The sequence below is a fragment of the Maylandia zebra genome, linkage group LG18 (assembly GCF_041146795.1).
Source record: "Maylandia zebra isolate NMK-2024a linkage group LG18, Mzebra_GT3a, whole genome shotgun sequence".
Classification (NCBI taxonomy): Eukaryota; Metazoa; Chordata; class Actinopteri; order Cichliformes; family Cichlidae; genus Maylandia; species Maylandia zebra.
In genome coordinates, this window is record NC_135184.1 from 27,640,587 (window position 1) to 27,784,765 (window position 144,179).

A 144,179-nucleotide genomic window follows, 5' to 3' on the forward strand; every position below is an offset into this window, starting at 1 on the left:
CCAACCGCTTCATTATGATTGCCCACTCTACAGAGTGGAGTTCTGTCTGATATTGGGCCTCCGTTGTGTTTCTTTGAACGTGTATTTTTTGGTGGTTAAAAAAAATGTCTTTTATTTGTTTAATAAATAGTTTTGACCAGTAAACTCTCCTTGTTTAAATATGCACCATGGTGTGGTCTTTCTTTGCTTGTGACTTCTTGATGTTGGTAAATACAATAATTGAAAAATACCACGTTACATATATATACATATAATAATGTTAAACACATTATGGAGTAGGCTTCTGCTGTGAGGTCTTGCCTCCATGCAGGTATGCAATTAATCGCCGGAGGGGTATATTTATAAATAATATTAAATTAGGGAAATTTTCCCAGACATATTTTTGACCTGGGGGTAGAATTGATTGTGAAATGGAAAAGGAAAATGCTTATGAACTTGCAAATTAAAAACATGATGCATTGACGGTAACCCTTTTTCATTTTTATTTAAAAAGAGAATTTGTTCTAGTGTGCGATGGCCGAACTTGTTCCTTTTCGTGGAGATAATTTCTCCTGTCTTAAGGAACATCCCTTCACATGGAACAGAGGAGGCTGGAGTGCAGAGAAACTGGTAGAGATGCAGTTATACAGTCTACCTGGGCCTCACAAACTATCAGCTAAAGAGAATAAATAAATTCAATTGCTGCACATTTGGCAGACTAACATTTTCAGATTAATTAAACAATAAAATAAAATAAACCATAAACCATTGAATCAGATACCGAAGCAGTTAGGTTCTAAATGAAGCTTCGGACGTCACTGATCACGTGACTCTGGCCAAACGAATCAAGCTTCGACACAGTGCTTCTGAAGCAGTGTGTTGATTTTTTTGACACACGCACTGGAGCTTCAGCTTCAAGCGGGCCATCACTAATTCAGGGTGTCCAGAGTTAATTCAGTGTTAGACGTCAAGCGGACAGAAATGTTTTGGTTCACAAAAAGGTTTATTTTAATTTCCCAGAGGTGCTAGTTTCATTTGGGGAAATCTGCATTCATGTGAGAATGAAGAAGTCACTTGGATGAGTGAAGAAATGTTTCTCCCAGTGAAAACACTACGTTCAGATGAACCGAATCAACTTTCTGGGGTTTAATTTTATCATTATATCTTTACTTCAGCTCAGCATTTAAACAGTTTTTTTCCCAGGGGCATAACTCAGCAACAAAATCCATGAAAGGAATACCTTGTTGACAAAGTGAAAACTAAACCAATGATAGAAGGATTACAATAAAATCTTTTAAGTGTGTTGTAATTAATTCTAATATGCAGAAAACAAATAAACAAGAGCATTAGTTCAATAGGGAAAACAGAAGTCACTGATAATCAAACATAAGTGTGTGTTTCTTTATTTAATGTTACTAATACACATTTTTAACCAGTGTTGAACTAAGATCTAAAAAAGAATAGTAGCTGGCAGTGTGAGACTATACTATACTACTATACTACTCTACTGCCAACACTTCTGTGATGTTCATGTTTTTATTTGAACAGGCTAAAAATTGCCCTTTCTAGTTGTTTGATTTTTTTAAAAAATCCTCCTGCCAGCATCAGCGACTACTTCACCGATTCGTATCAGATGATATAATGGATTAAACTTCTCAGCTTCATCTCTGGCCTCATTTTCACACCAGGACTGAATCTTGCGTTTTTCTTCCTCCACTTCTCTCTCACACTCCTCTTTTAACTTCTTCATGTCCCATTCATTCTCCTCCCTCTCCATCTTCCTCTCCCTCTCTCTCTCAGTCTGGAGTTGTTCGTTGTATTTCTGCATCTCTTTCTTATATCTTTCCCGTATTTCTCTCTTCGTTTTTTCTATTTTTTCTCGCATTACTTCTTCTTTCTCTCTCAGGATGCGTTGTTTCTCCTCTTCAATCGCCCTCTCAGCCTCTTGGATCATCTCGTTGGTGTAGTGGCTTCCTCCGTTCTTCTGGACTATCTCTCTGATCTTCTGGATCAGCTCAGTGACCTAAGAGCTCTCCTTCAGTTTATTGTTGAAGACGTGGTACTGACCGTTACATCTGGCCAAGAGCAGGTCTGAGCTTCTTTCTAAGAACTCTTCCATAGTGGTGCCTTCAAGTTGGTCCCCATGGGTAAAGAGAACCATGCTGCATTTGTCCTCTGCGTGGCCAAAGATTTTTCGAATCTTTTGCACCGTCTGTTTTTCCTCTTCAGTGTATCTGCCCAGTCTGACGACCACCAAGAAGATATGGGGTCCTGGAGAAGCATAGGAGATGCACTGGCATACATCTTTAGTTGTTCTCTCCTTATCAACCCTGGTATCAAACAGGGTTGATAAGGGGCAGGGATAGCTCAGTAGGTAGAGTGGTGGCCCCATGATCGGAAGGTCGGAGGTTCGACTCCACTGAACAGCTACTCTGAGGTACCCCTGAGCAAGGTACCGTCCCTACACGCTGCTCCCCGGGCGCTGCATTGGTGGCTGCCCACTGCTTCACTGGGTGAATGGGTTAAATGCAGAGGAACTATTTCCCTATGGGGACTAACACACACACTTTACTTTACACAGCCCCGGGGTGTCAATGACAGCAATTTGCTGCCCATCCACTTTAACTTTGCCTTTTGAACACTCTACAGTCATAGATTTGGCACTGAACTTGGATTCAAAGCACTCACGACCCTGAATAGTGTTTCCAGTAGCACTCTTTCCAGTTCCAGTCTTTCCCACTACTACAATCCTGACCTCAACGTCCTTTGTCCTGCCAGGATCTGTGTAGAAAAATGAGAAATAATGAACTAGGATCTATATCAAGCTGTAAATACATTCTGAACATCAACTAAGTTTTGGCATAGATTTTTCTAGATTGCAAAAATTTGCAGATACCCAAGAAGATGTGTCACAACTATTAATTCTGTGAGGTCATAGTCATGATCAGTGATGTGTATGTGTGTTATTAATTATTATTTAGATTGTTGGGGTTTTTTGGGGTTTTTTTTTTAATTTACCTCACATACATATAAAATCCTAAATCATAGGGTTGGGATTGGAGTTTAGGATTAGAGGGTTAAAAGTAGGGATGGGTTTTTATAATCGATTCATCAATTAAAATCGATTCTGGCTTGGATAATGTAAAATCGATTCATTAACATCCTGAATCTATTTTTTAATATAAATTTATTTTGCCCGAAATGCCAGAATCTCTGGTGACATCTCACAAAATTTCAAGAACCACCAAACAGTTAAGACAGTAAATGAGAGCAGGTACAGGGATTCTGCACAAAGACTTAAACACACAGCGTGACCCGCGGATCAGAATCAGTTAGATGTCGCCTTTCTCACGGTCGGGGCTGAAAGGCGACAGCTCGCTGATTCTGATCTGTTGGCGGGTCCGCGCTTTGTGTTCACGCCCTTTATGCGCCGATTCTAAAGCTGTTAGTTTGATCTCTCTCCAAACAATATTGACCGAACCAGCAGCAAAAGAAGATTCACATAAACATCGTCATGAATTCACTCTTTTACTGTTTTGCTTCCACCGCGATGCACAGCTCTCTCTCCCTCTCCCCCTCTCTCTCTCTCGAACAGTTTCCCTTTCTTCATTATTCGCTTGCTTGTTACACACAAGTCTACTGTTGCTTACAGCGCCGTCAGCCGCTGTTTTTTTCCCTTTTACATTCTTCCGAAAAGAAAACCTCATTTCTGCTGTTCAATACTGAACAAATTTAAACTTTTTAAAATTATTCAAAATGCAAAACGCTTAGCCGTGTCTCTAATAAAACCGCTGTAACTTCAGAGGTAATGTTCATATGTTGATTAATGGTTTTCTTTCGTTTTTGATGTACTGCAGAATATTTTTATAAAATCCCAGAACAGGAAAATCACCTTCATGTTTTTCTGTGTTTTATCTTCAGCTACTTTGACACAAAGGCATCTGCTGTGATGCTCACACCTTTGATAAAGTCTTGCGTGTGTCAGCTTCCTTTTTATTGATACAAAATTATGTAAATGTACTGATCTGAATTATAATATTTCTGACTGTCAAAATTTCCCAGATTTAAATCGAATCGAATTCAATCGAATCGTAGATCGAATCGATTCGGGACCTTGAGAATCGGAATTGAATCGATTCTAGAAATCAGTGACGATACCCAGCCCTAGTTAAAAGTTATTTCAAAGTGATTTTCAAAGCTACAGCTACAGCTGCTTTCTACAAAAGACTTTCTCCACAGGGCTTGTCTAACATTTAATCATTCAAGCCTGATCACTGCTGTAACATTAAAAAAGCACTACTAACATGAAGACTTACCAAGTTTGCTGTCCTAAATTGTTCCTGTCCTAAATAGTGCAGTGCAGATACTTCTTCTGGTCTCAAGTCAGAAGTGAAAGTCAGAGACCTTTCTACACCCTCTTTAACAGAACATATCAACCAATTCACACTCACAATTAACTGCATTGGACACAGAGTGAAAGTAAAATTTTTGTGGTATTTTTCCAGTTATAAGCAGAGATGGGCAGAGATGTAATCCGATTACTTTTTTCAAGTAACAAGTAAAGTAAGGGATTACTATTGAGAAAATGGTAATTAGATTACCATTACTTTCCCGTAGGAACGCTGCGTTACTGCGTTACTAAAACCATGATTTTTTTTGCGAGAATGTCTCATGACAGGAATGTAAGCAAGTGCGACGTTCGTGACAGATCAACAATGGATCACATATCGACTGTGGGAGAGAGTATGAGTGTGCAGCGTTTAAAGCGTGGAAGTACTGACCTTACTTTGAGTTTGATTCCATAAAAAGTGACAAAAACATTCTGTTGTGCGTGGGAAGAAAACTTATTTTTACAGCAAAAAAAACCCCTAAACTTCCAAGCAAGCACCGAGTGCGCTACGACGTAATGGGAAATTCACAGAGAAACTCGCGGATTCTTCAACTGACCACTGCGCCACACCTGCACCAGGGTAAACCCCCGCCTACCCTGCTCCTGCTTTACAGGTGAAAATAGAGCAACATGACCGCTAGACCAAAGGACTTTATTTATTTTCTGCTGTGTTTTACTTGCATCTATTTGAAAGAGTGAGTGTAAACACAAAAAATATTTTATTTTATATGCTGGAATGTGCAGAAAATAGGTTTAAATGTTAAACTAATTTATTCAAGTCAGAGAATGTTGCATATAATTAAATTTTTGCTTGATGCATAAAGTTAAAAGATTAAAACTAACAAAACAAGTTTTAAAAAGGGACTTTTCCATTTGATTACATTTTGTATGATGGGTTATGCAGAAAAAGTAGAATTGGGCTGAAAGATTTATCGCTTTAAATGGTAAATGGCCTGCATTTGTATAGCGCTTTTCTAGTCCATAGGGCCCCAAAGCGCTTTACACTACATTCAGTCATTCACACACTGGCAATAGCAAGCTACATTGTAGCCACAGCTGCCCTGGGGCGCACTGACAGAGGCGAGGCTGCCGGACACTGGCGCCACCGGGCCCTCTGACCACCAGTAGGCAAACATGGGGTTAGTATCTTGCCCAAGGATATTTGGCATGCAGCCTGGGATCGAACCACCAACCTTCTGATTAGTGGCTGACCTGCTCTGCCACCTGAGCTACAGCCACCCCAGCTTTATCACCTATTCAAGTTGTAAATCGTGTTTTTAAAAAGTAACTAAGTAACTAAGTAATTAATTACTTTTGAAAATAAGTAATCAGTAAAGTAACTGGATTACTTTTTTGGGGAAGTAATCAGTTACTGATTACTTTTTTCAAGTAACTTGACCAACACAGGTTATAAGGGTTTTTGTATAAAGCCGGATAACCATGTTGATTTCTTGAATTCTTTGCACCATGTGCCTTTCCTCTTCATCTGAGAGCATACAAGAAGATACAGGGTCATGGAGAAGCTTAGGAGATACACAGGGATGCACCTTTGTGATTTTATCCAAGGAAGGCCTGGTATCAGACAGATGTAGCTTTCCCTTTAGAACAGGCTACACACTTTGATTCAAAGCGCTGATGTGCTAGAGTGATGTTTCCAGCTGCAGTCTGATTAGTCCTGTGCATTACAAGCACACATTGCATGTGTATTTAGCAGTAAAGAAGCTTTAGTAATTGTATATATGTCACGGCTCGGGTCAGCGGCCGTGTGAAGAGTGGAAGGAGGACTCAAAACGCAGCACTTATTCGGATGTGAGGGTGATTTATTGATAACACCAACATAAAGTGGAGATGGCAAAACTGAACTAAGGACGAACTAAACTGGAAGAAACTACACAAAGGAATGGCAAACCTGAACATGAAGAGAGAACAGCAGGGAGCGCACGCAGGGGATTACACCAGGTATGAACACAGACGACGCGACGAGGAACAGAGGCAAACACACACTATAAGTACACAGAGAGACACTGGGAAATCACACACAGGTGGGAGACACAGCTGGACCTGATTAACCTGACGAGACAGGGGAACACTAACACCAGGGACCAATAGAGAGAGCACAAACCCAAAACCCAGTATCTAAAATCCCAAAACACAAACCATCCCAAAACAGCCCAAGAATAATAACAATAAGGAACACAAACACAAAGTCACTGAGTCATGGCCGCAGGACCATGACAATATATTTATTTATTTTGATGTTTTTGGTTCTATTCATAAATAAATATAAGTGTGAAAACAGTAATGTGCTCTGCTTACTTGCTTGCTTTTTCCTCCCAAAATCATTTACAAGAAACGGCAGCATTATTTCTGAATAGCAAGTACTGCTGCACAGATTAGTATAGATTTCTTTTGCCTCCAGCTTCACTTTTTGATTTGTGCACCAAACTCAAATTTATCTGATGTGCAAAGCCAGACCCTGTCCCCCCCTCCCATCCCCATTTACAAGAAACAGCAACACTTTTTAGAAGTACAGGCACTGCAGCACAAAGCAGTTCTTGCAAAACATTAACATTTGAAAAATGTTATCTTATAATCTCAAAATATTTTTAATAAAATTAACATTTTTAATGAACAATATTCAAGAACAAAAAAAAATATTCACATAGTAGTTAGTCAAAGGAGCTTTCAAAGAAAAGCGTCTGGACTTCTTTAAGTTACTTGAAGACGTTTCACCTCTCATCCGAGAAGCTTCTTCAGTTCTATGGTCAAATGGTGGAGAGTCCCAGATATAAACCTAGTGGGAGTGACCCCCCACAGAGGGACAAAAGGACCCCCTGATGATCCTCTAATCGCCTGAGCCAAGGTGTGTAACTGGGTGTGGGCTCCAATCAGCCAGAGTTTCGGGTGGGTTCATTGTGAAACCTGGCCCCACCTTATCATGCAAATTCCTGAGGCCCAGGATGTGAGTGGGCGTTAAGGCGTCTGGGAAGGGATCTCAAAACTGGATTATAGATGGCAGAGAGTTGGTGTCGTAAACCCCCGCCTCTGTTCAAAGATGGTGGCTCACAGTGGACATAGATGGCTTCTTTCACTCCTCTTTCAAACCATCTGTCCTCTCTGTCCTCTATGTGAACATTGGCATCCTCGAAAGAGTGTCCTTTATCCTTAAGATGCAGATGGACTGCTGAGTCTTGTCCTGTGGAGGTGGCTCTTCTGTGTTGTGCCATGCGCTTGTGGAGTGGCTGTTTGGTCTCTCCAATGTAGAGGTCTGGGCATTCCTCGCTGCACTGTACAGCATACACCACATTGTTAAGTCTGTGTTTTGGCGTTTTATCTTTCGGGTGAACCAGTTTTTGTCTGAGCGTGTTGCTGGGTCTGAAATGCACCGGGATGTCATGCTTGGAGAAAACTCTCCTGAGTTTTTCTGATACACCGGCTACATAGGGGATGACAATGTTGTTGCGTCTGTCCTTCTTATCCTCCCTCGCTGGTGTCTGGTCTTCTTTTCTGTGCCTCTTTGCTGACTTTAAGAACGCCCATTTAGGATAGCCGCACGTTTTGAGTGCTTCCTTTACACGTGTGTGTTCCTTCTTTTTTCCTTCAGGCTTAGAGGGAACATGTTCTGCCCGGTGGTGTAGGGTCCTAATTACTCCAAGTTTGTGTTCCAGAGGGTGATGGGAGTCAAAGAGGAGGTACTGGTCCGTGTGTGTGGGCTTCCGGTAAACTTCGATGTTGAGGTTGCCGTTCTCTTCAATGTGCACGGCGCAGTCCAGGAAAGGCAAACAGTTGTCCTTTGTGTCTTCCCTGGTTAACTTGATGTTTTTATCCACAGCGTTAATGTGCGCAGTGAAGGATTCCACTTCTTGTGTCTTGATTTTGACCCAGGTGTCGTCCACATATCTGTACCAGTGGCTGGGTACTCTTCCTTTGAAAGAGCCAAGAGCCTTCCTTTCCACTTCCTCCATGTAAAGGTTGGCTACAATAGGTGACACGGGGGAGCCCATGGCACAGCCATGTTTTGGTCTGTAAAAGCCTTCATTGTATTTGAAATATGTAGTGGTGAGGCAGAGGTCTAACAGTCTCAGCCACACTCTCCAGCTCCTTGGAGGACAGGACCAACTTCACACCCGATCAGATTTGCACCCTGTTAGACCTATAATCATTATGACGCTATAATTTGAGATACAATAAATAAAATATGTTTTTGTATAAAGTATCGGTATCGGATCAGTATCGTCGATACCACCCTGAATATTACTTGGCATCGGATCGGAAAGGAAATCAGTGGTATCGCACATCACTACTGAGAGGTAAGTAGGGGAGACCGGGGATAGTTGTAACGTGGGTCAGTTGTAACACTTCCAATTTCTCCAATCAGGGCTAAGTTTCAAATGATGTGACTCATCCTGTGCATGCCCAACTCAGTTCTGCTATCACATGTGAAAAATCAGCACATTTTGTCAAACACAGACAATTTAACATGAAAAAAAGTAATTTGTATGCCAAAAAGTAAGTTTTTCTACTTTATTTCAATGTTTAATAGCATTATCTGCTTTGCAGTTAAACTCATCAAACTTAAATTATGTTATTTATATGTCTATGGGGATATATTCAGTGTAGGTCTTTAGAGCTAGTGTTTTAGCCGTTGGCTGTAATGTTAGCTAGTTCATGGCTATAGGAGTCTGGGTCAGTTGTAACAGCAACAGTCTGGGTTAGTTGTAACAATAATGCAGATGTTACAACTTACCACACTATTACTTTAACTTATATTAAACAAGTTGGGACAACGACATCAGCAGAGAAAGGTTCACTGGTGGCTTTTGTATATGCGGTTAATGCCATTGGCAACACAATTACTTCACTGTTTGTGTTCCCACACATACATTATGCAGACCACTGTGTCAGAGATGGACCAGTAGGAAGTACTGGTAGTGGAAATAAATCAGGATGGGTGCAAGAAACAGATTTCCTCATCTTTCTGAAGCACTTTGCAAACCACACCAAGGTAAGCCATGATAAAAAGTAATGGAATTGCGATGCTGGTGAACAACTACATTTTTTTCAGCTTCATTGTTATGTTCAAAATTGGTGCAAGAGTTGTAGGTTATAATGCCCACGGAGCCAATGAGGCCAAACTCAAGGAAGACCAACCAAAATTAATGAAATATTCAGTTGCAGAAAATTCCATAATTTGTCTTTTTTGGGGGGTTGGAATATGTTCAAAAGCTAGATTTCTGCATTCTGTTACACACACACATAGCTACATAAATGGCTCTAAGTGCATTCATGTGTTGAATAAACAAAGATTACATGTTAATATTTTGTCAGTACCCTTATTACATTGTGTTACATTTCACCCCAGGATATGTTACAACTAACCCAGACTAGGGGGTTAATTGTAACATTTCACTCTTTGTGTTTGAGGCCATACCATGCAATGGGTAATTGTGCTGCAGAGAAAATAGCTGCACTATTTAATAGCCGAGACATGTAAATACTTTGGATTACATTTTGAATCCACTAACTTAAAAGAGCTCCAATTTACAGACAGACACTATCCCCGGTCTCCCCTACTTCATTTAACAGTAAAATTTGAATACATTCTGAGTCCATGTCCGGTTTTAGAACAATCAGCTTGTAACGGAAATAACGGGGCTAAACTATAATTTCACTTTCACTCTGTGTTCAGTAGAGTCATTTGTAGGTGTGGTTTGGCTCATGCTGCCTGTTGAAGAAGCTGCAGCACAGTCTTTGCCTTTCACTTCTTACTCCACTTCAGTTGGCTATACAACACTGTTTGGGCTTAACATCGACAGAAGCGGTTACAACCCAAGCATGGCTGGCAAGTTCAGTAAGTCATCATGTTAGTCATGTTTTCTAGTGTTACAGCAGTGATCATGGCTTATTTAAAATCATGGTTGGTTGGCAAGCAGGTCGATAGATTATAAAAACAAAAACAAGATCATTGAGGTTAGTATTAGACACAGACCTGTGATGGTTTAAATAAATGTTTTAAGTCTGAAAGGGAGTAGGTAGAAGCTTAATGTTTATCAAGACCTACCCCATTATACAAAAATAATAGCAAGCAATAATAATGGGCAATAGGAAAACAAAGACAAAGACTCACTGTTCTCCTTTGGTCATTACTATTGTTCATAGTGCTCCTTTCTAACCAAGTCAACCTGCTCCTTATTTAACCAAGTCTCTGAGACAGCAGTTTGTGAATTTTGCTCTGAGATGTGGAAGAGAGGTCGTAACTTTTGAATGTCCATTAAGATTCCTGCTATTAAATATGTTATGCACTGTAACATTATAGTTACATGGTATAAGCAGTGATGGGAATAACAGCATTACAAGTAACGGTGTTACTTTTTTCAGTAACGAGTAATCTAACTAATTACTATTCCTATCGTTACAAATTAACTTTTGACCATCTACCAGAACATTTGTAACCTAAAGTACCAACCCCAAACCCAGTGCATGATCAGGTATATGTATAGTAAGTACAATATATTTCTTGCCATGTATTCTTTCTGATCTTTCTACACAGATTCTGGCAGGACAAATGATGATGAGATGAGGATTGTGATGGTGGGGAAGACTGGAACTGGAAAGAGTGCTACTGGAAACACCATTCTGGGCCGTGAGTGCTTTGAATCCAAGTTCGGTGCCAAATCTGTGACTGTAGAATCTATCAAAGGAAAAGCTGCAGTGGATCGCGTTGCTGTCATTGACACCCCGGGCCTGTTTGATACCAGGGTTGATGAAGAGAAAACTCAGAAAAATATACGCCAGTGCATCTCCTATGCTTCTCCAGGACCCCATATCTTCTTGGTGGTCATTAAACTGGGCAGACACACTGAAGAGGAAAAACAGACGGTGCAAAAGATTCAAAAGATCTTTGGCCACGCAGCAGACAAATACAGCATGGTTCTCTTTACCCATGGAGACCAACTTGAAGGCACCACTATTGAAGAGTTCTTAGAAGGAAGCTCAGACCTGCAGGAACTCGTGGCCAGATGTAACGGTCAGTACCACGTCTTCAATAATAAACTGAAGGAGCGCTCTCAGGTCACTGAGCTGATCCAGAAGATCAGAGAGATAGTCCAGAAGAACGGAGGAAGCCACTATACCAACGAGATGTTCCAAGAGGCTGAGAGGGCGATTGAAGAGGAGAAACAACGCATCCTGAAAGAGAAAGAAGAAGAAATACGGAAAGAGAAACAGAAAATCGAGAGAGAAATACAGGAAAGATATGAGAAACAGATGCAGAAATACAACGAACAACTCCAGGCTGAGAGAGAGAGGGAGAGGAAGGAGAGAGAAGAGGAGAGGAAGAGGGAGAGAGAGGAGATGAATGAGGAGAGAAAGAGAGAGATGGAGGAGAGAGAGGCAGAGAGGAAGAGAGAGAGAGAGGAGAGAGAATGGGAGATGAAGAAGTTAAAGATGAAGTGTGAGAGAGAAGTGGAGGAAGAAAGGCGCAAGATTCAGTCCAGATATGAAAATGAAGCCAGAGATAAAGCTGAGAAGGTTAATACATTACCTTTGCTGGTTGAAGGAATGAAAACACTTAGGACGGCAATGCTTCTATTAGACTCAAGCGTTGAATGACAGTCAGGATCTTTTCATATAGAAACGCATGACTGCCGCTCTGTATCATTGCACCATTGTTTTAAACTTTTTCTTAGAGTTTCCCTGCATATCAAGACTTCCTAGCATGATGTCACAGATAGCAACAAGTTCAAAAGTCGTAATATTTTGGGAATTATATGTGAGGTTCCTGTAAAATTTGTCAAACTTCTTTCTGAAGTTTTGAAGTCTTTTCTTTTCATTTACAGCTCACTGTTTTCACACAGCGGATCCTGTGGACATATTGAATTTCCTTCTCATGCTATCTTAGTGATTTATTAGTTGAAGTAGAGTCTTACTGTGGGCTTTTGGGACATTCAGTATTCAGTCATGGCAATATTATAGTTAGAGATATCTGTATATGTTTAACATTTTTACAAACACATTTATGTTTTATGTGAAATGATTGGTGTATGTGTGGATGTGAGAGCATATTATTATTTTTGTTGACGGACTTTCAGCATGAGCAGGATGTACCCTCTCACTCTGTAACAGTGGTTAAACACAGGCTCCAATAGATAGGCAGTTAAGAAATTGATCGTGGGAGCTCTTTGTAACTTCTCTTGATGTTTTTTTGTTTCTTTGTTTGTGAGATTTACTTTTCTTCACTTTCTTGGTGAACGAATCCATCTTTGCTCCAACTTTTAACTTCCCCTTGACTGAGTTGTTTGCGTTGCCTTTTTCCTTCACATGTGTGACTCGCAGCCTGACAATAAACTTAGATTTGTGGACTTTGTGCCATGACCTCTAGAACTGTAAGCATTGGTCCTTCTTTTTTAGTTTCTAGTTGTCTCCTTTAAAATAAATTTGTGAGTCACTGTCATAATTCAACTGAGCGTTGTTCTTGCTTTCTCAGTTTCGCAGGTTAACCTTATAATGTTTTTAAATATAATTCTGGAAAATACAAAATATTAACTTACAGGTTGAATAGTAGTATCTTAGCTTCTCATGGTTATTTATCTAGTACTGCATCACATTCTGATCAAACTACTGCCACAAGCTAAATGTCCACATTCTCACCTGTAGATTTTAAAGATCTGGAAGAAATTAAGCATCAGTTAAAGTCTTGCACCTCTCTACTTCCCCCCATCCTAACAAAACTATTTAAACCTGTATCTCATTGTTTTACAAATTATTAAATAAATATTATCAACAGATCTCTAGTGTCTGGCATTTTCCCTGTTTCTCTGCAGAGAAAACCCCTGTTTTCTGTGCAGTAATCACACTACTACTTAATAAAACGGAATTCGCACCAAAGAAAGGCGATGCAGAGAGTGACAAAAACTTAACTCAAGGGACATGAGACCTTTGGAGTACGTTGTTGTCACCAGGATGTGTGACCTCAGACCTTCAGTACTCTTGGACAGGTGGTCAACATTCGGGGAAGACAAGAAGTAGAAGTACTTTCAAGATGCAACTCCACTGAGGGCACAGACAGCTTACACTGAGATCAGAGAGCTCAGAATTTCAAAAAGCATCTGAAACAGCTTAGGTTTGGAAAGAAAGCTTTTAGATGTTTTAAAAAAAAAGATTATTTAAGCATTGTAGTGGGTTTTACGTGACATATATATATTGCTAGCCCTGTGATAAATTGGCAGCTTGCTGAGGGTGTACCCTGCCTTTGTCTCCTTGTGGCAGCTGGGATGGACTAACACCCTTTGCTGCCATCAATTGGATACAATGTATTCCAATGATTCAATCTGAATGTTTACAAACTCAAAGTATGTAATGAAAGTGTAAGTCATAGGTGTCAAACTCTGGCCCGCGGGCCAAATTTGGCCCGCAGCCTACTTACATTTGGCCCGCGAAGCCACACCAAATTACTATCAGATATTGTTTAGTATTAAGCTTTGCTTGTTCCATATTCAGTTTTTCAGCAAAACGTGTTTGAGTCCATAAGAAAAGATTCATTCTTATATCTGGAGGAATAAATATATTTCAATAAATATTAACGTTAGCCCGCGACTTTGTTCCAGTTTTGAATTTTGGCCCACTGTGTATTTGAGTTTGATACCCCTAGTGTAAGTGATGACCAGTTCACAAATTTAGAAAGCAGATATAAAAAGTAATTGTACAACTTAAACCTGACACATGAGTACAACTTTATGTGATCTGAAAAACAGCAGGTTTGTCACATTTTCATATCTAATTCGGGCATTTTAAGGGAGGCTGGAGACACTGAAAGGCTCCCCTACCTGTCCCTGCTGAATCAAAGCAGAAGCAGAAAGGTTTCTGGGTTGCAGGATCAATTTAACCAGCTAGCCATCCTGTTATGGGAGGAACCAGTTAGAAGCTTTTTTCAAAGCAGCTGAGTAGATTTTATCTCAAGTCAGTGAGTAACAGTAGAGTTTTGCAGAACACTAAGAAAGATTTATTTGATTGTTGATGGTCTCATTGGTCATCATATCCACTGTCCAGAGTCTTAAAACTACAAGAATGTACAAAAACAACAACCCCAAAACCCCTGTTGTTTTATACATTTAAAACTCAAATTCGAATTATAGATTCGACTAGCAGATGAAGACAACAAAAGAAGAAAGGGGCCCTGAAAGACACCAGTGCTGGTGCAGGAAGACCGAGAGCCATGGATCATACTCCTCATACTTCATAGAAAGAAGGACAACGACCCTAAACATCAATCATAAATTCAACAGCTACTGAAAGTTAGGGGACCTAGCTGCTATCGGATATTTATATAGAGATCCTCCAGCTTCAAACTGTATTACCCTTCAAGGACCTGCAGTTCAAAAAAGCACCCCTCCGACAGCCAAACCCATCTGTTCTCTGATTGGATTGCTACATTTGTGATTGAAATGACATTGACCAATCAGATAAAAGGAAGAAAAATAAGGTCAAAATTTGTATGTGTAACTTGCAGGAGGTTTTTTTTGGCTAAGTCCACACGCAAATCTTTTTTACACATACAAATCTTTTTTACGCACACACAAATTTTTACACATACGAAACTGATTTACAAGTACAAAATATTTATGACCACATTTTGAGCCCATAGTCCTGGTTATTTACTACAGTATGGTACTGAGGACCACACACCTCCAGCAGGTACAGCAAGTCACTGAATTCACTCTATAGACTTTGCTTTCTTCTCCCAAAATCATTTACAAGAAACAGCACATTTTGTCTTATTAGCAAGCACTGATGCACCGATTAGTATAAATTTCTTTGCGTCCAGTTTCACTTTTTGACTTGTGCACCAGACTCAAATTTATCCGATGTGCAAAGACAGACCCCCCCCCCCCCCCCCCCCCCCTCGCCCATCCCCATTTACAAGAAACAGCAACACTTTTTTAGAAGTACAGACACTGCACCACAAAGCAGTTCTTACGTGATGCTTTCGCTGTTTCACATCTGCTGCTTCTTATAGAAAATGTCAGTGCAACAGGATGTAATAAAATGTGTTCACATTTGCATGTCCTCAAGCTGCAACTCTTTGATTATGTTTGATTAATAAACTGAATATTTTCAGTTCTATTTATAATGTGTGAGATCCTGCATCATTAATTTACATCAGTTCTTGCAAAATGTTATCTTATAATCTCAAAACATTTGTAATAAAACATTAAAATTACTTTTATTGAACAATATTCAGGAAAAAAAAGGATTTACTCAAATAGTAGTTAATGCAGAAAGATTCTGATTTCTTTTTTTTCTTTTTTTTCTTTTTTTAAGTGACATCAGAAACAGCAGCATGTGACATCACGTGATGGCGGAGCTTCAGTTCATCCTTTGTCATCTTTTTTTTTTTTTTTTAATAGGACAGTGAGAAAGAATGAAAGAAAGAGGGGGAGAGAAAGAAAGAAAACCAAAGGGGAGAAGAGACGGTGAGAAGGGGGGGAAGAGAGAGAGAAAAAAAAAAAAACAACTCCTGGGTCACCTGTATGGAGAAAAAAAACAAACAAACAGAGGAGACAGCAAACAACAAAGAGCAACATAATAATAGAAAAAAAAGCACCATCACAATAAACTAGCTAGTCATAGATATCAATAGTTACTAAATAATAGACGATATTGTTCAGCACGCAAGATAGACAGCGCACAGTGTGCTTTGAGGCAGCAGCCAAGAAAGCTTTAGTCCGCGTCTGTGAATACCCATGTGTGCACACCTGTGTGGATCAGCATGCTTGCATTCCAAAGGTTTCTCCATGTAATGATCTGTTAGGGAGTGTGGGGAGCCACAGCCCTGTCCTTTATGGTATCAAGCGGGTATGGAGGAGATCAAAACTCCAGACATCCAGAGGCCCCCAGAACACAAGAGACCAAGGAAGACCCACAGAGGGCCAGCTGCGTCACTGTCCCAGTAAGAGCTAAGGAGAGTCCCAGATGAGGGCTCATTCAGCAGCCGCGGAGCAGAAGCCAGGGGGAGTTGCAGCGATGCGCCCGTGGGCTCCGCCGGCAGCCAGCTGTGCCTGAGTGACCGAGCCCCAGGCCGAGAGGCAGGGGGCACCCCACCTCCGAAATGGACCGAGCGAGCCCCAATAAGCGGCCGCCAAGGAGTGAGCCGGTGTGTACCCGGACGCCCACCCCCAGATACAAAGAACCACCAACGCACCGACACCTGAGGGAGTCCGCCACCGGCAGGGGAAGTGGTGGTGGGTGGAGATAGGCCTCCAAACCTTGGAAGGCCCGAGATGTCCCCAGAGAGGTGGCGTCTGATACCCAACCTGACATATAGACACAGACATACAGGCACACACAGACACAAACATCCATTCCCACCCTCATGCTCTCATATGCACTTCACACTCAACCGACGTGGAGACAAATATAAAGAGACGCTGTATACGCGATCACACTCCCCAAGCGTACTCTACAAACCGGGTCTAGGTACCCCTGCCCCTGGAGGGGGGAACTGCACCCAGACCTAGGTGGTGTTACCCTTTTCCCTGCGGTGGGGAGAGGCAGACCGCCCCGACTCCGCCGCAGCAGGTAGGCCCCAGACCGCAGCCGGACGGCCAACTCCTCCTAGCCCCCCCGCTCCAGCAGGCCGCAGAGAACGGGGGTGAGAGAAGACTCCAAACCTCCCTCCACCCGCTCATAGTGGTGTTGACGCATGTGTGTTCTAAGGTGCAATTAAAACCCAGAAGGGCATGGAGCTACCTGCCAGAGAGCAGCAGGTAAGCGCATAGTCCCTCCTGTTAGCCCTCAATGTCTACATGTATTTAAAATTGAGAGGTGGGCAACGGTGCCAGGGGATTTACTCAAGTAGTTAGTAGTAGTTAATGCAGAAAGATTCTGATTTCTGAGTAACAACTAGCAGGTGAAGACAACAAAAGCAGAAAGGGGCCATGAAAGACACCAATGCTGGTGCAGGAAGGCCAAAGGCCAGAACAAATATGGACCATTGAAATATTCTCCTCGTAGAAAGAAGTATGAGGAGTACAAGTAGGATGGTGTCGATAAAATACAATTACGTAGTGGACAAGCATGGTGCGGACACAGGGAAGAAAACAACCCAATTCTCACAGGTGGGTAAACAGAACACTCAAGAGATCCATTCAAAACAGAATGAAAGAAATGGAAGAAACACCTAAAATAATACATAAAAGGCCATGAAAGGAGGAAGTTCAGGAGGAACAGGGTCAGGTCTGGGGCAAAATGTCGCAACAGAGTAATTGTTGGAGTGAGTTTGATAAAAGTTGTCATTGTTGTGCTTAAAACTGTAAACCTTGTCCTGAACTGCATGTTCAGATATTTTTCTGTTCCTCCCCTACATCTAGGATGGTGGGGGATGCTATTAACTATAGTGTTTAACTGCAGGCACATTGCATGTAAGAGTCTGGTTTCCTTATTTGGTAAGGAATGTTTACTTCCTGCCATTTATGGGCTCACCTATGCTTGTATATGGTGAACCATTTAGAGGAGTTAAGCATATACGGGTGGGGGGAGATGACCTTTTGATAACTAGGGATGTGGTTAAACGACCAGGAAACAGGAAGTCACGTATACAGACACACACACACACACACACACACACACACACACACACACACACACACACACACACACACACACATAAACAATCACTCACATGCTCGCACGTGCATATACACACAAACACACAGTGCCTTAGCTTTTACAACGGGGGACTGTGTAATTGTGTTCACTGAACAAAAAGGCTGCAAGGGGAGGCTGGAATTTGGAGTTGTCTGGGATCAAGTGAGGAGCTGGCAGCTCTGGATCCTGACCGGACCGACTTCCCTTGCACAAGTAAAAACCGATTGAGCTCTGATTGTCTTGCTTTGTTCATGGGGATGAGTCTCTGAGCCAGCGAGGCCTGCGAGTGCAGACCTAAAGTAATATTCTGCTTTTCACTTAGAACAACAAAATGCTTTTCAGCCTATTACAAAAATTTCACTCTCAAATTCACAATGTTTTGTTTCATAGATATTATATGCCTAAATCATATAATACAGATTCTCACTTTTTCTTGAGCCACAAAAAAGGCCATCTTCTTCTCTCCCTTTGTCATATTCCATCTTCAACAGTAGATGTAGGGTGGACAAAGACACTTCCATGCTCACAAACCATTTTATTTTTGACAGTGTATTTGTTAGTGTATATGTGTGTGAGGGAGAGCTATAGAGCGGCAATCAGTCCAGGATGTATCCTGCTATTCGCTCTATGACAGCTGAGATAGACGTTCTAATTGGTAGTACTTTCACATATTGTCATAACACTTATTTATTACAACTGGCCAAAAATACTAACGACTGATATTTTTTCTATAATAAATGAATTAAATTATTTCTTTAAACAGTACTTAACTGGTGGCAGTACAGCCATTATGGAGTGATACAGAGGAATGCCCATAGGTTAATGGCAGATTTTGTGGGTAAAAAACAGTCAGCCGATATCTCTCTATATATTCATAAATTAATTCATTTTAAATTACTCATTGTTTTATGTCAACAAGGTGAGCAGGTCTTTGGCTACATACATAAAACACTTGTAGTTGGAACACTGGTGTCCACTGTATTCAACAATGCAGGCTGACATGGTGGTTTCCTGCTCCTATGTATTTTTAAAGGATTTATTCTAATTCGTAATTACACACTAATCTATGACAGACTGCACCTTTAAAATAAAAATGTGTATAACAACACCAATGACAACAAACCCATAAAAATGATGGTTGTGCAAGTGATATGACACTGCAGCAATTTTAGAAACGATTACAAAATTAATGTAAAGGACCAGACCTGAATATAACAACCACAAACTGAAAACGCTGGCAGCAGCCAGTGCTACCTCTCAGCCTCTTAGAATGGCCAAAATGGCCTTAAATAACTAGAAAAATGCCACAATCGCTTCCAGTACGTATACTTCGTTACAGGTGGGGATACTTTCAATGCAACTCCTTTTCACTCAATGTCATTGGATCTAAAAATTGATGACAATAAACAATTTCCATTTCCATTTCTTTTTCTATTTCTATTTGTATATGTAAACTTAAAGTTACATACAAACGAACTGTATTTATATAGTTTGAAGCTCGAAATGCAGTGAAAATTTGGCATGTGAACAGTTGAAGTGAAACACAGAGCAGAGCGCCATCAGTTGGAAACAACAAAAATGAGTAAAGTGTCATAAAGTACAGTAGTAAAACACCACTTCTTCACCTTTGTCCCTCTAAAACAAAAAGACAAATTTCTTCATAGTCAGTCCAAGATTATTTATTAAATTATTACTGATCATTTTGTCCTCAAGTTTGGTTGGTTTCAACAGATCAATAAAATTGGAAACATAATAATAAAAATCCTCTATCAATTATATCTTTACTTCAAGTTCAGCTCAGCATGTAAACATAACTCAGCAACAAAATCCATGTAAGGAATACCTTATTGACAAAGTGAAAACTAAATCAATGATAGAAGGATTACAATAAAATCTGTCAAATGTGTTGTAATTAATATTAATATGCAGAAAACAAATAAACAAGAGCATTAGTTCAATGGGGAAAACAGAAGTCACTGATAATCAAACATAAGTGTCTGTTTCTTTATTTAATGTTACTAATACACATTTTTAACCTGTGTGGAACACAATAAGACCTTGCAGTAAAAAATATAAAAGAACAGTAGCTGGCAGTGTGAGACTATACCAGGGGTTGGCAACCCGTGGCTCCGGAGTCGCATGCGGCTCTTTAGTCTTTATTTTGCGGCTCCGAGTGGTTTGGGAAAATAAATTAGAAGTATTTAGCTGAAGTGTATTTTATTTGTGTTTACTTCTTTTTTCAACTTGTAGTTCTAAATTGGAAGATTATTGTGATTTTGAAATATAAAATTATATCTTATTATTTTTTCATCCCTCAAAACTCACAGTATATCCACCAAACGCCGTGCATTTATCGAGACTTTCAACCACAGATAGGCCAATTAGGGATCTTCGGATCCACATTATGTCAGCAGCCATTCTCCACTGTGAACTATGTTAAAAACAAACACCACTCACACTTCACAGATGACAGCTTACAGTCCTGCGTAAAGATGAAAGTGACTTCGTACAGCCCCGATTTGCAGACGCTGTGCGCAGAGATTCGGGACCAGAAGTCCCCTTGTAAATATATCACGGCAGACCCGACGATGTTTGCATGAACATGCTTTTCAGCATCTCTTTATTGACCGCTTTTCACACACGGTTGCTGTACGCATACAGCCGGCTTACAGCCCGACAACACAACAGCAGAGAGAGCACAGACATTAAGGCAGCGAGGCATAATTGCGGGTCCCGCTCAGGTGCGTCCGCCTCCCCTGCAGCGGCGCTGCAGACGACGCCCCGCCACACACATTAACCTGCTAAAATACATATTTAGGCAGAATTTTGCAAATATCTACTTTTTTTTAGCAGCATAGTGCTTTTTTTTCCAATTATTTTTTAAAAGTCAGGTCAAGGCTCCAAAAGCCCAAAGGTGATATAACAGTTTTTGTTTGCTACATGGATCATTTTAGTTAAAATGTTGGTGACACAATAATTTCATCCTAGTGGCACTGACATATTCATAGGGTTAATTTTTGAGACAAAATATCATGAGGTTGTCATGATTTTGCAAATGTTCCACCTTGTAGTGCAGTTTGCACAATTTTTATTTAAAAATGCACTCACCCTACAAACATTACTGATGAGTCAAGATCTGCACAAATTGACAGAAACGCTGAAGCAGCTCCACATTTTATTCTTATTGTCATGTATGTCCTATTTGTCAGGTGACAGAAGAACCAACACAGAGCTCAGAGAGCAATGGTGACACAAGATCACAGGTGAAATTGGATGATGACTTGTTAGTTCGTGACTGTATTTGAAGCACATGTGTGACTGCATGTATTTGGAATGTCTCACTGTTATTTATCACACAGCAAATTCTGGTCTTTGGAATAAACTCTCAGGGAGTTCAGATTAACTACATTTGAGTGTACATGCGTGACCATCGAATGAACTCTAGTGCAGAGTTAGAGTAACTCTTTTCCGGGAGTTGATTTTTCAACTCTTTATAGGAGTTAAAACTAAACTCTCACGGAGTGAAATTTCTACTACCATATAGAGTAAAATTTAACTCATAACTAGAGTTAAGTTTGATATTAACTCTTTTGTAGTGTTACTCATCAATTGAAAAAAGTTTTAGGTTTTTGGTGCAAATTACTACAAAAACACAATAGTGATTATTATGAATGTATGGATTTTATTTATCAAAAATAACATATTCAAATATGAATGCTGCATGGATTAACATACATTCTGTGTAACAGTACTGTAATAGCATAATATCCACCATTATTGGCAGCTAAACAGTTGAGGTCAGAAAGGCCTAACATTGGGCGAAAAGAAAAAAAAAAACAGAATTAAAGGAAAAAAATGACTACAGAATAAGCACTTCTTGTAATGCAGTGTTAACGTGAGGAAGACTCTGTAAAGTCTCCATCAAGCCAACAAATTAAGTAATGCAACTCTCTCACAGAACATAAAATTGTGAATCACACCCATATGCCATTTGGGCATCAAAACGTTTGAAATGTCTTACTTTCTCCCTTTCTAGGACCAGTATCTTCTTAAAAATGGTTTCATTTACCTGAAAAGCAGGACACTGATCATGGAAACACGTTTCATGGTTAACATGCATAACAAAAACAGAGAGAGAGCGAGAGAGAGAGAGCAAGTCTTATTACACACTACAGTTGCAGAGCAAACTACATGAAATACTATATTAAATTATTTTTCTCTAATCTGTTTTATCTTCGTGTTTAAGCTTTTTCAAGTAATGGCAACTAAAGAGTCAAGTATAAGTCAATTAAGTACTGTATCTACATTTCTTTCATGTATGCTGTCCAATAGAGGCTGAACCATTTGAAGTCCGGCATCACTTGTGTCACTGCTCTGACTGCTGGTGGTTGAGACAGACAATGTATCTGTTAGACTTGGAGAGGAGGGCTCTTCCACATGTTGCTTCAGGACAGTCAAATCTGAGGGTGACAAATAAAAATATTAGAATACAAGGTATATACAATCAAAAACACAACACAACAAAGATACCATTTATGCACACAGGGCCAGTAAATTGCACGGTTTGATTAAATTATACTTTCTCCCAGGAGAACAGATGGTTATTTTGTATTTTATTATGGTAATATACAATTTACATACCACAAGGTGTGAGTGTCACATAGTGTGTTAGGTCTGAGCAGTCACGCAGCTTCTTGGATGATTGTGTTTCCAGGATGTCTGAAATGCATGTGATAAATCCAACTTACTGTTGAGCCATGAAAACAGCATTTTGTGATTGTTACCACAGGATATTAGACAAATTAAAAATGTTTATTTAAGAGTAACTGTACAAATCAAATCCTTCAAAATCTATCAGAGCATATATTTACTTACCTTCAGCTGTATAGATGACAAAACACACCTCTTTGACTGCTGCAAGTTCAGGAAAGATATCCTCATCCACCTCTATACCCTGCTCATCCGTGACTTTCAGTGCTGCATTTTCTGGTATGAGAAACTTCTGCTGCACTGAAGTAAAATCATCACTTAGTTAATAACAACATTATCATTTCTTCTTTAATGACTTAGTACAAACCATAACTTACCTGCTCTCACAAAATCTGTGAAGCTGACTTCTTCCAATTTTGCATATTTCTTTGTCTCTCTGTGTTTTACTTTTATCAACATCTTGGCCACCCACGGAAAAAAATACCTTTACTACTATGAAACACAACACAAGAAGAAGAGGTTGTTTATGGTAACTCTATGTAAACTGTGTATAACTTAATCAACGAACACTGTCTTACATTGAGTTAGCCTGTCCACACTAAATATTGCTTAAAATCTATTTAGCTAGGCTGGTTTAGCAGACAATGTGACTGCATGTTTGCTGTGTCCTTGTCTTTACAGTTCTGGAGACAGGGTTGTGTGCATGTCTCAGTGTGCAGCAGGACTAACTAACTGATGTTAATGGTACCTCAACATCTCATCAGTGCAGGCTGCACCTCTCTTTGGTTAAATACGGCCATTACCATGAGTCTAAACAGAATATTACTGTAGTTAGCTAACGTTAAATTAAACGTTGGTGTTAAAATTAAGAAATAGAAATAAACGTTTTCATTGACAACGTGAAATGTGTATCTTAAAATACAGTAAGATAAGTAAGTTAGCTAACTTTTGACTAGCATTAGCCTAGCTGCTATCTCCAAATCAGCATAACATACAGAAAACACATGTAGTGCTAGTTAGTTAACTTTATATTTTACTTGTGCATCCATGTAACTGAATATATATATATATATATATATATATAATAACATCACTACACTCACAGAAAATTCCAAAGTAAATAAAGTATTTTTACCTCCTACATGTCGGAGTCCAAGAAAGAAACACAGATAGGCGCTGTAACGGTCGACAGACAAACAACACCAGCAATGTGTTGAATTAGACTCCTTAGCACCCAGTGAATGAACACCTAAATATTACACCGCTTTAGAGTACTCCCCAACACTGACTGTAGTATAAGGTGAAAAATAAACTCCCGGAATGTAACTCTTGCGCACTTTTATGCCTAACTCCAGAATATTTAACTCCAGTGATTTGCTGTGCAGGTGACAGAGGCAGCACTGCCATGTTGCAGCTCAGACAGAAGTGAAGAGGCGAGGTCACAGGTGACTGACTGATGATTTGCTATAGATTAATTAGTATTGTCATGAAAGTTGTTAGGCTGCTGATGTAAATTGATTCATTAGTGTATATTTGACAAAGAATCTGAATTGACAAGTCTCACTTTTTATATGGCACGAATCCATGTGTTATTTTATCAGGTGGCAATATGTCCTAGTACAGTCAGAGGGGAAGACCCAGGGCCAAAGGGAAGGCACATCAAGCACATAATAATAATTTTAATAGGAGGATAAAACACATGTACAGTGGCTATAAAAAAAAAAAATCTACACACCCATATTCAAATGCCAGGTTTTTGTCATGTAAAAAATGACAGCAAGTCAAATAGTTCCAAAACTTCTTCCACCTTTATGTGACAATGCACCTGAAAAACAAACAGAAACCTTTAAAGGGGGGAAAAATAAAATAAAAAAGTTTAAATAACCTGGTTGCACAAATATGCACACCCTTAAACTAATACTTTTTTGCGGCACTTTTGCCTTTTATCACACTAATCAGTCTTTTTGGGTAGCAACCTATCAGCGTGGCACATCTTGATGTCGCAATATTTGCTCACTCTTCTTTGCAAAAAAACCTCCAAATCAGACAGATTGCGAGGACATCTCCTGTGCACAGCCCTCTTCAGATCACCCGACAGATGTCGGATGGGATTCAGGTCTGGACTCGGTCTGGTCTCTTCCAAAACGTCAGTTTTATTCTGGTGAAGCCATTCTGTTGTTGTTCTGGATGTGTGCTTTGGGTCATTGCTGTGCTGAAAGATCAAGTTCCTCCTTATAGACCACATTAGGGTTGGCGAAAGTTGTGAAATTATTTGACTTGCTGTCCTTTTTTTAAATGACAAAAAACTGGCATTTGAACATGTGTGTGTCGACTTTTTATACCAGAATGGGGTGAGAGGCAGAGAGACACAGACGAGGGACAGGACACCGTGGACCACAGACTGACACGAAGTAACACAGACGAACCGGCAACAGGCAGGAGAACACACAGGGCTTAAATACACACACCAGTAATCAGGGGATGAGGGACAGGAGGGCAACACAGCTGGGAGAAATCAGAGCTGACGGGACAGGGGAAATGTAAACTGAACACACTCACATCAGACAGAGACCTTCACAATAAAACAGGAAACTCAGACACGGGGAACCAAACAAGACACAGATCTAAACAGACAGCTTCACAAACAGATGGGGTGACACCATAGACAGACAGAGACACAGACTCAAAGGCAGACCGAATATAACACATAGAACTCAAACAATAATAATAATCATTATCATAATAACCTAGAAAATGATAACTAAAAGCGCTGGGTCACCGACCCAGGACCATGACATAGACCTCACAACAGCAGACACTTGCTTGTCAAATTTAAACGAGCTATCCAGTAATATGCCCAAACTACTGGCATAATCAGAAGGGGAGCTAGCAAAAAGGCATCAGAGCAGCACACAATTGGTCGCGGGGGATGTTACTATCGAACACCACGATCTCTGTTTTCTTTTCGTTCAGGACAAGAGAATTACTCTTGAACCAATCTTTAACCTCACGCATGCATTCACGAAAATAGTGAAAAGACATAGCAAGATCATCAGTAATCTCAAAATAAATCTGTATATCATCAGCATAGCAATGAAAGGCAATTTTATACTTCTCAAAAATTGCTCCAAGAGGGAGCAGATATAGTGAGAAGAGAATAGGTCCTAATACAGATCCTTGAGGCATACCACAGCGTACAGGTACCGAGGAAGATGAGAAGTTGCCCAAATTAACCAAGAAAGACCTGTCAGCAAGATAAGATTTAAACCAGTTGAGGGCAGTGCCTCTTATACCCACAGTATGCTCAAGTCTTAGTAGAAGAATGTTATGATCGACCATATCAAAAGCAGAGGAAAGGTCCAATAAAACCAGGACCACAGAGCGTCCAGAGTCAGTGCTTACAAGAAGGTCATTAAGAACTCTAAGCAAAGCCATTTCAGTGCTGTGCCGTGGCTTAAAGGCAGACTGAAATTTCTCTGCAATGTTGTTCGCGTCTAAATACACCTGAAGCTGCGAAAGAACTAGTCGCTCCAGGCAGAAACGGAAACTTAGAGAATGGTCTATAGTTCAAAAGATCATAACAATCAAGATTCTTTTTTTTAGAATAGGCTGGATTACAGCATGCTTAAAGGCCAGTGGGACAGATCCAGAGAGTAGAGAAAAATTCATTAAGAACAGAATGCTCGGTCCAATTACATCAAAGCAGCCCTTAACAATGCGTGATGGGAGAATATCAAACACAGCATTGGTGTTTTTCAGTTGATTAACCAGCTGCTTCAGAGTCGGAAGTAACACGGGCTCAAATTGATGAAAAGTTGACTTACACTCAGAAGAAAAGACGGGATAAGAGGCAGACGAAGAGGAACGCTTAAGGGATGAAACCTTATCTAAAAAAAGAATTTGAAAGCGCTCACAAAGAGCTTGTGAATACAGTAAAGGCATATTAGGACAGGGATTAACAACAGAATTAAAATTTTTAAATAGCATATGGAGGTTGTGACCATTAGCCAGAATGACTTTGGAAAGAAAAGATGCCTTAGCCATTCTAGCAGCAGTTTGAAACTGTGAGCGGCTAGTCCGTAACTTGTCATAAGAAACCTGAAGCTTATCTTTTTACCACTTCCTCTCATCACGGCGACAAACACGTCGTAATGCACGCATAGTATCATTTAGCCAGCAAAGAGAGTAGGTTCTAGAGCACTTCATTTTGATGGGAGCAACAGAATCAAGAATAGAAGAACAAAAAGATAACAGGATATTGTGTGATTCTTACTCTGAATCTGAATAAGTACGCGGGACCACTGTGTGCGGTAAGACCATCTCTTTTACTTCCTGTATTACCATCTACCGGCATGCATTGCCAGTGCGTAACACGTAATTACACAATCAAACAGTGAACACATACTGCCCATACAACAAATGTACCAGAGACAATTATGAATACACCACAGATATTAGCACAACCATCAATCGAGCAGAAAGAACAGTCGTCAGGTACAGCCAAATCAGGGGTAGATGAAAATAATGATAACAAAATATCAGCATAACCATCAGATCAGCGAACTGAGCAGCAGTCAGGAATCATAAACGCCAAATCTAAAAAAAACAGAAAACTTTGACACAGCTTCAGAGCTGAGTACGCGTAGTGGACAAGAAAGAGCTTCAGACTGCGGTTCAGCAGCAGATAAGCCAATATCAAAGGAAATAGGAAAATGATCTGAAATCCCAGCGTCATTTATATCCTTAATACAGATAGGCCATACGTAAAGACCAAGTCCAAAATATGGCCTTTAATGTGGGTTGGTTCATTTACCCACTGAAGGAGGTTAAAAGAGTCCATTAAAGCAAGAAAGTCTTTAGCAAGAATAAGAACAGAATCATATTTAAAAAGAACAGAACCCAAGAAGTCGGCAAAGTCCGAGATAAAACACTTGTTATATTTGGGCCAACACACACAAAGTGGTCGTGGAAGCAGTCATCTCCAATAACTGAACTTCAAAACTAGCAAAGTTAGGCGAGGAAAGTTGCCGAACATTATATACGTTTTTAAAAACCGAGGCTAAACCACCTCCCCTACCAGAAAGCCTCGGTGAACTAAAAAAGGCACAGTCCAAAGGAAGAAGTTCAGAGAAAGGAATGAGCTCACCAGGGCGAATCCAGGTTTCTGTAAGGAATAAAACATCAAGGCCGCTAGTAGAGACGAAGTCATTTAAAACAAAGGTCTTATTTACCAGCGACCTGACATTAAGCAGTGCCATCCGTGGCCAGTACAATGTGCTAGGATTTAAAGGTCCACATCTCACTATGTTGATGTGGGACTGTGAAAGCAGTATGCCAACATAGGAGAGTTGTCTCGCGTGTGTTAAGAAAGGCAAATGTGCTTGTAGCAGTATAGAAGTTACTGCATGTGGTACTCTAACAGTCAGAGTGTGTCCAAAAACTATGTCAGCAGATTTTTGCACTGCCTCTGCAGCTGCTGCACATGCTTGTACACACGTGGGCATTCCTGAGGCCACTGTATCGAGTTTGCTTGAATAGAAAGCTAGTGGCCTGTGTTTTTCTCCAAATGATTGCGTCAATACTGCTTTCATGTGTTCCGTCTACATTTAAGTAGAATGGTTTGTCATAATCTGGCAATGCAAGCACAACGTTAGTTTGGAGCATGAGTTTTAGTTTAGTAAATGCTCCTTCGGCTTCTGGTGTCCACTGTATTTTATCTTTTAAAGCAAGATCTTTTCCATAGATTAGGTTTTTACAGTGGTTGTACCTGTGCCGCATATTCTGGAATCCACGCCCTGCAGAAGTTACATAACCCGAGAAAACTCATCATCTGTTGCTTAGTTTGTGGCTGTGGTGCAGCCACAAACATGGCCTCTTCTTTTTTGTTTAGTAGTTTTTTCCCTGCACCTGAGAGGGTGTGGCCTAAGTATGTTACTTCAGGTCTCCATAATTGGAGTTTATTCAGAGACATTTTGTGGCCTTTTTCTGCTAAGTGATGTAACACCGCCATAGTATTTTGTTTACACTCTTCCTCTGTGTGGCCAGTCACTAAAATGTCATCTACGTAAAGTAGAAACTGCCCTCCTGCTGGCAGGAGGCAGGACATCATTGATTTCTTTAAAGCTTCAGCATAGAGAGTGGGGCTGTTTTGAAACCCCTGAGGTAACCTAGTATAGGTGTATCTCTGTCCCTCAAATGTGAAGCCAAACAGATGGTGTGAGTCAGGATGTAAAGGCACTGAGAAAAAGGCATTTGATAAATCTATCACTGAGAACCATTGTTCTTTTGGTGTGACTTGATTCAGTATAGTGTGAGGATTTGCTACTACTGGTGGTATCATTTCAGTAATTTAATTTATTGCTCGCAGATCATGTACCAAACGATACTTTCCAGTATTAGCTTTCTTTACTGAGAAGATTGGAGTATTGCAGGTAGCAGAAATCATCAGAAATCAGTGCTGGATCCTAGAACAGAGTCACAGATAACAGTTCTGATGTTTCTGCCCCGGCTACGAAGGACCAAAATAAATGTCAAGAGATTTATTCTAAAAGACACTTCTTCAGCTGAGAGTCAGAGAGTGGAGACACACACGCTGAAGTTTTTACTTGCAATGGTGATCACAGAACGCTCACACCAGAGTGGGATCCCTGTGATGTGCGCTCTGTTCTTGCACTTGTCTTTATTTATACACGAGAAAAGTAATACAATAATGAATACATCTGTTCATAGACAGAGGAATGTTAGTGCGTATGTATGTGCATGTGTGTGTTGTGGGATACAAGAAGGGAGTGAAGATAAGAGTGGTTCAGGTTTATGTGTGTGTGTTGTGGGATTCAGAAGGACGCGGCCCCGCTTCTTGTTAGGGAGCGCAGATAAAAGTGTCCAGCTCTCCTCTTCCTGGCAGGAGTGAAACAGTAATAGCTTGTTCAGCTATTATCGCTGTGAGAAAGATTTATAAAACAGAAACAAGTCTTGTAGTGGACAACAGTCTAAGTCAGCGGTCCCCAACCCCTGGGCCTCGGACCGGTACCGACTCACGGACTGTGAGTCGTTTGGTACCGGGCCGCGAGAGTTGAGAATCAGTTGTGAAATGTATAGTTTTCAGGGCTTTTATCGGTTTTCAGCGTTATTTTGTTATCGTTTTTATCGTTAACTCTGTTTTCCTGGGTCTTTTCACGTGTGTTATGAAGAAATTCTTTTTTTCGGTACCGGTACTAGTTTTATTTTGTTATATTTATCCGCGACACCTTAAAGGCCGGTCCGTGAAAATATTGTCGGGCATAAACCGGTCTGTGGCGCAAAAAAGGTTGGAGACCGCTGGTCTAAGTCATCAAAAGGTCATATGCAAACTTATATCATTAAAAGCTTATACTGACTACTAAGTACAATTTTCCATTGACAAATAACTTTTAATAAACAATATTCAGGAACAAAAAAAAGACTTATTCACATAGTAGTTAATGCAGACAGATGCTGATTTCTGAACACATTTGAGTCCATGTCCGGTTTTAGAACTATCAGCTTGTAACGGAAATAACGGGGCCAAACTATAATTTCATTTTCACTCTGTGTTCAGTAGAGTCATTGTAGGTGTGGTTTGGCTCATGCTGCCTGTTGAAGAAGCTGCAGCACAGTCTTTGCCTTTCACTTCTTGCTCCACTTCTGTTGGCTACACAACACTGTTTAGACTGAACATCGACAGAAGCAATTACAACCCAAGCATGGCTGGCAAGTTCGGTAAGTCATCATGTTAGTCATGTTTTCTAGTGTTACAACAGTGATCATGGCTGATTTAAAATCATGGTTGGTTGGCAGGTAGGTCGATAGATTATAAAAATAAAAACAAGATCATTGAGGTTAATATTAGACACAGACCTGTGATGGTTTAAATAAATGTTTTAAGTCTGAAAGAGAGTAGGTAGAAGCTTAATGTTTATCAAGACCTACCCCATTATACAAAAATGAACAAAAAATAAAAACTACAAAACTACTTTTGCACTGCCTACATTTTCATTAGCTAATAATAATAACAAGCAATAATAATGGGCAATAGGAAGACAAAGACTCACTGTTCTCCTTTGGTCATTATTATTGTCCATAGTGCTTCTTTCTAACCATGTCAACGTGCTCCTTATTTAAAATTAAACTTAAAGTCTCTGAGACAGCAGTTTGTGAATTTAGCTCTGAGATGTGGAAGAGAGGTCATAACTTTTGAATGTCCATTAAGATTCCTGCTATTAAATATGTTATCCACTGTAACATTCTAGTTACATGGTTCATAAGTGTGATATTTACAAGCCATTCGTGATTATATCGACCAGAAAAGAAAAAAAGGATTAATTGCACTTCCTGATAGCAGAGTGTCAGGGTCATTACTGAGGATGACTATGATTTCACAGGATCAACAGCAGAATAGAGACTTGTGACCCATCTCTGTAGATGTTGAATTAACTTTTGACCATCTACCAGAACATTTGTAACCTAAAATACAAACCTCAAACCCGGTGCATGATCAGGTATATGTATAATAAGTACAATATATTTCCTGCCATGCATTCTTTCTGATCTTTCTACACAGATTTCTACACAAATGATGAGATGAGGATTGTGATGGTGGGGAAGACTGGAATTGGGAAGAGTGCTACTGGAAACACTATTCTGGGCCGTGAGTGCTTTAAATCCAAGTTCAGTCCCATATCTATGACTGTAGAATCTTCCAAAGGAAAAGCTACAGTGGATGGACATCGCGTTGCTGTCATTGACACCCCAGGCCTGTTTGATACCAGGGTTGATGAAGAGGAAACTCAGAAAAATATATGCCAGTGCATCTCCTATGCTTCTCCAGGACCCCATATCTTCTTGGTGGTCGTCAGACTGGGCAGATTCACTGAAGAGGAAAAACAGACGGTGCAAAAGATTCAAAAGATCTTTGGCCACGCAGCAGACAAATACAGCATGGTTCTCTTTACCCATGGAGACCAACTTGAAGGCACCACTATTGAAGAGTTCTTAGAAAGAAGCTCAGACCTTCAGGAACTCGTGACCAGATGTAATGGTCAGTACCACGTCTTCAATAATAAACTGAAGGAGCGCTCTCAGGTCACTGAGCTGATCCAGAAGATCAGAGAGATAGTCCAGAAGAACGGAGGAAGCCACTATACCAACGAGATGTTCCAAGAGGCTGAGAGGGCGATTGAAGAGGACAAACAACGCATCCTGAGAGAGAAAGAAGAAGAAATACAGAAAGAAAAGGAGAAAATCGACAGAGAAATACGGGAAAGATATGAGAGAGAGATGCAGAAATACAACAAACAACTCCAGGCTGAGAGAGAGAGGGAGAGGAAGGAGAGAGAGGAGGAGAGGAAGAGGGAGAGAGAGGAGAGAGAGGAGGAGAGAGAGGAGGAGAGGAAGAGGGAGAGGAAGGAGAGAGAGGAGGAGAGGAAGGAGAGAGAGGAGAGAGAATGGGACATGAAGAAGTTAAAGGAGAAGTGTGAGAGAGAAGTGGAGGAAGAAAGATGCAAGATTCAGTCGAGATATGAAAATGAAGCCAGAGATGAAGCTGAGAAGTTTAATCCATTACCTTTGCTGGTTGCAGGAATTAAAACACTTGGGACGGTGTTAAAATTTTGGCTTCGAATTTAAATTTTCACTCATGCATTGAATGACAGTCAGGATCTTTTTATATAGAAATGCATGACTGCCGCTCTGTATCATTGTTTTAAACTTTTTCTTAGCGTTCCCTGCCTGTCTAGACTTCCTAGCATGATGTTACAGATAGCAACAAGTTCAAAAAATGTAATATTTTGGGAATTATATGTAAGGTTCCCGTAAAAATTTTTCAATCTTCTTTCTGAAGTTTTGAAGCTTTATCGTCTTTTTTTTTGCTACCTGTTTTCAAACAGCAGATCCAGTGGACATATTGAATTTCCTTTTTATGTTATCTTAGTCATTTATTAGTTGAAGTAGAGTCTTACTGTGGGCTTTTGGGACATTCAGTATTCAGTCATTATTTTAGTTAGAGATATCTGTATGTATGTATCTTTGTAACTTCTCTTGTTGCCAATGATGTTGTTTTTTTGTTTGTGAGATTTACTTTTCTTCACTTTCTTGGTGAACGAATCCATCTTTGCTCCAACTTTTACCTTCCCCTTGACTCAGTTGTTTGCGTTGCCTTTTTCTTCACATGTGTGACTCGCAACCTGACAATAAACTTAGATTTGTGAACTTTGTGCCATGACCTCTAGAACTGTAAGCATTTGTCTGTGAAGGCTGTGTGCAGGCAGGAGTGGTGATATGGAGGACCCTAAGCGCGGGCGGGCATATGGACAGGTGTAGATCACGACAGGACACAGAACTTCAATACGCAGAGGGAGCAATCACAGAATGGAAAACAGGAGGGAAACACAGCTGGGGCAAATCAGGCCTAACGACACAAAGGAAGCAAAACCAGACACATTAACACAAGACTATCAAAGTAAAACAGACTGAACTTATAGACACAGACTCACAAGCAGGCTGTCACGGTCCTGGGTCTTATGGCCCAGTGTTTTGAGTTTTAGTTCATTTTGATGTTTATAGTATGTTTAAGCTCATGTCTCCTATGTTCATTTGCTTATTAGCTCCCCCTTGTGTTTTCTACCCCTGTGAAGTCTCCCTTGCCCTTCGTGTGTTTCATGTCTGTTGTCTTATGTTGTCATGTCTGCCTCTCATGTTTCCCGTTTTATTTTGAAGAGATCTCGTGTTTTTATATTATGGATTATGTTTTGAGTCTTTTGTTGTACTGCTTCCTGTTTCCCTAGATTTCAGTTATGGTTATCATAGGTTTAGTTCTTTGGCCTTGTCATATGGCTTCCCTGTGTTCCATGTTATGTCTACTGTGATGTTTTGTACCATGTTTCAGGTTCCTATGTTCTGTCTCCCCTGTTGCTGTTAAGTTGCATGTTTAGAATTCAGTCAGTGTGTTTCCTGTTTTACTTTGTAGGTCCATGCCTCATGTGAGTGTTTCTAGTTTTGTGTCCCTGTTTCGTCCAGCCTGATTACTCCCAGCTGTGCTCCCCTTCTTTGTCTCATTCCCTCGTTATCCCTCTGTGTATTTAAGCTCTGTGTTTCTCTTTGTCAGTGTGGTAGTCTCCCTCATAGCTGTGTGATTTTTTCCCTGTGGCTCCTTGTACTTTAGTCTTCCCAGTTTAGTACTGTTTTTTGTGTCTCGCTTTATGCCAGCATTAAAGCTGTGTTTTGAGTTTACATTTTGTCTCCGTGAGTTTGCGTTTGGGTCCTCTCCTGCCTGCCACACAGCCGAAACATGACACAGGCACGGCAACAGAAACGTGGGAACAGGGCAGACACTGACTGGACATAGAATGGAGGGAATAAGGAAACCAAAACCTGAGAACTACATAATCAAACAGCAAGAACTGGAGAAAAAATAGAAATGCAAAACAGAAACCAAAATCTTCACAAAAATAAACTAAGAAGAGAACACAAATACAGGGTACAAAACAGAAACCACTGGGTCAACGACCCAGGAACCCTAACCTTGTAACCTAGTTTTCTCCTTTAAAATAAATTTGTGAGTCAAGGTCATAATTCAACTGAGTGTTGTTCTCAGTGTTGCTGGTTAACTTTAGAATTTTATTAATATAATTCTGGAAAACACAAAATATAAAAATTACAGGTTGAATAGTAGTATCTTAGCTTCTCATTGTTATTTATCTACTGCATCATATCCTGATCAAATTACTGCCACAAGCAGTAATTTGATCAGGATGTGAAAAACTCTACCTGTCCCTGCTGAATCAAAGCAGAAGCAGAAAGGTTTCTGGGTTGCATGATCACTTTAACCAGCTAGCCATCCTGTTATCGGAGGAACCAGTTAGAAGCTATTCTCAAAGCAGCTGAGTAGATTTTATCTCAAGTCAGTGAGTAACAGTAGAATTTTGCAGAACACTGAGAAAGATTTCTGACTGTTGATGGTCTCATTGGTCATCATATCCACTGTCTTGTCCAACAAGAATGTAAAAAAACCAACCCCAAACCCTTTTGTTTTCTACATTTAAGACTCAAATTCAAATTATAGATTTGACTAGCAGATGAAGACAACAAAAGCAGAAAGGGGCCCTGAAAGACACCAGTGCTGGTGCAGGAAGACCAAGAGCCAAAACAAAGATGGACCATTGAAATATTCTCCTCATTCTTCATAGAAAGAAGTATGAGGAGTACAAGTAGAATGGTGCCGATAAAATACAATTACGTAGTAGATAAGCAAAACAGAATGAAAGAAATGGAAGAAACACCTAAAATAATACATAAAAGGCCATGAAAGGAGGAAGTTCAGGAGGAACAGGGTCAGGTCTGGGGCAAAATGTCGCAACAGAGTAATTGTTGGAGTGAGTTTGATAAAAGTTGTCATTGTTGTGCTTAAAACTGTAAACCTTGTCCTGAACTGCATGTTCAGATATTTTTCTGTTCCTCCCCTAATCTAGGATGGTGGGGGATGCTATTAACTATAGTGTTTAACTGCAGGCACATTGCATGTAAGAGTCTGGTTTCCTTATTTGATAAGGAAAGTTTACTTCCTACCATTTATGGGCTCACCTATGCTTGTATATGGTGAACCATTTAGAGGAGTTAAGACACATACAGGCAGTGTTGGGGAGTAACAGAATACACGTGCCATTATGTATTTAAAATACAAAATATGAGTAACTATATTCCGTTACAGTTAGCATTTAAAAAGGTGGTATTCCAAATACAGTTACTTTGTTGAAATAAATGGATTACACGCCGGTCTTTTCCTGTTTCATGTTAGTCTGTGCCCTCTCTACGCCGGTGGAAACCCAAACAAAACACCCATTAAGAGGCTCTAATGCCTGCGTCTCAATCTCGCCGCCCATGTCACCTCTACCACATAATAATAATAATAATAATAATAATAATAATAATAATAATAATAATAATAATGGATTGGATTTATATAGCGCTTTTCAAGGCACCCAAAGCGCTTTACAATACCAGTATTCATTCACTCTCACATTCATACACTGGTGGAGGCAAGCTACAGTTGTAGCCACAGCTGCCCTGGGGCAGACTGACAGAAGCGAGGCTGCCATATCGCGCCATCGGCCCCTCTGGCCAACACCAGTAGGCAAGTAGGGTAAAGTGTCTTGCCTAGGGACACAACGACCAGGACAGAGAGCCCAGGGATCAAACCGGCGACCTTCCAGTCACAGATGCGATTCCCGACCCCCTGAGCCACGGTCGCCCAGTCGCCCACATAATGATGTGAAGAAATATTTTTAAAAGTTATTGTTCAAAAAGCAATAGGCGGAGTGTTACAGGCATCGTCCTAAAGAATGTAGCCTCATGGGCAGTGTAGCCCAGTTGTAAATAAGCTATTAAGACTCGACTGTACACTGTGTTCATGTTTTCCTCCAAAACAATAAGCTCCTTTTGAGCAGCCTTTCAACGCCTCTCTCTGTCTCTCACTAGCAAAGTTGACCCAGACAACAAAGTAAAGCTAGTTTTCGGCGAGCCGGATTAGCCAGAGGTCCCTTTATGGTTTTATGCCTTTACGGTTTGGAGCCTCTGACCTGTTTTATATACGTGCGGAATAGTTTTCTATAAAAGATCACTGCAAAAAGTGCAGGCTTACCTAATGTCCACCCTACTGTTACTCATTTTATATTAAGATTTAAAAATCTAGTTGGTATTGGTGTGGCGAATAACCTTGGCACCATTGCTTTTGTCTGTGTTTAACGAATCCTTGGAAACCGGTTCATTACCACCTACTCTCACACAAGCAACCATAGCGCTCCTTCTCAAAAATGACAAGGACCCAACCTCCTGTGGTTCCTACAGGCCATTATCTCTGCTTAATGCCGATGCAAAGGTATTGGCTAAAGTAATTTCATCTCGCCTTGAGGATGTGCTTCCTCGAATTATATCTGAAGAGCAGAATGGCTTTATAAAGGGACGGCAATTGTTTTTTAATACCCGTACACTCTTTAATGTTATTTACTCAAAGCGTCTATCTGAACTTCCTGAACTTGTGATTTCTTTAGATGCTGAAAAGGCTTTCGATAGGGTGGAGTGGGAGTACTTGTTTGCAGTTTTAGAGAAATTTGGTTTTGGTGATAAATTTATTTCCTGGATTCGGCTTCTTTATTCGTCCCCTAAAGCCAGTGTTCATACTAATGATGTTTACTCTGATTATTTTGCGCTGGGTCGTGGTTGTCGTCAAGGTTGCCCTTTGTCTCCCTTACTCTTTGCCATTGCCATCGAGCCTCTGTCTATTACATTGCGATCTTCTTCTGTATTCAGGGGAATCATCCGTAATGGAATTACACATAAAGTATCATTGTATGCGGATGACTTGTTATTATATATGACTGACCCGGCATGCTCCATCCCTGCTGTTTTAAGTATTCTGGAGAACTTCAGTTCGTTTTCAGGTTATAAATTGAATTTGGGGAAAAGTGAGTGTTTTCCTGTTAATACGGCAGCACGTCAACTTCAACAGTCCGATCTACCCTTTCGTCTCAGTCCGTCTGGGTTTAAGTACTTAGGGATTAACGTGACTCGCTCTCTAGCTGGCCTTAAATCAGCAAATTTGTCTCCTCTTATATCTAGGGTCACATCTGATATTCAAAGATGGGGTAATCTCCCCCTTTCTTTAATCGGTAAGATTAACGTTGTTAAAATGAACATCTTACCAAAATTTTTATTTTTATTTCAGTCAATTCCCTTATTTTTGCCGAAACATTTTTTTGTTTCACTGGACAAGATTATTGGTTCTTTCATTTGGGGAGGGAAGCCACCTAGGGTCTCTAAAACCTTGCTGCAGCGATGCAGATTTAGTGGAGGACTTGCATTACCTAATTTTTTAGTCTATTACTGGGCCGCTCACATCCATAAACTTTGCTACTGGCTAAAATCTTCTGGTTCCTCGTGGTGTAAATTGGAGCTATCATCATGTAAGGGCTCTTCTTTACCGGCTTTGCTCTATTCCTCTTTACCCGTGAGACCCTCTCTGTACACTGATAATCAGGTGGTTCTTAACACACTCAAAATCTGGTTTCAGTTTAGACGTCACTTTAATTTTGTAATGCCGTCTTCCTCGGGTCCTCTAAGCGACAACCATTTGTTTCCCCCTTCACTTTTGGACTCGACATTTTCAGTGTGGTGTGACAAGGGTATAAAACAGTTCAAACATTTATATGTGGATGGTGTTTTCGATAGTTTTCCCAACTTGTCTTCTCGTTACAATCTCCCTGTTACCCATTTGTTTCGCTATTTTCAAATTCGAAATTTTGTTGCTAAGTGTTTCCCAAATTTCCCCTCTTTGCCTCCAGAACAGCAGTGGGAAACTACGTTATCATTTATTCCTCATCACAGAGGAACCATTTCGAAACTCTATGATGCTATTCTGTCTTTTAGTAACCACTCTAATGTTAAGCTTAAGCGTACATGGGAAGAAGAACTGGGATTTCGAATACATGAGGAGTCTTGGGAACAGGCTATAGCGAGAGTACGATCTTCCACCTCCTGTGCTCGTCTTGGACTTATTCAATTTAAGGTCATACACAGGGTGCATTTCTCTAAGTCTAGACTTTCTGAATTGTATCCAGAAGTGGAAAATAAATGTGATAAATGCCATGGTTCTCCTTGTCACCTTAGCCACATGTTTTTTCTGTGCCCTGAGCTACAAGGTTTCTGGACAAGGTATTTTGCTATTATGTCAACTGTTCTTGGGGTAACTCTTCATCCTTGTCCTTTGATTGCTGTATTTGGGATTCCTGCTCGCTCACTTACACTTGATTCCACACAAAGGGATATTATAGCCTTCACATCCCTATTAGCGAGACGTCTAATATTGTTGCATTGGAAGTCTGTTAAGTGTCCTACTATTTCCCGGTGGCTTAAAGATGTCATGTTTTTTTTAAAACTTGAAAAAATTAAATATACGTTGAGAGGTTGCACAGCCAAATTTTTTCACAAGTGGCAACCCTTTATCTCTTATTTTGCTAGTCTAGAGGTATTGCCTGTTTAAATCTACTTTTGTTACTGTTATATTCCTCTAATATGTTTGATGGTTGTGTTGATCTGTGTGGGACGGGGGGGGGGGGGCGTTGTGTTTTGTTTTTTTTGTTTTTCTTTTCATATATGTATATATATGTATATATATGTATATATATATATATATATATATATATATATATATATATATGTATATGTGTATGTATGTGTATATATATATATATATATATATGTGTATATATGTGTGTGTGTTAATTAGGAAAATTAAGAAAGGTTGATTGTATTTCGGTAACTGCAAGTACTGTTTTCTTTTTTCAATAAAAATATTTTCAAAAAAAAAAAAAAAAAGCATGATAATATATTAAGTAATCCAAAGTATTCAAAATATGTTACTCTCATTGAGTAATGTAATGGAATATGTTACAAAATACACTTTGGGGCATGTAATCTGTAATCTGTAGTGGAATACATTTTAAAAGTAACCTTCCCAGCACTGTATATGGGTGAAGGGAGGTTACCTTTTGATAACTGGGGATGTGGTTAAATGGTTGTAACCAGGAAGGAGAGACACACACACACACACACACACACACACACACACACACACACACACACACACACACACACACACACAAAATATGACATGTGAACGACTCTCCAGATAGTTGGCACCAGGGGCCTCCTGGGAGTAGTTCTCCTAAACAAAAGGCTCTTATACCTGACAAGATACAGAGTGCGTGTTCTGCCATACCATAGATCACAAGACAAGATATGACCTTCCCATGAACTTAAGAATGTGTAGAGTGCACCCAGACCCTTAGCAGGCCTAAATAAGGATGAGACATTTTATCAACATACAGTGGTTTGCAAAAGTATTCAGCCCCCTTGAACTTTTCCACATTTTGTCACATTACAGCCACAAACATGGATCAATTTTATTGGAATTCCACATGAAAGACCAACACACAGTGGTGTACACGTGAGAAGTGGAACGAAAATCATACATGATTCCAAACATTTTTTACAAATAAATAACTGAAAAGTGGGGTGTGCGTAATTATTCAGCCCCCTGAGTCAATACTTTGTAGAACCACCTTTTGCTGCAATTACAGCTGCCAGTCTTTTAGGGTCTGTCTCTACCAGCTTTGCACATCTAGAGACTGAAATTCTTGCCCATTCTTCTTTGCAAAACCGCTCCAGCCCAGTCAGATTAGATGGACAGTGTTTGTGAACAGCGGTAATGTGACAAAATGTGAAAAAGTTCAAGGGGGCCGAATTTTTTGCAAGCCACTGTATAAACGATTATATATCTCTAAGCATAAATTATAATATGTTTCTAAGTACAAATGACAATCCTAAAATATCACTCTGACATATTTACTACAGTATGGTACTGAGGACCACAGCCCTCCTCTAGGTACAGGGAGTCACTGCGTTCAATCTTCAGACTTTGCTTTCTCCTCCCAAAATCATTTACAAGAAACGGCAGCATTTTTTCTTAATAGCAAGCACTGATGCACAGATTAGTATAGATTTCTTTGCTTCCAGAGTAACCTTTTGACTTGTGTACCAAATTCAAATTTATCCAATGTGCAAAGCATGACCCCCCCCCCCCCTCCCATCCCCATTTACAAGAAACAGCAACACTTTTTCAGAAGTACAGACACTGCACCACAAAGCAGTTCTTACGTGATGCTTTCGCTGTTTTCACATCTGCTGCAACAGGATATATTAAAATGTGTTCACATTTGCATGTCCTCAAGCTGCAAATCTTTGATTATGTTTGATTAATAAATTGAATATTTTCAGTTCTATTTATAATGTGTGAGATCCTGCATCATTAATTTACATCAGTTCTTGCAAAAATTTATCTTATAATCTCAAAACATTTGTAATAAAACATTAAAATTACTTTTAATAAACAATATTCAGGAAAAAAAGGATTTACTCAAATAGTAGTTAATGCAGAAAGATGCTGATTTCTGAGTAACGACTAGCAGATGAAGACAACAGAAGCAGAAAGGGCCCATGAAAGACACCAATGCTGGTGCAGGAAGGCCAAAGGCCAGAACAAATATGGACCATTGAAATATTCTCCTCGTAGAAAGAAGTATGAGGAGTACAAGTAGGATGGTGTCGATAAAATACAATTACGTAGTGGACAAGCATGGTGCAGACACAGGGAAGAAAACAACCCAATTCTCACAGGTGGGTAAACAGAACACTCAAGAGATCAATTCAAAACAGAATGAAAGAAATGGAAGAAACACCTAAAATAATACATAAAAGGCCATGAAAGGAGGAAGTTCAGGAGGAACAGGGTCAGGTCTGGGGCAAAATGTCGCAACAGAGTAATTGTTGGAGTGAGTTTGATAAAAGTTGTCATTGTTGTGCTTAAAACTGTAAACCTTGTCCTGAACTGCATGTTCAGATATTTTTCTGTCCCTCCCCTACATCTAGGATGGCGGGGGATGCTATTAACTATAGTGTTTAACTGCAGGCACATTGCATGTAAGAGTCTGGTTTCCTCATTTGATAAGGAAAGTTTACTTCTTGCCATTTATGGGCTCACCTATGCTTGTATATGGTGAACCATTTAGAGGAGTTAAGCAAGGGATGTGGTTAAACGACCAAGAACCAGGAAGTCACGTATACAGACACACACACACATAAACAATCACTCACATGCTCGCACGTGCATATACACACACACACACACACACAGTGCCTTAACTTTTACAACGGAGGACTGTGTAATTGTGTTCACTGAACAAAAAGGCTGCAAGGGGAGGCTGGAATTTGGAGTTGTCTGGGATCAGGTGAGGAGCTGGCAGCTCTGAATCCTGACCGGACCGACTTCCCTTGCACAAGTAAAAACCGATTGAGCTCTGATTGTCTTGCTTTGTTCATGGGGATGAGTCTCTGAGCCAGCGAGGCCTGCGAGTGCAGACCTAAAGTAATATTCTGCTTTTAGTACCGTATTTCCCGGACTACAAAGCGCACCTGAATATTAGCCGCACAAGCTAAAATCAGGGGAAAATCCTGTTTTGTACATACATTAGCCGCACCTGACTAAAAGCCGCAGGTGTTTCAATGTTGACTTATCATATGTAAGAGAATATGCACAAAGCGAATTGTCAGGAAAGAGATGGCTGTTTGGAGACACACCCCTTTTATTAATATTTTGAAAAACAAGTTATGGGTACATATTTGCACAACTTTTTAGGTATATGTACAAGTAGCGGTAATTACAAGTACAAAACATGTGCTGTGCTTCATAAACGAGTAACAAATGTAGTACATAGCAATAACCTACAGCACACCAGAAAAATAGATTCAGACTACCTTTTAGGCTCAGGTGGATGGATGTATGTTTTCACACTTTTCCACGCTGTCAGATTCCACCGGTGGAGTTGAGCATAACTTGTGTTAAGATTCAAAGTTGAGGAAGGAGAGTACACACCACCCATGGTCCAGAAGGTCTTGGTCAAACAATGATTTTAATGAACACACGTGTGGGAAGACACTCTGTACGCAGACAGCCAGTAGTCCTCGACTTAATCAAAGCATGAACAGATATTTTATAGCATCAGGGTTTGTTTACTGACGCCCCTTCATGCGTCACCGGTACATTTTATACATAGATCAGATCAACACCAGAATGACTTTTCACCTAGAAAATCATCTTCTATTTTCATGGCTTGGTACTTTCCGTTCTCTCCTCTAAATAAATCTAACTAATGTGTGTGTATGTGTTGACCTCACATGCTCTTTGTGTCACCTCTTCACCTACTGTCTGTGTCTCGTCTGCTTTCGGTTTCAGTTCTGCAAAAGGCACACTCTGCAAACCTGCAACTTCCTGTCAGCCTGCAACTTAGTCTTTCTGAGAGACACACTGTTTAACCCCTGAATGCAATATAAACTCCAGATTATATTCTTAATGCAATGGTAATAATGACAATTATTTAACAATAGCAGTAAAATAATTTCCCTGCTCCACACTCCCTCTCTTGACCTCTGGAACACCAGAGGTCACAATACATTGTGTCCTCACTCAGACCCTCTCTGGTGGTCTCGGACCTCGAGATCTCCAGGATCCTCGCCCCTCCTGTGGTCGCCGAAATCGATCTTCTGCAAAGGAAACAAAACACCTTTTCCTGCACCTCCCTAACTTATCCTATCTGGGACTCTTTAATCAAAAGCCTGATCCTAATTATCTTCTTAACTTATTGACTTGTATTTATGTATACTCTTCAACGTTAATCATCCCTTTAAAACTCTTTAAGCCCTGCTTTCACGTCCGGTTGCTCGCTCTATTTTCCCTTATCTGATCATCAACATCCTGTGCACAAATTGTCGCTGCTGCAAGTTCCTCTACTCTAGAAATCAGTGAGTTTAAGAAAACAACCACTTTAATCAATTAAGTTTAAGCATATAAGCAATTACTCCTGTATACATTTCATCATAGCTAAATGCTGCCTTGAAACAACTCCTATGTGTTAACTTCATTTTAACCTCACATTTCCTATGTTATAACCCGTTTTGGTATAGCCTTTTTATTTCATTTTGCTCCTTTTAATGTAACAATACCTTCTAATTCTAGTTTATCAGACTTAACCAAAATATATGCTTTCCTTCCTCTTTGGTCCTTCTTTAAGTTCAGTTAAAAGCTAAATCAATTTAAGGCCTTTTGCCTGGAATCAATACTGTCATGTGTGTTTCTTAACTCTGTGTCTGTAAGCGTGTGCAATCCTTCATGAACTCATATTATCCTCACAGTAGATTGGCTAATCATAGCGCCAGCCAAAGGCTCGTGACCCTCCAGAGACAAATTTGAGCCACAACTCCTTTAAAAGCACAAAATGCAATATGTATAAAAATCATTTCTACGTAGAAGCTCCCCCTTTATCCTAAAGATAAACCTATGTAATATCTGTATGTGTACGCCTACATTATAACCACTTCTTCTAAAGATCAAAAAAAATCAAACCTGTTCTACTCCTTCAACCCTCACTAATTTTCCCTCTAAGACTTATTCACAGCTTTGAAAAACCGGCATTGTATCTTCTAAACAGGATTCAGTTCTGTCATGGTCCTGGGCCATGTTGGTCCAGTATTCTTGGTTCCTTGTATTTTCGCTCCTTATTTAGGCCAGGTTTTCTGAGGTGTCCTGTTGTGGCGTTCCCTAAGTGTTTTTTCCCTTTGTGACTCTTACCCCCTTTTGCCCCTCTGTGTATTTATGAGCTCTCGTCTCTCTTTGTGTTTATTCCATGTTTTCCCCAGCCTGTTATGTCTGTGTTCTCCCCGTGCTCTCTCCTCCTGTCTGAACCTCTGTGTACTTCCTGTTTTACTTTGACAGTCTCTCGTCAGTATGCGTAATGTTGTGTTCACTCCTGCCCTGTCTCGTTATGTTTATCAGTGTCACCTGTGTTCCCCACCTGTGTGTAATCTCCCTGTGTTCTCTGGGTGTATTTAAGTTGTGTCTTCTGTTATGGTAGTTGCTGGTTCGTCTGTGTTGTTTCCCCTCGGTCTCCCTGCGTCTCTTGTGTATTTCCCCGGACCTCCCTGCATCCTCGTTTCTGGTTTGTGTTATTAGCTTACCCAGTTTAGGTTTCCGGTTTCTTGTTTTTCCACCAGTGCTGTTTTGTGCCCACCGTTGTAAATAAATATTCACCTGCACCAGAGCTGCCGCCTTTTGGGTCCTTTTCTACAACTCCACACGGCTTGCCTCGCAAACCGTGACAAGTTCACTTTTAATCCTTTAACCTTAACTTAAAAATAACAGTTTCAGTTTTACCATATCCAAATGATCAAAAACCCAAAAGGTCCTAAAATGATCCTAAATTATTAAACAATTAAATTATTAAACCCTAAACCCCCCTTTATCTTGATACATTTCATGTGTCAAGATACTATACAAAACTTAAAAATGCTCAGTTTTCCCCCCTCATGATCCAATCTATGTCATAAAAATAAACTTAAAACAGAACAGTTATCAGTCATGTGTTACTTCAATTAATGATAACTGAGTTTCATCAAAAATATTTCCCCTTTAGCATTTGGCATTCTCCCAACAATATACTATAATCCCATAATCTAACCCCAGTCAACAAATTTTCTCTGGTAAAAACAATTGTTTATCCACATTTATTCATCCTCACCTTCATCCAGTCACACATTCACATGCAGTCACACCATATATTTGCTAATGGTGGAGCTTCCCGCGTCAGATTCTCCACCCTCCGCAAAATGAGCTCAGTCATTTTTTATTTTCCATAGGAAAATATTTCTTTATGCTTTTGGACTGGATTGACTCGCATAAAATCCTTTTTACAGGGACTTACGACCTGAATTGTCCCCAGGTAGCTCTCCTCAGCCAATTGTAATCTGGAAAGCCGCCTTATATTTGCTCTTCCCGAGAATTTTCAGCGCCGTTATTCACTGTTGCAGGCCTGCTTAAAACAGAAATGAAAAATAGAGCTGATTGTTAGCTCATAAAAACAAAACAAAATCACCTGACAGGTTTTCTTTAAGTGCACTGTTACAAAATAATGGGCCCAATTTTTAGACATGTCCATGTTTCCTAAAACTCCCCCTCTTAAAAACAAAAATAACAACAACAACCTAACTGACAGAATCAACCCCTCACCACAACAACCTTAAACACACAAGTCTTGCCACCACATAATTTCACCTCCTCAATACACCGAAAGTCTCATTAAAACCACTCAATTTGCACACAAAAATCACCCCCTTATGCTCTTAAATTCAGCATAAAACCCCCTACGACATCATATAATCACTAAACTATAAATTCCCCACCCCAATCTGCACTTCTCGTCTCTGCTATGCTTCCTCTTCCTGAAAGTCACAGTCACACACACACTCAGGAAGTTCCTTCGTCATATGGCTTCTTCTATTCCTCAATTACAAACTCAAATGTATTTTATTAAACATTCACACCATTGTATCATTCATACAAAATAGCAAGCTGTTCTTCATTGCATATGTTTGTGTTCTTAGCCAGGTTTAATCTGTATCTATGCATTAATCTCCATGAGCTTGTCTTGTCTTCATAAGGTTAATGCATTTTCTGCTTGTGTATGTGAATTTGCATATGTTGCTTTTGCAGTGTGTCAGACTCCTGCACAATTCTCCACTTAAGCCGTCAGTTTCTTTCCCAAATTTGCTAACCCAAATTTTAAGTTCCCACCTTATTCCTGCTCCTCAGCCAGAAGCTAGGGCCCACTTGTCAGGTTTATGGAGACATGGCGCTGTAAACAATTCAACCAGAAACTTGCCTTGGCATGTCCAGTCAAGTTAACCTACAGGTTTCTTCCGACCGCTGCACGTGGAAAATTGATCCAGATCTGTTTCGCCCCTATAGAAACACAACTGAGACATTTTCATTATTATCATATGTACCTAAACTACCCTTTTCCCTCTCTCTGGTCAGAGGTCCCAACTTATGTTATGTATATACGTGTAAGCAGGTCTTCATTGCTTTTCCTATGTATTTTGTTAATGTTCAGTGAGTGTAAGCTGCTTTCTTCATTGCCTCTATATGTTATAGTCAGGTTTAATTCATGCATCTTTTCTCTGATTTCTTAATTCAAAACTATCTCACTTCTGATCCTTTCCAGAAATAATTTCACATGTAACACTTTGTCTATGTGTGTTTTCTATTCTTGTTTACCTCTTTGTTTGTGACGGTGGACATCTCTAAACCATCATGAGTTCAAGCTTCACTTTCAGTCCAATTACACCCTGTATTCTCACAGTCGAACTCGTCCGGCTTTACCTCTCACTGGCCACTGTCCTCTTCTCTCAGTGTCCTTTTGTTGTCTTGAATTCCAGCAAACACAGTCTGTTTCTTCTCTGTTTCTCTTCAGTATTTTCCTTTTGGATCAAGTCCCAGCCTGGCAAAATACCACATTCAGTGCCTTTAAACAGTCATGTCACACTGTTCTTACCAGCCTTCAGTCCACCGTGCATGTTTCATCACGTGGTTTCTTCTTTTCTGTTGATCCTCTCAGTCATCTCTTTCAAGATTACTTCAAGCATGGCAAATCTGACAATCAGTGTCCAGTGCTTTACCACCGTTCATTATCCCACTGTTCAACTGCCCAGCCTGTAATTTACAGTACATGTTTCCACCTCGTGGTTCCTTACATGCTGCTGCTGGTGTCGTCAGTGTGGTTTCCGTTGCACTGTCTTTTGCCTGCTATTAATTCTTCTCAAGTCCACGATGTTCTGTCGGTCTTCATCAGGAGATTAACTGTCCTTTGAGCTTCTTCTCAGGATGGGGACAAGTGCGAGGTCAAGCTGTAAAATTTTAAGCCAAAATCTGGCCTGTTTTCTCCCAATTATGCTACTCTAGTGGTTTTGGCGCCGTACTCAAAATTCCAGGTTGAGAGAAGTCCACCTTTATTTATCTGTAATCTGTGTTAACACACTAAAACATACAATTAATATCCTTTTCATTTCTTTTCTCAAAACCTCCATTCGCTTTATCTGCCTAAAGTTTAACTCATCTGTTTCTCTCTCTGGGTGCTCACTCGTCACCTTATATGGGCATGCAAACTTCCTGTCACCCACACCATTTCCTGTTACACACACACCGCACGCAGCTGCTCAGAGCAGCTCAAGCTGCTTTGCTGTTTCTCCAGGCTAATCAAACTTATTTTGTATTTACAATCTACAAACCCTCTCTAATTCTACTAACTTTTGATCTAAAATGTAGCATCATTCACACAATGATTTCATAATCCTCTCACACACACCTTTTAAATAAACTAAACTCTTATAACATCACTCATGCATCTCTCAAATTAAAAACACTTTCAACCTTTAAAACATCCTACTTTACATCACCAAAGAAATACCTCTCACACCTTTATTCATCATTCAAAACCTTCTAGTCACCGCATTCACACTTAAACTGTGACTAGAGTTGAGGAATATAACTCAAAACACATTTTCCTAAGAGTATTTTAGACATGCTTGTCATAATCAAAAAAGCAAGTAAAAAACAAACAAACAAAAAATTGAAACCTCCATTAATTCTCACCGCACACACAAGAAATTGAAAAAATAAAACACACCAGCAACTAATGCTGGAGAAAAGTTACTACTGAAAGTCATGTGTTAGTCTTAAGTATATACAGTGCACTCAATATATTTATATATCTACATCCAAACTCAGTCAGTTACTATGCATCCCCTACGGCAACTCAAAACTTTATTTATAGTCCTCTAATAAACATAAATGGCATTTTAAACACACACTCTACAATGTTTGCAGCAGTATTTGTAAAACCAACTGTGGCTTAAACAGTTCACTGCTTACTCATTTGCATTTTCACACTCACACACACCGTCTAAAAATAGCTCCAGCATTGCCTCAGACTCCTTTCACACAGAGATCTCTTATTTTATATTACAAAGACATCTTATATTTACAACCACTGTCAGATCTGTCAGCTTTAGCGCCTACACAATTTAGACAAATTTAAAATAACCGCCCAGCGGATAAACTCCCTGAGTTTTTTGCGACCAATTAACCAGTATCAAGACTTTAACTGTTTCTGGCCTCATTTCTAAAATCCCTAACTCAATTTAAAAGCGTCAACCAACCCAAACTTTGCCTGAAGCTCTATTTTTGGCATTTCACAGCCAAGGCTTACCTCGAAGTGTTAAGTTAAAGTTACACGCCCGAAGTCCAACTTCTCCTGTCCAAAAAAAGCGCAGACTACCGTTCCAAACGGTAAGGAGACTCTAACTCCTAGCTATTTTGGAGGTTCCCAAGTTCTCCCCGGTTGCCAACCGTACTAACCCTATTCGCCGATAGGTCAGGGCCAAGCGTCCTTGGCCGGGAGGGAGCATTACCTCCGAGAACTGCGCTTCCTACCAGTCCAACTGGCGTTCTTGAGTAATTTATAATACTTTGAAACAACAGTAAAACACCCAACAAAGTGTAAGACTGAAGCAGGTCGACCCTGATGGACAATGGGGACTCTAACCCACAAAATGACCAACCAAGGTCTGACCTAATGACCAACCGGGACTTTAACCCACAAAATGACCAAATACCCTACCAAACTACTTGAGACTCTAACTCAATTTCTTTGGGACTTCAACCCAGTATTTAAACTTTTCCTGGCAGACTCTAACTGCTTTAGCAGACTTTACTGCTTTCATTTCTTCTTAGCAGAACTCTAACTGCTTTAGCAGACTTTACTGCTTTCATTTCTTCTTAGCAGAACTCTAACTGCTTTAACTCATGAAATTTTCATCAAAATCAAAACAGACATCCACCAGTAATTTCAGTGAGTAGACTTAAATTTTATCATGTCCAATTTGGCACACTTTGGAAATAATTCAACAGGTAGTGCCTTACCTTTTGGATAAGCCGGCTTATGCCCACTCACTTCGACCACTGGAATTCATGTCTGCCCGTCAGACCACCTCAGAGACCACCAAATTTCTCCATCTAAACCTCCAATTCTCCCTCCTCAACCACCGGACGAAGCCCCCAAATGTTAAGATTCAAAGTTGAGGAAGGAGAGTACACACCACCCATGGTCCAGAAGGTCTTGGTCAAACAATGATTTTAATGAACACACGTGTGGGAAGACACTCTGTACGCAGACAGCCAGTAGTCCTCGACTTAATCAAAGCATGAACAGATATTTTATAGCATCAGGGTTTGTTTACTGACGCCCCTTCATGCGTCACCGGTACATTTTATACATAGATCAGATCAACACCAGAATGACTTTTCACCTAGAAAATCATCTTCTATTTTCATGGCTTGGTACTTTCCGTTCTCTCCTCTAAATAAATCTAACTAATGTGTGTGTATGTGTTGACCTCACATGCTCTTTGTGTCACCTCTTCACCTACTGTCTGTGTCTCGTCTGCTTTCGGTTTCAGTTCTGCAAAAGGCACACTCTGCAAACCTGCAACTTCCTGTCAGCCTGCAACTTAGTCTTTCTGAGAGACACACTGTTTAACCCCTGAATGCAATATAAACTCCAGATTATATTCTTAATGCAATGGTAATAATGACAATTATTTAACAATAGCAGTAAAATAATTTCCCTGCTCCACACTTGCTTTTCGCAAGTTTATTGCCGCACACCATCCACGACTCCCGCTGAACGCGTAGCGCTACTTTGAAGTTTGTTTTTCGCGCTACTTGTACGGCACTATGTTGCCTGGCGGATGGACATGTGACCAACATACCACTCTTGAACCCCGATACTGTGTGTCTGATCACATGCCCTTCCGCCAGGCAACGTAGTGCCGTACAACAGCGGAACAAACAAAACAAATCGTCTTACGATATGACAAAAATCAGGGACAATCCATAGAAAAGCCGCACCTGACTAAAAGCCGCAGGGTTCAAAGCTTGTGGAAAAAGTAGCGGCTTATAGCCCGACAATTACGGTAAATCTTTTTTAAAAAAAACTAACGTTAGCCTACTGCAACAACCTTGTTTAAGTTGTGGTAGCTACCTGGGTTATGTGCCAATTCAGTATATTTGATGTAGTATTGCTATGACTTATTACTATTAATGAAGGCTACATTAACAACCTGCTAGCTGCAAATAATCATGTACTGATACAGAAATAGTTTTCTATAGGAGATCACTGCAAAAGGTCCCTAATGTCCACCCTACTGTTACTCATTTTATATTAAGATTTAAAAATCTAATTGGTATTGGTATGGCGAGTAGCCTTCAGTAATAGTAATAAATCACACAGCAATAGTACATTCATGTAGTTTTAAAAAGCACGACAGTATATTAAGTAATCCAAAGTATTCAGAATACATTACTCTCATTGAGTAACTTAACGGAATACGTTATAAAAAAATTACATTTTGGGGCATGTATTCTGTAATCTGTAGTTGAACATATTTTAAAAGTAACCTTCCCAACACTGATGACAGTGCAGATTCCTGACATTTTGTGTAAATTTAAACATGTAAAAATTTGATTATTTCAAATGAAAAACTGTGTGAAATGTTCTAACCATTTATATAATGCATATTACAGAATGTAACACCTGCATATGTGAAAAGAATGGCTTTGATTTTCCCACCCCATTTCATTTCAGTGCCACCCTTGGAAAGTTTCTCTGGTTTTCTCTCTAGCTGATCTCCTCTGTCTGTATAGCCCTCAGAGAGCACTAAGATCCTCGGGCCAACTGCTCTTAGTGCAACCTAGGTCTCGGCTGAAGACCAGAGGAGACCGTGCTTTTGCCGTTGCCGCACCCAGGTTATGGAATACTCTTCCTCTTCATATTCACGCATCAGATTCCATTCAGTCTTTTAAATCACGTCTAAAAACGTATTTGTTTAACCTGGCATTCAAGGCTAATTAGGGTAATTTACATCTGGCTTTGCATTTAGATTATGTAATTATTTAATATTTTATTTATATCTGTAATTTATATTTTATATTGTGATATTTTTTTTATCTGTATCATGATTTTACTGGAAAGCACTTTGGTGTACTTCGGTCTTTAAAATGTGCTATATAAATAAATTTTGATTGATTTGATTTTCATTTAGAAATTTTGTCTAGAAAATGACCTGGGCTTTGGAGAGCTTACCAACTATATTTAACAATAAACAGGCAGATGTTACTGTTCTCTAGAAAATTCCTCCCTGTGTTGATCAGGTGCTTTGATCAACAAACTTTTTCCCAGTAAAAGTTTTAATGGTGAGTACAGGAACAGTGCTGCTGTTTTGGACATGAAAAGCACGTTTTCTTTCACTCTACCTGAGTTCACCGTCTCAGTAACGGCTCAGTCTTTTTGCTCTTTGCGGTGTGTGTACAAACTCTGGCTACATGTTAAACTTTGCCAAGGTCATCAAAACTGCTGCTATGGTGTTATCAATGTTTCTGTTTAAAATTGGGGGGTTTGTTGGATAATAAATGTTGTCAGACTTTTTATTCACCCGCTTCTAAATAATTTTGTATTGCAGGCCTGTTTCAGTCACAAATGTGGGTGAACACAGCTGTGTTAGGTCCATGGCAGTAGTCATCAGATTTAGATTAAACTCATGATGGAATTTGGTGATCTTAAACCTTTTGGAAAGTGGAGATGAAATCAGCCCTCACATCTCAAGTAACATCTCCCTGTTTACTGTTAAATACAGTTGGTAAACTCTCCAAAGCCCAGGTCATGTGATCACAGCCTGTCCCACACCCCCAAATCTACTGGTTATTACTTTGGAGCAAGTTCTATCCTTCCTTCACCTCTATACCAGATCTTACAAGTCCACTATTTACTTAATGCTACCCCTACCCCTAAACAAACTACACAAACACATCCTGTGTGTTTTGTGATATTTCCTGATCTGTCAGAAATGTTTTTCTATTTTTTTCAAGCAGACTTTAAACTCAGATTATATGTTTACAGATAATCACAATAACATAAGGGTAAGCAGACTTTAAAAAGTCTAGAGGTGTGCGAGCTGATTGACCTGAGGCGCCAACCAGAGGGCAGTGGGCCAAACAGGTGGTGCAGTGGGTCATCTGTGATGGCCCTGGTTTTCCTGAGACAGGAGGATCTGGCCTGTATAACCTCCAGGGGTGGCAGAGGGCAGCCAATGATGTTTTGGGGGTGGGAGTCTTGATTACCCTCTGTGCAGCCTTCCTTTTCTTAGCAGTGGCCCCTGCACACCAAACACCTAGACAGTAGGAGAGCATGCTCTCCACTGAGGACCGGTACAAGGCAAGCAGCAGTTTCCATGCAAATGTCTTCTCCTTGTCCACAAAACACATGTAGACTGATTGAGCAAACTCAGTAAAGAGCTCGTCCAGTGTTACGCAACCGGGACAAAAACTGAAAACCACCAGGTAGTGATTGGCTTACAGCAACACCAGACTGAGACAGAGTCCAGAGCCAGATCTAGCGGGTACATTTCAACTTCACGTAATATATTCCATATCCTAATCGCTAGTCTTGGTAGCCAGGGGTCTGTCCAGCAGGGTCTCCGCCCCTGGCCGCAGCCCAGCACACAATGCACCTGACCCCTATAACACCTCCTGCAGGTGTTGGACCTGCAGGAGGGTGGGCCCATGTCCCTTTTCCAGGCTGTCCCAGCCAGCCCACATAGATTATGGCCTGCCCACCAGACGCTCACTCCTGGGCACCCTCCACGGGCCTGGCTCAAGGGCAGATCCTGGTAACCCTATGCTGGGCAACTGTAACCTGGATATTCTGCTCATTGGGGTTTTTGAATCACTCTGTCTGGTCCCTCATCCAGGGCCCATTCGTCATGCAAGACCCTACCAGGGTACAAAAAGTCCTAGACAACATAGCCTCTGGGATCACTGGGACATGCAAATCCAGGGATATAAAATAAATTAAGAATATAGAATGGTGGTTGAGGATACAATTCCAAAGATGTATGAATCTACTTACCAAGGCATTATCATTCACAAAATTCTTCTTGCTGTACATTCTTAATTCATTTCGTATTTGTGCTGCAGTCAGGTTGTTGTGTATCAGCACTTTAAAGCCTAAGCTTGTGAACACTGTGTTCAGAGCATCTGTGCCACATAGAAAAGAAACAAATGAAGGTATAGCAGTAGATTACAAAACCAAAGAATATCTGATCTGTATGTGCAGTAATTGTTGCAGGTCTCAGTGCTTCTAGTTAAAACAGTCCTACATAAATCAGGTCATGATATGGTTTGAAGGTAAGAACTCTACCTGCATCCTTCTGAGTTCCCCTTCGAGCATGTAGACATGTTTCAGTAGTGAAGGTCTCATTATTGATGATCACACATAAACCATGAGACGTATGAGTCAAAGTGTAGTATTCTGACTACAGGACACAAACAAAGAAAATGTGAATTATTATGTTTTTACATTAATATAAATGTTAGTGTTCCGACAAAAGAATGAATGAAAGCCTCACCTCCATTTGACTGGAGCCGTCTTGTGAGGGAATCAGAGAGAAACACAGTTACACATCCAACCAGAATATGATCTCAGACACAACATTTCTGTGTGTGTAATTACCATGCTGAAGTAAAGAAGCTTGGTCAGGCTTAGGTAGAAACGGAGTGTTCTTCAGCTGAGGGAAAGTAGTTTGCATTTTTTCATCAGTTTGCAGGAGGTTCAGAAAAGCTCTGCAGGTATCGTCTCCTTTATTCATGATCTTATCCACAAGCTCAACAATGTGTCCCTCCACATCTTCCCTGTTGATACTTTTAAGGTTGTTGTAGTCCTCATCAGTGATCAGCTCCTTCTCATAAACTTTGTTGAGGATCAGCCTGTAGTCTCCGGACAGAATCGTTTGGATGGCTGTTTTATTTCTCCTCACAATGTCTTTGGCAGACATGCTGAGTCTGCATTCCAGAACGCTTACACAGTTTAAGTTTGCAACAGCAGCACAATACAGGTTTTATTTTCTTAAGAAAGTCTTCATTTCAAATGTAATAATTATTGCATGTTACCTCTTTCGGTGTCCTCGAGAGTGTACACAGATGATTCAGTGGCCCTGCTTCACTGCATTATGTTCTGCAAATGAATATACAATTCCTCACTCAAAGCAAATAATAAATTCTTCTGTAAGCTACTGTGTTCACTGAAATAACTAATAATGGCTGAAAAGCAAGGCAATCATTTTGCAATGAATGTGAATATTCTTTAATGATAATTTCACGTGTGCCCTTTGAAACACTTGCTTAAATTGTACATTACAACAACCTGTTGGGAACAACTTGTTCAGTACATAAACATTGATGCCATAATACTGCAAAATCAGACATGGTTGTAATTTCTATTCAAATGTAGTTGTATGAAATGTATGATAATCTGTTAACCAAATAATTCAGATCTTCTGTCTAAAATGTTAAGTGACAGACAAAATAATAATACTAATTACAAAAAACACATTTTGTCTATATAACTGTTTTGTGCACCTTTAGCACCTGTCAAAGAGGAAAAAGGCTGGAACTGTAGTGTATAACTACTCTGTAGTCTGTAAATGTTACACACGTGGAGATGTGTGTAACATTTACAGGCTTAGCTATATGAATGAACTGACCTCCTTCAGCTTATTTTTGAAGATGTGGTACTGACCATTACACCTGTAAATGGCTTCCACCAGGCCTAGACTTTCTTCTAAGAATTTTTCAATTGAGGTTCCTTCAGGTTGGCCCTAGTGGGGTACAGAGAACCATGCTTTATTTGTCTGCAGCATCACTAATGATTTAATAAATCCATTGCACCATTTGCTTTTCCTCTTCAGTGTTTCTGCCAAGTGTTATGACTGCCAAGAAGATATGGGGTCCTTGTGCCTCCCTGTGACTAAATGGCTGTTTTTTATAAAAGGATTTATCTGTAGAAACTGCACAAAATCTGATTAAACTCAAAAATCACTGTTGTTACACTGGAAAACACGACTTTAACACGATGACTTACCAAGCTTGCCAGCCATGTTTGGGTTGAAATTATTCCTGTTAAGACCTACCTAACGTACATACATTCTCTACTTAAGTAAAGTACAGATACTAGAGTTAAAAAAAAAAATACTCCAGTAGAAGTTGAAGTACTCTCTATTTTGTGTTGCTACTTGTAGAGGGTGACTTTGCCTCTAACCTGGAAAATGTGTACAGTCAGGGGTTAAAGAGGGATTCAGCACGTGGTGAACCCTAAAATTAGTAGTGGCTCAGTGTGGGGAAAAGAATCCAAACTCACAATAATTTCTATTGAGAGTTGTAGTAGATTTTAGTATACAGGCTGTGATCAGCTGGTCTCGGCAGTTACTGCTCTGAGGTTCATTGCCCTTTCAGGGCTCTAGAGTGCGACCAAATTTTTCAGTGGTGCGACTAAAAAAAAATATTTGGTTGCACCTGTGCGACCAACTGTTCGGGTAGCAAAAAATAAATAAATAAATCTGCAACCTTCCCTGTGGTCAACAACAGACACACATTATGCCCCTATCGTGGACCAAACCAATCAGAGGTAGTAAGGGGCGGGACCTCTCTGATTGGCCGTGGTCCAGTTGAAAGTGCAGGTGGAAGTGGGAGGTGAGTAGCTTGAATAAAGCGATATCAATTCATTAAATCCTGAATCGACTTTTAAATAGAACTGTGTTTTGCCAGAAATGCCAGATTCTCAGATTAAAGCTCACAAAACCATTTCAACAACAACCAAACAGCAAATGAGAGCAGGTACACGGACTCCACACAAAGACGTAAACACAGAACGGACCGACGTATCAGAATCAACTTTGTCTTTCTCGGCTTTCTCACCCGACGGCCCGTAGACGGACACGCTGTCGGAGCTCAGCGATCCTGATGCGTCCGGTCCGCGCTGTGTTTATGTCTTTTTGCGCTGATCCTGAGCTGCAGGTTTTGTCTCTCCGACCAAAATTCACCGAGCCAGCAGCAAAAGAAGCAGCAAACTGCGCTTCACATTTGATCAATGTCGTCATGAATTTTGCTGTTTTGCTTCCACGACTATTAAAATCACACTTCATCAGAATCAGAAAGGGTTTTATTGCCAAATGTTGAGCAGGTTTACAACATTAGGAAATTGCTGCGGTGCTTCAGTGCAAACATACTGTCATAAAAATATAAAAATAAGAATAAGAATTAAAGTGCTAAGTGGATAGATATATACATGATATATACATGAGTGCAGGTGGTGATCAGTGACAAACATAGAATGATGCAGTGAACACAGCGTAGGGTCATGCACAGCTAGCTCTCTCTCTCTCTCTCTGTACTTCAAGAACAGTTTCCTGTCTCCAATCTCTGTTTTCTGTATTATTCATTCGCTTATTACCCACCAGTGTACCGTTGTTTACAGCGCTGTCGGCTGCTGTCCTTTTCTTTTTTTCACTTAAATGACCTCGGACAAGAAAGCCTATTTTTTCTGTTGTTCAATACTGAAGACATGTAAACTTTATATGCAGAACATTGTAGAATATTTTTAAGGTTATCTGCTATAAAAAGCCAGACCAGGAAAATCTCCTTCATGTTTTTCTGTGTTTTATTCTCAGTTACTTTCACACAAAGGCATCTGCTGTGATGTTCACAATTCTGATGAAGTCAGTACTGATAAATGATCAGAATTATAATATTTCTGACTGTCTGAGGCTAAGTTGAATCGAATCGGGACTTTGAAAACCGGAATCGAATGGATTATAGAAATCAGTGATGATACCCAGCCCTAGTGAGCAGCCTGGGCATGACAGAAGTGGATGTAGCTGTAATAGGAAAAGAACTATTGCTAACTTTTCTGTTAAGTTAAGGCCTGATCCTTCTGAAATTCATAGCCAGTGCTCTGACACGGTGTCATCAGTCTTTGAAAGCTGAAAAAGCACAGTGTATCCAGAAAAACACATTATATTATATGAATTATTATAAAATTTGTGTGTGCCTAACTTTTGTGCCGGTACGCCTAACTTTAAAAAGTTAGGCGTACCGGTACACCCATGGCAAAAAGTTAGTCTAGAGCCCTGCCTTTGTGGATGTGCATTACAGAATACAACCAGATGTCAGCAGATGTTTCACAGTTATACTGGCTGATTTCCATCCTCAACACTGACAGTGCACTGTTTATGCTGTCTTTTTTCTAAATGGTATAAAGTTGGTATGAAGGTGAAATTCAATGAACGAATCTAAGTATCATCACCTTTACTCTCATCTCTGCTACTCTTTATGTAACCTAACTCTGCCATTAAAACACAGCCACTGTGCACTACTCACAGACTGTTCTTTACTTTAAACCCATCACAGCAAACTAACCTGTTTATTCTGCAGAGGATTTTCATGCAGCCTTTAAATAACACAGAGAGTCTACCTTAGTTTGTTTTGCAGCAGGTTTCACAATATGAAAATCATAATGTCAGATGTACAGGCCTGAAATTTGATTTATAAACACTTGCATGTGAGCTTTAAATTTCCAGTTTATCAAACACCACTGATCAGTCCGTATCTTTAAATCTGACCTCTCTTTATCTCTTTATCTTTCTCCATCTCTGAGTGAAGTTAGCTCTCTGTGTTTTCTCTCCTTGGGAAATACAGCAGCTGGGCCTTTAGCTAGCAACACACGGTGAGACAAACTGCACACAAACAGTTTGTGCGTTTGCTGATGTTTGTTGAGGTGATAGAAATGTTGCATTTGAAATTACCTGAAACTTCAAAAACGTCACTCCTTTCGTGCTAGCTCGTCTACTGTAGGGTTGCCTAGATGCTAGCTAACCCTACGCAAACATAATGTATGGACACCTGCAGTCATTCTGGTGTTGTGCCAAAAGTAATAATAATAATGGTTGTGTCCTGTAATGTTATGTACCAAAACTGCACCACTAGAGGGTGGTGTCGTAAAAAAAGGAGAAGAATAATGCTGCTGACTAGTGATGTGCGATACCACTGATTTCCTTTCCGATCCGATACCAAGTAATATTCAGGGTGGTATCAACAATACTGATCCGATACCGATACTTTGTACAAAAACATTTTATTTATTGTATCTCAAATTATAGCGTCATAATGATTACAGGACATCAGATTTCTTGTTCTTATCACTTAATAATGCAGAGTTCATCATATAGAAATAAAAAAAAACTGAAGTTGTGTGCTATTTGAACACCTTGCCTGCCTGCAGCACTAAAGGACGTCTGTCTCGCCCTAGCAGCACCTGTCCCTGTCCTCTTCTTCAGTTCGCCTCAACATAAGCTCGTCATATTCTGTGATATGATTTACTCTGAGGTGTTTGACAAGGTTAATGATGTTGCCACAACCATACATGCCAACCCTCCCGATTTTTCCGGGAGAATCCCAAATTTCAGTGCCCCTCCCGGAAATCTCCCGGAGCCACCATTCTCCCGATTTTCCACCCGGACAACAAAATAGGAAAATCACATCGCAGAATTCATAGCGCGGCCCAGCCAATTCCAGTTTCCAACAATGACGGCAGCTACTTAGTTTTAATATTACTCTTATTTCTCTTTCTGGGTCGCAAAAAAACTTTTAACATATTTTCAGGTGAGAATGTAGCTGTGTAAACTTCAAATATCTGAGCCGACCGACACATCATTTTCAAACCCCCGCGGTCTTTCACTACTCGGGTTAAACATGATGTACAGGTCCTTCTCAAAAAATGAGCATATTGTGATAAAGTTCATTATTTTCTGTAATGTACTGACAAACATTAGACTTTCATATATTTTAGATTAATTACACACAACTGAAGTAGTTCAAGCCTTTCATTGTTTTAATATTGATGATTTTGGCATACAGCTCATGAAAACCCAAAATTCCTATCTCAAAAAATTAGCATATCATGAAAAGGTCCTCTAAACGAGCTATTAACCTAATCATCTGAATCAACGAATTAACTCTAAACACCTGCAAAAGATTCCTGAGGCTTTTAAAAAACCCCACCCTGGTTCATTACTCAAAACCGCAATCATGGGTAAGACTGCCGACCTGACTGCTGTCCAGAAAGCCATCATTGACACCCTCAAGCAAGAGGGTAAGACACAGAAAGAAATTTCTGAACGAATAGGCTGTTCACAGAGTGCTGTATCAAGGCACCTCAGTGGGAAGTCTGTGGGAAGGAAAAAGTGTGGCAGAAAACGCTGCACAATGAGAAGAGGTGACCGGACCCTGAGGAAGATTGTGGAGAAGGACCGATTCCAGACCTTGGGGGACCTGCGGAAGCAGTGGACTGAGTCTGGAGTAGAAACATCCAGAGCCACCGTGTAAAGGCGTGTGCAGGAAATGGGCTACAGGTGCCGCATTCCCCAGGTCAAGCCACTTTTGAACCAGAAACAGCGGCAGAAGCGCCTGACCTGGGCTACAGAGAAGCAGCACTGGACTGTTGCTCAGTGGTCCAAAGTACTTTTTTCGGATGAAAGCAACTTTTGCATGTCATTCGGAAATCAAGGTGCCAGAGTCTGGAGGGAAATGCCAAAATGCCTGAAGTCCAGTTTCAAGTACCCACAGTCAGTGATGGTCTGGGGTGCCATGTCAGCTGCTGGTGTTGGTCCACTAGGCAAGGGCAGGGTCAATGCAGCTAGCTATCAGGAGATTTTGGAGCACTTCGTGCTTCCATCTGCTGAAAAGCTTTATGGAGATGAAGATTTCATTTTTCAGCACGACCTGGCACCCGCTCACAGTGCCAAAACCACTGGTAAATGGTTTACTGACCATGGTATTACTGTGCTCACTTGGCCTGCCAACTCTCCTGACCTGAACCCCATAGAGAATCTGTGGGATATTGTGAAGAGAAAGTTGAGAGACGCAAGACCCAACACTCTGGATGAGCTTAAGGCCGCTATCGAAACATCCTGGGCCTCCATAACACCTCAGCAGTGCCACAGGCTGATTGCCTCCATGTCACGCCGCATTGAAGCAGTCATTTCTGCAAAAGGATTCCCGACCAAGTATTGAGTGCTTAACTGAACATAATTATTTGAAGGTTGACTTTTTTTGTATTAAAAACACTTTTCTTTTATTGGTCGGATGAAATATGCTAATTTTTTGAGATAGGAATTTTGGGTTTTCATGAGCTGTATGCCAAAATCATCAATATTAAAACAATAAAAGGCTTGAACTACTTCAGTTGTGTGTGATTAATCTAAAATATATGAAAGTCTAATGTTTATCAGTACATTACAGAAAATAATGAACTTTATCACAATATGCTAATTTTTTGAGAAGGACCTGTATAAGTCACTTTGATAACTTAAAAATGTTATTGTTTGGCTTTTTCAGTGTTTTATTTGTTCGTGAGTAAATCGGTTTGGCTGAGATTAAAGTTATTAGATTAGATTAAATAAAACGTTATTAATCCCTCGGGAGGGTTCCTCCGGGGTTTTCACACAGCTGAATAAACGTCAAACAGAAAACTGATTAAACAGAAGTGTGAGACGGTCGAGAGTTTAAGTCAGCGCCCGGTTATATTTTAGATAGCAAGGAGCAGACGGCAGAGTTTCACTCCACCGAGGGAGCTCATGACGTACTACCCGGCTTTCTTTAGACCGCGAAGGCCGGGTCCTCAGGTGGAAGCAGCGGCAACACCTCACTTTTTTGCCACATGTATCACAAACCACGTCTCAGCTGTTTGTGGAGGTAAAATACGTCCGCACATGACTCCAACTACGATCAGCCATTGTTGTGAGTGAGCACGCCAGCAGCTGCGAGACATTTATACAGCCGTATTTCGCACAGTTTCTTATGAAAGGCGGAAGAGGAAGTAGTTCCTTTGAATGTAGACAATCCGAATGATATAGTTTCTTTCCACTGTGTTCCTGTTAATGATAAACTACAAATTTACCCTAAATTACTAAAATATCGATATTTTAATGTGAAAATCGATTCTAGAACATAAACGATTGGTATCGGAGGAATCGATATTTCAGGATCGATCCGCACATCACTACTGCTGACCAGGAATATAGTTAAGCTGGCTAACTGATAAAGGCACATGTAATGCCGGCTTACATTCAACTAGGTTTATGTGCTGTGTTCATTAAAAGTCATTTGTTCCTTGCTGGGGACTTCATTATCAGTCACCATTGCAATACTAAATAAAAGCGCGGGCCCACGATTTTGCTTTCATCTCTTTATATCTCCTGGTGATTAATACACGAGCAGGACTGCCTTTCACGTGTTTCTGTTTAGGCTCAACTCGATTTGATGTTTCAAGGCTCACAGTGACGAACTCCCTTCAAAAACGTCATACCGGAAATAATCAGCTTGTTTTGAATATGTTGGGAGTAAAGGTAAAAACTTGTCTGAAAGAAACTATTCAAGTAACGTAGGTATACCTTAAAACTTTTTTTTACAATAACAAAGTATTTGTACTTACTTACTTCCCACCTCTGCTGTTGTCCACGCCCAGGTTAATGCATGCATTCTTCTTCTTTCCTTTTTTTCCCCTTTGTTTTCAGCTTGCATTCAAAGGTGTTGCACTACTGCCATCTCCTGGGTTTTACTACAACATTACTTCCAAATCCTTAGATCCTCATGATGAGTATTTCTCAAAAAACGAAAAATCACTCCTTTCCCTTCATCATAACATAACCACTCAACCACCTTTTCAAATTTGAGTTCCCTAGTACTACTCATTTCTACCCTCAACAATCTCTTGACTGACATACTTCCTGCAACTAATAAGCACATGTTCAACTGTTTCCATAGCATTACACCAATTACACAAACCAGTCGGATGTTTCCCCATCCTAAAAAGAGTGCAATTAAGAAAACAATGACCTCTTCTTATTCTACTTATAATTATCTCCTCCTGCCTACTTGTTCCTCTATTTCTTTTAACTTCTACTGTGTTTTGTACTCTATATAAATGAGTACAAAACTTGTACTCATTTATAAAAATGAGTACAAGTTTGGCATACAGCTTGATGTCATCAAGCAGTACGCCAAGACAAAAGGAAAATCCAGCGGATGGTGAGTGCGGCAAAGCCGGCAATTGGCACTTCACTCACTCAGAGACATTTATACTGGCAGACTTCAGCAGAAAGCCAGTATCATCATCAAGGACGCCTCGCACACTGGACACTCACCCTGCTGGGATAAGTTGGCCAAAGGAGGAGATAGAAGCCACTGACATCAAGACAAGGAAGCTCCTGACCATGCATGAAGGTTTTCACCCCAAGTCCAGCACCCTGAGGCTGTACGCTAAGCGGAAGGAAGGAGGCCAGGGACTGGTGAGTGTCAGCACCACAATCCAGGATGAGACAGCGAACATCCACCAATAGTATTTTATTTTATTCTGTACAGTTGTGTGCAGTATCTTATTCTTGTTGTATTACAGTGTTCTCTAATCTTTGCATTGTCCACTTTCTGCTGTGACAAAACAAATTTTCCATGTGTGGGACTAATAAAGGTTATCTTATCTTATATGTACAAGGGCTCTGCCTTCACCAAAGAAATTATCATGGTATACACAATGTACTCATAAAATTTGTTGCTTAAAATGCAGCTTTTGAGAGTTTTTATATCATTATTTACAATTCAAAGATCCTACATGGGCACACACATTTTTGCATAGTCATGCAGTGCTGTGATGTCTGCCTGCTGCGACAGGGGGTGCTGCAGCACAGCTTCTTCTCAGTGTGACACCAAAGGCTGTAAACCTGTTATTCCTGCTGTCGAGAAGTAGAGGGCACTGTCACTGTCACTAACCGATCAGTACCGGAAACCCGATCGGTACCCCGCATGCGCGAAAGGTGTCTACTTCCGGTCGAAGCATTTTACGATAGTTACAGGTCAGAGTATCTGTTAAGATGTTAAGAATAACAAGTATCTCTTAACATGTTTCCGATAATGAAACATTTAATATAATGTAGACAAAAATAAAAAAATTAAAAGATAGTGACAGATCGGGACTCCCGATCCTTACTGCGCATGTGCAAAGTCAGACCGTACAAATCTGGTCTACCCAATCCGTACCGCGCATGTGCAGGGGTTTCCTTGAACAAGGAGCGGGGGCGGGTCTTGCAAAGGTTTGCCAGGGGGGCAGGTAGAGCATTAACAGGGAGAGGGGGGCACAAAGAAATACTTTTCTTTCTTATTCTCATTTAAAATATCTAGCTTTTATTAAATAATTATCTGAATCTTACAACCAAAGTTTTTATCTGACGTAAAATGTATAGAAATCAATTTGGATATGTATTTCTATATATAGATATATATAGAAATACATATACCAACAAGACAGTGTACATATGGAAAAGATATATATATAAATCTTATAAAGTTTGTATCTGTCTTGTGTGAAACTTGTATGAAAAGCATACAAGAGTAAAAACAGATATAAGATCCCTTGAAAAATTATATAATGAAACTTGTATGTTTTGGATACTTACTAAAACAATATATGAAAGTAATGAGAAAGTGGCCACTTTCATGAGTAAATCATATAAGTTTTTACTATTTCTTTTCCATATGGGCACTGTCACAACAGTATTTGTTTTCATTCAAAGTCTTTATGGCTTTAATACCTGGTGAGCCGGTCAAAATGCCCGATTTTGTGTCCCAGTCCAGCCCTGCAGGTTAATACTGTCAGTGTCACCATGCCAGCTGACTGTATTTCATCATCAGCCAGTGTTGTTCTTGATCAATATTACCAAAGTTTACCATAAGGCAGCATATAAAGTATTTACTTGCTTTCAGGTTTTATTCAAATGTTAGTCTTTTCAGTTGTTTCCCCACTTTTTTCCTGTTTCAAAATCAAACACCAGTTTGTGAGAAGATTATCTTCTTTTTTTTAACAGGCAGATAAAGTTTTACATTGGCATTGGCTAATTTGTCAATTGTTTGCTACAAATGTTCGTATTTTAATACTCAAAAATGTTTTTGCCCAAAACATATGTGCACTATATGTCAGTAAAAATACTATGCAAATATTGCTGTCCTTGAATGCTGAATAAACACTGACTGATTGTAACTCTTGTACTTTATCAACGAAGTATCTGAAAACTATTCACCGTAGTGGTTAAAATCTCATTCTAATAAGAGTTAAAAGTGCATTCGGTTATTAGGTTTATAGGATTATTGAATTATGGTTAACGGTTGGTAGAATTTTTTTTTAAACATTATCTGCCAATTACATCTACCACCCTTCTCCAAATCTGTGCCCCTACCTTCCCCCCCCCAACAAAAATTTTCTAGACACGCCACTGGACCCAGGACACGCTGGAGAGGTTATATCTCTCGGCTGGCCTGGGAACGCCTTGGTGTTCCCCCGGATAAGCTGGAGGAGGTGGCTGGGGAGAGGGAGGTCTGGGCCTCTTTGCTTAGGCTGCTGCCCCCGCGACCCGGCCTCGGATAAAGCGGATGAAGATGGATGGATGGTCTGTGTTAAAATGCAGCCCTACAAAGTGTTAAAGTTTTGTTTCATTTTGTTTCATTTGTGTTTTTCAGTCACAGAAGCCGTTGGAGGAAATTAGATTCTCGTCTGGACAGAGTTGACCTTCCTGTCGTTTGTTCATATAAAGACTATATGCTATGATTTATTTTATGTTTTGCAGGTGAAAGACTTCACAACAGCTGGAAATCTCAATGTGAAAGGTTTTCTGTAAACTGAGAGATCTAGTACTCACACACAAGCTCCAACTACAGATTTATTTCAAAACAATTAACTGTTGTCTCGTTAAAGTTTTTAACCCAAAGAATTTCATAAAATAAGACTCCATTGTTATGTAATTTTTGTTAGTGCCATTTTTGTTTCATTAGATGCATTTTGTCCTTTCAGATCTCATAGAATAAAAAGATTTCATTGCTAAAAATGCCATTTCAAGTAAAACCAGTTCTCTTTTTCCTGTAAAGTTAGTCATAGCTCAGTGTTTTCCGTTTCTATTGTTGCCAAACTGGATCATCCATCTGTTCAGAGCTAACCTGTTATAAAATTTTACACTCAAGCAAGCATGCAGACTGGAAGCTTTCCTTAACCCTGCTTTAGATGAGTATACGCTACCTCCAAGGTTTTAAGCTGAAGGTTTAACCATTTCTCTCACTCCCCTGAGATAAACATTGTGGAAAATCTGTTCCAAAAAAAGCCACACGCAAGATGGACCAAGAATCAGAAACAGATGAACGTGGAAGGAAGAAATCTGCAAAACAAGAATTAAAAGAGATTCAACTGCTATAAAAAGAGTTTACATGCTGTGGGGAACTGTGGGGTCCCTAAACATTTACTTTGGGCCCTTTTTATTATTTTAAAACTGTAAAAGATGGAAATAAACGAATCCTGCTCCGAACAGTCAAGAAATGTGTCAAGTTTTATGCCTTTTGAAAACCACATTGTCTTTTAATCTCCTAGCTGTTCGCAGTAATTGAAACATGGAGCTCAAAGGGGTTTCAAACGTTAAAACATCAGTGTTTATAAGCTATTGTGCTATTTAAATATAGAATATTATTAATATTTGATGAAACTTTGTGTTCTTAATGAAGAACATGTTCTGTAATATTAAATTTACAGTCTAAGTTAAATAAATATAATAAATTTTAATTATATTGTATAAATTAATAAACTAATCTGCAAAGCTAGAAGCATCAGAATTTTGAGGCGTTTGAGTCAGTGAGGGTCAAAGGTCACTGAACAAACAAACAAACTGCTCTCCATTATGGACAAGCTTCACTCCCGCTCCACTCCACACTCTCCTTCTCCCACTGATGCCATAAAGAGCGCTTCAGGAAATCATTCCATTCTTTAAATATATCTGTATAATAATCCTTCACTCTGTGACCGGTGAACACACCTGTCAGGCACAAGATCCCAAACATATTTTCTATTATAGTTTCATCCAGCTGTTTTTCTTACATTTATAGTGCACATATCATTTATTAATGCAATTTGCACAGCTGTCTTACACAATCTCAAGGTTATTTTTACTGTTTTAACTAACTTTGATTTTACTTTCTTTGTTTTTCATCACTGTTGTAAATATAAATTCCTGCAGTCTCTCATAGTATAAGGCCCTTACTGGGGACCTGTGGCACTTTTATTTTCACTGTGTTGTTATTGTTGTGTATTGTAAACTGTACTATTTTTTCACCCATTACATTAAAACACATCCATGAATGAAATGGATTCTTCTTTTTGTTGCTTAGGGTGTAACCAGAAAAACATTTCACTGTACCCTGTTCTCTGGAACACTGACATTATTTTTTCATGACATGGTTCTACTTTGTTGTTATGCAGTTTACATTTTCCTTATGTATATAAGCTTTCACTTTCAATTTACAGTCATTACACAGTCCACTGATTTTTTCTGAAATGTTTTATATGCTGGGAAATACATTACTTATACATCCGGACCTTGCTCCCTCTCATTTGTACAAGAGTACGCAGTTCCTAGTTAGCCGGTGCAGCAGCAGTTTAAATTATTAGAAAGAAAAGCAAACAAACTGTGCTTAAAAAAGGAAGGAGAACAGAGAGCATGGTGAGTTTATCGCCTTTGGATTTAAGCGGTGGTGTCACTGACTTGTGAGCCCCGAAATATGAAAGTTGTTTGTGTTTCTCTAAAAGAATGAAATGTTGTTGTTAGCACTCATATCTTGAAAATATGCTGTTATACTGTAATAAACGGATGTGATGTATAAGGTGGTTGGCTGGAAATGAGTGATGAACGAGGAATTGTGTAACTGTAACTGTGCTTGTTACTTCCTGCTTGTGACTCATCCAGTGAGCTTTTGAGGACCTGCAGTTAATGGGCTTCTCTCATTTGTTCCATGCTGACAAACATCGCAGTGTCCTTATGTTACTTTAGAAAGGCTGAAATGTTTTGGGCTTGTGGTGGCACGGTTAAAGAAGACTGTAAGTTTAGCATAAACTTTGATAAAGGTGTCCGAGAGAGAATCGGAGATGCTGTGTTTGCTCCGATGCAACATGACAAAATAAATAAATAAATAAATAAATAAATAAATAAATAAATGGGCTTGTGAAACCACTACACTGAAATAATCTGTAAAAGTCGTGAAACAGACTGAGCTATTTTAATGAGTACTCGTGTCCATTTGCTTTCATTAGAGGTCTTCTGTTTCCAAAGGCATTTGAATGTATCTTTTTTTTTCTCTTGACTATAGTTTCGAATTGCTCAGAAAGGAATTACGTAGTTAACTTCTCTGGCAACACACCAGGAAGCAACAGCGGTTACAATCAGAGGCTCAGTCTTGGATCTCGGTGAAGAATGGCCAAAACTATTAAATCCGCTTTGGCAGACACTCTGGAGAACCTATCAAAGGGGGATTTTGAGAGGTTCTGCCACCAGCTTCTGGACCGCAGAGAAGAGCCGCGGGTAAAACGCAACAGGGTGGAGGGCAAAAGCCGTCTGCAGATCACAGACGTGCTGGTGTCTACTTTTACCGAGGAGCGGGCTCTGACGGTGGTTCTCGAGATCCTGAAAGCGATCGGCTGCAATCAGCTGGCGAAAGAACTCGGTAAGATTAACGACTGTGATTCTGCATCGATAAAGTAAAGCCCGCACAGACGGAGGTCGGAGTTTAATGAGGACTGAGTGTTGGGCTACTGCATGCTACAGAGCAAAAACTTAACGACCGATTGACTAATAACGAGTAACTGGGCTGATGGCAGATTCGCACATTTATACAATAAATTAAATTAACTCCAGTCCCACAATACAATCTGGACTTAGACTTGTTTTAGTAATAATAATCTTATAAAATGTCCTGATCGCTCTGATGGAGCTGCTGGCTGCTTCATTCCTCTGTATAAATGTGCAAGCTTGGTCAGGCTTAGGTAGAAACAGGGTGTCAATGATATGTAAGTTCTTCAGTTCAGGGAAAGTACTTTAAATGTCTTCATCAGTTTGCAGGAGGTTGAGGAAAGTTCTGCAGGTATCTTCTGCTTTACTCATGATCTTATCCACAAGCTCAGTATGTCCCACCACATCTTCCCTGTTGATACTTTCAGTATCTGGAGAAATGTTTGTGTGCAAGGACACAAATCAGTGTTGTGTTCCTGTGACATTGAGTCACAGGCCCACAATGAGCTTATTCACTGTTACAGAGTGAGACGTTACATGCTGGCCATGTTTATAGTCTTATTTCCCAAAGGCCCAGGTCACCAAGGTGACGGGAAAGGACACCAGCTACTCCAGGAAGAGGTACAAGCAGGTGATGAGGAGAAGCGAGTGAGCAGGGCCGTAGGACTCAGGCAGCAAGGAGCATGGACAAGGTGGGAGAGTACCTTGCAGCGCCAAGTCATCATGCAGGAACCCAACTTCCACCAAGTCCGATTCCTCGTGCAGGAAGTATACAGCACCCTACCAAGCCCAGTTAACCTCCATGTGGGCGGGAAGAGTGAGACATCAGACTGTCCGCTGTGCTCTAGAAGAGGCACCCTAGAACACCTCCTCAGGAGCTGCCGAAAGGCCCTGGCTGATGGTCGGTATTGTTGGCGTCACAACCAGGTGCTTAGAGTAGTACCTGAGCAAGCACCATCGCGCTCCAGAGAAGGCAATTTCTTTCATTAAGGCTGGAGAGAAACCCAGGTGTGTCCACAGTAGACTTGTAGTCAAGACCGCCTAATCCGAGACCAAGACAAGACCAAGACCAGAGGGTATCAAGACCAAGACCAAGACCAAGTTGAGACGAGACCGAGACAAAAAAAGTATTTAAACTGCAGCCAGATGCTATTCTATAGACATATGCAGGACACCTTAAACTAGTTTTTTAATTAAGCAGCAAGGCAGAACAAAGTCGGGCCTGTATCAAGACACAGGGACTAAACCCCAATTCAACCAGACCCAGAACTGATCCGCATTAAAACAGGACTACAACAGTAACCAAGAGGGAACCAGAATCAGAACTAGATGATAGTAGCACTAAAAATCATCATAGACCTGCACTACACTTATTTTTTAATTCTACCAAAGTACAATATTTAGATTGAGAAAAGTTTATATAATTATTTAGCCTTGTTGTGCAAACAAGCCTGCATAACTTAATAAATATAGAATTTGAAAAGTAACAAATGGTATCTAAAAAGAAACACTAGATACTAGGTACATGTTCAACCATTTGACTAACATGTGTGTCTCACCTGCTCTTGTTCCATCTCTGTTCTGTCCTCATTCTCTCTCTCCCTCTCTGTTCCTCTCTCTCCCCCTTTGTGCTGACAATCAAGCCAAACACCAACATCATCAAATATACAGTTGAAACCAGATATTTATGTACTCTTCAGATAAAAAACACAAACAGTTTTTTAATTGTAACATCAAATCAGACTAAATGTTTATTTTTTTAGATTGATAAATATAAAAACATATTTGTTAACTTTAAGAGTAAAGAGAGAAACTATCTGTATTTCTTAATTGCAAATGGCACCAGATTGTATTCAAAATTGAGCCACACTTATGGAGCTCCACAATTCTTTTCCTGGTGTTTTGGTTGACATCTCTTGATTTTCCCATGTCAAAGAAACAGGCTCTGTGTTTTGCCTTATATGCATCCACAGCTGTGCCACCAATTTACTCACATGGACTCTACTAACCTATCAGAAGCTTCTTCAGCTCAGAATGGAATCGTCTGGAGTTTTCCTATTAATTAACAATAAACTTAGTGTATATGTGCTCCTAAATTTGATGAAAGTGATTAAAATAGACAGCTCCCTCTTTTTATTCTGACATTTAACTAATTCAAAAGATATTTCAACATTTATTTATCTAAAACAAAAGTTTACTCTAAATTGATGTTTAACAGTAAAAAAAAGTTTTTTATGTTTTCTCCATGAAGTGTATGTAAATATCTGGTTTCAACTGTGAATATACTTTTGTGTATTGAAATTCCTCTTGTTTTGCATAGATATACTGAACATTCAAAGCATAATATATAAAATAACATCTACCTGAGTTTTTTCTTTGAAAGAAGCTCCATATGTCCATTGTTGTGTACATCAGTACACAATTGAAACCGATTTAGAGAGTTTGTTTATCCGTGGAGGGAAACAACTGAAAATATGAAATGTAAGCTAAGACTCTCTAAAAAATCAGCATTGCTGTTCGGCTTTTTATTTATCCATTTGTTGATCAAAAAAAAGTCAAAAAAGTAAGAAATCTTTGGGGGTACTTTGATTCATTTTGGGGGTGCTTCAGCACCACCAAAAATGGGCTAAAATCGCCCCTGGTTTAACCCTTTAAAGCCAGACGGAGCGGGAACGCTCCGTTTTGAGTAACTATTTTTAAATCCCGGTAGCACTGCAACCACGTAAGCTAGCGCAATAATTTTTTTGCATATGAAACCAGAGGAATTGTACTTACATCTTATGCCATCAGCTTGTCCTAGGTCACAGTTTCCTTCCACATATAGCTTTGCAAAAACTGCATAAAAAGCACTTGCAGGAACCAAATCATAATATTCCAGAAACACGCTTTGCCGATCCGATCAGCTGTTCGTAACACTTCCTGCGTCCATCAGCGTTAACTATCGCATGTCCGCCATGACCTGCCTTTTGCGGGAATGTAGTATTTTACCATCAGGGCCTCATGAGCCTATACTGGTGTTTTTAAAAGTTATGTTTTACTTTAGCATAACTTTAGCATTTTAGCATTCAGCATGTCAGCCCAAAATGCAATAAGGAGCAATAAAACAGCCATTCATGAGAGTCTGTCCGGAGACCACAGGCTAATTCTCAACAAAGTTTATGAGAATAAGCTGATCACTCAGCGGGAGTACAACAATCTTGAAAGTATAAATAACGCAAATGTGGAGACATACGTCATTGAGCTCGTGGATAAGATCATGAATAAAGGAGAAGAAACATGCAAACCGATGGCGCCATTAAAGACACTTTCCCTCAGCTGGCGAGTTTACAGCTGAGTTGTACCCCCCTTTTATCCGAGCCTGTCCAAGTGTCAGCATGGTAACACACACGCGTAACACTGTATAGAAACACTGCGTCTCCTGTTGTGTTTGGTTGTTTACCTCAGTTTTATTGTTCTTCCCTCACATGTTCTGCCACAAGATGGGAATATGTCACAGGTAAGATACTGATGCAGAAACAGCCTCCTACACTTGTGACATTGCTTGAGACAGATATGTAGATGAGATTCTGTGGTTACGCATCCTGTAGTAACACGTGTAAAATCTTGGTGTCCACTCTTTAGGATGTTTATCAAATCAACAGCCGGCCCGTCGGCCTCTGCGTGATCATAAACAATAAGAACTTCAAGGATGGTTCACAGAGAAGAGGAACAGATAAAGACGCCCGTAAGTTTCAGGGGCAGATTTTTTATTCTTTCTTGTTAGTATCTGGTGCTTAAATATTTTTCTCTAATTACATTTTTTGCAGAAAGCTTGGCAGAGGTGTTCAGCTGGCTGGGCTTCAGAGTGCTGATGTGTAAAGACCTCACCAGGGATCAGATGGATCAGGCACTGACGTTTGTTGCTTCCCTGGCAGACATGTCTCAGCTGCAGAAGTTCAACTTTAAAGAGTGGGATGGCAGCAGCTTTGTTGATCCTCGGAAGGTCCTTGAGCACGGTGATGCTTTCATCTGCTCTATTCTGAGTTACGGAAAAAAGGGTGTAGTTTTGGGAACTGACAGGGACCCCCTCCCCATTATAGAAATTACTAGAAAGTTCAGTGGGTGTGACCAGTCCGTCCTCACCGGTAAGCCCAAAGTGTTCGTGATCCAGGCCTGCCAAGGAAGTAACATACAGCGTGGAGCGCAGCTGATGGAGACTTCACCGTCTACCATCCTTGAGGATGCTGATGTTCTGGTTGCCATGGCCACTGTTGCAGGTCGTGCTTCATTCAGACATATAGTCGATGGAAGCTGGTTCGTTCAGTCTCTTTGTGAGCAGCTGAAGGAGCGCTGTCCCAGGTAATTGTTTTAAAATCACCAAACACATCTGCACACTGACCCTGACAGTAGTAGTAACATGTTTTTGTATCTCTATAAATGCTCTTAGGGGTGAGGACATCGTCTCCATCCTCCACTACGTGAACAATGATGTAGCAAATAGAGAGGTTTCCTTGTGCTCCCAGTCTGGTGAAGTCAAGCTAGGCAGGCAGATGCCTGAACCGAAGTTCACTCTGACGAAGAAACTTGTGCTGCAACCTCAGCACAGCTGAAGTCATCATGGAAACACAGCACACCTTACTGTGTAACTAGGGATGCATGATTAGCTCAGTTTCTTATAATGTTTCTTAAAATGTTGCTTTCATATTTTCCCTCTTTTTTCATCATTTTAAATCTTTTATTTTTCTAAATCTTAATCTCACATTGCAGTGTTGCATTTTATACTGTCACAGTTTTATATCAAAGAATAAATCTGACTGTGAACACAACTGGGGAGAAAAAAATTTTTATTCGTGTTGGGAGGTTTTTACATGTGCTGCAGTAAAGCTTCACGGGAGCTTTGCCTAAACTGAGTCTTTACATTCTTAAACCTAGTAACATTATTAAATCACTCGAAAAGCTAAAAAAAAAGTTTTCAAACAATAGATTTCTGTTTAGGCTCAAATCAGTTTGATGTTTCAAGGCTCACACTGATGAAATAATAACTCCCTTCAAAAACATCAAGCCAAAAGTAATCAGCCAGGTTTGAAAATGTAGGAAGTAGAAGTAAAAAGTTGCCACAAAAAAATACTCAAGTAGATATACCTTATAACTCTACTTAGTACAGTAACAAAATATTTGTACTTCTTTACTGCCCACCTCTGCTGTAGTGCCCGTCAAGCTTAAAGCATGCACTGTTGATAGTTCAGCTGAAGTGTAATCACAAGTGAACCTCAAACGTGGTGTGTTGCACATTCTTTTAGATCCAAACCAATTCAATAAAACTTTATTGAGCCCGAAGGAAATTGGGTAACAGACCTACCACACCTACAAGTAGCATTACTGGCTGCAGAGTGAGAGGGAAACTAAACCTTCATGGAGTTATTTCAGGTACAAGGGCTTTTTTTCTGCTATCAATTTGTTATTTTTAGGTTTTATGTTTAACCCCGACTTTGTTGTAATTATGCAATTTAGAGTTTTTGTACCTTTTTGATAGTATGGCTGGTTTCATTATGTTTATGCACAGTAAAATTCACTGAGTAAATTTTACTCAAATTGAAAAAGAATTTACTCTAAAAAAGACAGTATGGTTGGTAGCCGAAGAGTCTCTGCAATCTTACAGCCCCAGTCTAATGCATTTAAAGAGAGCATTTTACCTGGTCCAGTGGTCAGTCTCTTGGGGTCAAACGTCTGCCAAATGAAAGCAATATGATTTTGATGTTTTATTGCCAATGTTTCAGTTAAATTTTTGAAACTTTTCAATTGTTTCTTAATTATTAAGAATTCATCCAGTAATGGATAAAGTTAAAAATATTAAAAAGTACATATGAAGTTTCTGTCCTAAGTTTTAAGAAAAGGTTTGCAGTGACTCGAATCCACTGAACGGCTACCCTGAGGTACCCCTGAGCAAGGTACCGTCCCTACACACTGCTCCCCGGGCGCCTGCTTAGTGGCTGCCCACTGCTTCACTGAGTGAATGGGTCAAATGCAGAGAAAAACAAGTAATTTCCCCATGGGGATCAATAAAGTATCCATTATTATTATTAATTTTCATTTAGTTATTGTTTTGGATTTTTTTTTTCCATTTTCTTTTTTATACAGAAAAAACCCAACTAACCAGGTCTGCTGGTTGTTGCAACAGCTCAGTGTTGCTAGCTTTAATTGACAAATATTGACGATTTGTGTTGAAATAAGTAGTTAGAAATACTACTACTTAGTTATTAATGGTTACTGATCATCTGAACATTTAACCACAGTTCAGCTGGTGCACCCTGCTCCAAGTCAGGTTTAAAAATCAGACACAAATCCACAAAAATAACTTCAGAAAAGTCTCAAAGCAGAATCTTAAAAAATACTCCTAATTTTATTAGCAATACAAGTATCAGCTCAACAGCTGACCGCTCAGACACTCACAGGTCCTCTGCCTTTCCAGAAGTAGGACCTCACCTCCATTTGACTGGAGCCCTCATGTGATAGAACATGCGAGGGAATCAGAGAGAAACAGAGTTGCACATCCAACCTGAACATGATCTCAGACACAACATTTCTCTGTGTGTAATTACTATGCTGAAGTAACGAAGCTTGGTCAGGCTTAGGTAGAAACAGGGTGTCAATGATATGTAAGTTCTTCAGTTCAGGGAAAGTACTTTAAATGTCTTCATCAGTTTGCAGGAGGTTGAGGAAAGTTCTGCAGGTATCTTCTGCTTTACTCATGATCTTATCCACAAGCTCAGTATGTCCCACCACATCTTCCCTGTTGATACTTTCAGTATCTGGAGAAATGTTTGTGTGCAAGGACACAAATCAGTGTTGTGTTCCTGTGACATTGAGTCACAGGAACACAATGAGCTTATTCACTGTTACAGAGTGAGACGTTACATGCTGGCCATGTTTATAGTCTTATTTCCCAAAGGCCCAGGTCACCAAGGTGCCGGGAAAGGACACCAGCTACTCCAGGAAGAGGTACAAGCAGGTGATGAGGAGAAGCGAGTGAGCAGGGCCGTAGGACTCAGGCAGCAAGGAGCATGGACAAGGTGGGAGAGTACCTTGCAGCGCCAAGTCATCATGCAGGAACCCAACTTCCACCAAGTCCGATTCCTCGTGCAGGAAGTATACAGCACCCTACCAAGCCCAGTTAACCTCCATGTGGGCGGGAAGAGTGAGACATCAGACTGTCCGCTGTGCTCTAGAAGAGGCAACCTAGAACACCTCCTCAGGAGCTGCCGAAAGGCCCTGGCTGATGGTCGGTATCGTTGGCGTCACAACCAGGTGCTTAGAGTAGTACCTGAGCAAGCACCATCACCAATTCAACCAGACCCAGAACTGATCCGCATTAAAACAGGACTACAACAGTAACCAAGAGGGAACCAGAATCAGAACTAGATGATAGTAGCACTAAAAATCATCATAGACCTGCACTACACTTATTTTTTAATTCTACCAAAGTACAATATTTAGATTGAGAAAAGTTTATATAATTATTTAGCCTTGTTGTGCAAACAAGCCTGCATAACTTAATAAATATAGAATTTGAAAAGTAACAAATGGCATCTAAAAAGAAACACTAGATACTAGGTACATGTTCAACCATTTGACTAACATGTGTGTCTCACCTGCTCTTGTTCCATCTCTGTTCTGTCCTCATTCTCTCTCTCCCTCTCTGTTCCTCTCTCTCCCCCTTTGTGCTGACAATCAAGCCAAACACCAACATCATCAAATATACAGTTGAAACCAGATATTTATGTACTCTTCAGATAAAAACACAAACACTTTTTTAATTGTAACATCAAATCAGACTAAATGTTTATTTTTTTAGATTGATAAATATAAAAAACATATTTGTTAACTTTAAGAGTAAAGAGAGAAACTATCTGTATTTCTTAATTGTAAATGGCACCAAATTGTATTCAAAATTGAGCCACACTTATGGAGCTCCACAATTCTTTTCCTGGTGTTTTGATTGACATCTCTTGATTTTCCCATGTCAAAGAAACAGGCTCTGTGTTTTGCCTTATATGCATCCACAGGTGTGCCACCAGTTTACTCACATGGACTCTACTAACCTATCAGAAGCTTCTTCAGCTCAGAATGGAATCGTCTGGAGTTTTCCTATTAATTAACAATAAACTTAGTGTATATGTGCTCCTAAATTTGATGAAAGTGATTAAAATAGACAGCTCCCTCTTTTTATTCTGACATTTAACTAATTCAAAAGATATTTCAACATTTATTTATCTAAAACAAAAGTTTACTCTAAATTGATGTTTAACAGTAAAAAAAAGTTTTTATGTTTTCTCCATAAAGTGTATGTAAATATCTGGTTTCAACTGTGAATATACTGTTGTGTATTGAAATTCCTCTTGTTTTGCATAGATATACTGAACATTCAAAGCATAATATATAAAATAACATCTACCTGAGTTTTTTCTTTGAAAGAAGCTCCATATGTCCATTGTTGTGTACATCAGTACACAATTGAAACCGATTTAGAGAGTTTGTTTATCCGTGGAGGGAAACAACTGAAAATATGAAATGTAAGCTAAGACTCTCTAAAAAATCAGCATTGCTGTTCGGCTTTTTATTTATCCATTTGTTGATCAAAAAAAAGTCAAAAAAGTAAGAAATCTTTGGGGGTACTTTGATTCATTTTGGGGGTGCTTCAGCACCACCAAAAATGGGCTAAAATCGCCCCTGGTTTAACCCTTTAAAGCCAGACGGAGCGGGAACGCTCCGTTTTGAGTAACTATTTTTAAATCCCGGTAGCACTGCAACCACGTAAGCTAGCGCAATAATTTTTTTGCATATGAAACCAGAGGAATTGTACTTACATCTTATGCCATCAGCTTGTCCTAGGTCACAGTTTCCTTCCACATATAGCTTTGCAAAAACTGCATAAAAAGCACTTGCAGGAACCAAATCATAATATTCCAGAAACACGCTTTGCCGATCCGATCAGCTGTTCGTAACACTTCCTACGTCCATCAGCGTTAACTATCGCATGTCCGTCCTGACCTGCCTTTTGCGGGAATGTAGTTTTTTACCATCAGGGCCTCATGAGCCTATACTGGTGTTTTTAAAAGTTATGTTTTACTTTATGACTTTCTGTGTCATTTCTGGGATGCTTAGGACTCATATTGCACTGCTGGAAATAGTTTATTTTGATGCATACGCTGTTTTTTTTGCAAATTTGCATTATAATATTTATTTTTGTTTTATTTTTATGTTTTATTTAGTATATAAAAATTGGTGTATTTCAAAAATAAAAATATGAAGACACTTAAAACAAATTTCCTGTGGTGGGAAACTATTTTGTGCAACTTTTTTGTATTTACAGTTTTGAGGGATAAGCCTCTTAAATTTCTCTAACTACAAATATATGTTAAAAAAACAAAAACGATTTTCAATTTTTTTGTAGTTTATTGCACTTTTTTGCAATTTATGTAATTACTATGCACTTAATGCATACATATTATTAAAATTTGGGCTATAATGGTTGTACTGATGTATATCAACTTGAAATGCTCCCAAAAATTGCACTACAGCATGTAAAAATATAATATAAGCTCTGGCGGACTTGGTTCTATGGTAGGTCTTAAAGGGTTAATCATTATTTACAATTCAAAGATCGTGTATGGGCACGCACATTTTGCATCGTCATGTGGTGCAGTGATGCCTGCGTGCTGCAGCACAGCTTTTTCTCAGTGCTACATGGCTGTAAACCTGTTATTCCTGCTGTCGAGAAGTACAGGGCACTTTTGTACAGCATGTAGTCGTTATCATAGGATCTGAGAGTCACTTCCGAGTTTGTTCTGAGAACGCAGGATAGTTTCGTGTTGGATGTTATTTCAAAGAAGGAACGAGGTTTCGTTTTCAAGGACAGAAGTTCCAACTGACCGTAAGAGAATTACGTTTTATGTAATATAATGTGCAGCTATTATTACGATAGTAAGCTGTAATAAACCACTTCCTTCTCATAGACAGTAGTGTTTAGGATCACCTCTGACTCTTTCCTTTGCGCAGATTCAGCATGTCAGCCCAAAATGCAATAAGGAGCAATAAAACAGCCATTCATGAGATTCTGTCCGGAGACCACGGGCTAATTCTCAACAAAGTTTATGAGAATAAGCTGATCACTCAGCGGGAGTACAACAATCTTAAAAGCATCAACAGTGCAAATGCGGAGACATACGTCAATGACCTCGTGGATAAGATCATGAATAAAGGAGAAGAAACATGCAAAGACTTCCTGAACCTCCTGCAAACTGATGGCGCCATTAAAGAAACTTTCCCTCCACTGGCGAGTTTACAGCTGAGTTGTACCCCCCTTTTATCCGAGCCTGTCCAAGTGTCTTCATGTCAGCATGGTAACACACACACGTAACACTGTATAGAAACACTGTTTCTGATAGAATGAAGAGTAAACTGATATATTAAATATTCCTTTATTGGGTGAGAAAATCAGACCATGTCATAACTGCTTTAAGTCATACAGAATAGATATCAGAGCCTTAAACAGGCTGACTTCTGCTAAATGGGTCAAACTGGGCAGAAAGTATACAAACACATAACATCCTTATAGAATATGATGTAACACTATAGATCAACTTACCTCAGAATATATAAACCATATAAACAATTACAGCAATATGATGCAACAAACACAGCAGTACTACTGATCCAAAATACTCAAAGCTTCATAGAACTGAAACAAACGTTTATTTTTAGCTCCAATCTGCTGCTGATACATACTTTAGGTTTCTGAACATTAAACTTGTTTCTGCCTTTCATAGTGTGTAACTTCAAGGCCCTGAGTACTTTCTCCCACACTGAAAACACTGGGATGATAAAATTATTTGAACATTACCTAATAAGACTGATTCAGGACAGACAATTAGTTATTTTAAACTTTTCTATGTGTGATGTTTTAATATTACTGTTCTTCTCTGTGTGATCGACTGAAACACCATCACAGGGATCGGACTCTAACACTGTGTCTTCATTTTTGCAGAGGATGCTACAGGTGGAAACTTCTCAAAACCTGATCCCGGTGACAGTGAGTTTCTGCGCTCTTTTACCTTTCCGGCTATGAGACGTGGCTGATTTACTGTTTTCCTTTACTCTTTACCAATATTTCACAGTATAGACAAGCGCTACTTTTGTACTTTTGACAACAACATTTGAGTTAGTTTTAATCTAAAGTCTAAATTCTTTTAGCTTTAGTCTGTGAACGCGTTTTCATGGGAGCGCGGAAGCTTTCTCTGCCCCTCACACCCTGATTATCGACAGCAGATCAAATTGCGCGTAAAAGGGGAGTGACTTATTGGATCGCTCCACCCATCTCTATACACAGTTAATGAATTCTGGATGAGTTCTTGTCTCTCCAAAACATTCTGTTCTCGATTTTATTAGTTGAGTGTCAGTACATTTAATCATAGGTGTTGTCCTCGTGCATTAATTTTCATTTAGTTATTGTTTTGGGTTTTTTTTTCCATTTTCTTTTTTATACAGAAAAAACCCAACTAACCAGGGCTGCTGGTTGTTGCAACAGCTCAGTGTTGCTAGCTTTAATTGACAAATATTGACGATTTGTGTTGAAATAAGTAGTTAGAAATACTACTACTTAGTTATTAATGGTTACTGATCATCTGAACATTTAACCACAGTTCAGCTGGTGCACCCTGCTCCAAGTCAGGTTTAAAAATCAGACACAAATCCACAAAAATAACTTCAGAAAAGTCTCAAAGCAGAATCTTAAAAAATACTCCTAATTTTATTAGCAATACAAGTATCAGCTCTACAGCTGACCGCTCAGACACTCACAGGTCCTCTGCCTTTCCAGAAGTAGGACCTCACCTCCATTTGACTGGAGCCCTCATGTGATAGAACATGCGAGGGAATCAGAGAGAAACAGAGTTGCACATCCAACCTGAACATGATCTCAGACACAACATTTCTCTGTGTGTAATTACTATGCTGAAGTAACGAAGCTTGGTCAGGCTTAGGTAGAAACAGGGTGTCAATGATATGTAAGTTCTTCAGTTCAGGGAAAGTACTTTAAATGTCTTCATCAGTTTGCAGGAGGTTGAGGAAAGTTCTGCAGGTATCTTCTGCTTTACTCATGATCTTATCCACAAGCTCAGTATGTCCCACCACATCTTCCCTGTTGATACTTTCAGTATCTGGAGAAATGTTTGTGTGCAAGGACACAAATCAGTGTTGTGTTCCTGTGACATTGAGTCACAGGCCCACAATGAGCTTATTCACTGTTACAGAGTGAGACGTTACATGCTGGCCATGTTTATAGTCTTATTTCCCAAAGGCCCAGGTCACCAAGGTGCCGGGAAAGGACACCAGCTACTCCAGGAAGAGGTACAAGCAGGTGATGAGGAGAAGCGAGTGAGCAGGGCCGTAGGACTCAGGCAGCAAGGAGCATGGACAAGGTGGGAGAGTACCTTGCAGCGCCAAGTCATCATGCAGGAACCCAACTTCCACCAAGTCCGATTCCTCGTGCAGGAAGTATACAGCACCCTACCAAGCCCAGTTAACCTCCATGTGGGGGGGAAGAGTGAGACATCAGACTGTCTGCTGTGCTCTAGAAGAGGCAACCTAGAACACCTCCTCAGGAGCTGCCGAAAGGCCCTGGCTGATGGTCGGTATCGTTGGCGTCACAACCAGGTGCTTAGAGTAGTACCTGAGCAAGCACCATCACGCTCCAGAGAAGGCAATTTCTTTCATTAAGGCTGGAGAGAAACCCAGGTGTGTCCACAGTTAACAGCTGGCCTCCTCAGCACAGTCTCAGATTGGCAGCAACAGGCTGACCGGGGTAAACAGCTAAAATTCCCCCAGCACATCTTAAAAACTTCCCTCTAGCCACACATGATCATCACTTCTGAGGCCTCAAAACAACTGATTATGCTGGAACTTACAGTGCCCTGGGAAGAGCGGATCAAGGAGGCCAACGAGAGGAAATGCGCTGAGGACCAGGAACTAGTGCAGGGAAAGGGGTTGGGAGACATTCTATGAGTCCATAGAAGTGGGATGAAGGGACTTTGCAGGTCAATCACTCTGCAAAGTCCTCGGCCGGCTAGGTGTGGGTGGGCCAGCCAAGAAGAGGGCCATCCAGGCTATGAGTGAAACTGCAGAGAGAGCCACAAAGGTGGCTGTGGATAAAGAGAGCGGATCTGTGGATAGCTATTGGTACGCAAGTTGTGGCCTGATTACCCCTGACTTGGTCGCCAGGGTGAGGATGTATGATTTTGCGAGTCCCGAAACACCTGATTACTCCAGGATACATCGCCGAAGATGCATACCAGTGCATCCAGGAGATGTTTCTTGCATAGTTAATGTTAAAAATATTAAAAAGTACATATGAAGTTTTTCTAAAGTTTGGGTCACTGAGGGCACTTTTGTGTAGCCTCTTAGCATTATATGAGGATCTGAGAGTCAGAGACAGATGTTACTTTGCTGCATGAAGCAGTGCAGAAGCCGGATCAACAACTGGCAATTATTTTAGAGAACTACACACAAAGTACAGGATGCACTTCCATATACCAGAACATGCACGCATGAAATTGTACATGTTGGTAACACCATCGAATGATTGTGATCATTACAGGGGCCCGGCATCCACAGCAGCAGTTCAGCATGGATATTGAGGTATATGTGTGTGTATATGTGTGTCTGTAAATGTGTGTATATGTGTGTATATGTGTATATGTGTGTCTGTAAATGTGTGTTTCTGAGCAGTTAATGTTGCAGTTTGTCAGTTTGCTGACCGCTGTGTTTTATTCCCACAGAGGACCCATGAGCCACTGCCCACTCCTCCTCCTAATGAGGTAATTCATTCACAGGTTCTCATGCTTTCATTCATTCTTTTGTCACATCAGTGACATTTATCATCAGTCTGTTTTCTGTGTTTGTGTCCTGTAGTCAGACTACTACACTCTGACTCATAACCCACGTGGTTGGTGCGTGGTCTTCAACAATGAGATCTTCACAGGAGGTCTGAATAATCGAAAAGGAACTCAGGAGGATGCAGGTACAGTTCTTGCCTTTAAACAATGACCTGATTTATCTATGACTGTTTTATCTGGAAGCTCCTGAGCCCTGTAACAATTAATGCATATATACGTATGCCATGACCATGTAATGTACTTATAATCCTTCTTTTGCTTCTTTTCTGTCTGATACAGATACTCTGAAAGAAGTGTTCACTCGCTTAGGTTTTCAAGTGAAGATACACAACAACTGTACTGCAGAGCAGATGGAGAAGAAAATAAATGATCTTGGCAAGAATAATTTCAAAAGTGATGATGGCTTGGTGCGTAGTCACACATCTTCAGAGTTGTAGTACTTCATACACATGCACTTATTTTGAAATTATTTTGAAAAAAGAGTTATCTGAGAAGATAATACAAGCAGCGAGCTCTGAGGCTCTTACCATAAACATAACCTACAGACACTTTACCATAAAACCATAACTTCTCAGTATTACATTTACATTTTTTCAGCTATTGTTTATCATTTACTGTGCAGATATGCGGTATCAGGCTTCTCAAAAAGGTCTTAGATCAGCACATTTCTAAAAAATGTCACCATGTAGTGCATGTCTCTGTGATTGTAACAGCAGCAACATGTCAGCAGTAGTGTTAGTATAAATAATAAAACATAGGTCTACCTCTGATTTAAGGTGGTGTTCGTGCTTTCACATGGAGAAAAGGGGTGTGTCTTTGGCACTGATGGGGGAAAGGTGTTCCTGAAAGAGCTGACGGACCCCTTTACAAGTGGAAGAGCTCCAACCTTGACAGGGAAGCCCAAACTCTTCTTCATTCAAGCCTGTCAAGGTGATGGATACCAAAAAGGATACCGTCCCTGCAGTAGAGAGGACGAGAACCGAAAAAAAGAAGCATGGCAAGCTGACGCTTCAATCCCTGATGAGACAGTGCCTGAGCTAGCAGACTTTCTGATCGGCATGTCCACAGTAGAGGAGTGCAAGTCCTTTCGAAACAAACGCACAGGATCTATCTACATCCAGGAACTGTGCAAACAGCTGAAAATAGCAGCAGAAAGGTGAGTTAAAATGATTAGTTTCTTTATAACAGACCACACCACTGTCATATGGGAAGGTTGTAGTGCAGTAGTTTCCTACAGAGTAGATTTTTTAAAATGTCACATACAGTTAGGTCCATAGAATTTTGGACAAAAACAAAAATGTAGTCGTTTTTCCTTTTTAGAATACCTCAATAAATTTTCACACAATCATGATGTGACTCAAGTGAAGACTTTGAGCTTTGAGTTTTACAAAACAGTTTAACAGTTCCAAAATTACTCATCTTTACACAAACTCCACCATTTTCTGAGACTCAAAAGTAATGAGGGAAGGCAAATCAAATGCATCAAATCGCTGTACATTTCTGTCTGCCTGCTTTTGGTGCTTTCAGACATGGTGTTGGCATGAGTTGGGTGTTTTGTTAAAATTTTGAAACTATCCAAAATGTGTCCTTTTTTATTCTCATGTTGTCCTTGCAGCCAGGTGATGGACGATATCCTCACTGTCCTGACACGTGTGAACAGGGAGATCAGCAAAGGAGAGTTTTTATCCTACAAACAAATGCCGGAGCCCAAATACACTCTCACCAAGAAGCTTGTCCTCAAATATATATGACCTGACTGTGACCAAATACAACACTGCAAGTCTGCACAATTCCTGCATAGAAAAATGTTTTTCACCTCAGAATCATACATTCTTTCTTGGGCCTATATGCTATTTACCTAAATTAAATTTTTAATAGGAAAGACATGTTTGTTTGGTTTTTTGTCATGAAATAAAAAAAACATTAAAGTGGTTTGTATTATTTAAGCAGCTGCCAAAAAGAAACATTACAGGTAAAGGAGGTGCAGAGGTGCTCTGCCATGTCCACACTAATTCATTTTCGTTTGAAAACACATCTTTTTCTCTCTGTTTTGGCTTTCCGTCCACACTCAGATAACGTTTTTGGTGAAGGGAAACAGAGCTTTTTGAAAACGCTCTCCAAAGCAGATACATTTGAAAACGTTTTTGCGTCGCAGTGTGGACAGCAAACCCGGAGCCTTTACGAAAACAATGACACATTTTAGTCACATGATGCAGTCATTAAACTAAGATAGCGGAGGGCATTATACAGCAGTTGTTTAGTTTGCTCTCAGTTTTGACAGCCCTAATAAAGTTTAATATCAGTCTGTACATGTTCCAGATAGCTTTTCTTCAAATTCTTTCATTCTCACTCGCTTTTGCAACTTTGTACTTCTGTGTTAATCGCAGCAACAACGCCACATCATTGTCAGTCCATTAAAAAACAACTGTGTTTTTCCTCAACATTTTGCCGTGACGTTTCAAAGAGCCTAAACAGCGGACCGATATGATGCAGGTCGAATCGTCTTATGTTTCACAGATGTGTAAGCGGTTTTAGTCGTTTCAGCGTGGATGAACAACTGTTCGGAAACGATTGAAAATGATAGTGTGGACACTGAGCGTTTTTAGACGAAAACGGATTAGTGTAAGCGTAGTATAAATTTCAGCTTCAAACCATGACAGAGATACGCCATATAGACACTGTTGTACTTCCCTCTCGACCTCTGTACACAGTGACAACCACAGGTGAATGAGACAGGTTGTATAAAGCACTTTTGAGTACTCGGAAAAGAAAAAAGCGTCATATATAAATCACTCATCATTTGAACCAAAAAATTAGAATTTGGATCCGTCGCTGCATAAGACATGGACTGATTTCATTGCAGTTCTTGTGTAATCTTGCATGCCTCAACCCATTCTTCTCATCTGGGTGGACAGTCACCCTTCCACTAAGACTTTTTCTGATGATGCTTCAGTGAACAGAAGCTGGATAAACTGAAGGGCCAGATCTCTCGGGTCCTTTGTCGGGTCTTTGCTAGATTTTCTTCATATTTATTAGGGACATGACTTTCATATACTGTTGTAAATAGTTTTTAAAGGTCTGCTACATCCTCTTCTGTCCTTTTCATAAGGACACACAGTACACAATGCATCCAATAAATTTGAAGAGACGTGCTTTTGGAACAGGCTGCTAACAATAAATTGTCTAAAAATACTAACGGAAAAACATTCCTCAGGTCAGATACAAGGATTGGATTGAAAATGAGTAAAAAAGCAGCCAATGTCCACAAAAAACCCTTTGAATGACTTTCAGAAAGCCTATAGGATTAATGTTCAAGATCATTTTGAAAAATAACAAAGTTTGGCTACTTGGAAGCAAAACATAAAGAAATTAACGACTTGCACAGTACTCTATAATATATCTCACTTAAATCTTCCTTATGTTAAATCATGAATGAGCTGATCTGCAGAGGGCACATATAAAAGATGTTTTCAGGTTACCTCTGACGCATGTAAATATCAGCTTCATCATAACGCTGGCCTTCATTAGCCTGAGAGAAATTCAGCATATTTGATGAGCTTGTTTACATCACTTTGTAAAACTTCAGAATCCAAATAATAACAGCTCAAATTATATCAGGTGAAAGGAGTCAAAACTCTGCAAAGTGTGGAAGACTCGTGCGCCAGCAGCAGAGAGCACTTTAGGAGAGCGCGTGGATTCAGTAATGTGACACGCGAATGATGAAAATGAGTCTGCGCCTTTCAGGCCTCGCTGTGTGGGTGTGCCTTCAGAGAGACTCTTCCAGAGCCCAAATGGGTTAAAGATTGTGTTGAATCCCTGACCCGGAGTGGGCACTCCTCCCTTTTCCGGCTGCGGACCATGGCCTCAGATTTGGAGGTGCTGATTCTCATTCCCATCGCTTCACACTCGGCGGCGAACCGTTCCAAGGCAAGCTGGACGCCATCAACTGACGAAGCCAACAGGACCACATCATCTGCGAAAAGCAGAGATGAGATCCTGAGACCACCAAAGAGAAAGCCTTCTGCCACTTGGCTACGCCTAGAAATTCTGTCCATTCTAATGGACCGATTCTGTTCATCATAAAAATTAAGAACAGAATCGTTGACAAAGTGCAGACCTGGCGGAGCCAAACACACACCAGGAACAAGTCCGACTTATTGCCGGCTATGCAGACCAAGCTCTTGCAACAATCGTATAAGGACTGAATGGCCCATAGCAATGGGCCAGACACCCCACACTCCCGGAGCACCCCCCACAGGACCCCCCGAGGGACATGGTCAAATGCCTTCTCCAAGTCCACAAAACACATGTAGACTGGTTGGGCAAATTCCCATGCGCCATCGAGTATCCTCGAGAGGGTAAGGAGCTGGTCCAGTGTTCCACGGCCAGGACGAAAACCGCATTGTTCCTCCTGTATCCGAGGTTCGACTAACAGACGAACTGTCCTCTCCAGCACCCTGGCATAGACTTTCCCAGGGAGGCTGAGGAGTGTGATCCCCCTGTAGTTGGAACACACCCTCCGGTCCCCCTTCTTAAAGATGGGGACCACCACCCCGGTCTGTCAGTCCAGGGGTACTGCCCCTGATCCTCACGCAACATTGCAGAGCGGTGTCAACCAAGACAGCCCTACAACATCCAGACTGCTACATCTAACTGTCCATAGAATTCTATTCTATTCTATTCTATTCTATTCTATTCTATTCCATAAGAATAAACATGTTTACAGCTTATAAGCAACTATAAAGAAAAACAACAGCAGTCATTCCTTTAAAGAAAAAGATATTTTTTTTATAATTGTCTATAATTATATTTCTTTTTGTTTTGAGCCATTAAGTATAGAAGTTCATTTGTTGTGTATCACACACAGGACCTAACAAAATATCACGTTTCTACAAATAAAGAGTTAAAAACGATACATATGACAGTGAAACTTTCCTTTTTATTTATTTATTGAACTCATGTCCCAAAAGAAAGTCATTTGTTTATAATAATTGTCACCATATTTCTACTACTCTTATGTAATTTCTTTTGAAATTGTACTTAACATATATCTGTAATTAGTCATAACAAGTTATGGGTTGGATGCTTGAAAGTCTGAAACCAGAACATATAGAAGGTGAAGAAGTCTGAAAAGTTATTGCTGATTTTATTAGACCAGCAGCACCAAAAATATGATCTCTCGCCAACTTTACATATAGGACACAGGCACTTCTGCCTATATGTAAACACCAATAAAAACACAATAATATACATTTTATTAATCACTTCAGTGCCCAATTCAATGACATGTACACATTAAATGGCATTATTAATCAGTTTTTAAATGTGGAAGAACGATTTGTAAAACAAATGACCACCACTTAATCACAATTCAGCAGCGTATAATTATGTGGCAGAAGAAAGGAGAAATGGCATGTTAACAATTTCAGAAGCTAAATTTCATAACCACATTTTATATATTATGATATTTTCTTTGATTTTTGAGATGAGATTAAAATAGAAATTCATTCATACATACATGCTGTAAATCAGGCTCATCAAGTCTATGTGAATCTGGGAATTGTTTTTGGTCACAGGCGGGTGACAGGTTTGAGGACGAGCTTCTTGGTGAGAGTGTATCTGGGCTCTGGCATTTGTTTGTGGGATAAATACTCTCCTTTGCTGACCTCCCTGTTAACACGTGTCAGGACAGTGAGGATATCATCCATCTCCTGACTGCAAGGAAAACATCAGAAACACACTAAAAATAACAACTTGAATTTTTGGAATACTTGAAACATTGAGCTTTCTGATGTTTTACATAAGCACATCTTACATCACCAAAAGCAGACCTACAGATATGCACATAAGTATAGCTTTCTAAATATCTTTTATCATTGCAAAAACTATAAAAACAGTTTATAACAGTGTGCTATAAAGATGTCAGATTGTGTCACTTTACATGACAGTTGTGCCTAAGTAAAGTATAAATAAAATTAGGCTTACTTAAAATGTTTTCTGTATGTCAACAAATAAATTGTGAAATGTGTCATATATTACAGTTTTCTTCCAAAGTAGCATTTTATCCTATTAAACTATTTCTCTCACCTTTCTGCTGATCTTGTCAGCTGCTTGCACAGCTCCTGGGTGTAGATACATCCTGTGACTGTGTTTCGAAACGTCACGAAATCCTCCACGGTGGCCATGCCTATCAGAAAGTCTGCTTCTGAAGGCACTGTCTCAATCTGTCTCCCCGGGTCTGCATTTCCTTCCAAGAAGAATTGTGTCTCCCTCCCATCCTCTTGAGGCCCCAAGCTGCAGGGACAGTATCCTTTCTGGTATCCATCACCCTGACTTGCTTCAATGAAGAAGAGTTTGGGCTTCCCTGACAAGGTTGGGACTCTTCCACTTGTAAAAGGGAGCATCAGATCTTTCAGGAACACCTTTTCCCCATCGGTGCCAAAGACACACCCCTTTTCTCCATGCGAAAGCACGCATACCACCTTAAATCAGAGGCATATTGGATAGATGTGGTGTTAAGAACAAAAAATGCAAAAGGACACATGGTAGTGAATTTTGTGAAAAGGATAAAAATAGCTCTGGTGACCACATACTTTAAGAAGGTAGAATGTAAAGTGAATTATAAGAGTGGAGAAAGGTTCACAAAGGTAAACTACATCTTATGCAGAATCGTAAAGAGAGAGGATACTGCAAGGTGGTGTCAGGGGAGAATGTAGCTAAGTAGATTTAAATGGTACTCTGAAGGTTGACTTTGGAAATGAAGAAGGGGAAGTGAATGAAGCCAAAAGCAAGGATTAAGTGAAGAAGAAGGACATTGTGCAGTATATAGGCAGATGTTATATGAACTATCAGGGCTGCTTATCAACCTCTGGTCAGTATAAAGGTAGTACGAATGTTGGTAAATGATACTAAATTAACTAATTCAAAACTGACAGTTGCCCTGGACCCAACCCTGACGTATGCAATGAGTTAGGGATGCAGCTATCAATTATTTTTGTAATCAACTAATCTATCGATTATTTCATTGATTAATCGAGTAATCTGTTAACCAAATATATCATGAAAAATTAGGTTTAAATTTTTTGGTGAAAAATTTGTTCATGGCAGTCAGTGTTGGGGAGTACTGAATACATTACGTATTTAAAATACAAAATAAGTGTAACTGTTTTCCGATAAAGTTACCATTTAAAAAGGTAATAATCAGAATACAGTTACTTTGTAAAAACAGATGGATAACACGGTGGTCTTTTCCTGTTTCATATTGTAGGCTATCCCCTCTTTACTTTTTGGTAATCCATACCGGTGGAAACCCAAATAAAATAAGAGGCTCTAATGCCTGGGTCTCAATCTCGCGGCCCATGTCACCTCTACTTGCGGCCCGCATAATGACGTGAAGAAATATTTTTTTAAAATTAATATCCAAAGAATGATTTAATATGAAGGCAATATGAGCAGAGTGTTACAGGCATAGCCCTAAAGAATGTAGCCTAATGGCCAGTGTAGTTCGTGTTGCAGGGAGAATGTGTGGGACTGCCCCTGGTGTTATGTGTGTTTGTGAGCACGAGGAAGGGAGAAAAAGGAAAGTCAAAAGGTACGAGTTGCTACCCACCAGAAACGGGAGATGGAAGCATGTAAATATAATAATAACCGCTGCAGCCAGTGCAGAGTGCCTGACGAATCCAGTTGTAAGGGGTCATGACTCGACTGCACACTGGGTTTGCCGCCTCCAAAACAATAATTTCCATTGGAGCAGCCCTTCAATGCCTCTCTCTGTCTCTCGCTAGCAAATTTGACCCAGACAGTAAAGCTAGTTCCCGGCTATGAGCCCGACACGGAACCCGACATATTAGCCAGAGGTCCCTTTACTATGGTTCGGAGCCACGGACCTGGCCGAGGTATAAGAGAGTACAAAAATAAATAAAACAATTTACACTAGCAGTCAAAAACTAATGTGTACACTTGTGTCTGCATTTTTATTTTGTTAAATACGAGCAAAATGACAGCAGAAGTGCTGCCACATGTCTGGCCAAAAGAGGGTACCAATTTGTTTATTTGGTAGTTCAATAAAAGGCTTCAGATAAGACTGTGAAAAAAATTGGGTTCACGTTTGCAGTTTTGTCTAATTATGCAATATTTGAAATAAAAACAAACAAACAAAACACTACATTTTCAGATGTGAGTGAAGTTGGCCCCCCCACCTTCTTCAAATCCAACAAAAGTGGTATCAAACGTTTGTGCTACGTTTGTGCTGCAAAAATTTTCGTTTGTGCTGCTATTATTTTTAAGATATTAATAAAAATTTCTAGAGGTCAGAGGTCAACCAGCCCCCCCACATTAATTAAATCAAACAAAATGGGTGTCAATCAACTGTGCTACGTTTGTGCTGGTTTGTGCTGCTAAAATTCTTGTTTGTGCTGCTTCTGTTTTAAAGAAAGAAGACAGCTTCAGCTTACCGCATCTTATATCAGTTGCACCGAAGTAGCTGTAAGTAATCTGGGCGCTACAGCTTTAAGCAGAGGTTAAGATGGTTCTCTTAACCTCTAGTGTCCACCATCTGGTTCAGGTGTTACCACCACCAAAGGCCCTAACCATCTTTAAGCCACAGGTCAGTGCAGCAGCTTCAGCAATGGAGGTGGTCCATTCGGACTTAATGTCCCCAGTCTCCCTCGGGATGGGTCAAAGCTCAGCCGGACCGTGGCCTCTGCCAGGTGTTCCCAGTGCACCCTCACTATATGTTTAGGCTTGCCAGGTCTATCCAGCCTCCTCTCCCACCACCTGGTCAGAATCACCACCAGGTGGTGATCGGTTTACACCAACACCAGACTGAGACAGAGTCCAGCCCCTCTCCAGGAGACTGGTTCCAGAGCCCGATCTAGCGGGTACATTTCGACTTCACGCAATATATTCCATATCCTATTCGCTAGTCTCGGTAGCCAAGGGTCTGTCCACCAGGGTTTCCGCCCCTGGCTGCCAACCAGCACACAATGCACCTGACCCCTATGGCACCTCCTGTGGGTGTTGGGCCTACAGGAGGGTGGGCCCATGTCCCTTTTCGGGCTGTCCCAACCAGCCCACATAGACTAAGGCCTGCCCACCAGACACTCACTCTTGGGCACCCTCCCCAGGCCTGGCTCCTGGGTAGATCCTGGTAACCCTATGCTGGGAAACTGTGCCCTGGATATTCTGCTCATAGGGGTTTTTGAATTGCTCTGTCTGGTCCCTCACCCAGGGCCAATTTGCCATGCAAAACTTTACCAGGTTACAAAAAGTCCTTGGCAACATAGCCTCTGGGATCACTGGGAGATGCAAATCCAGGGATATAAAATAAATTAAGAATATAGAATGGTGGTTGAGGATACAATTCCAAAGATGTATGAATCTACTTACCAAGGCATTATCATTCACAAAATTCTTCTTGCTGTACATTCTTAATTCATTTCGTATTTGTGCTGCAGTCAGGTTGTTGTGTATCAGCACTTTAAAGCCTAAGCTTGTGAACACTGTGTTCAGAGCATCTGTGCCATTTAGAAAAGAAACAAATGAAGGTATAGCAGTAGATTACAAAACCAAAGAATATCTGATCTGTATGTGCAGCAATTGTTGCAGGTCTCAGTGCTTCTAGTTAAAACAGTCCTACATAAATCGAGTCATGATATGGTTTGAAGGTAAGAACTCTACCTGCATCCTTCTGAGTTCCCCTTCGAGCATGTAGACATGTTTCAGTAGTGAAGGTCTCATTATTGATGATCACACATAAACCATGAGACGTATGAGTCAAAGTGTAGTATTCTGACTACAGGACACAAACAAAGAAAATGTGAAGTATTATGTTTTTACATTAATATAAATGTTAGTGTTCCGACAAAAGAATGAATGAAAGCATAAAAGTCTGAATTTATTATTAATCCTTTATTTATCCAGGTAAAAAATCTCATTGAGATTAAAAATCTCATTTCCAAGAGAGACCTGGCATCATAGCAACAAAATGAATGAACTACCTGATCAGGAAGAGAGATGGGCTGTGATCGTGCATCAGTGTAAATAATCTCTCCTCTGCCTTAGAGACAAAAGAACAACATATTTACATGTTCAGTATTATGACAAAATAATAAAAACCAGAGTGACTGTAGGAATTCCTAAAAAATAACTACAATTTTTTCTGAACAGAGATACTTACAACTGCACTGAGTTTCAGTTACAGACAGAGGAAGATGGGATTCATTTGTGTTAAAAAACCTCTGTGGGAATAAACATCACAGTGATCAGCAAACTGACACACAGAATTAAATGTTCAGAAACACACAGACAGATACAGTTGTCAATACTGACATGAGGAGGTAACATCTGCTGCTGTTGGGGGACTCCTGTAACGAGTACAATCATTTGATGATGTTCACAGAAACACACTGTTTACATCTAAATGTTTTTCTGTGGTAAAGTGAAAAATGTCTCTCTTACCTTGAATGTAGTTCTCTACAATCATTGCCAGCTCAGGAGCAATCTCTTGGAGTATTTCATGCAACACACTGACATTTTTGTCTGATATTAAATCTTTCTTTTCCATCTGAGCAAACACATCCAGCGCTGTCTGGAATTAACAGCAAAGATGGTTTTAGTTCACAGAGGCTCTTGTAACAGGGCGGCCCTTAGCAGCTGGAAACACAGTGAGATGGACCAAGGCAGAAGTAGTGGAACAAAGTATTTATTTGCCATACAGCTCTCCTTACAACAATTAACTTGTCGAGCTTCTTCACAGCACAAAAATAATCTGTCTCTAATGACAACTGGCAGCTTTAATATGTTCAGCTGTCACCGACTTAGAGTTGGATGTCTCGAGACCGGTCTCGAGACCACTTTTACGTGGTCTTGGTCTCGGTCTTGGTCTCGACGGACTTTTGTCTTGGTCTCGGTCTTGGTCTCGATGGACTTTTGTCTTGGTATCGACGGACTTTTGCCTTGGTCTCGGTCTCGCTGTTTCGGTCTTGTGTTCTCAAATCGACATAGTGTTCGGGAGATTTGAGTCAACCATCAGCGGAGCGGGGGGGTGGCTTACTGGGCTTAAGCCCGGGTCATTTTTTCAGAAGCATGGGGTCTTTTGGAGTGTAATTTGTTAGTTAGATGCCTGACTGACAACTGTATAAAACAAAAACAACACACGAAGCACAGAGCGCACCGTCGTAAATTCCCCCTAATATTGGTATGATCCGAGCTCAGGCACTAGGCGACTGAGCACAGCACCCATGTGAGCGAGGGGGGAGAAGCTGCTGCTTGCGAGTTTGCTGCAGACAGAGGAGAGCTTAAGTTTGACCAGGTACCAAAGCAAATCATTCGTACTGAACTAATAATGTAAATATGACGGTGTATCACAAAAGATTGATATCAAACTGATCACTTGGTTGCGTTACTTGCTCTTCGAGTGAATCAACAAATGGATAAATAAAAAGCCGAACAGCAATGCTGATTTTTTAGAGAGTCTTAGCTTACATTTCATATTTTCAGTTGTTTCCCTCCACGGATAAACAAACTCTCTAAATCGGTTTCAGTTGTGTACTGATGTACACAACAATGGACATAAGGAGCTTCTTTCAAAGAAAAAACTCAGGTAGATGTTATTTTATATATTATGCTTTGAATGTTGTTCAGTATATCTATGCAAAACAAGAGGAATTTCAATACACAGCAGTATATTCACAGTTGAAACCAGATATTTACATACACTTCATGGAGAAAACATAAAAACTTTTTTTTACTGTTAAACATCAATTTAGAGTAAACTTTTGTTTTAGATAAATAAATGTTGAAATATCTTTTGAATTAGTTAAATGTCAGAATAAAAAGAGGGAGCTGTCTATTTTAATCACTTTCATCAAATTTAGGAGTACATATACACTAAGTTTATTGTTAATTAATAGGAAAACTCCAGACGATTCCATTCTGAGCTGAAGAAGCTTCTGATAGGTTAGTAGAGTCCATGTGAGTAAATTGGTGGCACACCTGTGGATGCATATAAGGCAAAACACAGAGCCTGTTTCTTTGACATGGGAAAATCAAGAGATGTCAACCAAAACACCAGGAAAAGAACTGTGGAGCTCCATAAGTGTGGCTCAGTTTGAATACAATTTGGTGCCATTTGCAATTAAGAAATACAGATAGTTTCTCTCTTTACTCTTAAAGTTAACAAATATGTTTTTTATATTTATCAATCTAAAAAAATAAACATTTAGTCTGATTTGATGTTACAATTAAAAAAGTGTTTTTATCTGAAGAGTTTGTAAATATCTGGTTTCAACTGTATATTTGATGATGTTGGTGTTTGGCTTGATTGTCAGCACAAAGAGGGAGAGAGAGGAACAGAGAGGGAGAGAGAGAATGAGGACAGAACAGAGATGGAACAAGAGCAGGTGAGACACACATGTTAGTCAAATGGTTGCTTGCCAAAACTCATCAGAACATGTATCTCGTACCTAGTGTTTCTTTTTAGATACAATTTGTTACTTTTCAAATTCTATATTTATTAAGTTATGCAGGCTTGTTTGCACAACAAGGCTACATAATTATATAAACTTTTCTCAATCTAAATATTGTACTTTGGTAGAATTAAAAAATAAGTGTAGTGCAGGTCTATGATGATTTTTAGTGCTACTATCATCTAGTTCTGATTCTGGTTCTGTCTTGGTTACTGTTGTAGTCCTGTTTTAATTCCGGATTAGTTCTGGGTCTGGTTGAATTGGGGTTTAGTCCCTGTGTCTTGATACAGGCCTGACTTTGTTCTGCCTTGCTGCTTAATTAAAAAACTAGTTTAAGGTGTCCTGCATATGTCTATAGAATAGCATCTGGCTGCAGTTTAAAGACTTTTTTTGTCTCGGTCTTGGTCTTGGTCTCGTCTCGACTCGGTCTCGTCTCAACTTGGTCTTGCTCTCGATACCCTCTGGTCTTGGTCTTGTCTTGGTCTCGGATTAGGCAGTCTTGACTACAAGTCTACACCGACTTAACCATTATTCCACTCTCAGGTAAATTCTTAAATCCCAACCTTCCACCACAGTATACAATATATTAATTAGAATAAATAAATACATAAATACATTTTCACATTTACATATTAATAAATATTTCACACTTAATGTTACACCAAACCCACTATTATAAAAACCCAGAAACCCAAGCACAAAGATTCACCACACTCTCTTTACCTATGGTCTCTCCCGGAACCTTTAAATGGTGTCTGGACCCTCGGGGAAACATTTGCCCAAACACCTTGAAGAGGACACAGGCAAGAAAGGTGAGTAATCATTATCTTACCACTTTTATCCCTAGATTTCACACACACTTGCATTAGTTTTCCTTACTGGTAAACCTTAATCACAATCTCAATCACCATTCTTCTCTCCTGACAGACAACCACCACATTCCTTGATGAGGAGCAGCTGTGCAGGATCTGAAACAAGGCCACCAACTGATTTTAAAATTCCCAATAAATAGTCAATAAATATTTAAACTTGTGTGCAAATCCATGCTTAAAGTGCAATGCTAAATAAAGTGCTTGATAAGGTGCTTTTAATAAAGTGAAAGGTGTGTTCTAAAGTGCTATACAGATAATCTAATATAAATACATGCAGTAAGGGAGTCCTCTTCCTTACACTCTGCAGCTACACTATAAATCTATCAACTGCTTCACAGCAAAATGTTACTCAAATGCCAGTTTAAAGACACAAATCTTCAGCTCTGTGATGAACAAGTCAGCTGGGTGCACAGATCATAGACTGAAATTCTCTGTGACCTTCAGTTTGTAATTTAGATTTAGGGATGGATGCACTTAGAATACTTGCAAGTTTAAAGCACTTCTTAAATGCTTTCACATTTCAGATCCAGAAGTTAGCTTTATATATCTTTTGTTTATTTTTTACATCCAGTCTATGATCAAGAGAAACATAGAAATGAACCACTGTTCATTATGTTAACACATGTCTTTGAAAAATGTGGAGAGGCTTTGTCTTCATTGGCATTTCTGTTTTGTGCCAGCTATACAAAAAAGAGGCTGGTAAGATGGAAGCTGTTAAATTTTGTGGTGGGTCAAGCAAAACTTTCTATATATAAAAGAAGAAAAAATAAGATTAATAATATTGCAGGGAAAAGGGTTGATACAACTTTCATTTAGCTGGTTAAATATAGATGTCTACAAGCTCTACAAGGGCCTGATATCCACACGAGGACATTATACTGCCACTGTTCTTTTAAATTTAAAATGTCCCAATATGTGGATCTCACTTTTCTCAGAAACAAAAATCAGGAATAAAAATAAAAATCTGTAAATTCTTTGTTTTTACATTCATCCGCTCCCAATCAGCCCAAATAGCAAAGAGAAAGTAAAAATTCATGCCATGAAAGAGTTCGGGTCTTAGGAGGTTAAAGCTGAATTTCCATTGTATCCATTGACAAATAATTTAACTGATTTTTCTTCTCAGTGGTGCTTTAAGAAAAGAGTGTGTTTTGTTATATATGGTCAATTATATTTCAGCCCTGTGACAATTTATTTTCTTCTTGTGATGTACTGATGTTCATTTATTGAGAAATAAATGTTTTGTTAAAAAGAAAATCACCATAGGATTTAAAATCTGAAGCCCAGATACAGTTGTTTCTTAATGACTACATCCTGTAGATGTAGATATGGTGAGTTGATTTTAAAATAGCTGGAGATGTGTGCAAATGTTATCTCACTTTGCATTGATCCAGTGTGCTTTTGAGCAGCTTTGATCTCAGTAGAAACTTCATGATTGCGATATTGTCGTTATTCATAGCATCACATATTTTGTACAGCATCACCCTAACAGTGGGGAAAAAAAGAAGAAAAAATAAAAATGTGGAGAGAAAGCCAAACAGACACAAAGATATTGTAATTCAAACTGATAGCATTTAAGTACTAATTACTACTATATGCATGCTGTCATATTAAAGTCAATGTGGGACTGCGTTCACCTGTACTGTGACAGAACAGGACTTCCATCTGTGTCCTTTGATCGTTTGCTATCTATGCCCAGGGACCTGACGAGGTCTACTCAATCAATAGTTGAGAGAAGGAAACAATTGTTCTGCAGGAGACCTTTTTCCTTTAAGCTTGAGAACAGGTCTTTGATATTAGTGATCTGTGGGGGGGGGGGGGTGTCATTAGAAAGTCTATCAGTGAATATGAACATATCTAAGCTATCTATCATACTGTCAGTCCTACAAGTGACGCATCCATAAACATGTCAGTAAAACAAGTGGAAGGATAACAGTATAGAACATGCAGCACTGACCACTTTCAGATGACTTCTACTAACAACATCACGACACAGGAAGCAAAGTGCTGCCACCTCGGTAGAGTCCAGCTCATCTTCTAGAGTTGAGGACAAGCTTTGTATCACAGGCCTGGATGGACTGATAGATACAAACACTAAGTACCATAGGCTATATGAATGTAGCAACAGTCTTTGAGATGACCCTATGTCATACATCTTGCAATATTATGTGAAGGAAATTGATTAAACAGCACACTATCTCTGTGACACAAATGTAACTTATTTGAGCTGCTCTGTATTTCCAGAAGTAGGACCTCACCTCCATTTGACTGGAGCCGTCTTGTGACAGAACATAGAGAGAAACAGAGTTACACATCCAACCAGAATATGATCTCAGACACAACTTTTCTGTGTGTGTTTAATTACCATGTAAAAACAGGATGTCATTTTTTAAGTCCTTCAGCTGAGGGGAAGTAGTTTTAATGTCTTCATCAGTTTGCAGGAAGTTCAGAAAAGCTCCGCAGGTATCGTCTCCTTTACTCATGATCTTATCCACGAGCTCAACAATGTGTCCCTCCACATCTTTTCCGCCGATACTTTTAAGAATGTTGTACTCCCGTTCAGTGATCAGCTCCTTCTCATAAACTTTGTTGAGGATCAGCCTGTAGTCTCCAGACAGAATCGTTTGGATGGCTGTTTTATTTCTCCTCACAATGTCTTTGGCAGACATGCTGAGTCTGCATTACAGACAATTACACAGTTTAAATATCACAACTGCAACTAACAGCAGCACACAGGTTTTATTATCTTACAAAGTCTTCATTTTAAATGTAATAGTTATTGCATGTTACCTCTTTTGGTGTCCTTGAGAGTGTGCGCACAGATGATTCAGTGGCCCTGCTTCATTGCATTATGTTCTGCAAAAGAATATGCAACTCCTCAAAGCAAATACTTCCATTCTTCTGTAAGCTACTGTACTTGCTGCAGTAATTAATAATGGCTGGAAACAAAGCGATAATTTAGCAAGAAATGTGAATGTGCCTGAATGATAATTTCATGTGTGCCCTGTAGCCTAAAATGTGTATTACAACAACTTGTTGGGAAAAATTTGTTTAGACATAAATGTTGATGCCATAATACTGCAAACTCAGACATAGTTGGAATTTCTATTCAAAATGTAGCTGTATGAAATGTATGACAGTCCGTTAACCAAATAATTCAGATCTTCTCTGTCTAAAATGTTAAGTGACAGACAAAATAATAATACTACTGATAACAAATATATTTTGCTTATATAACTGTTTTGTGCACCATCAGTACCTATCAAAGAGGAAGCAGGCTGGACCTGTAGTGTATAACTACTCTGTCCTACAATCAAGTTTATGAGGATTCTTTTGTTTGTTTTTGTTGTTTTTTTCTTTTTCAAAGATAATATTTGAGAGAATAACTAATAACCTCTCAGAAGTCACCCTGGTTTTCTCCGTCCTACCCAAATGTAAAAGGGGATATATTTCCTCAGGCTGCATGTCCCCATCTGCCACATTTGTCCCCATCCTATAAAGCACCACCACGAAGTAGATCATTAGCAGGCACCTGCATGAGTCAAGCTGTAACTATCACCAGTTAATACAGGCTTGTTTCCTAAATGACCTTAACAGGCTGGAACGAAAGGCACTTATTCAAGTGGATGAGCAGAGGGTGACTCTGTGTGACAGCAGAAAAGTGTGATCAGAGGATTTCATTGAAGATATTTGTTTATTTTTGTTTTTGAACAAAACATTGTTTTGCCATTTTGGCTGGTAATTGCAAATGTAACTCAGTCCTCACAGACAGAAAGTTAAAATGTCGAACACTACAGTAGGAATAAACATGTTTACAGCCTTGGTATTTATAACCAGTTTCATTTCCCATAACTAGTCCAGTTGTAAATGGGTTAGAGCAGGGGTCTCAAACTTAAATGAGCTGGCCACACAACTTGTTTTAACATTGCACTCAACAACAAACAAATCCTCTCTAACACAAAAAAGTAACTTCAAGGGCCAAACTCCATCACATTTTTTTCACGTCAATATACGGGTGGTTAGTTTGAGACCCCTGGGTTAGAGGAAAATATCATCAACTAAATAACTCAAGTCACTTTTGGCACAACACGTATAAATGAAATTACACGTAATCACAGGGTACTTGGGATCTAACAGTGTAATTATTTTTTACACTGAATCGATATCGTGTTACTCAATCTAGAATCGATTTTATTTGGAAAATCAATAATCAAAACCTACCCCCACTTAGTCCCTCCATAACACGTACCCTAGAAAGTACTTGTTTCATTTGAAAACTGTTCTCTCCTTCTTCTCAGCTGGGCCTTTAGCTAGCAACACTGAAAAGAAACTGCACACAAACAGTTCGTGTGTTTGCTGATGTTTGTTGAGCTGATAGAAATGTTGCATTTGAAATTACCTGACACTCCAAAAAAACCTCACTCCCTTTATGCTCGCTGGTCGTCGGTAGGGCTAGCTAGATGCTGAAGTATCGCAAACATAACTTATGGACACCCGAAGTCGTTCCAGCCACAAGTAATTGTTGCCTCCTGTAATGCTATATATCAAACTGCACCAGTAGAGGGTGGTGTCGTTAAAAAGTAGAAGTATAATCCTGTCCATAAAGTTTATGACATTAAAAGTCACTTGTTCCTTGCTGATGATAAATAAATAAAAAGGCCCACTTAAACCCCTAACTATGGCACATGTGTTTGCCTCTTTCATCTCTTTTTATACCACATCTGGTGATTAATGCACGAGCAGGACTGCCTTTCATGTGTTTCTCGCAATGACGAAGTAATGACTCCATTCAAACACGTCAAACCGAAAGTAACGAGCCTGTTTTGAAAATGAAAAAAACCTACTCAAGTGAAGTAGATGTAAATTTAAAACTCTACTTAGCACAGTAACAAAATATTTATCTTTACTGCCCACCTCTGCTGTTGTCCATGTTCAGGTTAATGCATGCACTGTTGATACTTCCGCTGAAGTGTAATCACAAGTGAAACTCGCATTTCTTCTAGAGCCAAACCACACCTACATATATACATTGCAACACGTTCTCACTCCTAACTCATCAAATATGGGACGCAGGGTCAGAGTCTGCTTCGCTTATCAACGACTATGGAAAGTCAGCGAGCAGGGCTGGACTGGGACAAAAAATCGGCCCGGGCATTTTGACTAGAGACCGGCCCACCAGGATAAAGATTGAAAATGTGACATCATTCAGGGGTAAAACCGCAAAGGATTCTGGGAACTTGTGGCAAGAGGTACTAGCGCACGCAGGCGTTCAATTAAACTCAGTTACACAGTGATAAAAAGAAACCCAAAAAATGCCAAGAAGCTGTTGTATTATTAACTGCAATAGCCGGTCGCATGACAGCCACGGGAAGCCGACGGGTAAAGAGATCTTTTTTTTTTTTATCGGATTACGTCGTTGAAGAGAAAATTTTTAAGCCATGTTTCCGAAGTAAGAGCCAACGGATGGTCTGGATATACCAAATATAACGTCTCAGAACACTTCAGCTCACATGTTGGTCTCCTCCAAGCATTCCCACAAAGGTCAGAGTTTTGTAGTAGTTAATACGTCATTTTTCTTAACATAATTGGTGATATAGGTTACAAGCAAGTCTGGCACTGAACAGTAATTGTCGCGCTATGCTCCTTTGTTTATTGTGCATAAATAGTAAATTGTCCTGACACAATATTGCGTTTCGCTTCTGTTATTACCATGGTACATTGACAAAAACATATACTTTTATTCACAGGATAAAACAGTTGTTTTGTATCACTAATTGTCCAGTGCGATTACAACATACATTATTATTGTCATTGCTACATTTCTGTAATGCTACCAGAAATGATTTCCACTACTAATTAATTACCATTGAGCTCAAAGGTTATATTAATAAACGGTTAACGAATGTGTATTTATGACGACGATTTGTGAGACTGGTAAACTTACCTTTGTTCATACGATGGTCTTTCGTTCTACACGGTGCATTTCAAGGTCCTGCACCCATCCGTCGGTAAACTGTACCTGGGCTTGTTGCAGTGACCTGAAGTTACTAAACTTCATGAGTGTATGCACTCACTCCAAGAACCGTATAATTATAAATCTGAGCGTGGTGTTTTGCCACGAGTTCCCGGCATGCAATGCGCGAAAATCACGTGATTGCTAAACAAGGGGGAGGGTGCATCCAGCCTCCTCGGCTGTAATTGGTCCAGCCCAGAGTCGATCATGACCACGACCGTGGCTCAGGGGGTTGGGAAGCGTATCTGTAACCGGAAGGTCGCCGGATCGATCCCCGGGCTCTCTGTCCTAATCGTTGTGTCCATGGGCAAGACACTTTACGCTACTGCCTACTGGTGTTGGCCAGAGGGGCCGATGGCGCGATATGGCAGCCTCGCTTCTGTCAGTCTGTCCCAGGGCAGCTGTGGCTACAACCGTAGCTGCCTCCACCAGTGTGTGAATGTGAGAGTGAATGAATAGTGGCATTGTAAAGCGCTTTGGGTGCCTTGAAAAGCGCTATATAAATCCAATCCATTATTATTATTAATTGGCCGATCCAACACCTTTCATTATATATACCCTTCCTAAAAAAAAAAAAAAATCCATCGGCCCATAAAAACAAAAAATCGCCAGCGGCCCACCGTATGCCCGATGGCCAGTCCAGCTATGCATGGATAATGTGACTAGAGGGACTGGGCTTCCTGGTCTGCGTCTGCAGGATGATTGGAGGCAAAAGGGGTGAAGTACTCTCTGGCAAACAGAAAGACGTCGTCTGGTTTCCTCAACAACAGCAACTGCAGGAAGTCAGATATTAGTGCTCGAATCTCTGGATGCTGTCTCAAGTATGAGGAGTGGTCGGCCTTAAGCTCTTCCTGCCAAAACAAGACATAAACACACATTCATTTTCTGCTCAGATGGTCAGTAGAGTAATGGAAGTCTAGTATTAATCTCCTGTTGCACATGACCGGCTACCTTTCTGTCCAGAAACTTAGAACGCATCTGCATGTCTTCCTCCCACACAAGGGGGATCTTCTTGAAATCTACTGTAAAATTACAAATACACAAATATCACTGAATCTTTCATTGGAATCATACCTCTTATGTGTGAATATGTGTGTGGGGGATGTGTGTAACCTTTTTCTGCCTTTGATGGCAACTCTAGAAGTCTCATGGTGACTGGTGACCCCACCTGAACTCTGGTCACCAGATGCCTGATCAGAGAATGTAACGAGTCAAATTGAAAGCACTAGTGTAACACATAACAGCAATAATAGCACTTACTTGTTATTCAGAAACCGCTTGAGTTAAACCAGAAAGTCCTCATGTATCACCAATATTCTTTCGCATACAAAAATCAGATGTGTCCTTTTCCGTAGGTATATCTACAGTTTATGGGAACCTTTCCCTTCAAAATGATCATTTTTAGAAACTGAATAGTTCCTAAGATGTCAAGGACACAAAGCAATTAACTATTCTACTATAGCTAATGTTATAGTTTGGACCCACAAAGAAGAAGCATCAATGGCTCCATTAGCAGTGGTTAATAGTTTTGGCTAACATGTGAAAGATCTCTAGTTTAAGACCAGGAGGTGACATAAATCACAAGCAGGGTTGTACCAGGAAGGATGCCAAATCAAACATGTGGGAAATAGTAGAAATTCTTCTTTTATTTACCCCTTTCCCTGTTTCATCCACACCTCTTTAACCTCACTTACTGTCGGAGTTTTCTTATCACTGGTGGGCTCCTTTGTTCCATACCTGAACTTACCTGGCACAGAGTATATAATGACTGCACTCCCTTCCACCTCACTCTGTTTGCTTCTGGACTGGGAGCAGCTAAGGTGAGTTAGCTTAATTTACTTATTTAGCTTTAAGTCAGTGACTTGAAATCTAACCTTGTTTGGTCTTTTTAAGAGATTGCTAGTCCATGTGTGGCAATCTTTTGTGTAATTTAAACTACCTTTTTCTACAAGTTAAATAAACCCAACCACTGGGGAATCACTGATGGTTCATTCATACTGGTTGCCCATGCTGATAACAGTCCTCTCCTTTTAAACACCTAACTAATGGATCCCTTGTGATTAAGGGAAGCATTCAATAAGTAGTGCTATTGTGTGATTAAAATGATTTGTTGTTTAGTCTACATTAGTGACCTCCTATCAGCAGTAGGTAATATAAACATGAAACTCAACAGTGGGCAGCTGCAGTCTGTCTGGTGCACAGAGGGAGGCAGTAACACAGTCCAACATGTGTGGGATGATGGAGAGGTACATATATTAAGCTTACCCATCATCCAGGAAGTAGCACTGCCAGGTACTGGGGCTGCCCTCCATGGACTGAATAATCCTCTCTACCCCAAATACATCCAGGAGCTCACCCCCGACCTCTAGCTGCCTCTGACCCAGCTCTCTCTGAGCACAAAAGAGACCACAATCAGAGCTCAGTACTCAAACAAGTTACTGATGGACCAGGATGTCTTACACAGGCATAAAGACTTACAAAAGAGGTGTTAATTATGTGTAATCCTGGGTCTAAGGAGACAAACGTCATGTTTTCTGGCATCTTCCTCCTCAGAGCGATCAGGCGCATCAGCAGCAAGCTGGAGCCCTCAGTTACCAGCCCTCTCAGGACAGACATGGGATAGGACATGCTCTCTTCTGTCACCTCCTGTACACACACACACACACACACACTCGCTTAAGTCCCGTTTGGGGTCGCATATCTTAACTCCCACCCTTTGGGGACACCACTTTCTGTATGGTTTAGAAGCAAGCTGGCAACTCAGTTTTACTCCTCCAAGACCACACAAATAAAAAATCACTTGAGATTTTCATTTTAAGCAACATTTGTCCAGACAGTATTTTTACCTTCCCATTGGGGACTGGGAATGTTTAATGTCCCCTTTTGGGTCTTCAGCGATACACAGATAAACAAACTATTTTATGCCACTTTTGGGGACCTTACTTCCCTTTTGGGTCTTCAGCAATACACACATACACAAGTTATTTTATGTCAGTTTTGGGGATATTACTTCCCTTAAAGGCAGTTCCTTCAAAGTACAATGTAAGGTTAACTACCCAATCTAACAATAATCTAAACAATAATTAATTAGAATCAGAATCAGAATACTTTATTGATCCCTGGGGGAAATTTTTTTTTGTTACAGTGCTCCAATTAAGGTCTCTATTTATCTTGAAGAAATCAAAACTATGTCCAACGTCTCGGCCACAGAACAATTTAAATTTTTGACTGCATTTGTTACTGCTGTGTTGTTTTGGGAGTTTATATGCACATCATTAATGCAGAGAAACTTGGATAAAAAAAAATCATCTGTAGTATTGAGTGTTTGTTACCAGCAAATTGTAAGGCAAGAACTTTGCTTCCAAATATGTTCACTGGGAAGAAGTCCCTGGTCCCCTGTCTTCATCTTGATCCGTTTTCTTATTCTATTGTGGTTTTGTTGCCTCCATACCTGACAGAAGAGACTCAATCTCATTGCTTGAGGAATCTGGATTTTGGAGATCAATTTTTTTTCACGTTTCAGGCATTTCTCATGATGCTGCTTCAGCTTGGTTAGTCTTGAGTAGATAAACATAAGTTAAATAGGCAAACATTAGACAGTTAAACTAGTTTTTATATTCTATTTAAACTAAAAGAAATTTCTAATTTCAACTATGAATTGTTTACACAGGTAATTTGTACACAATTACCAAGGGTTCATTTGATTTTCAGAAACTATCCAAACCTATCATAAAAGATTTAATTTAATTATTAATAAACACACTGCTTTAACCTACATTAGAACCAATCAAAATATCCTTTAGCTCATATCTGTGAGTGATAAGACAAGCTGTACGATTTTAAAATGGATATCTTAATTTTAGTTTTCACTGATGTTACGAGTAGATTTAACATGAATAACAAATAGACAAGAGACAATTAAAAACTGCCAAAGAAGATGACTCTTATGACTTCCGGGGACATTTCTAACAAAAATGCACTGCGTTAATCTGAATGAGGACAATCAAAAGGGATATACATAAATGAAATTGAATTGATATAGTACCAGAGTACAGTGATCATTAACTGATCGTCATTAACAATCAGTGACCATAAACGGTTTTGTCACTGATCTCAAGGGTAGATTAATACTAAATACAGAAATATACCCATCCATCCATCCATCTTCATCCGCTTTATCCGAGGCCAGGTCGCGGGGGCAGCAGCCTAAGCAAAGAAGCCCAGACCTCCCTCTCCCCAACCACCTCCTCCAGCTTATCCGGGGGAACACCAAGGCGTTCCCAGGCCAGCCGAGAGATATAATCGGCTGGCCTTTCAAATATACCTCCATTTAAAAATTGCAAAAACATATGCAACAATAGTTATTGGTACACCTGACTCTTATGACTTTTGGGGACATTTCTAACACAAAAACACTCTGCTTTAACCTAAATGGGGACATTCAATGGGAAACTTTCCTTAGGGAACTGGTTAATACAATAAACTCTGATTATTAAACATCTGCATATGTTAAGGTATGTGTAAATACTTTTCGGATGGATTTCTTTATCTTAGTCCTCATTCTGATTGGTATTTGTTCCTTATTTTTAAATCTTAGACATAGTGAAGGTTTTTTTTTTTAACATAACCCTTGCTTGAGTGTGGGGATCATTGATAAATTGTTTACAGACTTCATGGATAGATTTATACTGAAAAAGAACATGATACTATTTTTAGAAAAAAATTCCAAAACATATCCAACTATAGTCATTAGTATGCCATATACTTATGACTTTTTGGGGACGTTTTTAACACAAATACACTCCGCTTTAACCTAAATGGGGACATTCAATGGGAAACTTTCCTTAGGGAACTGGTTAATACAATGAACTCTGATTATTAAACATCTGCATATATTAAGATATGTGTAATGATTTGGGGGATGGATTGCTGTATCTTAGTCCTCATTCTGATTGGTATTTGTTCCATATTTTCAAATCTTAGACATAATGAAGGATTTTACAACATAACCCTTACTTGAGTGTGGGAATCATTGATAAATTGTTCTCCGACTTCATGGGTAGATTTATACAGAAAATAGGGACATGATACCATTTTTTTTTTAAATCAAAGCATATCCAACTATAGTCATTAGTATGCCATGTGCTTATGACTTTTGAGGACGTTTCTAACACAAATACACTCCTCTTTAACCTAAATGGGGACATTCAATGAGAAACCTTCCTTAGGGAACTGGTAAATACAATGAACTCTGATTATTAAACATATGCATATGTTGAGGTATGTGTAATGATTTGGGGGATGGATTGCTTTATCTTAGTCCTCATTCTGATTGGTATTTGTTCCATATTTTCAAATCTTAGACATAATGAAGGATTCTTAGTTTAGGTTCTCTGGGTGGGGTTTGGTTAGAGTTTTAGTGTTCTGGTTTTCTGTCTGTGTTCCATAGTTGCTGTCTCCCCTGTCTGCTGTATCCCCACATCCAATCAGTGTCTGTGTCTGCCCTGGTCCCACGTCTCTGTTCCCTCTGTTGTAGAGATGGACCGATCCGATATTCAGTATCGGTCCGATATTGACGTAAATTACTGGATCGGATATCGGAGAGAAATTTAAAATTTTTATCCGATCCAGTGAATGTTACAAAAGCACCTCAAAAACTCGCTAACATGGTATAACCCAGGTCATGACCTTAGCACATCAGAGCAATATGCGTCACGTGATCGAGCGGTTATCGTGTGGGAGAGGCCATCAGAGCCATCATGTCAGCAGTGTGGACTTATTTCAAACTAAAAGACGAAAAAAGCAAGACTGCCGAATGCAACTTATGCGATGCAAGTGTTTCGCGAGGTGGTAGCAGTGTGGGGATTTTTAACACCACAAACATGATTAAACACTTACAGAAACACCACGCAAAGGAGTATGCGGAATTTAGCCTGGCCTCCAAAGCTAAGCAGAAAAGTGTACCATATCAACAAACGCTTTTGGAAAATATTCAGAGACGTGAGAAATTCCCTCCGGAAAGCAATAGAGCGAAGCTGATAACGGAGAAAATGGTTGAATTTGTTGTGCTTGATGACCAGCCCCTTTCCGTTGTGGGAAATGATGGTTTTCGACGCTTAATTGAGCATTTAGAGCCTCGCTACATGCTGCCAAACCGGCATTTCATCTCGGAGGAAGCTATCCCAGGCAAGTACAAACAGGTGCGCAAGTTCATCTCCGAAAGTTTGGAAATAATTCCCACGTTAAGCATGACGACTGATATTTGGAGCTCGGACGTTTGTCCGTTGTCCCTGCTAAGCCTGACTGTACACTGGATAGACTCGAGTTTTACAATGCAAAAAGCAGTGTTGCAGGCCAAAGAGTTTTGTGGTTCACACACAGGAGAGTCCATCGCTGCAGCTATGGAGGAAATGTTAAATGCGTGGAAAATTCCGACGAATAAAGTCCACGTTGTTTTGCGAGACAATGCCAGCAATATAAAAAAGGCAATGAGCCGGCTAGGTGTTGCAAGTTTGGGATGCTTCGCGCACACTTTGCAACTTGTGGTGAATGAGGGACTGCTTGCACAACGTGGTGTATGTGATGCTGTGACAGTGGGCAGAAAAATAGTGGGTCACTTCAAACACTCACCACAGGCATATTCGCGTTTGGAGGACATTCAAATGGAGCTGAACATGTCACCCAAACGTCTGATACAAGATGTGCGAACAAGATGGAATAGCACATATTATATGATCAAGATCCTCACAGAACAGAAGCGAGCCTTGTGTGCATATTCTGCAGAGTATGATCTACCTGCCACACTTAGTGCACAGCAGTGGGGGTTACTGGAAAAGGTCCTGACAGCTCTAGCTCCCTTTGAGGAGTTAACAAAGGAGGTAAGCGCATCATCCTCATCTGCATCTGATGTCATCCCTATTGTCTGCGTCCTTAAGCGCCTGCTCTCCCGAGAAAATGAGGCCGACGATGGAATAAAGAAAATGAAAGGCACTCTTCTCGAAGCGGTTAACAGACGCTTCAGAGACGTGGAATCCGAGCCACTATACACAGTTGCAACACTGCTGGATCCAAGATATAAAGACAGGTATGTAAGGCTTCACTCATGTTATTTTAACAGATCAACTTGTTTTGTGTGTGTCTGTGTGTGTGTAAGTGATAGTGCATTAGAGAGAGTGTGTCAGAAAATGGTGAGGACATTCTAGATTAGTTGTGATAGACTTGTCATTCAGTCAGGACACCACCATTGCACATTATAACATGTATTGTCTGATTCAGAGTAGTACAGCAAAGTATGTTGAGGTCTTTATAATGGGCATGGAATAAATAGCAAGAATGAGGAATGATAGTTTAATCACACTGCTGAATGATACTAATGATAAATTTAATGATTGTTTAATATTCAAGTTTGGACTTTTTTCATTTCAGGTACTTCACGAGTGTAGAAACCTCAAAACAAGCTAAAGATGCTTTGTTGGCAGAGATGAGGAAGATGGAGTTTTTGAGAACTACATTAAACTCCTCAGAGCCAGCAGAGGGGACATCAGCAGTCTTGGAGCCAGCAAAGAAGACTCCACGGGTGGAATCTTCCAGCCAAAGCAGACTTGAAAGTGTTTTTGATGAAATCCTGAAGAAAAACACTCAAGATCCTGTTCCTCAGTTAGCCACGACAAGTGCACGCATTGAAGTGCAAACTTACCTTAGTGAGCCAACCATTCAACGCTCAGATAATCCACTGCTGTACTGGCAAGTCAACAAACTTAGATTTCCCACTCTGGTTTCTACAGCAGCTAAATTTCTCTGTGCACCTACCACAAGTATTGAGAGTGAGAGACTCTTCAGTACAGCCTCCATTATCATTAATGAAAGGAGAAGCAGGCTGACAGCTGAGAAGGTTGAAATGTTGATCTTTCTGAAGAAGAACCTACCTCTCATGTTAAAGTGAAAAAAAAAGTTACAACTGCATTATTACAAGAATGTTGTTTGCTCTGCTAAAATTGCAAATTTTTTCAGTACCAAAGGGGTTTTGAAATTTGCATAAAGTTGCACTTTTATTTACTTGAATTTTACTTTAAATACTTCAAGATTTAAAATTCTGCATAATGTTGCACTTTTATTTTGATTAATGTTACTTTAAATACTTTGAGATTTAAAGTTCTGCATAATGTTGCACTTTTATTTTGATGAATGTTACTTTAAATACTTCGACATTTAAAGTTCTGCATTATGTTGCGCACTTTCAGGATGGATATTTTGATAGTGGTGACAGCTAAACAGTGCTAAAGTTTAAATAAAGAGATATGCATTGTTGAACTGAGCAATATTTTGGGTGCAGTCTTTTTCTTGCATGCAAGTATAAGAGAATAGCTTTAGTGTTCTGTCTTTTTAAATTTGACTTTGAATTTATACAAAAACAGTTTAAAAAATAGATATATCGGATTTATATCAGTATCGGCAGATATCCAAATTTATGATATCGGTATCGGTAATAAAAAAGTGGTATCGTGCCATCCCTACTCTGTTGTAGTGCCTGCATGTGAGTCTGTGTCTTTTGTTCAGTCTGTGTTATGGGTTTCCTGTTTTACTTTGAAAGTCCATGTCTGATGTTAATGTGTCTGGTTTTGCTTCCCCTTGTCTCGTTAGGCCTGATTTGCCCCAGCTGTGTTTCCCTCCTGTTACCCATTCCCTGATTGCTCCTTCTGTGTATTTTAGCTCTGTGTTTCTCTGTGTCTGTGTCGCGATCTACCGTTTATTTTGCTGTGTGTTTTGTCAGTCCAGTGGTGTTATTTTATTTTGAGTTTTTCCAGTTATGTTATGTTTGAGTTCAGCATTAAAGCTGTTTCGGTTTAAGTTTGTCTCTGGAGTCTGCACCTTTGGGTCCTATTCCTGTCCGCATACAGCCGTCACACAACAGAAGACCCTTACTTGAGTGTGGGGATCATTGATAAATTGTTTACAGACTTCATGGGTAGATTTATACTGAAAAAGGGACATGATACTATTTTTAGAAAAAAAAATCCCGCAACATATCCAACTATAGTCATTAGTATGCCATATGCTTATGACTTTTGGGGAATACACTCCACTTTAACCTAAATGGGGACATTCACAATCCTGCAGCTTATTTGTGTTTCTTTGTTTCAGAATAATAAATAAATAAAACAAATAACATAATATTCCCCTTCATAAAGCTTATTTATTTTTTCCGTTTCATTAGCCTCTCTTAATTAAAAAGATAATCCTCATTGTTAGCTTGCACATGAAAAACTTGAGGATGCTAATAAACATATTTTATTATTTTAGAATCATAAAAGCATAAAAAAATGAAATCCCCTAAAATATTGAAAGTTTGGTTCATTCAAACATCCCTTGATGTTTAATCCAAGACAGCTCTGAATGTGTAACTTATATGTGGCTAGCTTTTTCGGGTTAATTAGCTCAAGTCTTTTTATTCCAAATCATCAAGGGCACATCTAGCAAACCAGTATTAGCAGTTATTACTAAATAACTTTCTTACATTCAAACAGAAAATTCTGAAACTTGTCAGCAGACACTTAAGATATAGGTATAAGAAACTAAAAAAAGTTTTAATCACTCTTCATACTTTTAAAGCTGCTCTACATGCTGCTGCTTGCACACACCTCCATGGCTGCGATCAAGGCCTATGGTGACATAGAGGTCTTACCTCACCTCCCCTACCTTTAGGCTGTCCCTGCTCTGTCCCTCTTCACTCTCACACACACGAACTCCAGACCTGCATTCATCTCTTTCCTCTGATCCCCCCCACCCGACAGACATACAAAACTCTAAACATCGCCCTTTGACTGACTGCCCCACCCCCACTTGCACACGAACTCTTTCCCGAAAGCACTCTGATTGTATGACACTAGTGTTCATTGTATTATGTTGTACATAGGACTTTTGTTTTGATTTTATCTTTAAGTTGTTCACTGTACACTGTAGACCGTGGGAGCATTACAATTTAAAATTCCTGTGTATCATCTGTACATGTGGGTTTTCAGAATAAAGCTGACTTTGAATTTGACTTGAGTCAAGCTCTGCACATATCTCTAAGGCCCAGTCAACCATGCTACAGGAGCTAATCTTTCCTGCTTGTATCCAGGATATCATTTTTGTCTGTCATGATCCATATGTAATGACCATTGTCTTACACAGTTTTTGATCAGCTCTTAAAGAGACTTTGGTGAGAATTAAGTTTTATGCCATATGCTTGTGACTTTTTATGCTTTTTAGGCAGTATTTTACATACTGCCTAAAAGGTATTAACATTGAAATTTAAATTTAGCTCAGCTGTTTCACCAAATTCTGGATCCCTGCACCATTCAACAGAAATTCAAGAAACATCTTAAATATGTTGCAATACAAGTATCAAGAATTTAGAGTAATTTATGTCAAGCTGCAGTTCAGAAAGCAAATATGAACCTAAAGTGCTCCATTATTTCATGCATCTGCGTCACATCATGCCAAATAACTCTTTAAAAAATATTAAAACTATTTATATCATAATTACGTGAAATATGACTCTTTTGTATTTTCTAGTGTCTTCTTTACCCTTTGAAAATATTATCTACTAAATAGTCTACTGATTTCTGTTATTTAGTCAAGAGAACAAATGTTTGTTTATATAAAACCATTCATACAAAAGAATGTTGAATAAGATTTTCAACAAAGATCAGTAAATTAAAAGAAATCTTACACTATAATAATATAAGGGTTAGGGAGAGGTAATACACACACAAAAAAATCCAAGAAATGTCACTTTTGGGGACAGTGGAAATTCTTGCAATTTCACACACTTCCACTAGGGGAAACATAGAGTTATACGCAGATTGCGAAAATTTTGGGGGGCAATGTCATACACATACACAAAAAATCTAAAAAATGTCACTTTTGGGGACTGGTGAGATTTTTGGATTAAAATACGTTTTAGAGCATGCTGAACGTTGTTAGAGGTAAATCTAATTGGGGACGGTGGTTTTGGTCCCCAAAGGGAGAGGTGTCCTAAATTGACTGGTGTGTGAGCTGATAGAAGTCCCCAATTTTGACACAAGCAAACTCTCACACACACTCACACTCACTCACACACACACACACACACACACACACACACACACACACACACACACACACACACACACAAATGACAACATGCAGTGAATGCGCAACAGTAAGTAAGGATTTTGTAAATACTGGACTAACTCTTGCAGAGAGAGCATGGAAGTTACTCTGAATGACTGTGGTACTGTTTCATTAATATATTAGTGAGTTGACCTATAAAGCAGTGGTTATCTGACCTCTCCCACAGTCGTAACCTTATGGATCACCATCTGCCCATCACACTGCACCATGTGACACCTCTTGTCCACACTATGGCCCTCGAGCTGAGGAGAGAAGTATAGAAGCACATCAAAGGTGCAATATTTCCACTTAATGCATCTGCTGAGCTGAGTCAATGTAAAAAGAAACAGCCCGGAAAGGATTCAGCGACTCACCTTGACATATTCATGGTGATCTTCCTCCAGCACGTCCAGGTCAGTCGTTAGGTAGGCTTAAACAGAGTAAAGGGTATGAAGAGAAATACTAACAACAGGAAACGGCAAAGATCAGTTTGTCCTAGCATCCTCTGCCTACTGTCACCTGTCACTGCTGTCCCACAGGGGCAGTCATCAATGGCTCCGTGGCTCTGAGCATGAAGCATCATGCATGGCTGCTCTCTCCGGGCAAACTCCACCGTCACACTGAACTCCCCCAGCTCTCTCCCCCCCTCTGATACAGTCACCAGCAAGTCTGCAAACACACACTTCTGCAGCTCGGCAGGCTCTAAGAAGCGAAGGGACACAGAAGGTAAAGCCAAAGTGGACAGATTCAAATATCTGTAATGATTTCACGGTTTTTTGCTTTTCAGGTAGTTTTGGACTCAGCTGTTTCCTACCGACCATATTAGCCTAAATTGGATGCGAACTCACCGATGCCGGACATGAACGTGACAGCTTCGTCAGAGGCTTCCAGCTCCTGTCGCTGTTCAGGTCCTTCAGTCCCCGCTGAAAAACCCACAGCAGTCTGTTCACCCAGCGTGGCTTCCATCTTTAAAACAGCCTGAAAAGTGTGTGGGAGCAACTTCACAGGACACTCGCCTGCCTCGACAGACAGTCTGTCTGGGTAATTTTATGCAAAGCAGTCTTATCCCACACTTTTACTGCTTAGCATTTTTCTGCTACGGAAGGGAAGCTGACGACCAAATCTCTGTTGGCATGGCAACGACGCTGCAGTACCGTAAAGACCATTGTATGTGTGAATTGTAGGCTGACTATTCACCACCAAATCTAGAGGAAGGAATTATACAAAAATAGAGGCGCTGTACATAAGCTAATAAAAAACAAAACAAAGAACACTGATTACTATTCCTCCTAAAAACCAGCAATTTATTTTTGTGAATTAATTTACTTAAGTCTGAGATCTTTACATCAAGCAAACAATTATGCAATACAATATACAATAGTGAATTCAGATCATAATTCTGATTGCAAAAGCTGTTAGACAGAACAATCTTAAAAACAGTCCTACTGTACTGTCAGGAGGACATCCTGGGCCACATTTGTGGGGGTCAGTCTAGCAGGCAACATGCTTGCTTTTCAAAATGATGGCCATTTCACATGTTATAGCAACAAGGGAGCTTAAGTGGGTTTTTTTTTTTATTATTTAAAAGGGACAGTGCAGTTTAACATATTTCAAGTGCAAGACATGAAACTGATGTACCGCACACAGGTTTATAGCTACTGCTAATTTTCAACAATTGTCCCTTGTTGAGCTTACAATCTAAATAGATACATTTGTAGATATTATGTTTCTGTTGCTAAAAGTCGATTTTTTTTCATTCAATATTCTTGGGGATTCTTATTTTGAATTTAGTAGGACTTCAGAAATGTACAGTAAACCTATCCCACTTAACCTTAAACAAATGTTTGATTCAGTGTCCTTTGTAGTGGACAGCAAGACTCCCACATTTTCAATCTGTGTCCACACTTCAGGAAGCAGAGGGCTGAGTGATGTAGAGTTCTTTTAAATTCTGGATTTCACTCAGTCAGACTTGCATATAGGATGAGGTGGAGGAGTGCAGGGAGGTGAGAGTCAGAGGGCACACCAGCTTCTGAGGAGCCTGAGAAGGAAGCCACTGTCACTTATGGACAAGCGTGTAACCAAAGGTGTTTTTTGGCTCTACCCGTTCTTTCTTTATGGATTCAATTTCAACCCTATTAACACTGGGTTGAAAGACTAACAATAAACATGAAAACAGGGCAACTCTGTCTATAACCACCATGACTGGAGGATCACTGATTACATCAGTGATCAGACAGCCAGGTTCTTGAAAGTGTCAAAGCACACAAACCAAAGGGAGATGCTCATCTCTGCAGGCAGCCCAAACATTTATAAGCTGCATATCATACGTTAATATCTATGACATGACTTGAATCTGGATATATTCAGTACTATTTATAGCAATTTCAATGCATATAGACAGATTGTTTAAGACTGTTACTTTCCAGCACTGACAAGATGACTTCAATGTGTGATCAGACGATAGAAGGCCAGTGCATATGTTTCCTACAGCACTTACGCAATACCTATTAACCATAATAGGCTTCAGCTGTGGTCTCTTTGCTCCAGCACAGACTACTCAAACACTGGGATGTCCTTCTCTGAACTTCACCTTCCTTTTTTAAATCAAGTATTTCCCTTCATCTAACAGTTCAGAGATCCACATGAAAAAAACAAAACAAAATGAGGGACAGAAGAAAATAAACAACATTTTTGAAAAAAGGTTTTGCTGGAACATTTTTCTTTCAACCACATATGGTAGCCATGGTAACTTTCAGGATTTGTGGAGGGAGAAATCAAGTCAAACTGTTCTGAAGCAAACTGATGTATTCTGAGAGAATTAAAAAACATTATAACAAGTTAAATGTAACATTTTTATTGTTACTATCAGGAGAGTGTTGTGAGATTTGTTGTTTGAAATAAAAGTAACTTTTTTGATTAAGTAATGTTACTAGGTTTAAGAATGTAAAGGCTCAGTTTAGGAAAAGCACCCGTGAAGCTCTACTGCAGCACATGTAAAAACCTCCCAACACAAATAACACCAGTTGTGTTCCCAGTCTGAGATTTATTCTTTGATATAAAACTGCTACAGTATAAAATGCAACACCTCAATGCGAGATTCAGATTTAGAAAAATAAAAGATTTAAAACGTCTTCGCCCCTAAGAGCATTTATAGAGATACAAAAACATGTTGATATCACTGTCAGGGTCAGTGTGCACATGTGTTTGGTGATTTTAAAACAATTACCTGGGACAGCGCTCCTTCAGCTGCTCACAAAGAGACTGAACGAACCAGCTTCCATCGACTATATGTCTAAATGAAGCATGATCTTCAACAGTGGCCATGGCAACCAGAACATCAGCTTCCTCAGGGATGGTCAATGGTGAAGTTCTCCATATCGTTCATCTGCACTCCACGCTGTATGTTACTTCCTTGGCAGGCCTGGATCAAGAACACTTTGGGCTTACCGGTGAGGACGGACTGGTCACACCCCCTGAACTTTCGGGTAATTTCTTTAATGGGGAGGGGGTTCCTGTCAGTTCCCAAAGCTACACCCCTTTTTCCGTGACTCAGAATAGAGCAGATGAAAGCATCACCGTGCTCAAGGACCTGCTGAGGATCAACAAAGCTGCTGCCATCCCACTCTTTAAAGTTGAACTTCTGCAGCTGAGACATGTCTGCCAGGGAAGCAACAAACGTCAGTGCCTGATCCATCTGATCCTTGTTCAGGTCTTCACACATCAGCACTCTGAAGCCCAGCCAGCTGAACACCTCTGCCAAGCTTTCTGCAAAAAATGTAATTAGAGAAAAATATTTAAGCACCAGATACTAACAAGAAAGAATAAAAAATCTGCCCCTGAAACTTACGGGCGTCTTTATCTGTCCCTCTTCTCTGTGTACCATCCTTGAAGTTCTTATTGTTTATGATCACGCAGAGGCCGACGGGCCGGCTAATGATTTGATAAACATCCTAAAGAGTGGACACCAAGATTTTACATGTGTTACTACAGGATGTGTAACCACAGAATTTCATCTACATATCTGCCTCAAGCGATGTCACAAGTGTAGGAGGCTGGTTCTGCATCAGCATCTTACCTGTGACATATTCCCATCTTGTGGCAGAACATGTGAGGGAAGAACAATAAAACTGAGGTAAACAACCAAACACAGAGTGTTTCTATACTGTGTTACGTGTGTGTGTTACCGTGCTGACATGAAGACACTTGGACAGGCTCGGATAAAAGGGGGGTACAACTCAGCTGTAACCTCGCCAGCAGAGGGAAAGTTTCTTTAATGGCGCCATCGGTTTGCAGGAGGTTCAGGAAGTCTTTGCATTTATCTTCTCCTTTATTCATGATCTTATCCACGAGCTCATTGACGTGTGTCTCCGCATTTGCGTTGCTGATGCTTTTAAGATTGTTGTATTCCCGGTGAGTGATCAGCTTATTCTCATAAACTTTGTTGAGAATTAGCCTGTGGTCTCCGGACAGAATCTCATGAATGGCTGTTTTATTGCTCCTTATTGCATTTTGGACCAACATGCTGAATCTGCGCAAAGGAAAGAGTCAGAGGTGATCCTAAACACTACTGTCTATGAGAACGAAGTGGTTTATTACAGCTTACTATCGTAATAATAGCTGCACATTATATTACATAAAACGAAATTCTCTTACGGTGAAATGTATGGTTGTAGTTGTGTGTCTTATTTTGAAAGAACTATTTACGCGTTACCATAGCGACCAGAGAGCGTTAAGAAGCAGAGAGGAGGATGTCACTGTCATTGTTGCTGGTGCACAGCTCAAGTCACGTTTATTATTATATTTACAAAATACCACAGTTTCTTTTTTTTTATTCTTTTGTTGTATTTATCCGCGACACCTTAAAGGTCGTTCCCTGAAAATATTGTCTGACATTAAAGTGGTCTGTGGTGCAAAAAGGTTGGGGACTCCTGCTGTACAGTACAGAATGCGTTTAGCTTGTCGAATTTACATAAATCTTCGATCGCTAGCAGTGTAACTCTGAAGTGCTGTACTGTATGTTTGTAAGTTTTCTCACAAACAAACACTACAATGCCGACGAAACGTTTTGCACCCTCAAATGCACCTTCATGTTTCATTCCATAATACTGGACTTATGTTTCTACGAAGGTTTGAACTCTAAGAGTGTTTAAACAAAAGAGAAAAGTGTGAAAATGTTCGTTCCTGTCTGAGAAAAGTGTATAAAGCATGTAGTGAGGGGTTTTACAGTCTTAACATCTATAATAATTGTAAAAAATAAAGTTGGCTACTTCACGGATTTCACCTACCGCGGGTTATTTTTTGAACGTAACACCAGCGATAAACGAGGGGCTGCTGTATTATTAATAGTAGTGTCTGGGACATCTAATTGATTAACATCAACATTGATTATTATGCACTATTATTTTTGTTCAAGGAGAGCAAAAAATATAAAACTCTCTCTCAGCTTGTTTGTTGCCAAAAATGGCTACTTTTTGTGTATGTTCACAAAATGCTATAAAATGTATATTTCTTAAAACATTTATCTACTTTTACCGACGTGACTCTTTAAAATAGCACCAGTCCTTTTCATCAAAATCAAAATTGTATCTAAATTTTTTACTCTTTATAGCCAGTTAGGTTATATATTACCATTAACTTTTCAGATAAAACGGTGATAAAGTCCTAATGTTTTCATGAAACTTCCTTTTTATCCCCATCTGAGCATCGGGGAAAAGGCTGTCTTGCAATTGTTGAGGTCACTAGTGTGTGCCCCATTTCTTCCGGGATCACTCTCTTTATAGGTTTTAGTGGACTCCTAGTACTGCGAAGTGGTTTCATGGTACAAAGGGATTGTATTCCAAGATCTGGGAGACTGTAGAAATGAGCAGTGATGCCCTTCCTACCATCTTTCCGGAAAAATAAGTGATCTGGAAGCTGTTAGGCTTACTTACAGCAGCAGCACTTTCTGCACCTGCATAAACTCCAGGACACATTTACTAACGGTGTTTGTTGCTGTATGTGCTGCAGCTTTGAATTTGTTAATAATATATATTTTGTTAATATTTTGGCTATGGTGTCTTGTTTTGAAATGTACAAGAGTAAAAGTATTTTTAGCAGGTGCTTCAAAGCTAAGTTTGACTGGGAAACTCAAAGCTCAATAGGCTGCATCAACAGAAATTCACTGCAGCCTATGTAATATTTCATGCGTCATAATTTATTCTACTCTATCTTGCAAATACATATTTGTGTGGCAATGTCATGCACAACACACACAACTATTAGATCCTTAAGATCAAACCCGTGTCATTCTTTTGGTCCACTGCAGTGCAGTAGTCAAAAAAAAGAATAAGTGAAGTGTCCACAGATGGCCAGGATAGAGCCCAGAGTGTTAATGTTTAAAATGTATAAAAATATTATTGATTGCAATTCTTTACTGTTAATATCAACAATAAGCTTTTTATTTTGAAATTACAAGTTTAAAAAAAATGCTGTTACATTTACATTTAATGCTGTTACACTGTAATCCTTTATTATAAGTATGGACACAGAATAAAGTGAACAACATTTTGAAATAAGTTTAATTGGAATTTTGTACTACGCAAAAAACAAAACAAAAAAACAACAACAACAACATATTAAACAAACAAACAAACACAGCCAGTGCCTTCATTTGTCCATTACATGTCAAACATAGCACTGACCCTTAGCCCCTGCTCATCAGCACATGCTTTCAAAAAGAGCTCCATGTCCTCTGCAAACTGAAAAACAAAGAGGAACAAGTCCCTTGCTCCAGTGTCTTCTTCCTCTGACATGTCTATTAAGACCCTCTGCTGGTCCCCTTGATTTAAGGACAGATATTTGGGCATTGTTACATGTCCACGGAAAAGTGCCTTATTTTGGACAACCCACTGCACAGCAGGACGCAGATCTTCAACAACTGCTGGCTCCTGTGTCAGGCAAATGGGGATGAAAACATAGTTATTTCTCTGTTGCAGAACAGTTTTTTAACAGTTATTCAAATTTCACTAACCATGTAATTACACTACTGTTTAAAGTGAATACTGACCTGACTGACTTCCTGGAACTTGCGCTTTTTCAGTCTGAAAATGGGCACGTGTTGTCCTTCAAGCACAGCTTTGGCTTCCTCTCTCCAGTGTGCAAATAGCTTGCCAGAGCTACGAAGAGTAAGGCCACAGTGAGGGCATGTCATTTTCATGGACTTTCCATCAGCTGCAGTTTTATTGAACACAGAGGGTAGAGCCAATGAATGTTCTAACTATAGCTGTCGAAATTAACGCGTTAATTGCGATAATTAAATTTTGGAATAAATTACGTTAGAATATTTAACTATTTAGCGCAACACGCAGATAAGTCGCTCCCATAATTCCACTTGATTTGTTTACCGCGCCACTGAAAATGGAGAAGCAGGAACAGGATGGCCTTCTGGATGGGGAATTTAAATACAAGAAGAACATAGATGGGACAATAAACAAACGCGTTGTAATTTGCACTCACTGTAGTAAAGAGTTTCAATTTCACCGTTCAAATTCGACCTTAAAATACCACCTGAATGCCAAACACGCATTTGTCGGGGCAGCAGCTTCACCCGGCCTGCGTCAGACCACTCTTAGTGAACACAGGCCACTCGGTAAGTCTTCTTTGGACAAACTGACCGACAATATAGCCAAATGGATAGCAAAGGACTGTAGACCGCTAAGCATTGTGGAGGACAAGGGCTTTGCGGATGTTTTAAAGGTTGCATCTCAGGACGCGTCCTACAAGCCCCCAGCGAGAAGCACAATAACAATTCGAATCCACGAACTGTATGAAACGGAGAAATAGAAAAAAGAAGAGGCTTTAGTTCACACAGAATGCGTGGCTCTGACAGGAGACCACTGGACATCATTGAGTAATGACAATTACCTGGGAGTTACTGCGCATTTAATCACTGAAGCCTGGGGTCTGACATCCTTTGCGCTGACTATAATGAAAACGGAAGAGCGGCACTTTGCGGAGGTTTGTGCAGAGCAGTTCCAGACTGTGGAGAATTGAGGAGAAGGTGACAACAGTAGGCACGGACAGTGCGCGCAATATGATCGCCGCGGCTCGCATCATGCCATTCAATCACATGCCGTGTACCGCGCACATTCTACAGAGATGCATCACAGTGAGTCTCGCAGACAGTGGCTTTGTCACTGCGCTGGCCAAATGCCGCAAAATTGTTGGCCATTTTAAGCACAGCCCAGCAAACACAGCAGAGCTGAACGCAGAGCAGGTGTCACTGGGGCGCAAGCAGGAGCCGTTGGCCCAGGACGTGCCTACACGCTGGAACTCCACGCTGGAGATGGTGAAGCGCTTTATCCGCAACCAAACTGCAGTAACCGCGACTCTGGATAAACAAAAGCATAAACTTGTCCTCCTGACGCCTCCAGAGTGGGACAAACTCCAGAGACTGGAGACACTTCTAGAGCCCTGCAGGTGAGCCTGTCATTGTGACCATAATTGTAGGTTTAGATTAAATGTATCAAACATACATCTTAAATCAGTTTTGTTATTATGAAAATGTCTTATTTAAAAAATAAATGAAATCAAATATTTTATTAATATTACCTAGTATTAAAAAGCTTTTTTTAATTTGCTGTCTTATCTCTCTCTCTGTGTGTGTGTGTGTGTGTGTGTGTGTGTGTGTGTGTGTGTGTGTGTGTGTGTGTGTGTGTGTGTGTGTGTGTGTTCCACTGCCACTGCAGATATGTGACTGAACTGCTGGGAGGAGAGGCCTACGTCTCCTGCTCTGTAGTTCTACCAGCCTTCTGCCACCTGCGCCGTGTCATGGAAGTAACTGATGAGGACCCTGCATATGTGGTGAGGTTTAAAGAGAAGTTTAAGGAAGACCTTGCTTCCCGCCAGGAACATACCAACTATGCATGGCTCCAGATCGCAACTGCACTGGACCCACGTTTTAAAGACCTACGCAGTGTGCCCAAGACTGACAGAGAAGCAGTGTGGACCACACTGGCAGGCATGCTGCATGAAGACTCTCCTAGAAGATCACACACTGCAGAAGAAGGTCCAGCCAAGAAGAGGCTGAGCCTGCTGCAGATGGACTCTGACTCTGAGTCAGAGGAGGAGGTACAGCAGGACAGAGCCATACAGTGCTACAGAGCAGAGCCCTGCACTGCCTTAGAGGACTGTCCCTTACAGTGGTGGGCAGCTTATGCAGGAGCCCACAGCCAGCTGGCCCGCCTTGCTCGCAGATACCTGGCCACTCCTGCCTCCACAGTGCCCTGTGAGAGGCTGTTCTCTGTAGCAGGGCACATTGTGAACAAGAAGAGGTCTGCTCTGCACTCAGAGAACGTGGACAAGTTGGTTTGTCTCAGCAACTGGCTGAAGGATGAGTAGACCAGAGGACCGTGTGTTTAGAGCTTGTTCTATGGTTGAATGTGATTTAAACAATACTTTTCACTGTTGTTCATATTTTTTTGCACTAATCTACCTTACCCAAAAGGATGATTGGAGATTTTTTCTATTTTGCCTGTTGAATTAGGCCTATGTTCTGTGAACTTGAAGATGTATATGGATAAAACAATGTGCTAGATTTAAACGGGTGGAAAACATTCAGTAAAAATCCCTCACAATTATTTGAAGCCCTGTTCTTCTTGTACTGCTTGTACTCACAATTCATAATAAATAAAACAAACAAGTGTGTTAAAAACCACTATCTGTCCCGATTTTTACACATATATACACATATACACATATATTTCGAGTTGCGATTAATCAATTTTTAGGCTGTGATTAATTCGCTTCCAGCACAACACCCAGCCTACGTCAGACCACGCTGAGTGAACGCAGGCCACTCAGCGTGGTCTTAGCATTAAATAACACTAACAAGTGTGTAAAAATCCGCTATCTGTCCGTATGTTTGCACACATTTTGGTCATATTTCGAGTTGCGATTAATCACAGCCTAAAAATTAATTAATCATGATTAATCTGATTAAAAATTTTAATCATTTGACAGCCCTAATAAATTATAATATGAAAACTAAAAGAACATGCATATTCTCTGTCATATGGACCTGCATGAATAAACTTTCTGAATCCTTTATCTTCCACTACTGAAAATAGTTGTGGATGATTACTATACCTTTCTAATGTGACGTTGTTGTCCCTGGCTCTCTCTCCCTCTGGCTCTATTCCTGTGTTACTTGAGTGTAACTACCGCCCCTCCCCCCTCTGCCCAGTGTAAAGCACAAGGCTCACGTGCACAGTAAAGCGGAAAAAAAGTGCGAGAGAGAGGGTGAGAGAAGAGGGGGGAAAAAACCCACGTGACGGCTCGCGATAAGGAGCCGGCTCGCGTCGTTCACGTCAAAGAATCGGCTCTAAGAGCCATTTCGTTCGCGAACGACCCATCACTAGGAGCTCCACAGTGGCTGCAGCCAGACCCTTCTCCAGAAGGCGGGATAGTTTCGTGTTGGATGTTAATTGAAAGAAGGAACGAGGTTTCGTTTTCAAGGACAGCAGAAGTTCCAACTGACCGTAAGAGAATTACGTTTTATGTAATATAATGTGCAGCTATTATTACGATAGTAAGCTGTAATAAACCACTTCGTTCTCATAGACAGTAGTGTTTAGGATCACCTCTGACTCTTTCCTTTGCGCAGATTCAGCATGTCGGCCCACAATGCAATAAGGAGCAATAAAACAGCCATTCATGAGATTCTGTCCGGAGACCACAGGCTAATTCTCAACAAAGTTTATGAGAATAAGCTGATCACTCAGCGGGAGTACAACAATCTTAAAAGCATCAACAGTGCAAATGCGGAGACACACGTCATTGAGCTCGTGGATAAGATCATGAATAAAGGAGAAAAAACATGCAAAGACTTCCTGAACCTCCTGCAAACCGATGGCGCCATTAAAGAAATTTTCCCTCAGCTGGCGAGTTTACAGCTGAGTTGTACCCCCCTTTTATCCGAGCCTGTCCAAGTGTCTTCATGTCAGCACGGTAAGACACGTAACACTGTATAGAAATACACTGAAAAAAATATGTTGTTGGATTTACTTAATTCAATAGTGGACATTTGTTGCACACAGATGTTTTGCTTTGGCAGCAACTTAAACAATTGAGTTAAATTAACACAATTTATTCATGTTCAATAAACCTGTGCAATTTGTGTTGATAAAATGTGACTTAACCTCCTAGGACCTGGTGTCCACATATGTGGACATCACATTTTGGGTTATTTAGACCAAAATACTCAATTTTGCTCTACAAGGGCCTGATATCCATTTACGAGGACATTATACTGCTACTGTTCTATTGAAATTTTAAATGAATATCCTGATATGTGGCTCTCATTTTTCTTAGAAACAAAAATCTGGTAAAAAAAAATAAAAATCTGGTAATTGTTTGTTTTTACATTCGTCAGGTCCCAATATGCCCAAATATCAAAGAGAAATTAAAAATGCAAGCCGTGGAAAAGTTTGGCTCTTAGGAGGTTAAACATGTTTTGATGAAGTAATTTGAGCTCTTGGAATATTTTAATCCTTCACAATTTTCTCACTTTATCCCAACACCATTCAATAACTTTTACCCAATACTCAGATGTGGATACAGTATCCACATCTGAACCAAAGAGTAAAACAGTGAAATGTGGATTATTAAATATTAGGTCTCTCTCCTCCAAGTCTCTGTTAGTACATGACTTAATAATTGATCAACAAATTGATTTACTCTGCCTTACAGAAACCTGGTTGCAGCAGGATGATTATGTTAGTTTAAATGAATCAACACCCCCGAGTCATTCTAACTACCAGAAATCTCGAAGCACAGGCCGAGGGGGCGGTGTGGCAGCAATTTTTCACACCAGCCTATTAATTAATGAAAGACCAAGACAGACTTTTAATTCATTTGAAAGCCTGATGCTTAACATTGTCCACCCCAGCTGTGAAACTCAGAAACCAGTCTTACTTGTTATCATCTATCGTCCACCTGGGCCTTACACAGAGTTTCTGTCTGATTTCTCAGACTTTATATCTAATTTAGTTCTGAGCTCAGATAAAATAATTATTGTGGGTGATTTTAACATCCATGTAGATGCTAAAAATGACAGCCTCAACATGGCATTTAATCTGTTATTAGACTCAATTGGTTTCTCTCAAAATGTAAAAGAACCCACCCACCACTTTAATCACACTCTAGATCTTGTTTTAACATATGGCATAGAAACTGAACATTTAACAGTGTTTCCTGAAAACCCTCTCCTGTCTGATCATTTCCTGATAACATTTACATTTACAATAATTGATTACACAGCGGTGAAGAGTAGACTTTATCAAAGTAGATCTCTTTCTGAAAGTGCTGTAACTAAGTTTAAGAATATAATCCACTCACTGTTATCATCTCCAATGCCCTGTACCAACACAGAGCAGAGCAGCTATCTGAACGCTACCCCAACAGAGGTCAATTATCTTGTTAATAATTTCACTTCATCACTACGTACGACTCTGGATACTGTAGCTCCTGTGAAAACTAAGGCCTCAAATCAGAAGTACCTGACTCCGTGGTATAATTCTCAAACACATACCCTAAAGCAGATGACTCGTAATCTGGAGAGGAAATGGTGTGTCACAAATCTAGAGGATCATCATTTAGCCTGGAGAAATAGTTTGCTGCTTTATAAGTGTTAGGAGTTTTCCTGTAATGCAACTCAGGTCAGAATAAATGATACTCAGACAGGTTTGCAGGTTTAACGTGCACACGGGTGAGAGTTCAAACGGAGACTCACACTCCGCAGCAGTTGCCACCCTTTATTTATACTCAAATTCAAATTCAAATTTTTTATTTGTCACATACACAGTCATACACAGTACGATATGTAGTGAAATGCTTGGACAACTGCTCGTGACCTAAAGAAAACAAAAAAGGAAAAGGCTATGAATAAGATAGGAAATAAATATGAAAAATTAAAAAGGGTAAATTTAACTAGGAAGGAATAAAATATAAATTAAGGTTAAAAATGAAATAACTGTACAACACACTGGGAAAGAATAAGATAAAATATATAAATTAAATTGAAAATAAAATAACTGTACAACAAAATACACAATACACAATATAGAACTATATAAGAATGTATGAACAAAATACACAAGAAGTATAAATAAATATATACATAATAACAGCAGCAGTGATTAAGTGATGAAGTGAAAACAAAGTCCAGAATGTCCAGTGTGTGTGTGTAAGAACTATACAGGGAGTGCAGAATTATTAGGCAAGTTGTATTTTTGAGGAATAATTTTATTATTGAACAACAACCATGTTCTCAATGAACCCAAAAAACTCATTAATATCAAAGCTGAATGTTTTTGGAAGTAGTTTTTAGTTTGTTTTTAGTTTTAGCTATTTTAGGGGGATATCTGTGTGTGCAGGTGACTATTACTGTGCATAATTATTAGGCAACTTAACAAAAAACAAATATATACCCATTTCAATTATTTATTTTCACCAGTGACACCAATATAACATCTCCACATTCACAAATATACATTTCTGACATTCAAAAACAAAACAAAAACAAATCAGCGACCAATATAGTCACCTTTCTTTGCAAGGACACTCAAAAGCCTGCCATCCATGGATTCTGTCAGTTTTTTGATCTGTTCACCATCAACATTGCGTGCAGCAGCAACCACAGCCTCCCAGACACTGTTCAGAGAGGTGTACTGTTTTCCCTCCTTGTAAATCTCACATTTGATGATGGACCACAGGTTCTCAATGGGGTTCAGATGAGGTGAACAAGGTGGCCATGTCATTAGTTTTTCTTCTTTTATACTCTTTTTTGCCAGGCACGCTGTGCAGTACTTGGACGCGTGTGATGGAACATTGTCCTGCATGAAAATCATGTTTTTCTTGAAGGATGCAGACTTCTTCCTGTACCACTGCTTGAAGAAGGTGTCTTCCAGAAACTGGCAGTAGGACTGGGAATTGAGCTTGACTCCATCCTCAACCCGAAAAGGCCCCACAAGCTCATCTTTGATGATACCAGCCCAAACCAGTACTCCACCTCCACCTTGCTGGCGTCTGAGTCGGACTGGAGCTCTCTGCCCTTTACCAATCCAGCCACGGGCCCATCCATCTGGTCGATCAAGACTCACTCTCATTTCATCAGTCCATAAAACCTTAGAAAAACCAGTCTTGAGATATTTCTTGGCCCAGTCTTGACGTTTCAGCTTGTGTGTCTTGTTCAGTGGTGGTCGTCTTTCAGCCTTTCTTACCTTGGCCATGTCTCTGAGTATTGCACACCTTGTGCTTTTGGGCACTCCAGTGATGTTGCAGCTCTGAAATATGGCCAAACTGGTGGCAAGTGGCATCTTGGCAGCTGCACGCTTGACTTTTCTCAGTTCATGGGCAGTTATTTTGCGCCTTGGTTTTTCCACACGCTTCTTGCAACCCTGTTGACTATTTTGAATGAAACGCTTGATTGTTCAATGATCACGCTTCAGAAGCTTTGCAATTTTGAGACTGCTGCACCCCTCTGCAAGATATCTCACTATTTTTGACTTTTCTGAGCCTGTCAAGTCCTTCTTTTGACCCATTTTGCCAAAGGAAAGGACGTTGCCTAATAATTATGCACACCTGATATAGGGTGTTGATGTCATTAGACCACACCCCTTCTCATTACAGAGATGCACATCACCTAATATGCTTAATTGGTAGTAGGCTTTCGAGCCTATACAGCTTGGAGTAAGACAACATGCATGAAGAGGATGATGTGGACAAAATACTCATTTGCCTAATAATTCTGCACTCCCTGTATGTGTGGGTCAGTACTGTGTGGTGGTGTGATTGTGATTGAGAGACCGTATTGCCTGCGGGAAGAAGCTCCTCCTCAGTCTCTCTGTGTTGGTCTTCAGGGAGCGGAATCGCTTTCCTGACCTCAACAGAGAGAACAGTCTGTTGTTGGGATGGCTGAGGTCTAGGGCTGCCACAAACGATTATTTTGATAGTCGACTAGTCACCGATTATTTTTGCGATTAGTCGACTAATCAGATCATCATCATCCATTGGATGTAAAACTACAGCTTATTGCACCAGCAGCATCTGCTCTTATATAACTATCATTAGCTTACAGCTTTAAGTGTTTAAAGTATGCGCTAACTAAAAATAAAGACAAGATGATAGTTTATTAAATTTTAATGAAATCTGCAGATTGTTTCGGTGAAGTTTAATAAACTCCTTGCTATCTAAAATATAACAGGAGACCGGAGTATATTCTCAAGCATCTCACACTTAATAATCAGCTGTCTGCTTGATGTTTATTCAGCTGTGTAAAAACTATAACTTTAATCTCAGCCAAACCGATTTACTCAGGAACAAATAAAATACTAAAAAAAAGACAATCAATAACAGTTTTAAGTTATCTAAGTGACTTATATATGTTTAACCTGAGTAGCGAAAGACGACGGTGGGTTTGAAAACGATCTGGCGGGAGTCCGGTGTTCTCACGGCTCTAGTTAGCCTAGCCCCCGGCTAACTATCGAGCTAGTGGGTAACAGACGTCTCCGAAAACGTCGGATCACTTTTGAAAATATGTGGCGTCTTGATAAACTGAGCAGATATTTGAGGTTTACACAGCTACATTCTCACCTAAAAATATGTTAAACGTTTATTTTGTGACCCAGAAAGAATAATAAGAGTAACATTAAAACTAACTAGCTGCCGCCATCTTTGGAAACTGAGCTGGGCTGCGCTATGATCTCTGGGACACAGCTTCTTCTTCTTCTTCGGGGTTTAACGGCAGCTGGCATCCTTGTACATGCAGTGCTGCCATCTTCTGTTTCAGTCCGGTATTACACTCTTAAATCCTGCTACTTATTGCTGCGTCTTTTGGGATCTTACAAAGCTTCAAACGACGCGTCGACTATTAAATCAGTCGTCGACGATTTTGATAGTCGACGTAATCGTGACTAGTCGACTAATCATGGCAGCCCTACTGAGGTCCTTCATGATCTTCCTGGCCTTGGTCCAGCACCGCCTGCTGTAGATTGAGTGCAGGTCAGGGAGCTTGGAGCGGATGGTGCGCTCAGCTGACCGCACAACCCTCTGTAGAGCTCGTCTGTCCTGCATGGTGCTGTTCCCGAACCAGGTTAAGATGTTTCCCGTCAGGATGCTCTCTATGGTGCACAAGTAAAACTTCCTGAGCACCTTGGAGGGCAGTTGGAAGTCTCTCAAGCGTCTGAGGTGGTAGAGACGCTGACGGGCCTTTTTCACCACGGTGTTGATGTGACAGGACCATGACAGGTCCTGCGTGATGTGAACTCCGAGGTATTTGAAGCTGTCCACTCTCTCCACTGGGCACTCGTTGATGACAGGGGTCTGGTAGTTCCTCTCCTGCTTAGTGCTGAAGTCCACTATCAGCTCCTTTGTCTTACTGACGTTTAGAAGGAGGTTGTTCCTCTGGCACCAGTTCTCCAGATTCCTAATCTCCTTCAGGTAGGCCGTCTCGTTGTTATCAGAGATCAGGCCCACCACGACGGTGTCGTCAGCAAACTTGATGATGGTGGTGGAGCTGGTAGTGGCCACGCAGTCATATGTGTACAGAGAGTACAGCAGGGGGCTCAGAACACACCCCTGGGGGGCTCCAGTGCTGAGAGTGGTGGAGGCTGAGACATGTCCGCCCATCCTTACTGCCTGTGGTCTGCCAGTTAGGAAGTTGGAGATCCACTGACACATAGATGAGCTGAGTCCCAGATGCTCCAGCTTGGTGGTGAGTGTGGAGGGAATTATGGTGTTAAATGCAGAGCTGTAGTCTATGAAGAGCATTTTAACATAATTCCCCCTTCTAGTGTCCAAGTGAGTGAGTGATGTGTGGAGGAGATGAGAGATGGCATCGTCTGTGGAACGATTTGGACGGTAAGTGAACTGTAGTGGGTCCAGTGTGTCTGGTAGTGAAGAAATGATGAAGTCTCTGACCAGGCATTCAAAGCACTTCATCACTACTGAGGTGAGGGCTACAGGGCGATAGTCATTGAGAGAAGCAGGGTGGGGTTTCTTCGGGACAGGAACAATGATGGACTCTTTGAAGCATGTGGGGATCATCGACTGAGATAAAGAGATGTTGAATATCTCAGTGAACACAGGAGCTAGCTGGTATGCGCAGTCTCTTAGGATACGACCTGGGATGCCGTCTGGTCCTGCTGCTTTCCTGGTGTTCACTCTCTTGAAGGCTCTCCTTACTTCATGCTCGGAGATGACGAGCACGTTTCCGGTGCTGGCAGTATCTTCCTGTCTGCAGCCGTTAGCGCCGCTAACACTAGCATTGTTGGAGACCTTAGCTGCAGCCTCGAAGCGAGCATAGAAAGTGTTCAGCTCGTCTGCCAAAGTCACGGCCGCGTTCGTCATACCGGTTGTTGGTGCTTTATAGTCCGTTATTGTCCTTAGTCCCCGCCACAGGCTCCTAGAGTCACTCTGTTGGAGTTGTGACTCTAGTTTCCTCCCGTAGCGCTGCTTCGCCTCTTTCACCGCCCTTCGCACGTTATATGACGCGGCTTTGTACGGGTCCATGTCCCCCGTCGTAGGCAGCGGTGCGGGATCTCAGAGCGTCGCGGATGGTTTTATCCACCCACGGCTTCTGGTTGGGAAACGTTGTGATAGTCTTTGTCTCCACGGTATCATGCGCTAGTTTCCCGATGAATCCCACAACCGCTTCCGTAAACACGTTGACGTCATCATCGGAGCTGTTTCTGAACATGCCCCAGTCTGCGTCATCGAGTGCGTCCTGTAACGCGGCCACTGATTGATCCGTCCAGCGCGCGACCTTCCTCTGAACCGGAACTTCCTGTTTCAGCCTTTGTTTGTATTTTGGCATGAGGAAGATGGCGGCGTGATCAGATTTGCCAAACGGAGGGCGGGATTGTGCCTTGTAGCCGTCCTTGACCGTAGTGTAGCAGTGGTCCAGTGTTCTTTCACCTCTGGTGGGGCAGGTGATGTGTTGATAAAAGTTCGGCGCTGCGCGTTTGAGGTTGGTGCTATTAAAGTCCCCCGTCACAATAAGCGCAGCGTCCCGGTGTTGTGTCTGGTGCTGTGTGAGTGCCTCATGCAGCTCGCATAAGGCGGTGACCGTGTCCGCTTGTGGTGGAATATAAACGGCACTTATAATGACCGATGTAAATTCCCGAGGACGACACATGATGGACAGTAGTTCCAGATTTGGTGTGCAGGAGCGTGTGAGAGGAACAACGTTCGCACTGTTGCACCAGTTGTTGTTCACCATTAAACACACGCCGCCTCCCCTTGACTTCCCCGAGTCCCGTGTCCTGTCCATGCGGTGAACCGAGAAGAACTCGGCCGGCTGGATGGCGTGGTCCGGCACCGCTGGGTTCAGCCATGTCTCAGTGAAGCAGAGGAGATTGCAGTCCCGAATGTCTCTCTGGAACTTTATCCTGGCCCTGAGGTCGTCAAGCTTGTTCTCCAGTGACTGGACGTTGGCGAGCAGGATGCTAGGCAGAGGTGTGCGGTGTGCACGAGCTCTCAGCCTGTTCCTGACGCCAGCTCGCTTCCCTCTAGGCCGCTGCTTCCCTTTGTTCTCCCTCGGCCAGCTCGGATCCGGAGTTAAAAACTTCGAATTGTGAGTACATTGTATACCAATAGAAACAAGAGTGTCACGGTCATACCTAATGTACCCAATGGTGATGATTTTGCCGATTTAGAAACGCTGAAAACTAACTTAAAAAGCAAAGACAAAGAAAAAGTGGTCGGAGCAGTCGTGACGGCAGCCAACCTCACCGGCGCCATCTTTATATACCGTATTTTCACAACCATAAGGCGCACTTAAAAGTCTTAGATTTTCTTCAAAAAGTACGGCGCGCCCTATAGCGCAGTGCGCCCTTTGTGTTGTAAGGAGGACGTAGTAGAGAACACCATGAGAACGCTAAAGGGTGAAGTGTGTGCGTTGACTTTATTGCACATACCTGTATAAAAGAACAGGTATGTGCGTTATGCAGGACATTGTTGTTTTAACAACCCTGAAAATGGCAAAGAGACACGCTTACGAAGCACAGTTTAAACTGAAGGCCATCAGCTACGCGGAGGAACATGGAAATCGAGCAGCGGCGAGAGAATTTAAGATTAATGAATCGATGGTTTGCAAGTGGAGGAAGCTGGAAAACAAGCTCCGACAGGTCAAGAATACGCAGCTGAGTTTCCGCGGACATAAGGCGATCATCGAGCAAAGAACGAGCGGGAGAAGCGTTTCGACAGTCACCATTCGGCTAAAAGCAGTTTCACTTTCACTTTTTATGAAACTGTGCCATTTTTCCATCCGGACCAGGACTACGGTAGCGCAGCAACTTCCAGCGGATTATAAGGAAAAGCTGGCCATCTTCCGCTCCTACTGCAGCAAATACATCGGCGACAAACACATCCAGCGATGGATGACCGATGGAGACCACAGTTTCACCAAGAGTGGAAGGCAGCGCCGGGCGAGTTACGCCACAATTTGCCAATGGATTGTAGATGCTTGGGCTAACATGTCTGCTGGCACTGTTGTTCGAGCTTTCGCAAAAGCCGGCATCATTTCCGAGGAGCCGCACGGCACGGAAAGTGACTCTGACAGTGAAGAAAGTGAACCTGGCATGTGTGATGGAGATTTAGCGCAGCTGTTCAATTCAGACACAGAGGATGAGGACTTCGATGGGTTTGATTGATGATAAAAATGTGAGTACCAAACTTTGTTTTGCTCCTGCTTTATTTTTAAATACACACACTTGTATGCTTGTGTGTTGTTGATGATGACGATTACTGGTAATAAAAATGTGAGTAAGGCACCGAACTCAGGTTTCCTCCCGCTTTATTTTTAAATACGCATACGGTACTTGTATGCGCCCTATGATCCAGTGCGCCTTATGTGTGTGTTAAATACAGTAATGGCACACATAACTGAGACTGCGCCTTTTAGCACAGTGCGTCTTATGGTCGTGAAAATACGGTACTCAAACATGTTTGCGTCACAGACACATGCAGGAAGAGATAACATACAACAGTAGAGACTTCATCACAGATACATGAGTGGAAGCGATAACATACAACAGTAGAGACTTCATCACAGATACATGAGTGGAAGAGATAACATACAACAGTAGAGACTTCATCACAGATACATGAGTGGAAGCGATAACATACAACAGTAGAGACTTCATCACAGATACATGAGTGGAAGAGATAACATACAACAGTAGAGACTTCATCACAGATACATGAGTGGAAGAGATAACGTACACAGGTAGAGACTTTCTGCTGAGCTTGCACAGTGTAACTTCTCTAGTAAAAAGAGCAAACACATCTAGAGAACCTCAAATGAAATGTACTTCTATACATAAACATAATAAAATCTTTCAACAATAAGAAAGCCCTCCGCAAAGCCAGAACATCTTACTATTCATCACTGATTGAAGAAAATAAGAACAACCACAGGTTTCTCTTCAGCACTGTAGCCAGGCTGACAAAAAGTCAGAGCTCTTTTGAGCCAACCATCCCTTTAACGTTAACTAGTAATGACTTCATGAACTTCTTCACAAATAAAATTTTTATCATTAGAGAAAAAATTACCAATAATCATCCCACAGATGTAATATTATCTACAGCTACTCTTAGTACCATTGATGTTAAGTTAGACTCTTTTTCTCAAATTGATCTTTCTGAGTTAACTTCAATAATTACTTCCTCCAAACCATCAACGTGTCTTTTAGACCCCATTCCTACAAAACTGCTCAAAGAAGTCCTGCCATTAATTAATTCTTCGATCTTAAATATGATCAACCTATCTCTAATAATCGGCTATGTACCACAGGCCTTCAAGCTGGCTGTAGTTAAACCTTTACTCAAAAAGCCATCTCTAGACCCAGCAGTCTTAGCTAATTATAGGCCAATCTCCAACCTTCCTTTCATATCAAAAATCCTTGAAAGAGTAGTTGTCAAAGAGCTAACAGATCATCTGCAGAGGAATGGTTTATTTGAAGAGTTTCAGTCAGGTTTCAGAGCTCATCACAGCACAGAAACAGCTTTAGTGAAGGTTACAAATGATCTTCTTATGGCCTCTGACAGTGGACTCATCTCTGTGCTTGTCCTGCTAGACCTTAGCGCAGCATTCGATACTGTTGACCATAATATCCTATTAGAGCGATTAGAACATGCTGTAGGTATTACAGGTACTGCACTGCAGTGGTTTGTATCATATCTATCTAATAGACTCCAATTTGTGCATGTAAATGGAGAGTCCTCTTCACACACTGAGGTTAATTATGGAGTTCCACAGGGTTCAGTGCTAGGACCAATTCTGTTTACATTATACATGCTTCCCTTAGGCAGTATCATTAGAAGACATAGCATACATTTTCACTGCTATGCTGATGACACCCAGCTCTATCTGTCCATGAAGCCAGATGACACACACCAATTAGTTAAACTGCAGGAATGTCTTAAAGACATAAAGACTAACTTTCTGCTTCTTAATTCAGATAAAACTGAGGTTATTGTACTCGGCCCTGAAAAGCTTAGAAATATGGTATCTAACCAGATTCTTACTCTGGATGGCATTACCTTGGCCTCCAGTAACGCTGTGAGGAACCTTGGAGTCATTTTTGACCAGGACATGTCCTTCAACGCACATATTAAACAAATATGTAAGACTGCTTTCTTCCATTTGCGCAACATCTCTAAAATTAGAAATATCCTGTCTCAGAGTGACGCTGAAAAACTAGTTCATGCATTTATTACTTCCAGGCTGGACTACTGTAATTCATTATTATCAGGATGTCCAAAAAACTCGCTGAAAAGCCTTCAGCTAATCCAAAATGCTGCAGTAAGAGTCCTGACAGGGACTAGAATGAGAGAGCATATTTCTCCTGTTTTGGCTTCCCTTCATTAGCTTCCTGTTAAATCCAGAATTGAATTCAAAATCCTGCTCCTCACATACAAGGTCTTAAATAATCAGGCCCCATCTTATCTTAATGACCTTGTAGTACCATATCACCCTATTAGAGCGCTTCGCTCTCGCTCTGCAGGCCTACTTGTTGTTCCTAGAGTATTTAAAAGTAGAATGGGAGGGAGAGCCTTCAGTTTTCAGGCCCCTCTTCTGTGGAACCAGCTTCCAGTTTGGATTCGGGAGACAGACACTATCTCTACTTTTAAGATTAGGCTTAAAACTTTCCTTTTTGCTAAAGCATATAGTTAGGGCTGGACCAGGTGACCCTGAATCCTCCCTTAGTTATGCTGCAATAGATGTAGGCTGCCGGGGGATTCCCATGATGCATTGAGTTTTTCCTTTCCAGTCACCTTTCTCACTCACTATGTATTAATAGACCTCTCTGCATTGAATCATATCTGTTATTAACCTCTGTCTCTCTTCCACAGCATGTCTTTATCCTGTCTTCCTTCTCTCACCTCAACCGGTCGCAGCAGATGGCCGCCCCTCCCTGAGCCTGGTTCTGCCGGAGGTTTCTTCCTGTTAAAAGGGAGTTTTTCCTTCCCACTGTTGCCAAAGTGCTTGCTCATAGGGGGTCATATGATTGTTGGGTTTTTCTCTGTATCTATGAAGCGCCTTGAAGCGACTTTTGTTGTGATTTGGTGCTATATAAATAAAATTGAATTGAATTGAAAACTACTTGGTCACTTAAATACTACATGTTATCTTCAAATTACATTTTGCTATTATATTCTAGTATCAAATACACAATTTTCAAATGGAGGCCTTATAACAGATTGTATTGTTCTCTTCCAAGATGGTTGCTGGCATCCACCAGTAACCTTTCAAAACAAAATGTCTAATTTCATTGCATTGACAGTAGATAAAGAATTAAACTGACATTACTGAATCTATATAAATCAACAGTTAAATAATGTCAGTTCTTCCGTGTTCTCTGGAATCAATCACAGCAAAGAAATTAAACTGTTTCTTTTGAAAAATGTTACAGGTAATCATCTTGGGAAAGAACAATACAAAACATTCTATTTAAGGCCTCTGATGTCAAGATTCAGTTAAACAACAATTATAACTAAACAATTTGAGGTAATGTTAGTTTCCATTAACATTAAATTAGGTTACTGAATTGGCAAACACCTTCCTATTAACATTACCCATGTTACCCCAATAACTAAAGAAATTAGCACTTGCAGGTCAAAACCTTTATTCAAGAGACGCAAAAATAACATTGATACAGTGACTGTCAAAAATTACAGCACTGATCATACTGTGACATCTTGGTTCAAAACAGCACACTTAGAAATATTCAACGTTCTTTACTTCAACTGAATGAAACTGAAAATACCATTTCACACGACCCATATGGGATATTTAGACTGTATAACTGTTCACGCTATATCTCTTCACTAGTAAAAGAAAGAAAAAATACAAACAGAAACTGAAAAATGCTGCCAAACAGACAAACAGAAAAATTGTACAGAGCAAAAGGAAAAACAAACAACAACAACAAAAAAATGGCCCTGTCCTCATGGCAGTTGCAGAGTATATAAAAATGAACCCTGCAATCTGTTCCTGGAATTGAGCTTCAAAAATGCAGCAGAACAAGTGTGAGATTTAAATGTCCTCTTACCTAGAGCTGATCACCTCACATGCATAACAGTGAGCTTTCCTAGCAGGAGCAGTTTTGTCTTACTTGTGAGCTTTTCTTGAGAGCTGAGTTGCATCCAACTCCATTACCACCCTTTGAATCACCTCAAAAGTGTAGCAGAGTTGTGATGGGTAACTCATATTGAAGGAATAAAAAAGGTCCAAACAGCATGGCTACTGCAAAGGTCACGTTATCCAGATCTTGAAGAACTACTATACCCTCGATGATGATGCCAACATCAGTAAAGTCATTGCCTGGCGCATCCTCTGGAGACAGATGTTCATTGTGGTTTTCTCAATCTGTGCAGTGGCCTCAGTCAAGTCCTGGTTAAACACAAAACATTTCTTTAAGATTCCTTTTTAAACTCATCTCTTTTGAATCTACCAGTTCTAATGTTAGAGTAATTTAAACCAATGCAAGCAACATAGTAAATAGTTATAGCCAAAGAGTGGCCTGCCATGCTGCCATTCATGGTCTAACAGAGTTTCTAAGAGAGGGTGAAAAACATAATAATTTCAAATACTTTACATTAGTTTTTGTTAGAAAGACACCGGCCCATCAGAAATCCAGGTTATGTCACTCAGAAGATGTTAGAATTTAGACTTTCAGCCCCACAATTTGGTTAGCTGTTGATCAGTTGGTCGTTTTTTTTTTTTCAAACAAAAGCTAATGTAAATATTGGTGGGATTTTCCTTTGTTCACTAGAATGACAAATTTAAAGTTTTTTCACACTGATGTGACCCCTAATACAGGGGTGGGGGTGAGGCCTCAAGGGCCGGCGGCCGAGTTCACTACCAGGCCTCATGTGAACTTCAAATTATTAAAGAGGACTACTGGTCCTAACCAGTCCAATGAGGATCAAGTGGATAACTGAATGCATTTTTAAATGTTGCAAAGCCACAATCTACTCATAAAACACTCACCATGAACTCCTGCACCAAGATGTTGCAATTGTCTTTCACACAGATGCGGAGCACTTTGATGAGGGACTCCCTTCGAGCATTAATGTCATCCTTAAGTATTATAACAAAGAAAACAGAGATTTGTGAACTTTTCAGTAGCACAGAAGAAAATGATCCCAGACAAAAACTCTTGACTTTTTAAACCAGTCAACATGCAACACCAGCATCTACAAAGCAATATCAAAAGTTCCTGTTTGACATCAACTTTATGGATATATAGTTTCCAGAACATATATTTTTAAAAAAAGATACATTTTTCTCAGTGGGCCAGTAAATGCATGACGGAAATTATGGCATCCTTTTAGTGGAATCAGTACTCACAGGTAATAGTTGACTGTTTCAATGGATGCAGCATAAAAATCTTTTACTGACCTAATGCAATACATATACACTTTGTAGTTAAAGAATTTTAAAGTTCTTACTGTCATCATGGCAGCTACATCCTTTAGCTTTGTGCCCCGTTTCCCCGATCACTTTGCGAACACTTTCAGCAGACTGTCAGAGAGAAACTTAGCTCCGTCAGAAACCTTGACAGTAAAGGCAAGGTTGGGGTGCGCTGGAATGCTGCATTTTATCTGAAATGACATAAATTTTAAAATCTTACTTCTTGCATACAAGTGTTTCCATAAATCTGCTCCTTCATATTTGTGTGACCTGCTCCATATCACCACTGTTTCCCGCACTCTCAGATCATCATCTGCTATTCATCTTACTGTTCCGTCCTCACACCTTATCACTATGGGGAACAGAGCTTTCAGTCGCTCTGCTCCTCGGCTCTGGAACTCTCTTCCTCCTGCACTAAGAAATATTGACTCCCTCTCCGTATTTAAGACACAGCTCAAAACACATCTGTTTAAACTGGCTTATTCGCTTTAATGCTGATTTTATCTGTTGTCACGCTCTGTTTTGTAATTTTAACTTATTTTATGTATTTTATGACTATTGTTCCTTTTATTAATTGTGTTTTTTTGTAAGGTGACCTTGGGTTTCTGAAAGGCACCCTCAAATAAAATGTATTATTATTATTATTATAAAATTATTTTGAAATAACAGCAGGCACTGTGCTTGGTTAATCAGTAATGTTTTGTTGAATAAAAACTGTGTTTCCAGATCTTATGGGATTAAAAAAATCCAAAGATGTTTGTTTTTGATTTGCAACCCAACAACCCACAAGTTACAACCTCATTTTAGTTCAAGTGTGCATTAATGTGAGTCCAGTATTCACCTTTCTGACAATACATACAGGTATAAGTTAAACCTATGGCAGATTTTGGATTTCTCAGTCTGTTTGATTATGCATGCACCTAATAATTATAAAAAAAAAACCTTATTATAATTAAGTTACAGAAACCTTAAGCAAAAGTAGAATATACTTTCTAACCATAACACCTTGAACCCACAATCCATCAGCTGACTCCTGGTGAAATGCAGAATAGAGGTCATCTTTCAATGTGCAGCAAAAAAACCAAAAAAAACCCAAAAAAAACAAAAACAAAAGGACAGCAGGTGAGGGCAGGAGGGGTAGGGATGTAAGCTAGCATAATGTCGCTGATGATATTAGCTAAAGCTTTTCAATGTCCAAAATCTCACTAATACCACGGTGCAGTAAATACACAATGTAACTGAAGAGTCAGTTGCCAAATCTATTCACACAGAAAGCCAAATTATGTTATGAGTGCCTCGTAATTAGGTTTAATGTGATATTACGGCTCTTGTGCCAATGACAAATTCAGATGAAAAAGCGCCAATTCTTTGACAACAGATAAAACAGCAAATAAGCTAACGGCTCTTTTTTAGCATGTTACATGGCGACACTCTAGACGTTTAACTACATTTGGCTGAAATATGGTAAATATGAATTCAAAAAATCAAGTCATACCAAAAAACGTAGAGTTGGCTGCTCGACTTGACTGAGATGGATGCCTTTTTTAAACCACGATCCAAAGCCCGCGAGATGAAATCACGCGTGGTTTCACGAGATTTAACGTTGCTATCTTATTGACTTACTTCACCTGAACATTATATAAACAATTTAATACACCCTTTCTGCATATCATGTAGTTTTTACACTATATAGTTACATTTATCTTTAAAACATGAGGCAATTGTGTTAAATACATGCAAGATGCTTACATAAATCCAAGAGATGGCCAGTCCGTTTTTTTTTTTTTCTTCAGTGTACTGTGTCTACTGTTGTGTTTGGTTGTTTAACTCAGTTTTATTGTTCTTCCCTCAGATGTTCTGCCACAAGATGGGAATAAATACGGTGGCACTGAGAGGCCAAACGGACTGCAACTTCAGAAAACACCAGCAAAAAGAAAAATGCTGCAAATAGAAGAACCCAGCAAAAAGAAAAATGCTGCACTGCAACGTCAAGAAAAATGCTGCACTGCAACTTCAAGAAAAATGCTGCACTGCAACTTCAGAAAACACCAGCAAAAAGAAAAATGCTCTAAAAAGAAAAACACAGCAAAAAGAAAAACGCTGCACTGCAACTTCAGAAAACACCAGCAAAAAGAAAAATGCTCTAAAAACAAAAACACCTGCAAAAACAAAAACACCCGCAAAAACAAAAACTCTGCAAAAAGAAAAAAGCTGAAAAAGCACACAAAACACAATAGAAATGTTTCTGGGGAGACAATCGAATTTCCCAGAGGAACCCACCCGAGGGATTAATAGTTCTATCTTATCTTATCTTAATCCGGTCTTTAAGGTATGACGTGACGAATCCTACTTCCGGGCCTAAAGTAGTCTGTGTTTAATATGGCTTTTGTGTTGTTAACATGTTTAATGTTTTCTATTTTGGCTCAATGCTTACATATATGTGTAAAAAGAAAATGTACAAGTTGTGATAACTGTTTTTGATAGAATGAAGACTAGACTGATATATTAAATATTCCTTTATTGGGTGAGAAAATCAGACCATGTCATAACTGCTTTAGATATCAGAGTCTTAAACAGGCTGACTTCTGCTAAATGGGTCAAACTGGGCAGAAAGCCTACAAACACATAACATCCTTATAGAATATGATGTAACACTATAGATCAACTTATCTCAGAATATATAAAGCATATAAACAATTACAGCAATATGATACAACAAACACAGCAGTGCTACTAATCCAAAATACTCAAAGCTTCATAGAACTAAAACAAACATTTATTTTTAGGTCCATTCTGCTGCTGATACATACTTTAAGTTTCTGAATATTAAACTTGTTGCTGCCTTTCATAGTGTGTAATTTGAAGGCCCTGAGTACTTTCTCCCACACTGAAAACACTGGGATGATAAAATTATTTGAACATTACCTAATAAGACTGATTCAGGACAGGTAAATGGTCTGTATTTGCATAGCGCTTTACTTGGTTCTAAGGACCCCAAAGCGCTTTACACTATACACAATCATCCACACACACACACACACACAAGTGATGGCAAGCTACATTGCAGCCACAGCCGCCCTGGGGCGCACTGACAGAGGCGAGGCTGCCGGACACTGGCGCCAACGGGTGAAGTGTCTTGCCCAAGGACACAACGACCGAGACTGTCGCCACTGGCTGTTACTATTTAAACGATTTTAGGACAGAAATATTAGCCTCTGTGATGAAGTAATGAGTTACTACTTAATAAAGTTTCCAGTAAAGTGATTAATCGCAGCCACAGATTGACAGTAAATATCCCGATTAGCTTCAATGCATCTATAAAAATATGTGCAAGTTTCAGTGCTTCGTTTACATTGTATGATACTTATACTGATCTAGGGTCAGTGTAAAATACAATCCTAGCTGTCTGAACAAAGTCTGCCTCATTTAATCCTGCATGACAAACCTCAGGATGCAGGTTTATTGAGCCTCCTTCCTGCTGGCACAGCTGAGAGTCAGCTGGAAACTTACAGTAACGTGGACATCATGCAAAGACTGCCAGACTCTGTAATACTGTAAATGATCAGTGACTCAGGTTAACACTAAACTTTAAACAGTACCTGTGTGTGTGTGTGTGTGTGTGTGTGTTCAGGCTGCATCTGAGCACGTAAATAGCAGGGGGAGGCGGGGCTTGTTCTTTCTTAACCAATTCGGTTTCGAATTTATTCTTTGGGGTTTCTTATATGTATAATATTTATATTTTATTATCGATTTAAATGAGGTCAACTCAAGTGATTGACAGCTTAGTGATGAATCACACTTAACAATAACAACGTTGCACTGCATTACTGAGGCCTAAAACTCACTGCGCTACATACCAAACTGCACCACTGTGGAATACTGTCGAAGAATAATGCTGTCCAGGAATATAGTTAAGATGGCTAACTGATAAACACACATGTAAGCTGTACTACATTCAACTATGTTTATGTGCTGCGTTCATTAAAAGTCACTTGTTCTTTGCTGACGACTTCATTATCAGCCACCATTGCAATAATAAATAAATAAAAACACGGGCCCACTTTAACCCCTGGCTATGGCACACGATTTTGCCTTTCATGTCTTTGATATCTCCTGGTGATGAATACACGAGCAGGACTGCCTTTCACGTGTTTCTGTTTAGGCTCAAGTTTTTATGTTTGGAGGCTCCCAGTGACGAAATACAACAAATAATGGCAGTTTCTCAATTCTCTCGCCAGTCCGGACTTTGTCGATTCACATGGGAGTCCTGACTTCCCGAGGACGGCAGTGTACGTGATGACATCTCCGTTCCTGAGTTTTTACTGCGTTTCCTTCTTAATGTAACTGTGATTAATATTTGCATTGGAAATTACACATGAAATGAAAAAAATGCACATAATGTAGTAGATTTTTTTTAAGAAAAAAATAATTAAAAAGTACCTTAAGCACTTTGGCAAAATTTGCTTTTACGTATCATCTGTTTCATAATGTCTAATAAGCTTCATACGGTTAAGCAAAGCCACTACATGTCAGAAACACAAGCTTAATCTCTCTATTAATAAACACATGTATGCCTGAATAAAGACAAACAGGTGAGATGTTAGAATGCTTTTATTTTCATTTTAATAGACACTCAAAACTTACAACACACAGCTGCTGGTGTTTGGAAGAGAACTGAACAATATTTAAAATATAATCTTCAGGATGTCCACTTATTAACATGCTATTTTTGCTCCCGGTGAAAATGTTTCTTCTTGTATTAAAAATATTTTTAATGTTAAATTCAATTCACAGTCAGCCGTTTAAATAAGAACAGTGTGGAGGTATGTAATAACGACAGGAGAGGTCTCTGTGTCTCACACTGCGAGACCCAGGTTGACAAAAACGCCTTGGCCACCACTGCTGCGGTAGTGGACGCCAGGGGGACCGCCTCCGGCCACCTGGTGGTCCGGTCAACAACAGTCAAAAGGTGCGTAAAACCTTGTGACTGCGGCAGAGGACCCACCAGATCGACATGCACATGATCGAAACGTTTGCCAGGTATGAAGAACGGCTCCAGGGGCGCCTTGGTGTGTTTATGAACCTTCGCACGCTGGCAGGGAATGCACGCCGACGCTCATTCCTTAACAGATTTGCGAAGGCCTGGCCAAACAAATTTAGAGCTGACCAGTTTAACAGAGGCCCGGACCCCTGGATGAGAGAGAGCATGTACCGAGTCAAAAACTTGACGACGCCAGGAAGCGGGAACCACTGGGCGAGGGCGGCCAGTGGAAACGTCACAGACGAGGAGGGGACCACCGTCCTGCACGGGTCTGTCCTCTAGTATGAGGCCCGTCTGGGTGGATTTAAGCGCGAGGATGTCCGGGTCACCGCTCTGATCGGCAGCCATGGCGGAGTAGTCTATGCCGAGAAAGACGGGAGAAACCAGCGCACGGGACAAACAGTCAGCCACATGATTGGATTTACCAGCCACGTGCCGAATGTCTGTGGTAAACTCAGAAATGGCTGCCAACTGGCGCTGCTGGCGTGCACTCCATGGATCAGAAACCTTGGACATGGCAAACGTCAAGGGTTTGTGGTCCACGTATGCGGTAAAGTGACGACCCTCGAGAAAAAACCGGAAATGACGAGTCGCCAGGTGGAGCGCCAGTAGCTCCCTGTCAAAAACACTGTAATTGCGTTCGCTGTCACGTAGCGTACGGCTGAAAAAGGCGAGCGGTTGCCAGACACCCGAGATTCGCTGTTCCAGCACCGCACCCACTGCTATGTTCGACGCATCGGTGGTCAACGCAATCGGCGCTGAGGGGGATGGGTGGGCCAGAAGGGCAGCATTAGCCAACGCTGACTTAGCATCAGAAAACGCTTGGATGCTTTCCGGAAACCAGTCAACGGAGTCATTAGCTTTCTTACCTTTTAACGCCCCATAAAGGGGCTTCAGCAGGTGTGCCGCTCTGGGGAGAAAACGGTTGTAAAAATTCACCATCCCCAAAAATTCCTGCAGTGCCTTAACATTCGTGGGACGCGGAAATTCCGAAACAGCTCGGACTTTGTCAGGCAGCGGAACCCTCGGCGGAAATACGGTGCCCAAGAAAATCGAGAACGGGCAACCCAAACTGGCATTTAGACGGATTAATAATCAGTCCATGCTCCGCCAAACGCTGAAAAACCTGCCGCAGATGGAACATGTGCTGCTCCTTCGAGCTGCTGGCCACCAGTATATCATCAAGATATACAAAAACAAAGGGCAGCCCGCGCAAGACCGAGTCCATCAACCGCTGGAAGGTTTGGGCGGCACCTTTCAGGCCAAACGGCATGCGCAGAAACTCGAAAAGGCCGAAAGGTGTAATTACGGCGGTTTTGGGGACATCCTCCGCGCGCACGGGAACCTGGTGATATCCCCGTACCAAATCGATCTTCGAAAAAACCGAGGTCCCCGCAAGATGGGCGGAAAAATCTTGGATGTGGGGAATGGGATAACGATCGTTCTCTGTGACATTATTAAGACGGCGGAAATCCCCACAAGGTCGCCACCGACCATCAGATTTAGGCACCATGTGTAACGGAGAAGCCCAGGCACTGTTCGAACGCTGCACGATGCCCAGACGCACCATGGTGGCAAATTCTTCCCGAGCGACAGCCAGTTTGGCAGGGTCGAGGCGGCGCGCGCGCGAACACCGGGGGCCCTACTGTAGTTATGTAATGCTCCACCCCATGCTTCGTCACAGTGCTCGAGAAAGTGGGGACAGAGAGTGAGGGAAACTCAGAAAGCAAACACTGAAAAACGTCACCCGAATCTACTGAGTTAGCATGCACCACGGGCTGAGCACCCCGAGTCAAACAGGGTAATGAGGAAAATGACACAGCATCAATTAAACGTCTGTTAGCAACATCAACCAGCAGTCCGTGAGCACAAAGAAAATCAGCGCCTATTATAGGCACAGAGCTAACAGCAACAACAAAGTTCCACTGAAAGTCACGGTCGTGAAAGCAAACAGTCACCAATCTTTCACCGAAGGTTTTGATGGGAGAGCCATTAGCCG

General features: G+C 40.3%; 7 protein-coding genes, 2 long non-coding RNA genes and 2 pseudogenes across 11 annotated transcripts; 5 read left to right on the forward strand and 6 right to left on the reverse strand.

The window, feature by feature from the left end:
- Window positions 1-1,561: 1,561 nt before the first annotated feature.
- On the reverse strand, window positions 1,562-9,982 carry LOC143413688 (GTPase IMAP family member 9-like; annotated as a pseudogene).
- A 159-nt stretch (window positions 9,983-10,141) lies between these two features.
- LOC106675709 (GTPase IMAP family member 9-like) lies at window positions 10,142-12,856 on the forward strand. The gene is made up of 2 exons (XM_024805941.2): window positions 10,142-10,220; window positions 10,920-12,856. Exons 1-2 carry the CDS (start codon window positions 10,205-10,207, stop codon window positions 11,978-11,980), a joined length of 1,077 nt encoding a protein of 358 aa, XP_024661709.2. The 5' UTR covers window positions 10,142-10,204; the 3' UTR covers window positions 11,981-12,856.
- A 17,515-nt stretch (window positions 12,857-30,371) lies between these two features.
- LOC143413562 (GTPase IMAP family member 9-like) lies at window positions 30,372-33,882 on the forward strand. Its single transcript, XM_076876792.1, has 2 exons — window positions 30,372-30,460; window positions 31,302-33,882. The coding sequence occupies exons 1-2, from the start codon at window positions 30,445-30,447 to the stop codon at window positions 32,363-32,365; spliced, it is 1,080 nt and encodes a 359-aa protein (XP_076732907.1). The 5' UTR covers window positions 30,372-30,444; the 3' UTR covers window positions 32,366-33,882.
- Window positions 33,883-42,239: 8,357 nt separating this feature from the next.
- On the reverse strand, window positions 42,240-46,546 carry LOC143413628 (uncharacterized). Its single transcript, XR_013094245.1, has 2 exons — window positions 46,455-46,546; window positions 42,240-46,153 (listed from the first exon to the last, which is right to left on the reverse strand). It is a non-coding gene; the product is annotated as an uncharacterized LOC143413628 (long non-coding RNA).
- A 20,863-nt stretch (window positions 46,547-67,409) lies between these two features.
- On the forward strand, window positions 67,410-83,596 carry LOC101478827 (caspase-8). 2 transcript variants are annotated; one of them, XM_076877049.1, is made up of 9 exons: window positions 77,524-77,681; window positions 77,807-78,150; window positions 78,795-78,839; window positions 81,402-81,442; window positions 81,583-81,621; window positions 81,716-81,824; window positions 81,979-82,106; window positions 82,476-82,855; window positions 83,315-83,593. In XM_076877049.1, the coding sequence occupies exons 2-9, from the start codon at window positions 77,814-77,816 to the stop codon at window positions 83,448-83,450; spliced, it is 1,215 nt and encodes a 404-aa protein (XP_076733164.1). In that variant the 5' UTR covers window positions 77,524-77,681; window positions 77,807-77,813; the 3' UTR covers window positions 83,451-83,593. The 2 variants fall into 2 exon arrangements, with proteins under 2 accessions (XP_076733165.1, XP_076733164.1); XM_076877050.1 differs by lacking the exons at window positions 77,524-77,681; window positions 77,807-78,150 and adding an exon at window positions 67,410-67,706 and having other exon boundaries at window positions 83,315-83,596.
- Window positions 71,055-72,559, forward strand: LOC112436480 (caspase-8-like). Its single transcript, XM_076877052.1, has 4 exons — window positions 71,055-71,267; window positions 71,393-71,495; window positions 71,578-72,109; window positions 72,198-72,559. The coding sequence occupies exons 1-4, from the start codon at window positions 71,259-71,261 to the stop codon at window positions 72,358-72,360; spliced, it is 807 nt and encodes a 268-aa protein (XP_076733167.1). The 5' UTR covers window positions 71,055-71,258; the 3' UTR covers window positions 72,361-72,559.
- A 3,526-nt stretch (window positions 83,597-87,122) lies between the features above and the next one.
- On the reverse strand, window positions 87,123-97,704 carry LOC101484840 (caspase-8-like). The gene is made up of 10 exons (XM_076877032.1): window positions 97,401-97,704; window positions 97,294-97,313; window positions 92,158-92,287; window positions 92,029-92,063; window positions 91,877-91,937; window positions 91,698-91,756; window positions 91,378-91,492; window positions 91,087-91,214; window positions 87,787-88,181; window positions 87,123-87,414 (listed from the first exon to the last, which is right to left on the reverse strand). The coding sequence occupies exons 1-10, from the start codon at window positions 97,702-97,704 to the stop codon at window positions 87,270-87,272; spliced, it is 1,392 nt and encodes a 463-aa protein (XP_076733147.1). The 3' UTR covers window positions 87,123-87,269.
- A 3,700-nt stretch (window positions 97,705-101,404) lies between these two features.
- On the reverse strand, window positions 101,405-113,272 carry LOC106674854 (ciliogenesis-associated TTC17-interacting protein-like). Its single transcript, XM_076876641.1, has 10 exons — window positions 113,033-113,272; window positions 112,704-112,886; window positions 112,559-112,614; window positions 112,379-112,447; window positions 105,275-105,292; window positions 103,527-103,694; window positions 103,314-103,438; window positions 102,162-102,238; window positions 102,000-102,070; window positions 101,405-101,899 (listed from the first exon to the last, which is right to left on the reverse strand). The coding sequence occupies exons 1-10, from the start codon at window positions 113,148-113,150 to the stop codon at window positions 101,711-101,713; spliced, it is 1,074 nt and encodes a 357-aa protein (XP_076732756.1). The 5' UTR covers window positions 113,151-113,272; the 3' UTR covers window positions 101,405-101,710.
- A 2,104-nt stretch (window positions 113,273-115,376) lies between these two features.
- Window positions 115,377-116,323, reverse strand: LOC112436481 (caspase-8-like; annotated as a pseudogene). Its single transcript, XR_013094182.1, has 3 exons — window positions 116,260-116,323; window positions 116,032-116,134; window positions 115,377-115,949 (listed from the first exon to the last, which is right to left on the reverse strand). The product of XR_013094182.1 is annotated as a caspase-8-like (transcript).
- Window positions 116,324-120,241: 3,918 nt separating this feature from the next.
- Window positions 120,242-121,562, forward strand: LOC143413689 (E3 SUMO-protein ligase ZBED1-like). The gene is made up of 2 exons (XM_076877033.1): window positions 120,242-120,641; window positions 120,911-121,562. The coding sequence occupies exons 1-2, from the start codon at window positions 120,256-120,258 to the stop codon at window positions 121,560-121,562; spliced, it is 1,038 nt and encodes a 345-aa protein (XP_076733148.1). The 5' UTR covers window positions 120,242-120,255.
- A 13,770-nt stretch (window positions 121,563-135,332) lies between these two features.
- On the reverse strand, window positions 135,333-136,800 carry LOC143413614 (uncharacterized). Its single transcript, XR_013094223.1, has 2 exons — window positions 136,717-136,800; window positions 135,333-136,116 (listed from the first exon to the last, which is right to left on the reverse strand). It is a non-coding gene; the product is annotated as an uncharacterized LOC143413614 (long non-coding RNA).
- Window positions 136,801-144,179: the final 7,379 nt, after the last annotated feature.

What these genes read in the sequence shown, in the direction of transcription:
- LOC101484840 (XM_076877032.1), bottom strand. Translation starts at nt 97,704, where the DNA reads ATGTCTGCCAAAGACATTGTGAGGAGAAATAAAACAGCCATCCAAACG. An exon ending in TGTAGAGAACTACATTCAAG is followed by an intron (nt 92,064 to 92,157) that starts GTAAGAGAGACA and finishes TACTCGTTACAG; the next exon opens with GAGTCCCCCAACAGCAGCAG. An exon ending in AACTGAAACTCAGTGCAGTT is followed by an intron (nt 91,757 to 91,876) that starts GTAAGTATCTCT and finishes TTTGTCTCTAAG; the next exon opens with GCAGAGGAGAGATTATTTAC.
- LOC143413689 (XM_076877033.1), top strand. Translation starts at nt 120,256, where the DNA reads ATGATCGCCGCGGCTCGCATCATGCCATTCAATCACATGCCGTGTACC. An exon ending in ACACTTCTAGAGCCCTGCAG is followed by an intron (nt 120,642 to 120,910) that starts GTGAGCCTGTCA and finishes CTGCCACTGCAG; the next exon opens with ATATGTGACTGAACTGCTGG.
- LOC112436480 (XM_076877052.1), top strand. An exon ending in AGGAACAGATAAAGACGCCC is followed by an intron (nt 71,496 to 71,577) that starts GTAAGTTTCAGG and finishes CATTTTTTGCAG; the next exon opens with AAAGCTTGGCAGAGGTGTTC. An exon ending in CTGAAGGAGCGCTGTCCCAG is followed by an intron (nt 72,110 to 72,197) that starts GTAATTGTTTTA and finishes AAATGCTCTTAG; the next exon opens with GGGTGAGGACATCGTCTCCA.
- LOC101478827 (XM_076877049.1), top strand. Translation starts at nt 77,814, where the DNA reads ATGTCAGCCCAAAATGCAATAAGGAGCAATAAAACAGCCATTCATGAG. An exon ending in AAAACCTGATCCCGGTGACA is followed by an intron (nt 78,840 to 81,401) that starts GTGAGTTTCTGC and finishes TGATCATTACAG; the next exon opens with GGGCCCGGCATCCACAGCAG. An exon ending in CCACTCCTCCTCCTAATGAG is followed by an intron (nt 81,622 to 81,715) that starts GTAATTCATTCA and finishes TGTGTCCTGTAG; the next exon opens with TCAGACTACTACACTCTGAC.
- LOC106674854 (XM_076876641.1), bottom strand. Translation starts at nt 113,150, where the DNA reads ATGGAAGCCACGCTGGGTGAACAGACTGCTGTGGGTTTTTCAGCGGGG. An exon ending in CTGTGGGACAGCAGTGACAG is followed by an intron (nt 112,615 to 112,703) that starts GTGACAGTAGGC and finishes ACTCTGTTTAAG; the next exon opens with CCTACCTAACGACTGACCTG. An exon ending in GCCATCAAAGGCAGAAAAAG is followed by an intron (nt 102,071 to 102,161) that starts GTTACACACATC and finishes GTAATTTTACAG; the next exon opens with TAGATTTCAAGAAGATCCCC.